This window comes from Nelumbo lutea, chromosome 5 (assembly GCF_056320005.1).
Source record: "Nelumbo lutea isolate HS-2025 chromosome 5, American lotus-T2T, whole genome shotgun sequence".
Classification (NCBI taxonomy): Eukaryota; Viridiplantae; Streptophyta; class Magnoliopsida; order Proteales; family Nelumbonaceae; genus Nelumbo; species Nelumbo lutea.
The window spans coordinates 12,463,009-12,584,945 of NC_142688.1; the positions used below are offsets into that span (position 1 = coordinate 12,463,009).

Below are 121,937 nucleotides of genomic sequence, written 5' to 3' on the forward strand. Positions count from 1 at the left end.
GTCATTTGAGTCGCCATACCCCCGCTAGTCCTGTCGTTATTTGTTTACATATACCTTATAGGCGTGGTTGGGGGCCGGTGTAGGTTTAGACTTTAGACAGGTCCTTGGCCTCAAACCTGCTCGGAGTGGGATTAATTTGAATTCAACCTAAGCTAATTATCAACATATTTCCCTTTCCCTTTCCACCCTCTGTTAATAAAGCTGCGTTCCCATCACAATCTAGGAGGTAAAATTTATACCGGACCTACATCATTTTAATTTGCAACCATTACCGTATAGAATTTACAAAACTTAATCCCATGCCAGCTTTATCATCTTTAATTTTTATCACCCAATTTACCCAAACGACCCCTAATTAGCTAGCAGTACTAATGGTCAACTTCTTTTCAATTGATTTAGCATCTGTGCATCTGTTACTGAAATGAAGAGCACCACATACTCGCATGAAAAAGGATAAGGGTGACTTATAATTGGTCTCTTTCTCTTAGCTAGCTAGGCTAGGCACTCCTGTCTTCCAATCCGAACCTCCCTATCAGAAACTATTTAATTAGTGGTCTCACTAACACTTAATTAATACTCTCTCTCTCTCTCTCTCTCTCTGAATTGTTGAACTGTCAATCTCTATGAATTGTCAATGTTATGCTCAGATCCAAAATAGAACAAGTGCACATGATAAACCAAAATTGAACTAGATTTGCAATCCCTCATGTTACCTCCCATGCATTTGTACTACTGAAATTCAAATTTCACCCCAAACAAATGGAACCCACGAGAGCAACTTTCCCCAGTGGCCTTGCTTACAATGCCACGTGGCTAACTCAGGCGGCCATTTTGTACCATTTTTTGTTTAAATTAAAGTGGGGGTTCAAAGAAATTGCTTACCCCATCTTTTTCTTTTCACTTCATCGTCAGCTTCAAAAGAAATTACAGAAAGTTGTGGTGTTTAGAGCTAATATGGGGTGGGTGGTGTGAAAAATCCAAAATACTAATCCCCGTTCTAACCGACAGTGAAAGTTGACCACATTATCTTTGTCTCTCCGCATAATTAAAGCAGTAGGCTGTCACAATTGCATTTCCATATAGTGTCAGTCCCTAATTAAGGTTCTACTGTCATAGGCTTGGCTGTGAATAAAGGAAAAAAAAAAAAAAAGCAGCAGAAAGGAATAGATACTTACCATCTAGCATAATCTTATTGTTCATTGGCCAGTTGAGTCATTTAGAAAAGACGTCTAAACGACCTTGGAATCTTTCATGTCGCATTGTAGTCATATGGCTCCAAAAGAACCCCACATTCTCCCCCTCATCACCCGCTGTATCCTTGGGGCTAGGTCCATTTCAGAGCACCTCAGAAATTTGCAAAATTTATTAAGCACCTTTTTCCAAATATCACTTGAAATCATTAACCCATGGGTGAATCCGACTGGATTGTAAATATGGCCGGTTCAGAGTAGGATTCATCATGACTTGGGCTTAGCACATGTGATAAGGGCTACAGGCCAGGGATAAGGTTGGGCCGGACTGAATTCTGGACCTATGATTTTTTTTTATAAAATATTAAATATGTATAACACTTTATATCATATGTCGTATAGAATATGCATAAAATTAATTTTACACATTGTATAATATAAAATATATATATGTATAAATAAATATATAATTACATATGTGCTAGGCTGGGCCTAAGTATTGGGCATTGGCCTTGGAAGTTTGTGAAATAAAACCTAAGGTTGAGTTTGGAAAGAGTACAAATGCAAATATATACAGTGCAAATACATGCGAAATAATACAAAATACAAGGTTTTATACTCTACATATTTGTATTTGTACTCCTTCCAAACTCAGCCTAAAGTAAAAAGGAATTAGAATTTGCTTTTTCATGCATTTATAATAGTTCAAATGAATTATCACGGCAAATAAATGCATCATAACTTAATAAACATATTTGTCATTTTGTGATGGTTTGACCCCAATATCTATCCATGGTGATTGTCCCCCCAGCCTGGCCCCTTTCCAAGCAATCCTCGTTTGGCTGAAGACATAACACCATTTTACTTAGGCCCCATTTGCTTTTCGGTAAGTTATTTATCCGGGTAACTGCACAAGTGTTTATTGGGAAACATTTACTAGGGTAAGTGCATTTACCTATGTTCTTTTATTTCCTAGTTAAATAAAATAATAACCATTTTATCCATAAAAATTCCATTATCAAATGAGCATTTTTGTCCCATTCAAGTATTGACAATTTTCCCAAGATGGGAAAGTTAATTTATCCACTTAGGAGATGGGTATCACTTAACCAGGAAAATAAACTGACCAATATCTCCTAGCCAAGAAAATAAACTTTTTTCCTAGCCCCTATAGGCCCACATAAATCTGAAAAAAAAAAACATGGTTTCTTGGTATCCCACTTACCAATTTTCTCCCCTCTTAAAATCCCAAAAAGGAACGCCCCCTTTGTGTGAAAAGGTAAAAGGGCAGTAGTTGCAGTGCTAGACTTAAGAGGATGTCTTCTTGCCTCTGAAAAATTAATGAGGTTGCTTTTGGTTTTTGTTTGCAGGTTTACCATACCTATCTTTAACATGGTATAACTTGGGTTTGGATTCACGTCCTCAAAACACTTTGCCACTACCCCCTACCCCCTTTGGCCCTCTCTTTTTAGAGTAGGGATATTCTGCATGGCAATCATGGGGCCCCACCTTGACCTCAAGCACAAACCAATTGATCCACGTGGACAAGATAGAGATGGACCCCATTCCATCCCCATATATATATTCAATGGAAGTAATGCACCCACTAATTCAGTGACTCCGTTCATATATTAGGCAAATTTTATGATGCATCTGGTTGATGGTGCAATAAAAAACATGATGATAAATACATTGTATTAAGCATGAAAGTACAATTATGAAATACGAACCACCAATGAAAAGCAAATAGAATCTAACTAATTGATTGAGGTCAAGATTTAACATGCAGTAAATATCTATGAATGCATCATAATTGAACTCTATATATTAAGTGACATTCATGAATGCATCATAATTGAACTCTATATATATTAAGTGACATTGATGGAGATGGATACTAAGTAAATCACTTTTGCACAAAAAAAAAAAAACCGCCAACTGGTTCAGATCCAGCTTGTATTTGACAGTTCAATTGCTATAACTCTACTCGACCGATGGACTTCAGTTTGTTCAGTCACAGCCCGAATTAGTCTGGTACGAAATCTGTGTTTGTTAATGAGCTAGCGATGTTTACCACGTGAATCTAACCTATTCCCTTTATTAATCGTGTCTGTGACTGTGAGTGAGTTTGTGACAGAGAGTCAGGCACCTGAACAGGGTAGTCGTGTTTATCTGCTGCAATGGCTCTACCAAGTACCAAGACAACTAAGGTCGAAATTATTGAATTCCCCAGACTATATTCGACCGCTTTATGGTCGTGGAATTGGCGGGACAATTCTGAGACGGACAATCGAGTCGATCATTACCCACATAACAATCTTGATTCCAAGATGATTCATGGTTATAAATATGACTAGGAATCTGGATTATTCCGTCGGTTTGCAATTATTGAAATGTCCACTGATTCTTTTTATCTTTCTACAATTTTCCAACGCTTTAAGCATTTTCCTTTCTTTTCCTTGGAACCCGATTAGGCTTCCGTTTGTTTTAATGCAATTGAGAAAACATTTCCATTTTTTTCCAACTTTTACAATGAAAAGCGAAAACTTTCTTTTCTTTTCTTCCCCTTGTTTACATTAAAACACTGCAATCGTTTATGGAGAATTTTCTTTTAAAACTTTGTTTAATCTGAAGTACGTGGCCAGGAGAGTCTAGACCACCAAGGTAAAAGAACATGAGCTTGGTGAAATGTCGGGGAGATGGTACTGTGTTTACTTTTAAATTGTCTATATACAGTGAATTCTATCACCATATGCCCATAGGAAAAAGGTGTAGACAATTTAATAGTAAAAATAGTACCATCCATTTCTTTCGTCCTGCCTTTATTTTCTTTCACATTGAGTGAAGAAATTTAGGGTTTCCTCCAAGGTTCAATATATCAATACTCATGAATGCACTGAAATTTTATATCCTTTCCAAAATGGATGTTCTATTTTTTTTTTTCAGTTTGATATTTTACAAATAAACTATTAAGGGCTTGTTCGTTTTTTGGATTTTGAGAGGGGAAAGTTGGTCAATGGGATTTTGGTTCCCATTGACTAAGATACCTATGTTATTTTTTTTATTTATATGAAGTCCACGGATAATTTATGGCTAAAATGGACATTATCTTATTTATCTAAAAAATAAAGAACATGGATGAATACACTTACTTAGATAAGTATTTGCTAAAAAACACTTACTCAGGTAAATACATTCACCTGGGTAAATAACTTCCGGAAAAACAAATGGGGTAAACTGTCAAAAACTCCCTAATTCTCAATATTTGTCATTCCCATGGCCTTTGATACTCATATGATGGACGATATAATGCAATATATATTGATACTTTGAAGTTTGGTTGCTTCCTTGGCATTGAAAAGAAAAAAAAAAAGCTTTGGTTGCTTCCTCTCCTACCTAGCAGGACCTAGTTGCATATGCATCAATGAATAGAGGTGGCAACGTTTTTGCCCAACCTGGTGGGTTGGGTTCAAGCTGGCTTAGGTTATCTTCATGGCCCATCTCAGTCTGACTTACCCAATCTAGGCCCAAACTAAAATTGGGCCTGGACCTGGATTATCTATAGAAAAGGTATGTGAAGCAGGATTGTATGTCATATGCGGGTTTACTATCCGGGTCTTATAGTCCCTTATCCATAGTGCTTAATGTGGCCAGACCCATGGTGATTGAATTGTGGAACTGGAATGGAAACACCGAACCACCAATTTTCGAGCTCCAAAATTTTGGGGTGTCGATGGTCCTGTGTCTCCTGGCAACCCAAAATACCCGAACCGGCTTGACCCTGTTACATGAGGTCTAGGTCTACGTTTTAAATTTCAATTATAGTGCAGTCAAGGTAGGTTTTACCTGTTATTCCAACTCAATTAATACTTGAATAGAAGTGTGCAACTTGGGCGGGTTTGGGTTGTAGACTTGTTAAAATTTGAATGGGCCTGGCATGAGGGCTCGAGCCCAATTCTGTGTAAATTCTTCAAAGTAAGGATTTATACCCTTAATTTTGAGGAGAGAGAGAGAGAGAGAGAGAGAGAATTTACAGGTTTATCACGAGAATACCAACAGCTAAAGGCTGGGTCTATGCATTCCTGTTATCAGGAGGCTGGGATTAAGTCTACCTTAACGCATCCCAGGAGTAACCACAGACTAACCGATCGAACCAACCATGATGTAAAAGTCATCTATGTCGTCCAAGCAAGGCCCAACTAGTTCTTGGGCCTAAGATATGTTTACTAGACGCTTGGACACAGCCGCACAGATATTCGGCCCGAAGTCCCAACTCAAGGCAACACAGAATAGTCTAATCTCCGAACGATCCATGGGCTTTGTTTGTACTCTATGATAGTTGGGCTTTAGGCTTAATATGATGACTCCTCGTTCCTCGACTCCAATATCTCTCGGCTTTCTTTTATTATCACACACAAACTTGTGTCGTCACTCGCCAGTGGAATAGAGGAAGATACCGCAGTTGAGTTGAGCGGGAGAGAATGATCTGCACTTCCTCTCTCCAACCGCGCCTCATCTCTTCCTTCGTTGGGGATCGTTTCATTCGCTCAGCACAGCCTCTTCGCCATCTGTTTGGCTACAGTCCAGGTGCCTTTTCCAACAGAAAAATCATGAAGTTCTTATTATTCTTTTTTTTTTTTCTTTCTTGCTTTTTTTTTTAATTTATTTTCCCCCTTAATCCACTCTAAAATAAAAAATACTTTGGAGATCATGCAACATTGGTTATTGGAAGCATTCACTGTGAATTTGTTATTGATTTCTTGTGCCCAAAGTTCTTCTGAAACTATTGATCTACTTCAATGTGCTTGAACTGCCCTGGATCTGTTGTCTTCGACAGATAGTACTTATTTTGCATATAATTACTGCTGACCATGTGGTTAAAGCACCGTTTTCCTCTTGTGTACTATTGGTTTTAAGTTCTACTCAAGATGAAATGCACATTAAACCTTACTACAATAAGTTATTAAGTCCTTACTACATCTTATCTGTAGTTCTTTGGGGTCACCTCTTCGAGGTTCTGTTTTAGTTCGCCTTTGTTAAGGGACCTTTCTTTTTGTTTTTACTAGCGAGGCCTCCTGCAATTCACGGGAAAACCCGAATCCGATATGATGACACAAGGGATTAAAAGAAAATAAGAACTTTACATCATTTGTCCAATATTACAGCACAAGCTACCATATCTACAGAAAAACAGATGAAATGTTCTCCATAGCAGAATATGTAATGGATAAGTGATTAAGTTAATAAAGATATTAGAGTATTAACTAATTTTAAATAACTTAATTAAAATAAGTGAAATGAGTTAAACAATAAGTTATATTAATTACTTTATTTTGGTTCAATGTTAATTTATTTAATTTAATCAAATTAACTCAGTTCATTAGTTATAATTAATTTAATGAACACCCTTAATCATAGATAAATTGTCAGTAACCGATGTGAGTTACACTGGTAAACTGATCTGTTTATTTATAATTGAAATTGTGCTATTACAAATAAACTTGTTAGTATGTATCAATCAATGACTTCCTCTACACACAGAAGCAACTCAAGCCACCCATGTAACAGAACCAAATAGTTCATCTCAGTTTTAGAAACTAAGGAAGAACTCTTTCTAAAAAAATTTCAATGAAGATAGATATGCCTTAAAAATTCTAAATAGAATTTTACCTGGTTTTGAAAGAGATAAACCACCTAAAAAAATTGCAATGTTTTGTTTGAGTTTGAAAGAGACACATAGAAAGGGGTAGATGTGTTCAAATAGAATTTTGTAAAATTCTAATATAAGAGATAGAGGTGTTTAAACAAACAGTTTTCAAGAAATCATCAACCTTGAAGTTTGAAAGCAACTTAATGCTTTTTGCCTAGTGTGCCACTCTCAAAGTTATTGTTTCTACCAAGGCTTCCTACTTCTTTTCTTTTCTTCAAATAACTCCAAAACATAGGTATTTGGAGTAGAATGAAAAAAAAAAAACACTATCTGATCAAGTTTTAATCTTACCTGATTGTAAAGCTCAGCCAAAAATTTTAGGTACTTGGAAAGATATCTTTGAGGTACTTCCTTCTTTCCTTAATTTTATTCGTTGTGATGTGGGGTGTGGAAACAAAGTCTTTTTTTGGGAAGACCTTTGGCTAGGGGAATCACCCCTTAAACAACAATTCCCTATACTCTATGCTTTGTTAGACTATAAGGTTGAGCTTGTTGCCAGGTTTGGCTTACTTTTAGAGCTTGGTTTGAATCACCCCTTTAACAACTCTAACTAAAAATTTAAAAAATAATATTTAAAAATAGTACTTTATAAACTAATAGAATAAATAGTGTATCAAATCCACATTTATATAAAAAAGATGATTTTTAATATCAAGAGGTTTATACAAATAGAATATTAATAATAGAATAATTATTTCAACACTTCAAATTTATAAATTTGCATATGATATAAATCTTAAAATTTTTATATACTTTTATTAGTTATTGACTAATATTTAATTTAAATTAATAAGTAATAACAACTTATTTATTATTTACAAAAAAAATAAAATTATTATATACAAAATATTGAAGAATATAATATTAAATTGAATCTATCAAACCCACTAATCTACATTTATTTAAAAAAATGGTTTTTTATTTTATAAAATTTATATAAATAAAATATTAATAATGGAATAATTATTTTAGTAATTAAAAAATATGAATTTGTATATGATATGCATCTTAGAAATTTTAACAAATTTGATATACTTTAAGTTAAGATTATATTTTTATAAATTATTAATGATATTTTAATTTGCACATGAAAATTTAATGTTTAGTTGAATTTTTCTTAATGTTAAAAAATTTAAATAATAAAATAAAAAATTATTGATATAATAATTAAAATATAATAGGTGCAATATGTTTAGTGTCTTGGACTCTTGATTGATGCACTATGAATAAAATTATGCATCCCGGTTCATTAGTCGTAATATATTTCTTCATATATATCCTTAACATTTACATTTTTATGTATTTATATACTATTTTGCGATCATTTTGATATTAAATTTAGTGTTATTAATATATTTATGAAATTCATATGTATTTACCTAGCGTATTCATGCGTTTTCATCTTTTTCGTCCGTATCCATGCGTTTCCAAAGCGTATTCGTATCCGTATCCGTATCCAAGTTGTCCGATACAATACCCGATACCTACTACTTGTTAAAGAAGTTTAGTTAAGTGCCTCCCTTCTCATGTTTGTATCCTCTGTTTGGCTAGTGCTGGGACCCTTCCTCATTTACTAATTTCATTCTCTTTTGTGTCTTGCATTTGGGATTACTTTTCTTCACTTTATGGCTGCGGATGGGACCTCCCACAAGATGTGGTTAGCTTATTCAGTTCTAATGTTTGTGGCTATAGAAAAAGGGCAAAATGCTTATGGAAGGTCACAAGCGCAGCTGCAGTTTGGACCATTTGGGAAGAAAGAGATCAAATGATATTCAATGAAAAGAGCAGATCTAAGGAGGAAGTAGTTGAAACGATTAAAAGCAGATATGCACACTGGGTAAAAGCTGTTGATATTATTCAAAGATATCTCAACAAATGATATAATGAGGAAATGGAAGGAAGTGGCACAAATGGGAACAAATAAAGAAATTACTAAGATGGATTAGAAACCTCTAGAGCCAAATAAATTGAAGCTGAATTTTGATGGTAGCTCCCATGGAAACCCTAGGAGAGTAGGCATAGGGGGAGTAATCCGAAATCGTCATGGAGAAGTTGTGGATTTGTTTGCAGGACCAATTGGGTATGGAGACTCAGTTCAGGCAGAGACAATGGCACTCTTACCTGCTTGACTGCATTACAACAAAAGGATGCTGATCCATGTAATCTGGGACTTTTTGTATATTGCTATACTCTGGAGTGCAAAGCAACTAAAGAAACTTTAACCTGTTATTCAATTTAATAAATAAATAAATTCTTCTTTGCTGATTAAAAAAGGTTGGTTAAAAGAAAAAATTGAATAGCTAGACAAAAGCCATAGGAGATATATAAGAAACCAACAAATGTGGCTCAACACATCTAACATGGCTTATGTGCACATGTAACATTTAAAGGACAAAGGAGCATTGGAAAGCGAAACATTTTAGAGACACTTGTATAGGCCAATAGCTAGGTAGGTTTAAGTGTAATCTGTTTAGTTCATTTTCTTCACCTGCAATCTAGAAGCGGGTTTTCTTGACCCAAATGATTGAAACAGCTAAAATACAACCATTTCCATTGGTTTTTGTCTAACAAACCCTATACACCATTACCAAACATGGAGATTAGCATTGAACAGTGCTATATGTCCATAAAAAGAAGAAATTGTGGTGAATGTGACAACACAATGGTGGCAACCTCTCCACTGGGAGTAAAGTATGGGGTTTAAAAAAACACAATATAAATATCTTTTTTCATAGATAAACAGAAAATGAAACATTTGTCTGGGCATATCATTTTCTTGAATTAAAAAAAGATACTAAATAAATAATTTGAATAAAAAAGATACTAAATAAACATTTGCCCCAGCATACAAAAAACATTTGTGATTTGTCCATCATAGTTAGGTTGGTTTTTAATCCTACGCATAATTAGATCTGGCCTGGGTTTGTATCTCAGGCATGGTGGCCTGGGCTTAGGCCAGCCTGAGGTTCCTTGTTCCTCGGTGCTTGGTCAATGACTACTTCTAGGTGGATTTGATAGGGCCTCTAAGGCTATTTCTTGGAGGCTTTATCTCTGAGACTCTCACACAGCCATTAGCAAAGAGTACATCATGGTGACCTTCCGAGCTATTTTACCCCACGAAGATGGATAATTGGAAAATTGAAGTGTCATGTCTAGTTGGCATTTTCTGTTGATGAATTCATATTGGCATCCTTTAACAACACGACATTGAAAAATTAACATCTTGACATAATGTTCTGTTGAATTCAAAATATAGTCTTTGCTTACAGGTTGTACAAAGTCTTTTTATGTTTGACTTGTTTAATTCTTGAGTAGGATCCAAGCATGTCTCTATGCAGTTACCAAGGACATTTTCTGGCTTAGCTGATCTGTTATTCAATAAGGGGTATGTTCTCTTCTATTTTGTGCATTCTTGAGCTTTTGGTAACTGTGCTTTTAAGGTCAGCCACATAATGACGTTCTCTTTGGTATCTTTATAGTTTATGGATCATCTTGTTGCATCAATTTATTGAAACTTAGTGTCCTGCTAAACATTACTTTCCTTCTTTAGCTGTGTTACCCTAATAAGGGTATTGGTTGGACTAGAAACCTGTGGAATTTTAGATCTGCCAAAAATGTGGAATTGAATGCTTAAAATCCCCTAGTTTCTAATTCCATTCTGTTAAGAAAATGAACCCAAATAGTGGAATTGGTTCCTCTCCCATTTTCAAATCTGTCTTGATCCCAAGATGGCCTTAAGAAGATGTTCTAAAAATAAGGCCTGGATCAGATAGATAACAATCATCAGATATGTTGCTTTTGGCTTAGCCAATGTTTCAGTGGGGACTCATTCAATGATGGGTCCCTTTGCAATTTGTTGTGAATTATGGAAAGAATGTCATAATCATCTTGTCTCAATTACTGGAAAAAGAATTTTTGAATTGGATTATGGTTCTTCCATAATTCGTGGATGATTGTAAAGACTCTTTGGGATTGGTTTTTGGTCAGTCTTAGAGTTGGAACCGGAGGGTTGAAAGTTGTTGTATGCTTTTCTAGTTGGTGTAATTTTGTTCTTGTTTTTGGGTGATTTCTCATCACCCCCTAGTTGTACTTGTTTTCTTTTTGCATTTGATGAATGGAATTGCTGGCAAGTTGTTTTTTTTTTTTTTTTTTTTGGGGGGGGGTCCCAGATAAGGGGCTCCCAATTGAATATGATGGCGTGATGTCAATATGTCATAATTCCCTCAAGAATCTTAACCAAAGAACCACCTAAAGTCCCAAATCTCTATACAAAAACAAGTTGCTCACTAGAAGTAAACAAAAATGATTTCCTAAGCCTGACATATTCTTCATCTGCTATTTAGCTATATTAGCTAGATTTTGACTTAGTAGGTCTTCAGGTTGCGCAGAGCAAAGGTTCAATGTGGATGCCAAAGGTCTTGTCTTTAATGAGATGTCTGAATATCCATGGTCATGAAGATTCATATGCTTCCAACAAAGAGTAATTTGTAAATCCTTTTTGGAGGTGATCTTCTCATAATGTAGAATGATATAAGAAATATAAGGAATAGGAACTTGGCTCTTCTTGGGAAATGGCTTTGGAGGTTCTCATTGGAGAAGGACAAACTTTGGGTGAAGATAGTGGGAAGTATTCATGGGGTTGCAGCAAATGGATGGGACTCTGGGATTTTGGCAAGGAGTACAAGAGCATTTCCTTGGAAAGCTATTCTACCTTTGTTTTCTTCGTGGATCAGGTATGACTTGCACTCAGGCAATCTCATTAATTTTTGGGAACATGTTTGGATTGGGGACTCCTCCCTAACAGACCAATTCCCAAGCCTTTTTGCCCTTTCCACTTTTAAAAATGAATCGGTGTCTTCATTCATTGTTCCTTCTAATTTTATTTCTGGGATCGGCTGGAACTTGGGCCTACGAAGAGATATCAGGGACATAGAGCTTGATGGTATCTCATCACTGTTATCCATTCTTGAAGGGGTGTTCCTAGAGCCAACAAAAGCAGATAGTAGAATTTGGACTCTCACCCCCTTTGGTTCTTTCACTTGTGCCTCTTTCTTTAGTGCTCTCACACATTCTTCTTCTTCTGGCTTGTCTTTCCCTATTAAAGAGGTGTGGTGTCATCCTATACCTCCTAAGGTTGGGAGTTTCTGTTGGGAAGCCTTTCTGGAAAGAGTGAAGCATTTTCGTATGGACTGGTTAAGCTCATTTATCCCAGTTCAAGTCTGCAAGAGCTCAAGTTCTTTCCAGAAGGATTGAAGAAGGCCGTCAAGCAGTATAGAACTAAGATCGTCAAGAGCGAGAAGGACATTTTCCTCAAGGTGATCAGTTCAGTCCCAGTTTGGGTAAACTCTGTCCTTGTGTCCAAACCAAGACACATAGTTCAGATAGGCATCGTCAAAGAAGCCAGATACAAAGCTTCTGCATCAAATATTGCGAAGCTTGAAGAAGAAGATCTACTCCCTTTAGCAGAAGAAAGGTTGAAGATCCTCTGCGAGAAGATCAACAGCTTCTCCCAAGAAGATAAGATTTTCGTAAATCATCAAGATTCCCATCATCTTATCTATTCCGCGTCTCACAAGCCAATTGGACCAACGGACGTTGAAAAAATTATTCGCTTCAGAGCAATAATTGAAGGTGGAGACCACTTCGGACACCACAACCCGAATTATTGCAAAAAGACAAGAGCAATAATCGAGAAGACAGGTCGACAGATTCCTTGCCGACACTGCAAAGCAAAAGTGGACCCCTCCACTAAAGAAAAAAAAGAGGACAGGCCGACAGATTCCCTGCCGACACCTCAAGTGGACCCCTCCACTTCCACCGAAAGCAAAGATTCGGATGACAAAGAAGACTAGTGGTCCTCGTCACCACCCACTCTGGGGTAGTTTCAGCGTGTGAGGCTGTTAGATCTTTTTGGAAGATCTTACCAATCAACGGATTTGATGGGTCTTTACCGGTCACCGTTTGAGCCGGACTAGGTTCTTCTTTCATCAGTGTTTCAGATGAAGGTGAAGAGCTAACCTTTTGAGCTCCTGAGACTAGCTCAAGATACTTGATTTGAGCTTGAACAAGTTCAAGTTCTAAGGTCAAGACCTTTTCTTTGGCTTTAAGGGCCAAAATGTCCAATGGACTGTCCATTTCTGGACTTCACCCGGTTGGGCTTTTACCTTCAGGCTCCTCCTGACGGTTTTTTCTGCACAAGAGAGCAAACATGGTTAGTTTTGAAATTCTCTTGTCAGGAAATCTGCGAACACATTCTTGGTACCTGAAATATGTTCAACATCAAAATCATAGTTAGCAAGCCACATTTGCCATCTAACTAAACGACCTTGTTTGTTATCTCCTTTAATGTTGGTATTAAGGAAATAAGTAAAATTCTTATTATCTGTTCTTACAAGAAACCTGCAAGGGGTTAGATAAATAGAGAATTTATTAATCACACGAATGATAGAAAGTAATTCTTTTTCATTACTGTGATAATTAAGCTCTGCAGCTTTAAAAGTTCCTGAAGTGTATCTACAAATCAGTTCCTTTTTGTCAACCGTAATGGCCTTTAGGATTCCTCCCCAGTAATCATGTGAAGCATCACATTCGATTACCAGTTTATCATCTTTTTCAGGATGATAGAGTTTTGAGAAGTTTTTCAACTTCTGTTTGACCTTGCTCATGTAAGCAGTGTCTTTATCGTCCCATTTCCATGGAACATCTTCCTTAAGCTTAACCTGTAAGGGTTTTCGCATTTCTGCAAGCTTAGGGATGTAATCAGAGGCATAATTCAGAATTCCTAAGAATCTCTGAAGTTGCTTCTTGTCTTCGATCTTATCTGGGAACTTGTGAATATGTTCTAAGATATGATCTTGTGGTTTGTGAGAACCTTGATCAATTTCTAATCCCAAGAAATTAATCTTTTGTTTAAAGAGTTGTGCTTTCTTTTTAGAGAGAATTATCCCTAATTGTTCACACTTCTTTAAAACTGATCCTACTTGCCAGTAGTGTTCTTGTTCGTTGTTGCTGAAGACAAGAATGTCATCAACGTAAACGCAACAGTATTTTTCAAAAGACCTGAATGCATTCTGCATATGTCTTTGAAATATGGATGGAGCTTGTTTTAACCCGAAGGGTACAACATTCCATTCATAATGTCCTTGAGGACATGTAAACGCCGTGAGGGGTTTACTGCTTTCATCTAGTAAGACCTGCCAAAAACCAGATTTGCAGTCAAAACTAGAGAATATCTTTTTACCTCGGATAAGAGCGAGCAGCTCTTTTTATTGGGTAAATTATGGCTATCACCTACAGTTTCCTTATTCAGGGCTTTGTAGTTAATGACCATTCGTTTTTTCCCTCGTCTTTTCTCAGCTTCATTTTCCACTAAGAAGGCTGGGGACATAAACGCACTTTTACTAGGCCGGATTACTCCAAGGTCCAGTAATTCTTGAATTTGGATTCCAAATTCTTCTCTGTCACTAGGGCTATAGTGCATGGGTTTAACCTTTACTATAGTCTTAGGATTTATCAATCTGATGCTAGCTTTCATCCAATTTTTAGATTTTTCAGGATCTAAAGGATTTTCGCTACAGACTTTTTCTAGAAGTTTTTCTATGACAGAAAATTTTTCTAGATTTAAGATAAAGTTTTTAAGCTCTATCCTATTTTCCACTAACTCCCCCTCCCTTAAAAGAGAAATTTTATTAGGGCTGATATTAATGGGTTCTGGTTGCTTAATCTTAGATTTTTTGATCTTAGATTCTAAGTAACCTTTTATTCCTACCCTGTAGGCTGTTTTAATCTTTCCTATGACAACAGGGTTGTTATCAAGAGTAAAGATTATTCTATCAGTGTATTGCACAAATGGAGAATATAACTGGCAAAAGTTATTTCCAATTATGAAATCAATACCTGATTCTTGCTGATACACCGTAGGTATATGAAAGATTTCACCTGCAATCATTAGGCTTAAATCTTTGCATACCTTGGTAATAGCAATGGTGGAACCATCAGCTATTTTTACCTGTATCTGCCTTTCTGCGTTATCCCAGTGTTCTTCAGGGATGACGTATTTACTTGCTATACAGAGGCTTGCACCTGTATCTACATAGCAATCTAATTCGATCAATTTATATCCAGAGAATTTTAATTTTCCCTTAATATAAATTGAATTAGGGTTAGTGATGCCAGACATCACTGACTCTTTTTCATCAATCAGAGTCTTCTGATATAGATGATCCATCTGAAGAAGATGAGGATTCTTCTTCTGGTGGTATTCCTGAATATTTGTAGACTACAAGGATGTCTACGTATTCATCCTCAATGGGAACAAACCCATTTTCTTCTGCTATTTCTAGCAGTTTCAGCTTATGCTGTGAGGCTTGCTGCCTGTTTGGACACTCATTGGCATAATGTCCTTCTATGTTGCAAATCCAACATCTGCAATTCTTTTTTCCTTTCGGACAAAATTTTGCTTTGTTAGACTTAACATATTTTTTCTTTTGAAAATATTTTCCTGGGGAAAATTTTTTCTTTTTCTTAAAAAACTTAAATTTTGAAGATTTTTTCTTTTTATTTTTATAAGTTTTTCTGTATGGAGAGCAACCATATTCATAGTTCTCTTCATACTTTCTACAGCATCTTTTGCCGTATCTTTTGAGCTTTTTCTGTCTTCTGGAGAGTTCACAGACTTTGCTCAATTCTTCCTTCACCAAATTCATTGCATAGACAAGGCTATACTGCATTGGTGGTTTGACTTCTGCATTAAAACGAGTTAAAGCAGATGTTCCAACAAAAGGAATTTTTTGAAGATATTGTTTAATTAGATTGGGATATTCTTCCTGATCTAATTTGTACAAATTTTCTTCATAATCACAGTTAAATTTGTCTAGAAGACAAATGTCACATAACTGTAATTTTAAGAGTCTAGTACGTGCTTTCATACGTACTTTCTCTAGTTCTTTAGCCTTATCTGTGACATAGTTAAGACCTAAGAACATAGCATATAGTCCTTCGACTATTAGCTCTAATGCTCTATCAGCATTAATATTGTCAGTTTTCCACTGAGTTTGCTTAATAAATTCCTGGGCTTTTCCTAGGGATTTATGTTCAGCTAATAACAACACATTTTCTGGTGTGTCGTATGTTTCTGGATTGGTTTTGATTATCAGGGTAATCTGGGCAATCCATTTGTCTATGATCTCTTTCCTGTTTTCAAAACATTGGAGATCTAGGATTCCTTCAGTGCTAGAATTCAGGTTTCTAATTCCTGTAGGATTCCTAATTTGATCAGAGAATATGGGTGTTTTACCCTTTTCCTCTGTTCTTGCTCTTTTAGCACCTTGCTTAGAGCTTTTTGGTTGTTCATCTTTGGGGACGACATTCATCCTTGCATGATGAGCAATGCTGTCTGTTTCTGATAAAAAGGCTTCTTCATCAGAAAACAGAGTTTCAGAATCTTCATAAGATTTTATGCTCTCATGAAGTTCTTCTTCTTCTAGAAGACGGTAGTCTTCTAAATCTAACTTAGCTATTAACTCAGGAGTTAACATTCTAAGTTGTTCCTCTTCATCTTCGACTTGAAGAATATTGATAGTTTCTTCTAGCTGATAAGCTGTCTTATCATCTAGTTCTTCGACTAAAAGGAGGTCGAAGTATTTGCTTTCTAACTTGCTAATCCAACTCATCTGGACTGATTCCAAATGGCCAAGTTAGAGCTTTAGGATTTCCTGAGGATCCTAGGTTTGCATTTCCAACTCTGTAGTTAGGAAATGTGTATTTTCCTAAGGATGGAGATCCTATGGTTCCTTGGTCAACTGCTGGGACAGTTACTAAGGTTTTATCCTGATTTTTTATTGCATCAAGGATTTTTTTATTACAGCTGCATTTATTGATTTCTTCAATAATTTTAGCTGCAATTGCTTCTTGATCAGTGTTTTCTGATCTTTTTTCTAGTAAACTTAAAATTAAGTTTACCTTCTCAAGTGTTTCCTTAACAATTTTAAGGATTTCTGGCGTTGCCATTTTTATTCTGGTAAGGGATCTTTACCTAAGAGTTCTCTAAGGTATTTTTCAATTTCCCTTAACTTCGAAGTGAAGTCTAATACTTCATTTCTTTTGATAGGAATTTCTCTAGGTTTTAACTCTGAGATTTTCTTTTCCAAGTTGTTTAACTTGTTTTTCTGATCTTCAATTAATCCTAAGATTTTCTTCAGATCATTTTTATTATCATTCCCCCCCTCTCTAAAAAGTTGCCAAAACTTATTAAAGTTGCTAGGGTTTTTTGATAATTTTTCACTTGGATCTTTAGCTATACCAAAATAGCTAAGAAGCTTGTGAATTCCTAACCAGTTGCGTCCAACAATCTGGTTGATGTTGTTTCCCTGGTGTACCAAACTTGGTAAATTACCAGTGGAAGAACTAAAGACATATTTCCTGTCTTTGTTATCCTTCTCATTCAATTTCTTGAAATTGAGGATTTTTCCTTTCTTATAGATATGAGGGTTTTCTATAAGAGGATTTTTAGACATCTTCTTCTGAAGTAATTCTCCGCAGAGATTCACTCAGATCGTCTATTCTTCGAGACATACAGGCTAGGCTGTGTTCTCTTTTAGAAGGTTCTCCTATGACTAGGGTATTTCTTCTAACCTTGGATCTGGGTTTCCAGTCTAAGGGTTTCTTATCTTTGGCTATATTGATAGCCCAAGATTCTTCCATGGGACTAATCTCAGAGAATTGCTTCTCTTCAATTTTCCCTATTGGACTAAATACATCATCTAAGGTGATGTATTCTTTTTCACTATAGTCAATACTATGGTGAGAATTTGTCAAAGCGTAACCTACAAGGTAAGTTATGCTGAAGACCTTATCTCCTTTGTTCATCAGATTAGATCTCTCAAACACATGAACAAACGATAAAACTTGATCTAAGTTAGCAGAATTTAAACTTAAACCAAATTTTGGATAAACAGTAAACATAAATTTACCGTATGCTAGATTACCTCTTGCAGCTCCAAGAATGCAATATTTTCTGTCATTAATCCTATTATCGATTAATGCCATTTTGATAGGTGAATCAATCCCTTCTTGAAACTCAGCTTTCAGTAAGATTTTAATAGCACCTAAATGAACCACAGAAATGGTTTTTCTGATATCATCTTGAATTTTTTCAAGATTTTTGTTTATTTCCTGCCTGCTAATCAGGGGCAAATAAACATGACCTGTTGTATCCGTGATATCAACATGTCTTTCTGCAGTAGAAATGAAATAAAAGATTTCATTTTTCCTACTTAAAGTATTTTAAAAAATTGGCATTTTAAAACCAGTTTTAAAAATCTTTTCTTTCTTCAATTCGAGCTTGGTAGAACGAATCTTTTTTATCAAAGAGTGATCTATCATGGCTTTACCATAGAACCCACTTTGATTTTCTGAGAATTCAACTTCTGGAGTCGAATCTTCAATTCTGATTTCTTTATCAGAAATCTGATCGTTGGATCTATTAGAATTAGATCTACTAATCATGATTTCTTATAGAAATCTCAAAAGATTGGACAAGGCTAAATCTCAGCATGAGATTTGTGATCCTTCTGGGTCCAATATATTCTCTCAGATATAGATCTGGAGAATTGAAAACAGTGTTACCATTTTCTTGATAACTGTTTTCTTTTATTTCCAAAACAAATGAAAATAAAAATTGCCCTGAGGCTTTTCTAAAAGTAATTTCAAAAATCATTTTCGAAATTAATTTTAAAATTTTTGATCAATAAGATCTTTTCAACAAGGTTCGGAACATGGCTCTGATACCAAATTCTGAAGCGCCTGCTTCTGTCTTTTTTAAGCCTGATATCGTTCTGATACCAAGTTTAAATTGCGGAAAATTATCTCAAAAAGATGAGACTTTCTCAAGTAAATGAGAAATAGGAAGTTGTAAGCATTAAGGCTACCTTAAACCGAACAATGAAAAATAAAAATTTATACCTTTCAACAGTGTTCCTTGCTTCTTCAGAAAATCCACCGTAGTATCTCCAGTGCACTCGTCAAGCCTAAGCGGTACTATTTCCCTAACGGCCTCCTGCCTCAGCGGTACTTTTCCCTGGCGGCCTCCAGACTCTCACACAAATACACGGTTACAGGATAATCAGAGAAGGTAGAGTTGTTGAAAGGAAACTTTTATTTATTTCGTTGCCGGAAATAAGGCCGGCGCCTTACTAGCTTACAACCTCCCGTAGGAGTTACTCACTCATGGCTTCGAGACTCAGAGCTCTCTAGGAGAGAATGGGTTGCATTTCGAATGCCTTACAATGAAACATAGAAGTCCTTATATAGAGTGCGGACTTCAAAAACTATAAATTTCAAACTAATAAAAGATAGGAGAGAATCTCCTTTACAGCTAGGAGTTCACATGCGAACTCTATTATTGTCCTTCGAAGTGGGTGGTGACGAGGACCACTAGTCTTCTTTTTGACTGTCGACCGAATCTTTTGTGCTTTCGGTGGAAGTGGAGGGGTCCACTTGAGGTGTCGGCAGAGAATCTGTCGGTCTGTCCTCTTTTTTTTCTTTAGTGGAGGGGTCCACTTTTGTCTTGCAGTGTCGGCAAGGAATCTGTCGACCTGTCTTCTCGATTATTGCTTTTGTCTTTTTGCAATAATTCGGGTTGTGGTGTCCGAAGTGGTCTCCACCTTCGATTATTGCTCTGAAGCGAATAATCTTCTCAACGTCCGTCGGTCCAATTGGCTTGTGCGACGTGGAATAGCTAAGAAGATAAGATTTTTGGAATTTCACAAGATTCTTATCTTCTTGAGAGAAGCTGTTCCACGTCGCACAAGCCAATTGGACCGACGGACGTTGAGAAGATTATTCGCTTCAGAGCAATAATCGAAGGTGGAGACCACTTCGGACACCACAACCCGAATTATTGCAAAAAGACAAAAGCAATAATCGAGAAGACAGGTCGACAGATTCCTTGCCGACACTGCAAGACAAAAGTGGACCCCTCCACTAAAGAAAAAAAAGAGGACAGACCGACAGATTCTCTGCCGACACCTCAAGTGGACCCCTCCACTTCCACCGAAAGCACAAAAGATTCGGTCGACAGTCAAAAAGAAGACTAGTGGTCCTCGTCACCACCCACTTCGAAGGACAATAATAGAGTTCGCATGTGAACTCCTAGCTGTAAAGGAGATTCTCTCCTATCTTTTATTAGTTTGAAATTTATAGTTTTTGAAGTCCGCACTCTATATAAGGACTTCTATGTTTCATTGTAAGGCATTCGAAATGCAACCCATTCTCTCCTAGAGAGCTCTGAGTCTCGAAGCCATGAGTGAGTAACTCCTACGGGAGGTTGTAAGCTAGTAAGGCGCCGGCCTTATTTCCGGCAACGAAATAAATAAAAGTTTCCTTTCAACAACTCTACCTTCTCTGATTATCCTGTAACCGTGTATTTGTGTGAGAGTCTGGAGGCCGCCAGGGAAAAGTACCGCTGAGGCAGGAGGCCGTTAGGGAAATAGTACCGCTTAGGCTTGACGAGTGCACTGGAGATACTACGGTGGATTTTCTGAAGAAGCAAGGAACACTGTTGAAAGGTATAAATTTTTATTTTTCATTGTTCGGTTTAAGGTAGCCTTAATGCTTACAACTTCCTATTTCTCATTTACTTGAGAAAGTCTCATCTTTTTGAGATAATTTTCCGCAATTTAAACTTGGTATCAGAACGATATCAGGCTTAAAAAAGACAGAAGCAGGCGCTTCAGAATTTGGTATCAGAGCCATGTTCCGAACCTTGTTGAAAAGATCTTATTGATCAAAAATTTTAAAATTAATTTCGAAAATGATTTTTGAAATTACTTTTAGAAAAGCCTCAGGGCAATTTTTATTTTCATTTGTTTTGGAAATAAAAGAAAACAGTTATCAAGAAAATGGTAACACTGTTTTCAATTCTCCAGATCTATATCTGAGAGAATATATTGGACCCAGAAGGATCACAAATCTCATGCTGAGATTTAGCCTTGTCCAATCTTTTGAGATTTCTATAAGAAATCATGATTAGTAGATCTAATTCTAATAGATCCAACGATCAGATTTCTGATAAAGAAATCAGAATTGAAGATTCGACTCCAGAAGTTGAATTCTCAGAAAATCAAAGTGGGTTCTATGGTAAAGCCATGATAGATCACTCTTTGATAAAAAAGATTCGTTCTACCAAGCTCGAATTGAAGAAAGAAAAGATTTTTAAAACTGGTTTTAAAATGCCAATTTTTTAAAATATTTTAAGTAGGAAAAATGAAATCTTTTATTTCATTTCTACTGCAGAAAGACATGTTGATATCACGGATACAACAGGTCATGTTTATTTGCCCCTGATTAGCAGGCAGGAAATAAACAAAAATCTTGAAAAAATTCAAGATGATATCAGAAAAACCATTTCTGTGGTTCATTTAGGTGCTATTAAAATCTTACTGAAAGCTGAGTTTCAAGAAGGGATTGATTCACCTATCAAAATGGCATTAATCGATAATAGGATTAATGACAGAAAATATTGCATTCTTGGAGCTGCAAGAGGTAATCTAGCATACGGTAAATTTATGTTTACTGTTTATCCAAAATTTGGTTTAAGTTTAAATTCTGCTAACTTAGATCAAGTTTTATCGTTTGTTCATGTGTTTGAGAGATCTAATCTGATGAACAAAGGAGATAAGGTCTTCAGCATAACTTACCTTGTAGGTTACGCTTTGACAAATTCTCACCATAGTATTGACTATAGTGAAAAAGAATACATCACCTTAGATGATGTATTTAGTCCAATAGGGAAAATTGAAGAGAAGCAATTCTCTGAGATTAGTCCCATGGAAGAATCTTGGGCTATCAATATAGCCAAAGATAAGAAACCCTTAGACTGGAAACCCAGATCCAAGGTTAGAAGAAATACCCTAGTCATAGGAGAACCTTCTAAAAGAGAACACAGCCTAGCCTGTATGTCTCGAAGAATAGACGATCTGAGTGAATCTCTGCGGAGAATTACTTCAGAAGAAGATGTCTAAAAATCCTCTTATAGAAAACCCTCATATCTATAAGAAAGGAAAAATCCTCAATTTCAAGAAATTGAATGAGAAGGATAACAAAGACAGGAAATATGTCTTTAGTTCTTCCACTGGTAATTTACCAAGTTTGGTACACCAGGGAAACAACATCAACCAGATTGTTGGACGCAACTGGTTAGGAATTCACAAGCTTCTTAGCTATTTTGGTATAGCTAAAGATCCAAGTGAAAAATTATCAAAAAACCCTAGCAACTTTAATAAGTTTTGGCAACTTTTTAGAGAGGGGGGGAATGATAATAAAAATGATCTGAAGAAAATCTTAGGATTAATTGAAGATCAGAAAAACAAGTTAAACAACTTGGAAAAGAAAATCTCAGAGTTAAAACCTAGAGAAATTCCTATCAAAAGAAATGAAGTATTAGACTTCACTTCGAAGTTAAGGGAAATTGAAAAATACCTTAGAGAACTCTTAGGTAAAGATCCCTTACCAGAATAAAAATGGCAACGCCAGAAATCCTTAAAATTGTTAAGGAAACACTTGAGAAGGTAAACTTAATTTTAAGTTTACTAGAAAAAAGATCAGAAAACACTGATCAAGAAGCAATTGCAGCTAAAATTATTGAAGAAATCAATAAATGCAGCTGTAATAAAAAAATCCTTGATGCAATAAAAAATCAGGATAAAACCTTAGTAACTGTCCCAGCAGTTGACCAAGGAACCATAGGATCTCCATCCTTAGGAAAATACACATTTCCTAACTACAGAGTTGGAAATGCAAACCTAGGATCCTCAGGAAATCCTAAAGCTCTAACTTGGCCATTTGGAATCAGTCCAGATGAGTTGGATTAGCAAGTTAGAAAGCAAATACTTCGACCTCCTTTTAGTCGAAGAACTAGATGATAAGACAGCTTATCAGCTAGAAGAAACTATCAATATTCTTCAAGTCGAAGATGAAGAGGAACAACTTAGAATGTTAACTCCTGAGTTAATAGCTAAGTTAGATTTAGAAGACTACCGTCTTCTAGAAGAAGAAGAACTTCATGAGAGCATAAAATCTTATGAAGATTCTGAAACTCTGTTTTCTGATGAAGAAGCCTTTTTATCAGAAACAGACAGCATTGCTCATCATGCAAGGATGAATGTCGTCCCCAAAGATGAACAACCAAAAAGCTCTAAGCAAGGTGCTAAAAGAGCAAGAACAGAGGAAAAGGGTAGAATTTGGACTCTCACCCCCTTTGGTTCTTTCACTTGTGCCTCTTTCTTTAGTGCTCTCACACATTCTTCTTCTTCTGGCTTGTCTTTCCCTATTAAAGAGGTGTGGTGTCATCCTATACCTCCTAAGGTTGGGAGTTTCTGTTGGGAAGCCTTTCTGGAAAGAGTTAACACAACAGATTTACTTCAAATAAAAAGATCCAATAGTTGTTTTTGTCCTCACTGGTGTGTCCTCTATAAAGCTGATGGTGAGTTTGGATATCACTTACTAATCTCCTGTCGGTTCACTAACATCATTTGGGAGTGGTGTATTTCTTTGTTTGGGTGCAGGTGGACCCCCCTTCGAATGTGCAAAGCCTATTCACATTTATGCCGTTTCGGCCAACAAAAAGGGCCAAGTTTATGTGGAGGTGTATGAGGGCTGCGGTCTGTTGGACTATTTGGTAGGAGAGAAATTCACGAATATTTACAGATAAGGAGAGAAGTTTGGAAGCAATGCTGGAGGTCATCCACATTAGGGTTATACATTGGCTGAAAACCTTGGCTCTGTTTGCAGAATTCTCAGTTGATGAGCTGCAAAAAAAGTGGAAGGAGATAGCAGAACTTGTTCCAATGAGGAAGGCCTCAAATGTTTATTGGATCCCCCCACCCCATGACTTTGTTAAACTGAACTTTGATGGCAGCAGCTTGGGCAATCCAGCGCCATCCGGGATAGGAGGAGTAATAAGAGATGAACAAGGGAAGCTGTTATCTATGTATTCTGGACCAGTTGGGGTGGGAGATTCTTTGGGAGCTAAGATTCTTGCAACTCTTGAAGGGGTACAAAGAATCAAGGATATGCATATTAACAAGTTGATCATAGAAGGAGATTATGAAGTGGTGGTAAACTGGCTGAAAGAGGATAGTCTTAGACTTTGGAATTACAGTAATGAAAAGAGGAAATTCACGTGGCTGGCTAAGGACATGGAAATCCAATACAAATGGGTAAAAAGAAGTGCGAACTCTTTGGCAGATGGTCTAGCTAGACAAGGGGTGGACAAACATTCTATTTTTTGGGCTGTCTTGTAATTTTTGTTCTTTTGATGTTTAATGGTTGTTCTTGGGAGCTAAGATTGTTTAGCCCCCTTGCCCTGTAATTTTCTCATATTTTTAATATTAATTCAATCCACAGTTATTGATAAAAAAAAAATGATATGCTAGTCTCTTGGGTTTCAACACAGTCAACCAATATGCTCTGAAAAGTTCCACTGAGTGAATCTAATTGAGAAAATTACTAAACTAACATAAAATATTCACACTTTATAAGAGAGATGAGTACATCAACTATGTAATGTATATAATAGATTGGCCTAGTAGGTGTTTTTAATCATACTGTTTTCTTTTATTTTTAGTTAAAATATTATTAAGTTCTTTATTAAAATGTTGCCAAGTAAAGGTATATTTTAGATGATATCAAAGTGCCACTACATATATTAAAGTTCATCAAATAGAAGGTGAATTTATGATGCCAAGAGAAAAGTTGTTTTTTCATTGTTATCATGGAACTTTGTGGTGTTTGTTTGAGGAAGTGCCATCTGCTGTGCCATGTAGGGTTTTCAAGTGTTCTCAGTTATGGATTCTTAGTACAACAAACCCACAATAAAAATTCTCAACTACCAAAATGGCCAAAGATTTTATCCAACTTTAGGGTAATAATAATTGCAGTAGATAGGAATCTCTAATTTTTTTACTTTGCTTTTTTCAAAATAAAAAAAGGGATGTCAATCACCATGATGGATAGGTTGTCAACTTTAGGTTTGGAGTAGAAATCAATTTTTTTATTGCCTCTATGAAATAATATCTAATAATGCTGCCGGCCGACTACCACTGTGTATTCTCATTACAACCAAAAGTCCTTCTGTAAGATCTGAAAATAAATAACTATGGAAACTAATTTTCCTAAGTTTACCTATACTAAAAACTTGTTTTTTTCCCTCTCTTTTGGAATAAACAGAAAGCAGAATGACTTACAAAATGGTAGGCGGAAACGTCTACGCCCTGGAAAGGTGTCTCCTTGTCGGCCTGTTCCAAACCATATACAAAGGCCTCCGTATGTTAATTCACGGCAGCCACCTGGAATTGCAAGTGGACCTGAAGTGCATGATGAGAAGGGGATAGAGTGCATGAGAGCTTCTGGAAGGCTTGCAGCACAGGTGTTGGAGTATGCTGGGACTCTGGTCAAGGTAAACCTGTAGTTTTGTCTTTTTAATTTCAAGAAAAAGGTGAGGTATTGTATCCATTCATTCTCCACAAACTGTAACATGACAAATATAGCCCTGTACAGTGAATCACAATCACTCAGCTGTACGAATGAACAGTCCCTATCATTTTCCTGATGACCTCTTCTACTGACTAATATTTTGACTCAAACAATCTCTGGTTTCTTACTTTCCAAGTACACCATATGGACACAGGAATAGTACTCCAAAGCAATGTCCCTCTCTTGGATAAACCTGTAAACATTTTTGTTCCTGTCAGACCTGTGGAACAGAATATCATTATGTTTTTGCCACCATGGGAGATCATGAAGTGTTTTTGCCACAAATGAATGAACTATATATCTGATTAAACATTTGGATAAAATGTTCATTTATTTTTATTTCCATTTTCATTGCAACCTTCTTGCCTTGTCCTTGCAAAATTTTTCCACTATGATGGATCGAGGATGACTTATCTTGATTATAAATGATTTTGTAGAATGAAAAAGTTTAACCCTTTCACTTCACTCTCTGGTGACAAAATTACAAAGTGATCTTGTGATTAATAGTCTCAAGGACCGTTTCTGATGCTCTCTAGTGACCTGCCAATTCATAGAAGACAACTTAGTGCAAGTAATAGTCTCAAGGACTGAGCATTATTGAAGATATTCTAAATTATTTTTTGAGGGTATTCTATATTATTTAAGAATGAGATATCATCATCAGTTCTTCTAGGCCATGGGTGAGCAAATAGGCTGGATGACTCTATGGCCAAAGGGGGGGGGGGTGATAGACAGCAATTGTTTTGAACGGTTATGTTATTTACAGTAATATATAAAACATCAGGCAAGTCCCATTGAAAAATAAAACACTTGATTTTAATAGACACATTTCCCCTTGTTGCTTTTATCAGTATGTTTTATTCACTCAAAATTTCACGACATAAACTAACCATATGAGTTTTGCATATAGTTTTCGAAAGAATAAAATATGAGTTCATACTTTTACCTGAAAATTTTAATTCTTGCTTCTATTGGCAGCCAGGCACAAAGACAGATGAAATTGATGAGGCTGTTCACCAAATGATTATTGATAATGGAGCATATCCTTCCCCTCTTGGCTATGGGGGCTTTCCTAAGAGTGTCTGCACATCAGTGAATGAATGCATTTGCCATGGGATACCAGACTCCCATGCCGTCGAGGTCTGTCTTGCTTTAGCAACTAACTTTTTTTTAACACTTCTTCCAATTCAACATTCAAGTTCACTGGTATGTGTTTCAATTCACAGGATGGTGACATAATCAATATTGACGTTACTGTTTATTTAAATGTAAGTTCTTCTAATACTTGCAAAAGTTGAATAGACGGGTTATGAATTGACCATTGTTGGGAATCTGGTTAATGGATATCTTTCTTCGAGTGTAATATATGAATTCCTTATGCTATGTAGTGACTGTGGCATAGAATGGCATCAATTGATACCTCATTGAACTCGCCCATTGAGTTCCTCTAATTCCATAGTATGGATATCACTAAAAGTCGGTAAGAAAGGAGATTATGGAATCACCAAGGCACAATGGAGAAAAACAAGACCAGATTAAAGCCTACAGGATATCAAACAAAACTGCAGCTCTATAGGGGAAACAAATACAGGGAATCCTTCAAGAGCAATCAAATGAAAAAAATTTGAACATACGAGAATATGTAAAGCAAGGGGTTTAAAGAACACATATTGTTTTGGGCACATTTGTAATTCTGTCCCGGGTCAGCTTACTAAAGCTGATTTCTTTTACAACCTCTTGTTGTATCCTAAAGTTTTCTAATTAATGAAATCTTTTCAAAGTTATTGATAAAAAAAAGAATATGTAAATTTAAATTCTTCAAGACAAAACATTTGGAAAAGCCTATTAGCTCAATTGATTAAAGCATAGTTTCATTAACATGAAGTATTTTTTTTATGGATATTATTAATATGAAGGTTGTACCTTAACAATTCTAGTCCTACATAGGTTATAACTGTTTAAACTCTAATTGTCATGTGTACAATGTAAAATGTAGTTAATTATCTTTTTTTTTTAGGTAGAAAGTTAATTACCTATTCAGAATCATATTTAAGGCTGATTCATTAAAACATAGCAACAAACCAGGTGACATGCAGCCCACAAAAGGAGTCTCACCTATGAGACTCAGCACACCTTTTAAAAATACTAATCTAGTGAGTGAGCAACTGTCATGCACACCTTAGCACTCCTCTCCTTTCATGTGCTCTATAAATATAGTTGCCCTTGTACACGCCCATATAGATTCAAAGAGAGCATGAAATGGTTATACTTAGAGACGTCATGATGGATACTCCCCACTAGCATGGCAGACATTTTACATGTTTCAGTATCACGTTATTGAAATATGAACATGTCATTGTAAAAGCTTGTTTGTTAATTAGCTTTTTTCCCACATTCAATTATAAGCTGTGTTGGGTAATGCTTATTCCACCATCCTTGTAAAACATTCATATCTGAATTACCAGAGTCTTGATGCACAGGGTTATCATGGTGATACATCAGCAACTTTCTTTTGTGGAAATGTTGATGACGAAGCTAAGAACTTAGTTCAGGTAAATCTATCCTACTCTATTTCTAACAGGGCCATAGTTTTTCACTACTTTTCATGTTTTTGGTTTTTTGTATTTTGATTAATAATAGGTTTGATTGACAACAAAAATGGTTTTAAAATTAAAGAGTAAAATGTAGACCACATCTCTCCAACCATAGGTCTTGCTGGCCATGATCTCTTATGGTTTAACCCAAAAAAGAAAAAGAAATAGTGATTCTTTTGTTTTCCACTGTTTCTTTACTTCAAAATATTATCTCTGAATCATCTCCTTTTTTTTTTCTCTTTTATTGATCGACTTTTCTTTATACCTTTAAATCATTCATACCATTGCTTGTAATTCTTTTTTTTTATGAGTCTTCTAATTCTTTTGAAATGCTTGTTTTTTTCCACATTTTTTTTTATTGGAAACAGTAACTTCCATTAATTCTTTAAGAAACTTAGTACAACTGTCACCTTCAAAAAACAAGGTGACCCCTCATCAAATTACAAACAGGCCCAAAAAAGGTTCTGCCTACTAACTCCTTGCTTTGCTAAAGTATCAGCCATTGCATTGGCTGATCTCCTAGTCCATTTAAACCTGACTTCAAGATCCCTTGTTAGTTGCATAATCTCCCTTACAAGTTGTCTAAGGGACCAGGTGCCTAAGCTGTTTGTTTGTATCCAACCTATTACCAGTTCCGAGTCTCCCTCCACTTCCAACTGCTGAAAGCCTAGCTGTTTAGCCAGCTTGAGCCCTTGTAAGAGTGCCAGAACTTCTGCTCTAAGAGAGTCCCCCAGTCTTCTTGGGCCAAAATAAAGGGTCAGGACATTTCCTCCCCCAGCTCTAAAGACACCCCCAATTCCAGAATGCCTGGATTACCTACAGAACTGCCATCAAAGTTTAACTTAACAGCCATAGATAACGGGGGCGACCAGTCCTCTTGGATAGCTAAAGAGGGGCAGGAAGAAGCTGCTACCGTACTCCACCCTCTAGTTAAGTCATCTACAGAGAACTCCTTGAACAGATCCAGCGATTTCAGCCAATGTATGACCTTGATGGTGATCCCTTCTATGACTTCATGTGCTAGTTTTTCTTTCCCTTGAAAGATTCTGTTATTTCTCTCTTCCCACACTGCTCAAACAACTGCTGCCCTCGTTGCTCTCCACATTACCCTTCCTCTTTTCTTTGACTGACGGAAAAAGCTTGTTTTTTTCAACTTAATGAAGCTACAATAAAAACTGTTGTTATAACAAATTAACTACTTCAGCATTTTAAGTTGCCTACTTTGATTCCTTATCCATATTATGCATAAAGATAACAATCTGTTGTCCTTTTCATCTAGGTGACAAAGGAATGTCTATACAAGGCAATATCAATATGTGCACCAGGAGTGGAGTTCAAGAAAATAGGAAAAACAATACAGTAAGCTCTTGGTTATATCACCTTTGCTTTTGGTCTCCACTTTCCTTTCATTATTTTTATCATGTTGTTGAACTGGTATACGCATTTTAAGTACTGCAGTTTTATGAATTGTACAGGAATGATGTCCTTTTGCATATAGTCTTTTTTTAATGGTAGGTATGAGTATTATATTAAAATGAAAAAAGGGGGAATGTACAAGGATGCACAAAATATGAACAAGCAGCAGTTCATCCCCAACAAAATATTAAGTGCAAAGGGAGCCATCCCATACATTTATTTATATTCATATACTTCTAACTAAGCAATCAATCTTGGCAAAAATGGCTCACAGGTGGCATTCTGACATGCTAAACAATTGCATGGAGGACCAGAAAGGGGCAAGTGCATAGCATGGTCTATTATAGCTTATGTTGTCTATCAATCCATGGCAATTGTCCATTCACCTGGATAACTGCCCGTCAATAGCATCAGTTCTTATGAATATTGACTTGCATCATAATGAATAGATAGCATTCTTATGTCATGATGTTGAGAGTTGCCTAAGTTAGTTTTGTCATACTCAGGTACTTCAAAGTACCTATGGCTGTTATTCTCATGTTGGGTAGCTCGCTTTCTCTCTTCTTAGAATGTTTTACTTGTTACTATCACAACAAAAGCGAAATGTTGCAGTTTATGGATGAATATTAGGACATTCGGCCTCAAGATTCAATGTTTATACTTTTGGCTTACAGGTATAGTTTTATTTGCTCAACATTTTCACTTTGGGGTTTCTTGAAGTGATCATGCAGATAAATATCGCTATGGTGTTGTTCGACAATTTGTTGGCCATGGAGTGGGACAGGTTTTCCATGCTGATCCTGTTATTCTACATTATAGTGAGTATCTTGAGCTTAGCAATTGAAATATTGCAGTACCTGTAGAAGTTTGCTAGTGGTAACAAGGTCCAAAATATTGATACACCCTGATATGGCAGAAGGGGTGTATTGGTACTTTGAATCTTCCATCTTTTACTTTTCAGTTTTTTTGGGTCAAAATTTCAGAAGTGGACCATAAAAATGTTATTTAACTATTAAAACAAATTCTTTCTTAAAATCTGATAAAATAGGCATATTGAGCAATACAGGGTGTATAGTATTCAAATTTTGAACCTTGAGTGGAATGCATTGTACATCTCATGTAGACCACCTCTTTTATTATACAACAAAATATGGATGCTTTGTCTAAAAAACTGAAACATTTTATAACATGTAAGGTAGACATGGAGAACTTACAGGTTCAATTTCAATTCCACAATTTGCCAAGGGATAAATTGTTATTTCTGTCTTCTATGTGTGATATTTTGCATCACAATAGACATGCATGGTTATTTCCATGTTCACATGGCATTTTTTTTTCGTTTTCTCCTTTCTTCGTCTGATAAGCAGAGGTATTTACTAATAAGGGATGATTTCCTCATAAAGTGAATAGAGAAAAGTATATAGCTAATTCCTGGATGTATTTGAGCCAACATTTATACAAAGATAATAAAACAAATTGCATATTAAACTCAAGAAAGAGTTGAATTCAGATTGAACAAATTTGTATTGCAATTTTAATATCCTTCAATAGTGATGTGGAACAAAGATCAATTACCATCAATTTAACCTTTGGCATTTTATTGTATGAAGTAGCTGCTCTCAAGGCAATTAGGCTTGAAGCCTTGAACCCATGTTCTCACACTTACCAGTACTGTGATTTTACCACTAAGTATGGGTGTAAATGAAGTGAACTCAAATCAAATCAAGCAAGACTTGAGTTCGAATTTGATTAAATAATTAAATATTTATTCATTTCTAATTTGACCAATTAAGTATTTTAGTTTTTTTATCAATAACAAATTCACATTAAATTAACGAGAAAAATAATTGCATCACTGCAGAGAGGTAAAAAGACTTAACTCTCCCCCAGATAATAAAGTAAGAAGTTACAGTACAGCCCAAAACATTTGATCTCTTCCCACGCCTTGCTTTGCCAAAGCGTCTGCAAAGGCATTAGCTGTTCTCTTCATCCTCTGAAACTGGATTTCCACCCCCTTGGTTAGCCATTTAATTTCCGTCCTCTCATTAGCAAATTTCCACAGCCCACTTTCCTTCTGTAACCATCTTAAACCAGCTTAGAATCACCTTCAAGAACAAGCTTTCTTATGTTCAGCTCCTTTGTCTTCCTTATACCTTCCAGTACAGCATAGACTTAAGCTCTAAGAGAGTCCTCATTCCCAAAGGCAACTCATAGAATCAAGAATGCAATATGTTTTACATCACATTAGCTACTTGAAGCAATGCAGTTAAGGAAAAAAAAAGAGATTGTGGGTTTTACAATCTTGAAATGCTTTATATGTTTGCTTTTATTTTTAAATTTTCATTTGAATATGCTTTACATGTTCTGTTTATGTATTTTAATTTTAGATAGTAAGTTTTTTAAAACACTTATTTTAAAATTTAAGTTTATATTTTTTTATTAACATTATGTTTAATATTTTTTTATTTTTTTGCTTTTTTTTTTTGTAATTTTGCACCTTGCTTAAAAAGGTGTGCGCCTCAGGCACAAATTGGCACTTGCACTTTTAAAACACTGATTACAACAGGAGAGCTAACCACAACTGGCTACTCAGAACACAGAACAGGTTACAGAACCCAAATGGATTTAGATCTAAACAATTCAGGAGCATTCAAGTTTTTAAAATCAGGGCTACAGACACCCAAGAAATCAGCTTGCTAACCGCCTGCTGCACAATCTCCTCCATGCTCTTTGATTTGTTGCTAAAGACTCATCTGTTCCTTTCTGACCAGATTACCCAAATCACAGCCGTAGGAATGGTTCTCCATATTAATTTTCCTTTTTTCTTCAGACCTTGAATATCCCAGCAAAGCAGCAGATCTTTAGCTGAATTTGGCATGACCCAACAAAGACCAACAGCTCCTATAAAATGAAACCAGACTCTAGAAGAGATAAGGCAATGGATGCACAGATGGTCTGTGGATTCAGGCAAGAGACCACACAAACCACACAACAGAGAAGGGAGATGAAGACCCCTTCTATCTAGATTGATTCTTGAGAGGCATTTGTTCAGCACCACTGTCCACACAAGGAAGTTAGACTTCGAGGGAGAACTAGAATTCCACACTTGCTGGCAGGGAAAGTTAGTAACCCCTGTTCTACTGAGATTAGAAGCAAGGGATTTGACTGAGAAGCAGCCATCCCTACTCCAGGATCAACTCCATTCATCTTCACTATTAATATCTATAGACTGCTCCTGTAATATCTGCAATAGCTGCAGCACTCGATCTATTTCCCAATCGAACAGATCTCTTCTAAACTGAGGATTCCATGCCACTTTATTGTTGGACAAAACATAGGACTCCGCGACAGATATTTCCTGGTTAGCTGCACATTTGTAAAGAAGGGGAAAAGCCTCTGCTAAAGGTTTGTCCAAACACCAGGGATCTTTCCAAAATTCCAGCCTACCACCATTTCCCCACCTTAAATCTCATACCTTCATACATCACAGGATGACATTTAAATTTCAGCCTACCACCATTTCCAAAATTCCTTTATTTCTTTCACTCTCATGGTCCTAGAATTTCTTTCCTCCCATAAAGTCCAGCATATAGCCGCCCTCATGCACCTCCACATAATCCATCCCCATAAAGTCCAACACCTGCCTGACCGTGAATGCTCAAAATTACCTTAGCCCACAACTTATCCCTCTCTTCTCCAAACCCCCACAACCATTTTCCCAACAAGGCTTCATTTTTCTTTTGAATGATTCCTAATGATAGACCCCCATCAACCTTACTTTTGGAGACTATTTCCCAGTTCACCCTCGAAGACTTCAAAACTTGAACTAATAAGCATGGGAGAATTCAAAATTTTATCTAATCAACATATATTGATTATGTTGATTTTCTATGTTTCAATCAACATCTTATTCTTCTTAATTCACTCTATTTTCTAATTTTTTTTTCTTTCTTCTATCTTTTTCATGAATATGTTGATTTTCTATGTTTCAAATGAAGCTTATACATTTTTATGAAGATTATAAACAATTAATAGTGAAAGATGATTGCTACTTGCTATTGGAACCTAAGGAATTACCCTAGGATTCATGTTTTTTTTTTTGAAAAAAAAATATCACCTAGGTGACTGGGTTACAATTAATAGTGAAAGATGGGTTTTATTTAAAAAAAAAAAAAAGAACCATCACCTAGCCTCATCTCAACGCCTTCAAAACTTTGCATTTGGGATCTGTTCCCATACTTTGACTATCAAGAAATACAAAGATAGCTTTACATATGGAGTAATGAGTTTGCATGGTCACAACACTTTCTTTTGACCCTCCAATCAAAAACATACTACCAACCAAATGAAAAACCAAATCACCTAGTGAGTGCTTGCCTAAGTGATTTGGTTTCAATGTTCTCACATGGTCACAACAACACTTGTGACCCTCTAATAAAACACAAGATATTCTATTAATGAAATGGAAAACCAAATAAATTATCCAGTGAGTGCATCCTGTTGTTGCTACCCCAAATGACACATTAACAACCCGCTAAGATATGAAGAAATAGCTTAACATGTTGAATGATGAGTTCACACAACCACAACACTTCCATGCAACCCTCAAATGAAACACAAGCATGCAATCAATCAAATGAAAAACTAAATCACTGGATGAGTGCATGCCTAGGTAATTTGGTTTCGATGAGTTTCACATGGTCACAAAACTTTCTTGCAGCCCTACAATAGAGCACAAACACGCTAATAATCAAGTGAAAAATCAAATCACCCAATGAATGCATGTCTATTTCTTATCCCGAATGATACAAAAATAACCCACTAACATATGAAAAAAATAGAGACTACCTTTAAGGTCTACTACCTTACTATGACAATCAAGAAATGCCAAGGTAGCCTAACATGTGTTGTGATGTGTTCACATAGTCACAATACTTTCTTGTGACTTTTCAATGAAACACTAACTTGCTATCAATCAAAGGAAAGGAGCTTAAGATTTCTTTGAGGAAAGAGAAAGAATAAGGAGGCAATATTGGAGACTGTTACATAAGAGTTGCACGCTGTGTGAAAACATTGAAATTATTCTCATATTTCTCAATGGTAGACTTATTTTGAGACTGGAGGTTGGTTGCCCTTTCTTCCTGTAGGAAACAAAAGATCCTGCAGGCTTGGTGTCCCTCAAGCGGTGGGTGGATGAAGCTGAGCTTTGATGGAAGTAGTTTAGGCAATTCAGGTCCTTGCAGAATTGGTGGAGTGATTAGAGATGAGAATGGGAATATTTGTGGTTTGTTTTCAGGGCCTATTGATCAGGGTGATTCAGTGAGAGCTGAATTCATGGCTGCTATTGTTGGGGTGCAAAAAGCTAAGGATATGAGAATTACAAGGCTGATTGTTGAAGGGGACTCGAAAATAGTTTGGTAGGTGGAAAAAAGAAGGGGGATTATGGCAATTCAGAAACGAATTCAGGCGGTTCAAGTTGCTGTCAAGACAATTGCGAATTCATGTAAGATGGATTAGGAGGTCTGCTAATGGTTTGGCAGACGGATTAGATAAGCAAGGAATATATAGACATCATTTGGTTTGGGTTCAATGTTAAAAGGGTAGAGGGTCTTTTTGTTGTAAAGGGTTGTTCTCCTAACAACTTCTTGTTGTATTCTCTTTTTCTTGAAGTCTTAATAAAATTTCTTGAGTTGCTGATAAGAAAAAAAAAAAGAAAAGAAAAACCAAATCACCTAGTGAGTGCTTACCTGGGTGATTCTTGTAACCCTCCAATAAGTCACAGACATACTAATATTCAAATTTAAAACCAAATCACCTTGTGAGTGCACGCCTAGGTGATTTGGTTTTGATTAGTCCATATGGTGCCCACACTTTCTTGCAACCCTCCAATAAAACATAGACTTTCTATCAATCAAATGAAAGTCGAAATTACCCAATGAGAGCATACTTGTTGTTTCTAACCCAAGTGATACATGAACTATCATGTGATAAAATGGAGACTACCTCTAGGATTTACTACCTTACTAGGAATATTAAAAAGTACAAAGGTAAGGTAACATGTGGAGCAATGAGTCACAGTCATAACATTTTGTTGTGGCCTTTAGAACAACCCAAACATGCAATAAGTCAATAGATAAACCAAATCGCCCAGTGAGTGCATCCCTGGGTGATGTAGTTTTCATGAGTTTACATAGTGACAACAATTTCTTGCAGCCTTTCAATAAAACATAAATAGCTGCTATCAATCAAATGAAGAACCAAATAACCCAATGAAGGCATGTCTACTGTTGCTAAACCAAATGATACAAGAATAACCTACTATCATATAAAATAGAGACTACCTCTAGAATATACTACCTAACTATGACATTCAAGTAATATCAAGGTAGCTTAATATGTAGAGCGACACCTAGGCAAGGTTTAAAATTTCGATACAAGACGCCCAAGGTTTAAATTTGAAGATTTTTCAAATTTTGAAAAAGTATGGAAAAAATAGGCGAGTTTTTTCAATTTATTATAATATATTGTGATTTCTTTTTTTTCTTGAATGTTTAAATTTATGTTGATCTACATTTCTTACATTCAATATCACAATTTTTTTTGTGTTAATAGTAGATTTATGGAAATTTCATGAAGATATTTAGAGAAAATATAAATTAACAAAAAAATTGAAAGTGCAATTTTTTCTCTGCCTATAAAGACAAAATATGTTTTAGATCTATGGATTTATCTATCATATCCATAGAGCAATTGAAATTTCTTCTTTAATATTTTTTTGATTTTTTATATTTTTAGAATTAAAAAATAAATAATAATTAATTATATTTTATCATTTGATCACAACAATTGAGTATATTATAATTCTATTGATGATCTATCATATCCACAGACTAATTGAAATTTCTTCCTTAATAATTATTTTTTATTTTTATATTTTTAGAATTAAAAATTAATTAATTAATTAATTAATTAGATATATTTTATCATTTGATCACAATGATTGAATATATTATAATTCTATGGATGATCTATCATATCCACAAAGCAATTGAAATTTCTTCTTTAATAATTATTTTTTGAATATATTATATAATGTTTATTTATTTTTTTAGAAATAAATAATTATTAATTATATTTTCACTTAGAAGTTGTTCCAATGCATTTTTTATGGTTGGATAGGAGATTTGGGTTTTTCCCATCCCATAAAACATTGAAACTTAAGAATTATAATTTATAAACTATAGTTAAGCATAGGATTTTCAATGAAATTATAATTAACTACAATATATTTCTTCATAAACCATTAGAATACATTAGTTTATATTGTTTTCAAGCGTAATTCTTCATTGAGGTCTTATATTTAGTGCTATTGATGTATTTTTATGATTTATTAAAGTATTTATATTATTTCCAAGCATATCTTAGTTTTTCTCCGATACACATGCGTATCCAAGGCATATCCCGGTACGTCGCTTAAAATTGCCTTTCCGATACACTTGGTGTTTCTAATACTTTGAACCTTGCACCTAGGTGATAAGGTGTTCATGGAGAGTCGTCTCACTTAATTGCCAAGATATTTTTTACACAGTACTCTTGGATGCTTTTATACTAACTTTCTAAGATTATAATAAATAAGCAGACATTATTAAACCAAATTATTAGTTTGAATTAAACTACTAATTTCTTTTTATGATTTTTCTTATTCTTACAGTTTAATCAAATGTATATTGTCTTGAACCATTGAAGACTTCAAAACCTGAACTAGCAAGGAAGCACTCAACATTTTGTCCAATCAACACATATTGTCCAGTCAACTCAAAATTTGTCAAAGATTTCTTTTCCATCTTCTTCCTAGGGAAAAAATGGAGGCTCAGCCCCTCTATTTTCTGAAATTTCTTTTCTTACTTCCATTTTTTCATAAGTTGATTTTCTTTGTTTTAAATGAATTTTATACATTGTTATGAAGATATAGACAATTAATAGTGAAAGATTGTTGCTAATTGCTATGGAACCTAGGGTAGGATTCATGGTTTTTATATTAAAAAAATCCCATTTCCCAGGCAATGCCTAGGTGACTAGGCAACAAGCCCCCCCCCCCCCCCCCCAATTGCCTAGCCTCACCTCAGTGCCTTGAAAACTATGGAAACTGGGTTCCTCAGGTCTTGTCATTTGGAACTGTCAAAATGGTTTTTTTCTCCACCTTGTGTCCATTTCTGCCTGAGGTAACATTTAGATTTCTTTCCAGGAAACAATGATGGTGGGCGAATGGTGTTGGGTCAGACGTTTACAATTGGTAATGCATTTTTAATAGTTCAATTGTATTTGCTTGTTTCCAGCTATTCTTTCTCATTATGCTTGTTTCCAGCTGTCATTCTTGATATGGCTTATTTTCATGGAAGTAATTTCTTATCCTTCATAAGAGAAATTTTCTCCATGTTGCACACTGATACACATGTCTCACTGCTTTCTTCAACAAACAGGAAACAATTGCAATAGTAGGCAGATTGAATGGAATTTGATGTAAGAAAAGGCAAAGTTTGGCTTTAGTGTATTAAAAAATGCCTCTGTTATTATAGAAACTTTCAACAATAAATTTGGAATATTGATAGTATAGTTCATGTAGTAAGATGAAAAGTGGTTGTACGCTGTTGTAACATGATTGCCCAGTATAAATGGGTCAGAGTCTTAGTGGAACTGCACAAGGGGACTGGATTTGGTTATGTAAGCACAAATAGAATAAGAGTTTTTAATTGGTAACGGAAACTTTGTTGATTAATTATATAATAAATGATGTACAAAAGGGTCAAGAAGACCTTCTATCATATGGTAACCCTTTTACGTACATGTTAGAAAAAGAAACCAATATAAAAAATACATTGTCTCACTAATTCTTCCCACTTGACATCAGAAGTCATGCTTATATCCTTGTTCTCTGTGCTCAAAAGTCCAATCCATGATAAAAAAAAAGCTTATATCCTTTCAAGTTCTGCACAACGGCCTTGACTTAGAAAATCCTATGGTGCAAAGGTGATGATCCTCCATAAATTGTTCCTTTCAAGTTGAAAGAAATAGCTGGCCAAGATGCTGATCAAAGAGAGAGAGAGAGAGAGAGAGAGAGAGATAGCTGGCCAAGATTGTAAAATCTATGCATGCAGTTTGGAACCCTTCCATCCACCAAAAAATAAATAAAAAGAGGAAGAGACCTAAAACTTTTGTTCAGACATTACATTGCACAAGCAAATGATTAGCATCCTTTTCTTCCTCCACACATAAGGTTCACTTTTTAGCAAGATCTATGTTCTGAGACTTCAATTCGCCTCGAGTGATGGTCTTTCAGTCACTGCTAATCAAGTGGAAATGTCCACTCTAGTAGGAGTCAAGTTGACCCAAATTAGATTGTTGGAGTTAACTGACAAATGTCATTTGGGCCTATCATTTTTTTAGTAGACTCATTTGGGAATAGTGAAACGGAAAGGAATGGCAAAACAGGATTCATGTAGCATTTATCCAAAAAAAAGGGGATTCATGTAGCCAATCTCATATAGTTGGGACAAGGCTTAGATGATGATGATGATGATTAGGAATGGCAATGGGGTGGGGATAAAATTTTTCCTCCATCCCTGATCCCCAACAGGGACCTAAATCCCCAAAATTTTTTTAGATAACAATATTTTTTTTGAAAATTAAATTTACTTAAAATAAATAAAAAATGTAAATTATAAATAATGGTTTTAATATGTTTATATATATATATATATATATATATATTATATATAATAGGAGTAGGGGCATGTGGGGACCTCAATCCCCATCCCCATCCCCATCCCTGCCCATCCAAAACAATTCCCATCCCTAACCCGATGGGGTCGGGGAAGCCAGGTCTCCGTCGGGGATGGGGAAAATTGCCATCCCTAATGATGATGATAGTTTAGGACTCTGTCCACTCTCTTTGATCTTCATATTCTGGCTGAATTAGTTAAACATCTAAGCTCTGCAATAGCCTCATTTATTCCCTCTTACTCCCAATCCAGCAAAGGCCTATGTTGCCCAGATTTTATTTACACTAGAGATTGAAGTATCCGAAACAACACAGCAACCTTTTACAGGTGTCAAGTATCATAGATCAAGGGTAATTAGGTAAATATGGCATAGCCTTCCCATTGAGCACCTAGCATCTTTCCAGTATCTGATCCTGTTACCAACCTCCACTTCAAATGTGCATCTCAAAATAAAATCTGAAACACTCTTTTTGTTTCCCTTCAACTTCAATGTACCTTCATACCATAAGTAGAAGTCAAAGGCCGGGGAATCTTAAAATAACTTGAAAGTTACATTTCTTGTAAAAAAGAATTGAATGTGTGAAATCACAAGGAAGCTAATTAGATTTCTTGACTTTGAGAAGTCTACAAAAACTATCCCATCTATATCTGCCATTCTGATCACAATGCTTAAGATGATTAATGAAGTTGAACATATACTTCAATTGAGATTAATCCATTCCATGCTTTTGTTTTCTGCATACAGGAATGGCCAAGAGAGTGTTAGAACTTCACAATCTTCTGGTTCTCCTGTATAACTTGTTTTACCATATTTCTGTGTACAACAGAAAAGTGCCTGTTTCTGATATAGCTTACTAAGTATGACTTGTACTAATGCCTCCTTAGTCCTTACATATTGCTTAAACATGAACCTTACTCTTTGCAGAACCGATGTTGACAATGGGTAGCATTAATCCCATTATGTGGTCTGATAACTGGACAGTTGTTACAGAAGATGGAAATCTTTCTGCACAATTTGAGCATACCATACTAATTACGGAAAATGGAGCTGAGATATTGACCCAATGTTAAAAAAAGGCATTACAAGTATTCATGGTTAAATCATCAAGGGCCCTGGAGTCTGTACCATAATTATATGACTACACAATCTGATTTTAGTTAATTTATTTCCCAAGAGACTAATCATTGTTAGGATTAGTGATTAATTGGTGTACATTCTCCTTGGGCATAATTGAAAACTGTCTCATTATAATGTTCATTATTAACTATTTGTCCAACATTTGCACTATATTAACTATTCTCATTATAATGTTCATTATTTCAATTTTACAGTATCTAGTAGTTTTCTTGTCCTCGTATAGTCATATTTGAAGAAAATGCTCTAAATTTACACCCATAGATAACATTATTTTTTTATGGGCCACCTGTAGGCAACATATGAAATCCATATGTAATGGAATTCTGGATTGGTTGAAGTAAATTTACATAAATAATGATATATGCCAATCACTGGATAATGGTTATAATATACATCTGTTCTCTTGAGTCGTACCTCCATCACTAAGTTGTACTCTTTGCTTGGCTGTCTTGCATGCGGATGCAGCAGGCTGCTAAGTAGAGCTTCCTGTGGAGGCGTGGTACCTGTTAACAGCTCTTTGCATTATCCTTTAGCTTCAAGTCCTTCGATTTTTTTTTCTTGCAATCCTTCTTGAGAAGTTAATTCACAAGCGTAACTATGTTGTGAGCAATTGCTCGCAAACCAGCGGCCCTATCTTGATCAGCGCATGAGTCGGGAGCCCAGGCTTGAAAATCCTATTGAAGGTTATATATCAAATCGCTATACTATGCACTCTTAAAAAGGAAGGAAACCGAACTGTTTCCTGCAAATTGATATTTTTGTGATGTTTAGTTTTGTGTAAGATAGCTGCCAAAAAACACTTAGAAAAACGAGTATTAATTTTAGGAAAATAAGGTTCTCTCTTATTTTCCCCAATTGATTTTCTAGAGATTGCCTTCTCAAATACAACGCTTATAAATCAACTATTCAAGCGTGTTTTCTGAGTTAGAAAAACACGAGGAAAACATGTAATCAAAATTGTTTGTTTTCCTTAAGTTTACTTGCAGCAAAATGCAGCCTAAGAGTCAAGAAAAAACAAAAACTATTAAATATGTTGTATTAATCAACGAAAAGAAAAGGACGTAGATAGTCAGCAAAGTTTGAGTAACTAGAGCCATAGCGTTCTACGTCAGCAGATAGTAATCCTCATCCCTCTGAGTTGGAATAGCGTGTCTGAAATGTTTTAGATGCCGAGAGAGAGAGAGAGAGAGCTTGGAATAAAAAATTAAAAAGTTAAAAACAAACCAACCTCTCGGAAGCCATAAAAAGTTAAAAACAAACAAACCTCTCGGAAGCCACGTGATCACTTTGGTTGATCCAGAAGAGATGTGCATGCATGCTGACTTTTGATGGCTAATTGATTTCCTTATTCTCGTGAAAATTGTGTATGTATAAATAAGAAAGAGCAAGCATGGTGCATCGGAAGGAAAAACCTCTAATTTCAGAGATGAGCAGTGCTGCAAACAAAACCAGAATTCTCACAATCGATGGCGGAGTAAGTGCCATCATCACAGCAGTTATTCTCTCCTTGGAGTCTCATGAGTTTCAAGTCAGTTCAGTTCAAACTTCCAAGTTCTAACTCATTTGATTGCAATACACGAAAATCGTGTATTACGAGTTTTCAACAATCAATTCTCTCTACTATTTTTTCAGTTTTATAATTCACAAATGGAAATAGTAGTGTAGGTATTAATGTGTAAAGCAACATTTTGATGATCCTAAAAATCGAGTTGGACTTCTATCAGGGCAAGTTGCTTTGCCCTGACTGAAGCCAGACTCCTAAAAATCAATTCTCTAACAATGCCTAGCTATGAATTTTCAAGAGTCAAGCTCCTTTTTGGTTGAACTATTTATATATTAGTTAATTTACAAAAGGCTTCAATATATGTCTTATGGGCTATATATGTTTGTTTAGCCAAATTGCCTCAAATACTCCCACTCAAAATATTGAAGACTTTTCCACTTATTTTGTCAATGCAGTGCAAAAACACGCATACCCATTTATATATGAACATGAATTGGATACAAATTTTATGCAAGTTTTCTGATGACGCTGCTGACAATCTTTTCTTACAGGTTCTTGATGGTGAGATGCAAGGATTTCTGACTATTTGATGTAATTGCCGGTACAAGTACTGGGGGTTTAGCTAGTGGCAGCCATGCTAACAATACCAAATCAAAACAACCGCCCTCTCTTTGCTGCAAATGAAATTGTGCCATTCTTTACCGAAAATTATCCTAAATTATTTCCTAGAATTAGGTAAGCCTTATTAATATATGTTTATTGCTCAGATAATTGTTTGTATTACATTTAATATTATTTATTAATGTTAGTTATTAGCTTACAGAGGATATGCTTCATTGATTCTGAAGGATATGCTAGGACCAAAATGCAATGGAAAGTACTTTCACAATCTATAATACGAAACAAATTTAGAGCTGCAAGGATCGGTCAAGCATTAACTAATTTTGTTATCCACAGTTTTGACATTAACCTACTTGACCCAACAATCTTCTCTGCATCTGAGGTCAGATTCATCAGCCAATAACCCCCATTATGGTACATTCATTAATGACAGTCCTAGCTAGGTATAGTATCTTCTGCAGTAATAGTATTAAGCTTCATGCATGGAACAAGCAATCTGATCAGTATTTCACATCTCTTATTTACATGAACTCGTTTAGCATCTACTAATGAATGAATGACGCACAGGGTTACAGATCAAGAATTATAAGAACTCAATTAGAATGGAAGAAACTTGTGAAAGCTCTCTGAACCTTTTTTTGTTCTTCTTTTCCTCGTTATTTCTCTCTAGGGGAAAGAGAACATCTCCAAGGATGCCATGGTGTCAGATATTTGCATAGGAGCTACAGCAACACCAACATATCTACCCCCTTATTATTTTGAAACCCATGATTCCCAAGGCAATTGCAGGGCTTTTAATCTTGTGGACGGTGCAGTAGCAGCTAATAATCCAGTAAATTTCTCTCTCTCTCTCTCTCTCTCTCTCTCTCTCTCTTGTGCACTACTTTAAGGCATTGTTGGTGATGAGTCATGTGACTCAGGTTTGACTCAGGTGCTGTTAAAAGAAAACCCTGAGTTATACCCTGTGAAGCCTGCAAATTAACTATGGAAAGTTCTAGGTCATCCCATTTTTACCTTTGTTGTTTCATTTATATATATATATAGATATATATAGATAGAGAGAGAGAGAGATAGATAGATCATGCAAGCTAAGAGGAGATCACATTTGCACTCCACAGAGTGCACCCTGCAGCCTCCTAACTGTGTATTAGAACATCTTCCAATGACAAGTATGGGAGATGTTCTCAATGCATGCTGAGATGTGCATGTGGGGCACCTGTGGATTGCGCTTTATAAGGCGCTGGTGTGAATTTAATTAAGAGTATGTTTTTGTGAGCGGTGTTTTTTTATGTTTTATTTTTCTTTTCAAAATCGGTTCAAAGGGCGGATCGGTTTGAGTCCCGGTTACCCTCTGAATCATGGTCTAACCCAATACAATCCCTATAAGGGCATATCGGAAAACCATCGACACGATACGGGCCGATACATATTGGTACTTTAAACATTGACTACACCTTAAATCCACAACTCAATCAATCATGTTAAAATCTGTTTATTTTCATTAATTCATATTTCACTGTCTTTTTATTTAATAAAATATATTTTTTTCATTTAATCCAGTTTTTCTTTTTATTAAATATAGATTTTTAACAGAACTTTCTGTACAACTATGTACAATAATGGGATGGAAAATACAGACCATTCATGAAGTGGGTAGCCCTCTATATTTCTCTTTAAGTAATACCAGCTTAATGAAGCATTAAGTTATTCCGATACTGCTTAATGAAGTACCTAGAGCTTAAATGAATTTTAACATTTGTGTTAGAAATCGTTCATGTAATAGACTTGATGCTAGGGGTGATCACGGCCAGGCTTAGCACCTACGATAAGCGCTATAATCCTTTCCAAACTCATCAAATATTTAATATATGCAATTATTTATATATATATATAAAATATTATATGTATAATTTGTGAAAAATTGTCTCATTAATTGTTCACCTACTACAGCTTGCTATAAATTTTTCTACCTTTCTACTTTATTTTCTCAGACCAAACACATTGCACTAGCCATTATACTTTGAGAGATTACGGTCAAATGCTTATATCGTGCACTTCTTTTACAAATAATTCCTTGATCAGAATAATTGTGTACATAAATATATAGGCTTACAAATTCCCATGAATTGGGGTATAAATATGTGACACACAAATTCTATGTATCTCCTTGATAGGAGTCAATAAAGAATTAGGCTTTGGGACGACCAATCACTATTTCCCACACCAGTCATAAAGTGCATATGGCGCATAATAATTCAATCTCTTCTTCCAGTCAAATCCAATATTTCTAATAAATTTAATGCAAATTCACAAAATAAGAATTGATAAAAATGAACAAATAAAAGTCTACCATAATATAGATAAGAGACAATTCAAAAATGAGGTTTCTTTTTATTCTTTTGGTGGATAGATAATATGATATCAGAGCCTGTTTAATTAAGTGGTAGATTTGTGCTTATTCGCGCTTCAAATCCAATATATTTGTGCATGTTAGAGATTAAAACCCTATTAAAGGACCTCACCTACAGCTTAAACTTTTAGGTTGAACAGTTACTTGAGATAATTCTTTTGATTCACCAGTAGAAATTGCTACTTCCACATGAAACAATATAACTCAAATTATCTGAACATAATCGATGGCATATAGCAAGCAGTGGAACCAACAATAACGCAATGCATTCAGCTAATAATCTGATCTTGAATTAATATGGGTTCAATGACTTTTCTTAATAGGAAATTTGTTCAATGCCTTTTCCATGGCAATCACAATTCTATTTTTCAATGAAGGTGCAAATGGGTAGGATAAAAAGATAGAATAAACATGCAGTGGGTATTTTTAGCATTTAACAAATAACATTTTACCATTGTTCAATTGATAGAATATTGACATGTTAGGAGCCATTCGCCACATAATTAAGTTGATAAGAGTAATCAGTAATGCAATGTTAGATTTTAGTAAAAAAAAATTGTATAAACAAGGATGGTATTTTTTTTTTTAGGGACGATAGATAGGTTGCATTTGGAAACGATGCAAATGGAACGTAAATTCTGGTTCAGGATAAATTTGCACTCTGGTTCACTTTTGACTGTATTTGGTAACATTACATTTATGTATTGACAAATGATAAATAACACATTTTCCAATGTATATTTACATCAATAATGAGATGTAAAAGTACATCAATAAAAAAGAAATAAATTTGCATTCAAATGGGTTTTTTACTAAAAAATGGCATATGCTTTATTGAGATTCGTGTTTGCATCCATTATAACTAAAAATCGATTTAGTAAGAAAATAAATTTATCAATGCAAAATTAACTCAATTTTGTATATTTGCATTCACACATATTTGTATCATTTCCAAATGCAGAGGAGTTATAGTAAATTTTATAAAAAAGAAATATAGCATTTTTGTTGATGCCCTGTATTTATTGGTTGTATTTGCATTTCATTGAGAGGTCACAAGTAGTTGTTTCAACCACCTTCACAGTACTTTGATGTTGATCATTGACCTGCATGGAACTGACACTTGGCCTCAATTTGACCTGACTAGACCCAACCTGCATCCTTTGAATCTCTCCCATGTCCCATCCTTTAGTAAAGATCAACATTTTGCAATGTCCCCCTCCTATCATCATCATCTTAGCATTATCTCAACCATATGGCGCCCCTCTACATAAATCCTATTTTATCACTTCATTTCATTCAATGATCCTTCCATGAAACATTTTGCAATCTTAATCATCTTATATTTTGGATTTTGTGTGAATCATAAAAATTAATCCAAATACTATATATAATTAAAACTTACATAGGTTCATATGTTCTCTTACACTAGTGTAAATAAGGTGCCGATCAGTTTAATTGATAAGGTCTTTAGTTGGTTATAACGAAGATTTGAAATCCTTCCTTCGTCATCGGAGTGTTTTTTTTTTTTTGCCTTTTTGTATCTTTGGAGAGAGAGAGTGTCAAGGGTGACTTTGAATCTACCGACCACAAGACATGTTGATCACGTTCATTCATAAGACAGGCTACCTTATTTGAAATAGAAAGACACCTGCCTTAAAAGCTGATAATCAATCAACTGGTGCCCAATCAAATTTATACAAATTCACGTAGGTTTGTGATTGGTGCTACCATACCTTTCTGGTGGTACCTATATCTAAAAGTTGCATGTGGCTTCGCCATTTTCATATTTTATTTAACATTAAACACGTTCTTTTACCATTATCAGTCAAACAAAAATGCTCTAGTTGACTCTACATTTAGGGTCTGTTTGGTTCATAGTTCAAATTAAAATCAAAATTGGAATCGAAATCCTTTGAAATTAGAATTGGAATGGCTCATTTCTATAATCTGTTTGGTTCAAACAGGAATAGGAATAGGAATTAAAATTAGCAGGAATAAAATCTCATTCCCAAGGGAGGGGTAGGGAATGGCCATTCTCTCAAATGGGGGAATGGCATTCTTACAGTAATGGGAATAGGATTTCAATTCCGTCCAACCAAACAGTTGTATCCGGAATAGCCCATTTCGATACCGATTCTAGACCCCTATTCCAGCAAACCAAATGGACCAATATTTTCCTCCTTACCATTATAAACGTTACAGGTGATCGCATTGTTTCCCCTTGCAGGTGCATAGCCCCTCACACGCTCCACATATCCCAGGGAGAGCATCATCCCATGGGTGATATTACACTGCACATTTCATGGGTGATAGCAAGTCCCACTTTTATGATGGGCCCAGTCTCAAATTAAGATAAACAGTGTGAGATGATGTTGGTAGAGGTATTTTATTGGCAGAAAATTCCGATTCCAGAGAAACACCATGCATTTAACATCTCAAGCGTAGGCTAACATTTTTTATTTTTATTTAAAAAAAAAGGAAAGAATTCCTATAAATACTTTGTCTCAAGAACTTTAAAACAAGATAATCCAATATCAGAACTTTAGAAAATTAAATAGCATGCAAAAGACACAAATGCCCATCCATCAAGGGCACCCCTCGCTATTTCATCAAATCCCAGTCCTCAATATTTTAATAACTCAACCAAACAAGATAAATTACTCAGCACCGATGTTACTGGGGACCTCTATTCTCTTCGAGGTGCTGAAGCACTTGAACGCGCGGTCGCTTGCCATCGCGTGGCAATTAACAGCTCTGGTAAGTGGTAACCGCTGAAATAGCTGTGGCAATCAACAGCTGCTTCACTCCACACGCATGAAATAAAAGAATAACAACACTGGGCTTTATCGTTTTTTTAATTCTTTTATTCATGCACTGGACGAGCATCGGCTACGACAATCAACAGCTTCGTTCCGTGGTTCTTGCTCTCGGAGGTTTTCGTCGCCTCCATTCTCACTGCCTTTGAGCCCCTCTTAAAACCACCTCTATCACTGTCGCTGTCTTCATGGGCCGCGTCATGGTCATCGTCTACTCCCTCCCTCGTCTCCGTTTCCGGCTAATCAAAAATACCAGATCATTGGGGAAAAGACGATGTTCAAATCTCATGTTAATAATAGAGGCAGATGAAAACGCTTTCTGCTCTGCTCATCACCTTAAATTTCCTTTATTTTTTCTTTACACGCATCTCTGTAATGCATAGTAATACTCTCACAAATTTTTTTTTTTTGAGTTTTTTTCCTTTTTATTATTAACTTCCAAATATCTAACAAACGATGGTGTTGGTGAAAAGAAAACTACACCTGTGGATGAATATAAGAAATTGTAGGGTTCTTCGTTCATATCAGATTAGGGCAATTTTAATTTGGGCCCTAATATTAATAAAAGTAATATATTTAATAAAATTTTAAAAATAATTTTTTAAAAAAATAATATAAAAAAGGGACAAAGTTATTGTTATTCTTCTTATAACAGAACCGCTTGTCGCCGCCTCCGACACGTCTCCGATTGTCGTTTCCGACGATCGAGAAAATGTCGCTGATAATTGGACACCGACAAGTAAAACAGGTCGGATTACCCTAAACCCTTCACTTAAGTAACTAATTGCCCTAAACTCCGGCTGTCTCTTCCAAGGACATGGGTTGGGTCCATGGATACATGACTCCTTTATTGGAGTAGAGATGGAAAGTCTTCTCCGACACCCCTTCCAGTACCCCAACACCATTACCAAAGCCAAAACAACGATCCCACTCAACAATATAGATGATATCACTTTTATCGGTCTCCGGCTAGGCATCAGAGTTCCTCTTGTTCAACTTCATTGTGCAGAGGATTGTAAGGGTATGACCCAGCATGTTCGAGGTCGGGACAGATCCGGAAGGGATCGGTGTACATGGTGATGCTGGACATCGTGACGGTGACGATGACAGTGACGGCAATACTTATGTTGATGGTGATATTTCAACCTATTGTGCATATATTTATATATGTTAGAAAGAGAGAGAAGGTCGATGAATTAGAGAATGCGTCAAATAAGGAGATGGTCCGCATATCCTCATTCGTCGTTTGATGCATCCATCCTGGACTAGGTCTATGGGTGAGGTGTTCTCTGGTTGGTTAATTTTCGTGCTTGATTGGAACCGAGAGAGAAACTGAGTGTGTGTTCCGATGCTCGGGGCATGTTTGAGTTATCGGGTTTTTTCTCGACCATCAGAGACGACAACCGGAGGCAGAAACAATAGCTGGAGACATGCCGGAAGCGGCGACGGACGGTTCAACTATAAATTTATCTATTTTTTATATTATTTAAAAAATAATAATTCAATTTTGAAAATTAATTTAGAGCCCAAAAATTGTCCTTTCTCTGATATAACCCCTTTTATCTTCTGAAGATGATGACAGTGTATTTTATTTTAAAGGATAATTTTTATATTTTTTAAAAGTCTTAAATCGTATATAAGATCACGTGTTATGACGGTCCGTTAACGGCAGGTATTCGATTATCGCGTTTCCAAAACTCAGATACTGGATTGTAAGATTTTAAAATTCGAGGACCAAATAAATAATCATTCGAGCGAAATACAGAATACTGATCTGAAATTTTCTGTTGTTTGCAAATTTGCCCGGAATGAAATCCCACGGCCACGATAAAATGACATTACGCTTCAAACGTTAGCTTTTCAGGCGGTAGGTGTCCTGACTCCTGACTCCTGACTCGAGTCCTGACTTCCTGAGGCGCAGCACTGTCTAGCGTCTGTGTCTCGCCTCTCCTGTCCTGTGTAGTGTGTCCTCTCTCGTTTCTCCCACGCTCCTTTTCTTTGGAAACGAAAAAGCAAACAAAGCGTGTTCGCTTTCAAGCCTCTATCACTCCGGCCGACACCGTAAATATTTGGAAGGAATTCCAAAGTTCTTTCCGCGTTGGGAGATGCAGAGGAAGTGAGAATGTGATGAATAGGAAAGCCAACCAGAGGGAGAGATGGCGAGGGTAGAATTGGGATACCCAGCAAGAGGAAAGTGGTGGTGTTCTTATAAGAGAACCACTGCCGTTATATGTTCCATTAACATTGTTGCAGCTCTCTACGTTCTCCACTCTCTATCTACCTCGCTTTATATATTCAATAATGCCTCACCCAGTGGTAAGTCTGTTGAAATTGGATTGACCTGACGATACCCATGTCACTTTAGCTATTTTTGTGCTTTCCGGGTTAATATTGATTTTTTTTAATAGCTCATTTGAGATTTCTGCTTTTCTGGGCTAGTTCTCTCTTAACTGTGAAAAATCACATTTTGTGATTTCTGTTGTATTCCGCTTTTTTTTTTTTTTTTGGTGCTTGTTTGATGAAAGGAGCTCCCTGTTTTCAGCTTTTAAATACAGTCAAGATCAGATTAGGAAAATGGAAGATTCAATTCGTATTCGGAAGGCTTCGGAACCCATAGAGCTTGTTAGATCGGTAAGACCTACATTTTGGTTCGCGGATTTTTTTTGGCTGTTGTTTTATTTAGGTGATTTGGAAGATTGAAGGAGTTAAGTGTTGTTATTTTTTTATTTCATTATTGATATTGATTTGCTGAGGTGTTTGTTGTCTGTGGATAAAAGGTTAAGGAAATGAAGGAGGAATTTTCCAGAGAGAAAAGTGCAGTCGAAATATCCCATTCCATGAAGCAGAAGATAACCCATGAGATTCTACAGAGGTTGAAAGGGCTTAATTCTAATGCAAATGTGAGTGAACAGCAAGGTGCGTGTGATTTGATCTCTCTCTCTCTCTCTCTCTCTCTTTTAAGTTTCTCCACTGTTATGTAGTTTATTTTCCCCTCATGGCAAATTGTAGTTTTTTTTGTTTGGGACTTTCTTTTTAATTGGGAATTGTTGTAGCTTAATTAACTAATCAACTAAAATGCTTCTTTATTTACGAGAGAGTAAATTGCTGCCAACACTGCATGTCTCCGTAGTTGCCTGCTCATATTCCTCTTACATCATTTGATTTTTATGGCTAGCCCGTCTAAAACCAAGTGAAAGCCTGATTATTATTTTCTATTGAGTAGAGTCTGCAAGCAAACATTTTAGAGAGGTGACTGTATGCTTTCTTTTACTCGTGCTATAAGATCCAAATCATCCAATAAGGTTCTTTATGGATAACAGTTGAATCTTTCTTGGACAGAAGCAGTACTACTTATTGCCATTTTTTTAGTGGACTGGACGATAATATCCAATTGTCCGTCTTACTCCCAAGATCCCTAGACAAGTATAGTTTCCAAGTTTAGCTTTAATTTTTCTTCAGGGATAGAGGACATTCATTCTGGAGTCGCCAGAACAGGAATAGGGGATAGATGCACAAGTTCCTTCCGATTACTCAAGAGGCCAGACATACTTATTCCTTTATAACTCCATGGAAGTGATACTTCCTCCTAATTCCCCTTGATAAGTGGAATGCCATGCATACTTATTCCTTTATCCCCGAAAGTATGCAATAAGGAGACATATACAACAGCTCTAGGCTGACAATACAAACATAACTAATCATGTCACTTTTGGTTGAGTAGGGTGTTAACCAGCCTTAGATAAATCCAAACAGCATGCTCACTCCAAAACATTTAACTGCCTAATGTGATGCATCTAGGCCCATGACACATAGGAACCATCTCTCATCTACCTAATAAACCACCTGGCGATCTTCCTCGACATCTAAGCATTCAAAACCCAAGGAAATGTAACACATGGTAATAATAACAAAATGTTTGTTTGAGTAAAATCTTAGATACCAATTGGACCAGGTAAAACCAGGACTATTGCTCCTCCCTGCCGTGTAAATGTCTCTATGGCTGAGGGCCCTGGGTTGCCCATTGAGCAACCATCTATCAATATTCTAGTATGGAATGATCTAAGCAATGCTATTTTCATGTTATTTGCTTATAGCTTATAGCTTATCCATGGGATTCATCATTTTGATTACCTTTTCTCCTAAATGCAGTCCTCTTCCTCATGGTTACTCAGTAACCTTCTATGCAAGGTTTGGGTGGGGAGATACTTCAACTTCTTTAGTATCTACGTATCTACAGAATAACTGTTAAATATACAACCAGTTTCATAACAAATAGTATAGACTTTTATCATTTTCTAAAATATGAAGTATCTTCTGCAGTCTTTATCTCAAATGTTGAAATTTTCCCTATGATGCATTTCATCTATCTATTTTGTTTCCGGTCTTTGCAACCTAAAAGGTAAGTTGTCACTGAAGATTGGAAAATTTAAGCTGACTTGGTGACTAAGAGCAGTATTGCGATAAAACTCTTGTGTTACCTTGCTATTTTCTTTTGGGAAGAAGCCCCACAATCTGAGGGTCTGACATCCTGTCTTCTATCTTGCTTTCCTTTTGTTTATATTAAGTCCTTTCTAAAAGAGCAAAACTATTGTGCTACCCTACAAAATTATCCTCGAGGGAATTGAGTTCCTTTGTGTACCTAGGACCAATACATAGTATTAATGCTTCTATTTTGGCCTTGTTCGTTTTGACATTATATATTTACCTGGGTAAAGAGAGAGGAGATGAGAGGGAGAGAACATTTACCGACGCAGTGCAGTGAGGGGATAAGTTATTTACCCATGTCATGGGGAAATCAGATTTGGTCCTCACAAGACTGTTCTCACACCGGCCGTGCAGTCCCTTGTAGCCATTGGGAATCTCTCCATGAAAAAAACCATACAAATACGGAGATATTCTCAATGACGGCAATAAAAGGCTGTGTGAACGGTGTGAGCATGGCCTTGTGAGCACTGAAGCTGATCTCTGTCATGGGAGGGTATCGGTTGCCCAAATAGCATGGGGCCTAGTATAGCAGAAAATGAATGCGAATAAGATGGTCAACTTATTGGTTGACCAACTTACCCCCCCCCCCCCCACTAAATACTGGCAAACAAATGAGGCCTTTGTTCAATTTCTCCTCATCCTTTGGAGCTGAACAACATTGGTATACTGCTATATTTTTCTGTTTTTGTGCTTCACAGTTCCATATTTGAATCTATTTGATTGATGCCTGATTTTGATGAGCAGAGTCTGTGGAGCTCTGGCGAAAGGAAAAACTAGAAGAGGCCAAACAGTTGACAGTTCTAAAACCAACCATGAATTCAACCATTCAAGTCAAAGAAGCGAGTACAGATTCTTGCCTATTCTTCCATTACATCTTCATTTTTTATTTTCATGAAAAATAAGGATCCGATACTTGTAGGATGCATTATAAGAATTCTTTATTGACTAAATTCCTAGTGCTTGGTATACCAAAGGATTATCATCACCATCATCTAAGCCTTGTCCCAACTCTCAACTATATGGGGTTGGCTGCATGAATCCTGTTTCGCCACTCCGTTCTGTTTAGTGCCATATTCATTATCAGGATACATTATAGACCCTCTGAACTTTTGGATTCCAGCACTCTGCCCCTGCCGTTAGCATTCAGCTAGTTAACTTCATGGAAAATTCCTTTAAACATGCCTCAAACTCCAAACTGCCCTTGTGTTATTTTATGAAACCATTTTGCCCTTTTAACTTGGTCTTTATAAAATCCTAACTCTCACATGTTTCTCTCAACTTCTTTCAACAAAGTTCATCCTGAAAATTTCTTGAGAATGATCAGTTCGCCAATGCCTTGAAAACAATTTGTGCTTTAGAATGGTCATTTTCATCATTTTGATATTTGTTGCTGTCAGGCCATAGAATCTCAAATGGGCAATTTAATAATGTTACTTTTCCGTCTATCCTGTTAGTGGGTCAGGGGGAAGTGCTGGAATCCAGAAGTTCCCAGGACAGGGTCGGGTGGTCTTTGTCACAAAACAAACTTATGGGGGCTAAGTGTTACCATCCCTAAACTTATGGGGGCTAAGTGTTACCACCCCTAAGTACAGGGTAGCTATCTATAATTTGCTTTTATAATTGTTATTATTATTTGCAGAGAATCTAGTAAAAGCCTTGGAGTCTGGCTGGACTATGCTATTGGAAGAAATTGGCCTTTGGATGCCAGCTGAAATAACTAACAAGGAACATGATGACAAGGCAGAGGGTGATCAAGATCTCGGTAACAGAATAAAAGATCACTTTTTTAATCGTGTTAACCAAACTCTGAGTTTTTCCTTCTTATCTGTTTCCAGATCTCTACATATTAGTATTAAATTCCATCAGAAAACATTAGTCTTTTTGATTGTGAAAAACATGGATGTGTTTTTTTGTAATGGACATTTTATTGTTTATGTCATAACGTTGAGCAGAATTTGGTACCAATGTATCTTCTCTCCAGATGATGATATTCTACCTGGTCGGCCAGTTCCACCTGAATGCCATGCTGAACTTCATACTGATTATGATGGGACTGCAGTTAGATGGGGTCTTACTCACCCAAAGGAGAGTGCTGCTGACTGTTGTCAGGCTTGCTTTGAACAGGCTAAACGTGCAAAACCAGGTCAAATGAAATGCAATATATGGGTTTACTGTCCATCTGAGACAGGGTGCTACTCGCCAGATATTTATGAACACAAGAATCAGGAGTGCTGGCTTAAATATGTAAGGCTCAGCACAACTTTACCAATTTGTTGTTTTTCAATTTTCATTATCCAATAAATTATCATGCATACTTGAAATTCAGCATTTCATTCAGTTCTTACAGTTACATAGATGAGATAGATATTTTTTAAGACTTTTTCTCAAAATAGGAGAGATTAACCAAGAAGTTTAGAAGAAATAAGAACGTAGAAAATACAAAGATTTGATGAGTATTGGGGGATAAATGAGAATTAAGAGAGAAACAATAGGGAAATGGGGAAATTTTGAAGTTTACATAAATTTTTATAGGTTTTGCTCAGATTGTTGACTGTTAAGATTTCAATGAAACCTTCGGGATCTTTTTTTTTTTCATTTTAGGGCATGTTAAAAAGTACGAAGAATATTTAACTTAAATCTTTGACCTTGTCCAACCTGAGTGCATTCAGCAGCATGATTCCTGTTCCTCCATTCAGCAAGGCATATCATCTCTTAAAGAAAGCTATCGTTTTCTTTTCTAACAAGAGAAGAAATTTGACTCTGAAATTAGCATGATCCCAGGAGGTCAGGACCACTTCTAAAATATCCCGCTAGTTGCACCAACTTACAACTTCATTTGGCTTGATGTGTTCAGAGATAGATTACATGGAATCATGCTGATGTAATCAAGGGCTAAATGACTAATTTCATGGATACCTATAATCATAGTTGTCAAGGCGACGCCTAGGCAACAAGGCGCCCTTGGAGGCTCGCCTCGCCCAGTTGCCAAGCAGTTTTGTGCACTGGGTTATAAAATACTTTTATATTTTTAATTTTTGACGTTATAATTATAAAATAGACATTATTAAACTAGAATATTCATTTTGTGCTTATATACTAATTTATTTTTATTATTTTCTTATTTTGTTAGGGTTTAATCAACGCAAACATTGCTAACTGCTGTATTGAACCCATGGTTCAAAGTATCGATACACCTGTGTATTGGCAGAGGTGTATTGGTACTTATAACGATGCTCCCCCTATTTTTTATTTCTTTGGTTTTCAATTTCATTTTAAAAAAAAAAAAATATATATATATATATATATATATATTATTTAAAAAAATGGGTCCCCCAAAACACCTGTAAACAGGTATCAGGACCCCAAAGATACAGTACAATACACCCAATATGGGGCGTATCGTATCAAAATTTTGATCCTTGATTGAACCCTCAAAAATTTCAAAACCTGAACCAATAAGCGGGGGAAGAACTTAAAATTTTGTCTAATCAACAGATTTTCTTCTTCCACCTTTTCTTTTCTTCTTTCCTATAACAAAAGTAGGGGTTCAGCCCCTATATTTTTTGAATTTTGTTTCCTTTGTTCTTTTTCTTCTCATAAAATGTTGATTTTCTAGACTTAAACATGAAATTTATAATTCTCTTATGAAAATTATGAAAAATTATTAAGGAAAGATGGTTATGGAACCTAGGGAACTACCCTAGGATATATGGTTTTACTTAAAAAAAATCCATCGCCTAGGCGACTAGATGACAAGGCACCCCCCTGTCGCCTAGCCTTGCCTTGGCGCCTTATTGTGTTTAGTACAGTTCCAAATTGAAATATGAATATGGATCATTATATTGTATATCTGGCCTTTTGTTTGTACATACTGAAAGTGGATGAAATCTTGTACCTACTGAAAGTGTATGTTAATTCATGTGTCTCTTGCTAATATGATTCATTTTATGAGCAGCTTCTTGATATTATTTTTGTGGGTGGCTCAGTGGGGGTTTCCATGTAACCCTTACCTTCTCTTCGTTGGAAATGCTTTTTAGGAATATGCAGTGCGCAGTATAGGGAATCTTATTGAAGTTTATGGCCCTATTATGAATCTTTGATTTGATAATGTTCACTTGTCCTATGGTCCCTCTCTTGATTCAGAAAGTTAGGATTCTTTATTGTAAAGATGAGTTTTCTATGTGCTATAGGGCTGCAAATTATGACAGGGATGGAATTGGGAAATGAACTGCTTACCTGTCTTCGTATTTTGGAGAAATGAACTGCTAACCTGACCCATGAATTCTGAAAAGCATCTAATCAAGCACAATGAATTATTTTGATTAAAGATATAACCTGTCTTGGTATTTTTTTTTCTGGATGGAATTATGCCAAGCCAGAGTATGCACCTCCTTTGCCTTAATATTCCCATGTATACACAGTAATTACCATCTGTTTTATGATATGCATTTGTGTTATAATAATTTTTCATCAGAAATGCTTTTTGGTTGAATTATGCAAAGCGGAGTTCCAAATATTGCTTGATTATCTTTAAGTTTCCTCCATATAACAGCATTGGTTTTATCATTTGTCAAATGCAGGCTGAGAAACCTAAACTGAATTTCAAAGACAAATACTCTGATTCATACAGAAGTGCCCACCCAACAGCACCTGTAATTGTTCCCTGGGTCTCCGGTGTTGTTAGTACATGACGAGACTTTGGTAATAAGAGGGTGGCTAATCTGAAGATACTTCTCAAAATTTAAAGGTCTCAAATTTTGACCATCCATTGGAAGCTAGCTCAATCTAATTTGGACCATCCATTCACCCCACTGTTTTTGCATGCATTTGGCCTTTGTTCATGTCTTCTATAGTTATTTTTAATGTCTTCTGGGTGTGTTACAATCCGAGCTTGGAAGAGGAAAAGAAGAGCTGTGTATGGTTCTAAAAGTGCTAAGGCTTACAGTCTTGCACCACCTGGAGGAATTTCTAGCGTTGAGGATGTTGATCATGGTGCTACGACCTGCAAAGGTTCTTAGATAAATGATCTGTCATTGTTTATTCATTGTAATGTGGACGCAAATTGTTACACATAATTTATTGATTTTGATATACTGTTTCTCCCAATGTTTTCAAAACCGTATTGAACTGGACGATTGGACCGGAAAACCGGGAACTGGTCACTGTTTCAGCCCAGACCTGCATTTTGGCCAAAAACCATTGATTTGGTCAGCGAACTGCTGACCCAGGGGGTCGAACCATCAATTCAGACAACAGTTTTTTGCTGCTTTTGTATTTGTTATTATTTTTTGTTGTTCATTTGGTTTGAATGGTCGGACTGTTTGACTTGAGAACCAGTTCGGTTTTAAAAAACCTAGGTTTCTCCTTTTTGACGTGCAATACATTTTTATTTTCATTGTTCTAATCAGGCCATCTTGAGAAATTTTCATGACAGGCCCCATTTTCAGCAGGGTTCAAAGTATCAATTATCGATACACCCAATATGCACGTAACTTGCACATCGTGTGTTTCAATAGGCTATAACTGTTTTTTATTAGTATTTTTTTTCTTTTTATCAAAATCGTTAGGTCAGTTTTATATGAATTCGGATTTCATCCTCACAGAGTCGCAGAATCTTTATCATTCATCCCACACACAGCATGTTGTAACCGCACATCAAAAACATTTTGCGTATAAGCCCAGATCTCCTCCGAGCAAAAATTCTACTCATACAGCATATAACTGGGTTTCCATGATTTGATTTCAAGGTGTATATAGAATTTTTGTTTGCTAAGTGTCCTGTCACCTCTCATACTCGTATGTTTTCATTTATGGGAGATGTTATTAATGCACGGCTGCAAGTACTGCAAGGTGATTGTTCCTCGGAGCTTGACAAAATAAAATATGATATGCTGGATATGGGGTGCATCAGTTCCAAAATTTTGAAATGTGCATAAACGGATTCGTGGGCCAACCAATACTATCATCTATTTATTACCTTAATCTTTTTGATTGCTTGTTATGCGTACAAAATGCAAATTCATGCGGCATATATTCTATGAACAGCTTAGTTATTCCAACTTGTTAATCATCTCAATCATGAATCGACAGGAGTGAATGTTTTGTAACTTGAAAATTTAGGAAGGATTTTCACATTAGAAGGTTTCTGATCTGATCACTACTGTTATTCTAATCCTTCATGACTGCAATCTCGGCTGCCATACGCCCGACCTTGCTTGACCAGACCACACTGACTGGTAGCGAGTCTTCAATGCCCAAACTACATTATCACAAAACAGTTTGATTTCAAATTCAATCCATTTATAGTTGGATCAAATAATTCAATTTAATTTAGATACGACTACATAGGTTTAAGTCTCAAACAAGTTATTTTCAATTTTATCTTTTTTTTTTAATCACAAAATTTACTCGAGGTGGAGGGGCGGCCACCTTAGAATTTATTAATCAACCAACTTTAAAAAAAAGGTAAAATAATACAGAAGAGGACATAACCCGCCTTGCCCCAAAACCCAATAAAAGAACAGTCTCCTTACACTCTCAACCCAGCTCACAAGCATTAAAAACCAAACATAAACAAGAAGACAATAAGTAGGTAATATTCCTTGATATTTCCTTCTCTAAGAGTATGAGAGAATTTAATTCTCGTGGGATTGCACATATCCTTGATATTTCCTAATAAGTAGGTAATATTCCAAGGATAAGAGGTCTTTTGAAACAAAATCTCAACTAAAATCTTATTATCACTCTCTACCTCAATAAGAGCAAGGGAGTTTACCTCATGATCTGACAGATTACCTTGAAGCAAGCTAATTTTCAAAAGCCATTTATTATTTCTCTTGACAAGGTTAGAAGAGGTAACCCCTTTACCTTTAAATCTATAACTACATCTCTCATTCCAAAGAATCCAAAGTAAAATGGGAGGTAAAATTCTGATAAGGCGCTGAGATTGAGTATGGGTGTAAGCGGATAGAATTTGAATCGGATCAGGTAATATATGAATTTGAATTCGATTAGAAAATCAGATATCCAAATTCGATTTGATATCCTACGAATATTAAAAATTAATATCCGAATTCAATTCGAATTAAATAATTAATTATTTTAGATAATTAATAAATATTTTATTGATATAAATATATAAATTATATAAAATATTTTATATTATACATAAGAATTAAATAATCGATTGAATTTAGATATTTATTGAATCGAATCAGGTCATATTCAAATTCGAATCTGACTAACAATTTGGTATGAATAGAACATCAGAATTTGACCAATTAGATATTCAAATTCGATTCAATTATGTTGAACATTAAATTCAAAATCGAATTTTAGAATACCATTAACACCCCTAATTGAGAGTCCCTAACATCATGGCTCCACGATAACATAATCCTGGTCACCACGTGTTGAGCAAAGATGATGGGAATATCAAATAAGTTGCTATAGAGCACCTATAACTTATTAGCCGAAGCTCCATTAACAAAAACATGATTAATACTCTCTACACTTGGCTGACCGCAACAACAATATTTTGATGCAAGATGGATATCACGTTTACTAATCACGGGAATCACACCGTGTTAATTTTATTGTTTGTGATATTGATATACAAAATCAAAGTTACATTTTAGTTAATTTTATTGATAATTTGATTGTTTATAAGTTTAATTTATTAATTTTATTCCACGTCCGGTTGTAATCCGAAATTGATTGGAATCCAGTATCAATCTAACAGATTGGACTATGAATTGAAAAGACGTGAAACTGTTAAAACTTTGTAACCGATCATCCAGCATCACAAAGGTGGACCAATCAGATTTGTCTTCTCTGGCGAGACTGGATTCAATCCTCATAAAATTTAAGATCACACCGTTCTCACTTGCAAACTTGTATTTAGAATATTGTATTTATATCTGAATAAATTGATAAAATCTTTTATGAAGTTTGATAATTGTAATAATTTCTTCTAAACTTTTTGATACTCTTTCGTAGAATTTTTTAAAAAGAGGTATGAAAATGTTTAAAATATTCATACAATTGCTTTTGACAAAAATGTTTATTTTTCAAATTTTCTTTTTATAAACCCTTTCATAATTACCTTGTTTTTTGTTCATAAATGCAAATACGTTTGATTTATTTTTTCAAATTTGCCCATAAAATCAATCACTCAAATGCAAATATGCACTCTCCATAATGGGATTACTAAGATCCCCCGTACTATGGGGGTTATGTCCTCTTCTGTATTATTGGGTTTTGGGGCAGCAATAGCATAAATTTTTGAATGAATTACTGAGATCCCCCGTACTATGGGGTCTTTGACAAAGACCTCCCTATACTTTGATTTGCCACAAAGACCCCCTTCCCTTAGCCTTCTGTCCGAAAAGGCGATGCAATATTTTTTAATCCCCATACTACCCTTTTAATAATGGAAAAAATACTGTTCATCTTCTCCCACCTCCTCAGCATATACTAACAGCAGTGGCAGTAATCCCCTCTAACTCAGATTTATTCACATTTCTCTCTCTCCCCCGATCTCTCTTCTTCCCCTTCCCCTTTCTCTCCTCCTCTTTCTTCTTTCCCGCTTTCCTCTATTTAATCCCCATACTACCCTTTTAATAATGGGAAAAATACTGTTCATCTTCTCCCACCTCCTCAGCATATACTAACAGCAATGGCAGTAATCCCCTCTAACTCAGATTTATTCACATTTCTCTCTCTCTCCCTCTCTCTCTTTTTCCCTCTCCCTCTCTCTCTCTTTTTCCCTCTTTCTCTCTCTCCCCCGATCTCTCTTCTTCCCCTTCCCCTTTCTCTCCTCCTCTTTCTTCTTTCCCGCTTTCCTCTATTTTCCATTCCTCTCGGCCATAGCCGGACAAGTCGTTGCAGCAGCTAAACCTGTTATTATCAGCAGATAAATCATTTTCTTTGTCATCACTTTCTACAACTCGTTGCAGCGGCCAATCTTGATATTCTACTCTTGGAAGATTTTGCTGGTGCTGAAAGCGGGCATTTCGCATTTGCACTAAAAGGTAAAAAGAGAAGAAATAGTGCAGTGAAAGCATTGCATACCGTGGAACTTGTCTACTTTGGGGCTTCTTGCTGCCATGACCTGTATGATTAAAAGGTCATTTCTGACGCTATGTACTAATAAGATCAATAGAAGGAAATACTAAAGCGAATAACTAACCCGAAGCACAAAATTTCTGTAAAGGGTATTTGGATCCAGGTCTTCCTCATGGTTTTGATCGCATCCTGAAAGACAACAACCAGACAGAAGGAAAGATATCCATAAATATGTCCTCGGAAAAAAAATGAAGATCCGATGAGAACATCAAAAAAAAAAATGAAAAGGGAAATGATTGCATAACAGACATAAGTTTGTCAGTTCTGAAAGTAATCAAAACCAGGACCAAGGAGTACAAACGGAGTCTGCAGGAAGAGAGAACAGAATGTCAAGCCTTAACTTTTTTGTCAATATAAGAAACTAAAAGAAGAAGCAATTGAGGTTCAGTTTAACATTTAAGACCAGCATAAGAAGAACAATAGAATCTTGGGTTAAAAACGAGGAGGTTGAAATTAATTTAGATTAGACAAAGTGAAAGCAACATAAGAGCAGATTTTAGTCAGCAGAAGAGAATGTGAATGGTGGAACTTGTAGACATTTTAAGATGCATTTAAATCAAATGACAGATCTGGAAATAGAAACAAATAAACAACCTAGACAGTGAAAAAGAAAACGAAATCGATCTAGGCAGCAAACAGGGGAGATAAAATGTCAGGTTACACAAAATTAACTGCCTAACCATTGAAATCCGCAGAACTGGAGCAAAAACCAAGCGGAATTCGTAGTTAAACGAAAGAGATAGACCTATAACTCACCAACATGCAAACAAAACGAGAAACGATCGTCCGGGCGTCATAGATCAGGTGTACTGAAAATCCACAAACTTGGGGCTTTGATGTTCTCATAGAATTCGTCATCGTCTTCGTTGTTGTGGCGGACCACTGATAGGGGTTGCTGTTCCATCTTCTCGGACCTTTGCTCGGAAGTTGCGCAAGTGGAAAGTGTCGGAAAGGGGTAATGAGATCTGAGTTAAAGAAGAGATGTGTTTGTTCTCATTCACTCACTCGCACTGGTTTAAATACCCAGTTTTCTAAGTAGCCGTTGGAGGGGAGGGGGGGGGGGGGGGGGGGCTTTTGGATTTTGGAGAGAAGTCGATAACCGAATATCGGTGGAGAAGAAGGAACGGAATTAGCCGCTGCAACGAGTTGTGTCGGCTATGGCCAAGAGGAACGGAAAAGCGGGAAGAAGAAAGAGGAGGAGAGAAAGGGGAAGGGGAAGAAGAGAGACTGAGGTGAGGTAGAGGAGATTACCGCCGTTGTTGTTCGTGTATCTTGAAGTTGGGAAGATGAACAGTGTTTCTTTTATAAGGATAGTATCGAAATTAAAAAATATCACAATGGTTTTTTTTGGATGAAAGACTAACGGAAGGGGTCTTTGTTTTACGATCATAGTATAAGGGGTCTTTGTTACAAAACAAAATATAGGGGTTTTTGTCACATATCCTATAATAAGAGGGGTCTTTGTAATTTATCCTAAATTTTTTTAATTTAACGTATGAGAGATATTCTTAATACACGCCTGTGATTTGATGTGGAATTCGTTGGGGCACACTAAGTGGGCCGCAAGTCTGAATTCATGTATAGGGTGGCAATTGCTGACCAAACCCATTTGATCTGCCCAGTTCACTTTGAAAGTTGAAACAATTAAGGTGGCAATGTTACCCCAATCCATTTGACCCATCCAATCCATCCGCTTAAATATTCACGCACACTCACCCATCATAATAGTGGGTCGAGATGGGTCAAATGACCCATTAGAGTCAGGGGAAGAGGAAAGGGTCAGTGTGGGGTTGGGTCAAGGGTATCCAGTAGGGTCAGAGCAAAGGGTCAGGGTGGATTGGGTCGAGGGTCAAGGGGTTGGATCGAGGTTTCGTCGGAGGGTCTGGGTCTGTGGAAGGTTTCTCTGATCTGGGTTTCTCCGCCGTTCTCAGTTCATCTGCTGCAAAATCTCTACTGTTCTCCGCCGTTCTCAATCACAGTGAGAAAATCCGCCGTTCTCAGTTATCTGCTGCGATTCTTTACTTTTTTCCGCCATTTTCAATCACAGTGAGAAACTCCGCCATTCACGGTTCATCTGCTGTGATTTTCTACTGTTTTCTTCCGTTCTCAATCTCTGTGAGAAACTCCGCCATTATCCACCGTTCTCTTGTTCGATGATAAATTTCTAGAAATGGTTTCTAGAAAATAATTATCATGATAAATTTCTAAATATTTTGTCTTCTCTTGTTCGATGAAAGAAATTTTGCAGGAACTAAGATAATGGCCCTATTTACATATGTTTTTCTTCATATCAAAGTGTGCACATAGTACCTTAATTTGGAATTTGTTGTTTACATTCGTTTTAATAGTTTTTCATAGCTCTTCTTAGGTTATACATTGTTTTACTTGAGGTTTAAATATCAGCTGTACTAAATTCCTTGAGAAATGGAAGAATATCATGAAAATTCAGTTAGCATATTGACTTGGGGAAAATATGAATATGTTTAGGAAAGTTGGTGAGACATGAGAGAATAATTATAGGGAGGCTTCTTTTACAGTTCTAGGAATTTCTCAGAGAGGATCCCCTACTTCTTGTGTATCAGTGGTTGAAGTGATAAGTAGGATAGTATAGAGTAGTAGGATTGGCTATCATTAACTTCCAAGCAAGCTAGGAAGGACTGGTTGTTTTGTCATCGTTAGTTTGCTGGCCACTATAATTTTTGTTACTCATATCATGTGATTATGAGTGTTGCATTGGCTCTTCTAAATGGATGGCATGTTTGTATTGGACCTGCATCGGATTCTGTTACTCCAAAGATTGTTGAGGGATGCTTTTATGTAACATTTCCTTTTTGGACATGTGTTGCTTTTTTACTCCTGTATCCATGTCCATGCAACACCAAGACCGAGTTATCTGAATACCAACAAAGACTAGCTTGGAAATGGTTGTCTGATGCAGCTTATGATCCATAAAAGTCTGCAATAAATGGAAACTCAATTTCTGAAATCTCAGTCTATGAAAAGACAAAAATGTATGCAAGAAAAGGTTACTAAAGCATGGAAGTCAGTAGGTCAAAGTTTCAAGGAAGGTCAAGCAGTCAAAAGCTTAATTATTAAAGGCTCTTGGAACTTTAAAGGTTCATTGGAAGGGTTTTTGGATGGATATGAGCTTTTTGTTGAAATGGGTTCTAAGAACTGTGATGGTCTGGCAGATTCTTTAACTAGAACATGGTTTACAACTGACAATCTTGTATATGGTACACCAAGGCTGGGAGGAGATTTGTAAAGATCTTTTGTTCTAAATCTGGTGAGCAGCAAACTAGGGCTTTATTGGCATCCTTTTGTATATGTTTATTTTAAATTTGATCCATTTGTAATGGGATCAAATAGGGATTGATCCCAAGCAATCAGTTATGATCTGATCTAACAATATTTAAGTATATATGCTTATATCTACACAAAATTAATATGTATCTGTTAGTAAAGTTTGTTTGAATGTTATATGTTTACTAAAGAGTCGTAGGTTCAGATGTTATATTACCTATTTTTAAGTTACCTTATTCATGGTATAGAATATTGAAGTTAGTTTTAATTCATTTATTAAGTAATCTTGTTCACATTATAGAATATTGGGAGGTGGTGGAGTTCACGTGATTGATAGAGTTGCTGCAGCAGTTTAATCTGAATCCAGATGAGCAGGATATTATACTCTGGTCTCGAAGCCTCAGGAGGTGGTGGAGTTTCTGCATTTTCTACAATTTTCTAGTATTTTTCTGCATTTTCTGCAATTTTCTGGTGTTTTCATCCATTTTCTGGTATTTTCTGTTATTTTTGGGTATATGGGTGAACCCGACCCGCTTATACCACGTGGCAATCTCGGGAGAGTTGTTTCTCTAAAAAAATTGTTATTTTTTGGGTATATGGACCGACACAACCTGTTTCTGCCATGTGGCATCATTGAGAGGTGCTTCATCAAAAAGTGTTATTTTCGGGTACATGGGTCGACCCAAGTCGTTTATACCACATGACATCTTGGGAGAGTTGGTTCTCTCAAAAGTTGTTATTTAGGGCATGCGGGTCAACTCGACCCGTTTATGTATTTATATGCGATGGTAGGTGGGTTAGTATGGCTGAGGATGGACAAGGGTCATATGAATGGGTCAAGTGGGCCAATATGGGTGGGTTATGATCCTTTAACAAGCATTGATGATGGGTCATGGTGGGTTGGTGGGCCAAGATGGGTGGGTTGGTATTCAACCCTTACCCAACCCACCCATTTGCCACCCCTAGAAACAATGAAATCCACACATATCCGTAGCGGGTCAATATGGGTTAAAACTCATTAGGATGGGCGGGTGGGTTGTCAGGGTTTTGTGTATAGGGTTCGAAATTTTCTCAAAGTCGCTGAGCAACGTTATCTTCTTCCCTTCTGACTCGCCATTGAATCAACCTTCAGCATCATTTACGACCCTTCTCCCCTCCAAATCTCCTTTTGAACGAATCAAATTTGAATATCTCAACCAATATCATAAAGGTGGTAACCAATCAGGTGGTATTCATCAATATTCACAGGGTTGGGGTTGATTGATCAAAGATCATGTGTTTCCGGCATTGTAATTTACCCAGATATATTCCCATATATATGATTTGATCCAACCCCCTCAATCCATCCACTTCACCCATTTAAAAAGAAGAGGAGGTGCATGCAAAAATTGAAAGATGAAAGTAGAAGTGTAGAACCCCAAGTCCCAACAGCATTTTATTGTGTACTTTGATTCATTGGAGGTGGGTTGTTTCTTTGTTCTAGTCATGCATAAGACGGTTTAAAGAAACATGCCTAATTCCTGGTAACTCTCTTGCAGAATCTGTTGGTTCAGATTGAAGAATCATATGGAACGATGTTTTACTCAGAGTAACTATAATCCTGTACAGGTAGTTGTTCCTAACATTAAACACCTTTTTTTTCAAAACCTTTTTTTTGTGTGTACATGACTATGACTACGTAATTAAGTAATTATGGATGCAATAATCCTTAAATGGATTTTATTCATATGAGAAAATCTCCAAGAAACTGAAAATTTTCTTGACCATATCCTTACTGTAGACCACTAAGGATATGGTCAGGAATCTATTCGTGGAATTCTTTCAACACCCTTAAAACATCATTCTTTAGAAAATCCCAAAAGTGTTTGTAGAATGCCATGGTAAACCCATCCGGACCCATAGCCTTATCTCCTTCCATCTCTTTTAAAGCCTCCCAAATCTCCCTTTCTTCAAACTCTCTCTCCAGATCTGCAGCTTGCTCCTCCGAGAGGCCATCAAGTTTTGGCTTGTTAACCCACTCTTGTAAAGGTTCTCATAGAACTCCACAATATGGCTTTTCATTCTGTCTACTTCCTCCACCAACACCATTCACAACCAACCTTTTCAGCATATTTTCCCTTCTCCTAGCACTAGCTAATTTGTGAAAAAACTTTGTGTTGTTATCACCCTTTTGTAATCAGAAACATTTCGAACGCTGCCTCCATTTTGTCTCCTCTTGATAGGCTGTTCTGTCGAAATCCAGCTTGGCTCCTTGTCTCTTCCTTTTTTTCTTCCTGAGTTAACTGCCTCTCCTCTTCAGCTCTGTTGATTTCAACAATTGTATCTAAACAACTTTTGAGTTTCTGTTCCACCCCTTTGAAAGAGTCCTTCCAGATTTTAATTTGCTCCTTTAAGGCCTTCCGCTTCTTGCCAAACACATGACTAGCTGTTCCTTCCACAGAAACACCTTTCCACCAACTTCTCTGCTGCTCCACAAAACCTTCCTCTTCAAGCCACAAGTTTTCGAATCTGAAAAGCACTGGCTTGAATTGAATGCCACCGCAATCCAGGCAAATGGGAATATGATCTGATAAAGGTCTAGGAAGGGCCTCTTGGGACAGATTAGGAAACTTCTCCTCCCATTCAGTAGATACCACAAAGCGGTCTAACTTCACAAGGGTAGCATCCTCCTGATTGTTTGTCCACGTGAATTTGGCTCCAATCAAAGGAAGATCCACTAACACCCATCTCTCCATAAAACTGGCAGAACCCCTCATGCCTCACCTGGACCTCACTTCCCCTTTTTTCTCATGCTCAAAACAAGTAGTGTTAAAATCCCCTCCTACCACCCAAAGTATATTCCACTCTTCTCTTACTTCGTCAAGTTCCTGCCAGAAAAAATCCCTCAAGGAGTTCACATTTGGGCCATATACTACAGTTAAAGCAAAATCCCAACCATCTTCGAGCAACTGGAACCAAATTGAAATAGAAAAAAGACTCACCTTCCTACCCTTCACTTCTACCACATTTGAATCCCAGTGACTACTATCCCACCTGTAGTCCCCACTGTTGGCAAAGCTTCCCATTCACAATCACATTCCCCCCAAACACTTCTTATTTTCTAGGCATCCAAAGTCTCCATTTTGGTTTCTTGGAGACAAAGGACGTCTGCCTTCCACTTGCTTATATGTGCCCTTGCCACCACCTTTCTCCTGCCTGAGTTCAGACCTCTTGATATTCCCAGAGGCGATCTTCATTTGAAAGAAGAGATAGATTGGTTTGGTGGTCCATTCCCATCTCCCTGCATGAATTATTTTATTGTTTCTCTGACTCTGCATGGATTCCATCTCCCTGCATGTAACACTAATGTTAGACCATAATGTAACTGCAGGAACTCTCATAACACGAAATTTCCCTAATTTATTCTTCAAAGAATGCCGAACCTGGTAATCTGTCAAATATTGTAGAAATCACTATGGAAACAGAGGATTTTTTAGGAGAGGTATGGGAGAGGAGAGGAAGTTCAAGCTAGCGGGGAAATGGAGACGGGAGTTGTTCATTGAGGCCAAATCCTTCCTGTTTGAGTAGGGAAGGACAAAGGGGAAGGCTCTCTTGAAAATCAGAGAAGGGAGCAAGGCGTCGATTCTCCTACCAGAGGAGGCCTGTGCATGGTTGAAAGGTTTTGTAGATGGAACTATAAATTCCTTTCGGGAAGAAGGTTGGAGAAACTCATTGACCTGTGAGAACAAGAGGTTCGAATCTGTGCTAAAAAGGAATGGAAAAGGGTGGTTCATAATGGTCACCAAACTCTTTGGTAATAACAAAAAGCAAGTGATGTGTATTCCAAAAGGCCTGAAGCGAAGAGGGTGGGCTTCTTTCACTTCTAATCTTTAGGCTTTTCTCTTGGAGGTCGAAGGTAGAGTAGAAGAAGCCCCTGGCTCGAAGTTTTGTTCTGTGCCCTGCTCAAAGCTTTTCCCTGAAGTCTTGGTGTCCGGCTTGACTGCCCTTCGACGAGTAGCTTTGGAAGAAGGGAGTAGGAGCTGGGAGAAGAGGGTGGTCTTAGTGGCAGAAAGGGTGATAGAAGATTGGATGAAAGTCTTAGAAGTTTTAGCAGAGAAGTTGGGTTTAGATGAAGATGTAATGTTGTTGCCTTTTGTTGAAAAGAAAGCCTTACTAGATATTGGAGATAAGAATCTGTTCTTCAGCTCTTTCCTTGTAGAAGGAAGTTTGATTCAGGTCTAGAATTGGGCTCCATATTGCAACGAAGTTGAACCCAGAGCCAACAGTTTTTTGATTAAACTTCTCGGTCTTCCCTTCAACCTTTGGAATGATCTTATTCTGGGGAAAATTACCAGGGCGTTGGGTGGAGTTTTGTTGGAGGCTAACTTAAGAAACTTGAGAGTGGTGGAACTTAAGGTTGTTGGGATCAAATCAGAGAACTTGCCATGGATCTTCGAAGTTCTTTCAGAAGGCGCTTGGTACAAGGTCTGGTTAGCTTCAGAAGTTGAAGCCTTGCTTTGGGGAAGACGACTAGAGGTTGAAGGAACTGACGAGCTCGCAGGGGGGTGTACACGTGGTCTTCAAGGGCTGGCATGAAAGCCTGTTGTGTGTGGGTGATTTACAGAGGAAGGGGAACAGTCGTAGGAGCACCCCAAGTTTTGAAGCCTTCCTGTTAAGGCCTCTTTTTCAAATTTTTTTGAAGAGGGGTTGTTTAAAGAGGGTGGCCCGTCCTATGCTGACGTGGCTAAGTTGGGAAAGAGTCGTTTATGCTCTAAGTCTCTCTCCAAACCGGCTTTAAGGAAGGTCAAGCCATCAGTGGTTGAGCCTACTTTCGGTTTTAAAAGCCCACGTGACAACTTAAGTCATCACGTGGGGTGGGGCAGGCATGGGGCGATGATAGATGACAACTTTCATCTATCATCGTCTAACTCTCGCCCTCTCGACTGTGGAGGGGCGAGGTCAGTGAACAAGGTTGAAGGATGCCAGCCTTTGTGCTAGGTCCGATGGGCAGTCGGTGATGCACAAAATCTTAGCATTTCTGATCGCCCGATCCCACGCTATTCGAGAGGCAGACTATAAGAGAAAGAAGAGGTTGATCAAGGTTGGTTGAGCTACGGTTCAGATTCTGATCATGATGAAAGTTCAGAAGCCTATGGGAGTTTAGGCAGTGCGGCAATTGAAACTCTATCTAAAGGTCAAAACAGGGATTCTTTTAGCCTGGACTGTTTGTTCTTAGGGGATTCGGTGGGGGAAGGAAAGGAGGGGGAGGAGTGGGTGTTTGATTTTAACCCAATACTGGCTGAGCCCCCCCCCCCTAGTTCTAGTGCTTTGTAAGAGGCCGAAAAGGAGGTAGCTCGGGTCTTCTTAGAGCGGAATAGGGGTACTTCACAGAAAGGTACATATTTTGGTACAGAAAGGGGTCTTTGTGTTGATACAACGACAGGGATTTTCCTCCCCCATCTCTGGGAGACAGAGTGCTCTGATTTCTCAAAAAAGAAAGTGACTACCTCTCATTCGCCTTTGCTCTCTCCTCACTTCTCTACCTCAGGTAAATCCCTCAACTCTGTCAATTCAGTTTTGGATACTGATGAGCGCTCTGTCTCTCTTGTACCAGATTCTCTTCCCAACCAAGAGTCGGAAGCCCTTGATCTGAAAGCCACAAGGAGTCTACAGGGGGGGAAGTGGGTGAGGAAACTTGTAGAGAGACAATAATTTGGGAAATCTTAGAAAGCCTCTTGGGTGAAGTGGAAATGAAGGATTTGTAAAGAGGGAACAGACAGGGCTGTGGTTGGAGGTGATGTGAGAAGGAACAAGAAGCTTCCTAGGAGTGAGGAGAGTGCTTCTTTAGAAAAAGAGGAAACTAATGGGGAAGAGTTAGTTGCAGAGTTTGTGAAAAAGTTGGGGTGCAAGCTGAAAAACCCGAATGATCTAAAAGCCTACATGCAAAATAAAGAGGACAGCAAGATGAAATTTAGAAGGCTGAGTGAAGTGGAGAGATTAAAAAGGATATTGAGGGGGACAAGAAGTTTGAAGTGAAAGGGATTAGAAGAAAAGGGTCTAAATAGTTCTTGGAGGAGTTAGGGTTAAGGCTTTTAGTTTACAATGAGAATCCTAAGTTGGAATGTGAGGGGGTTGGGCAGCATTAGGAAGAGAGCAACAATCAAAGAGGTAATTAAGAAGTTTAATCCGGATGTGGTTATGCTTCAGGAATCCAAAAGAATGGATTTTGATTGCAGATGGGCAAGGAGTGTGTGGAGTTCTAGAGGTTTTAAGTGGGTAGCTGCTCCGTCGTGGGGTTCCTCGGGAGGGATTGTGACCCTGTGGAAAGAAGAGATACTCTTAGGTATGGAGGAGTTAATTGGAGATCACTCTGTCTCCCTGAAGTTCAAACAAGTGGCCGATGGATATGAATGGGTACTAACAAATGTGTATGGCCCCAATGACTATAGGCAAAGGGAGAAATTATGGGAAGAATTGAGTGACATTAGAGGCCTTTGGGATGGACCCTGGTGTGTGGGAGGGGACTTTAATGTAGTGAGATTTATGGAGGAAACCAACAACCCCAGACAGAGAATGACAACAAGTATGAGGAAATTCAACCAATTTGTGGACTCTTTTAATCTCAAATAACTTCCTTTCCTAAATAATAACTTCACTTGGTCCAACCTTCAATCACGACCAATTTGCTCTAAGTTGGACAGATTTTTGTTCTCAACAGATTGGGAGGAACATTGGGGCAATATTACTTCTAGGGCTCTCCATAGACTTACTTCAGACCACTGGCCAATAGTTTTGGCCAAGGAGGAATTAAGAGGAGTAGGGCCTACCCCTTTCAAGTTTGAAAATATGTGGTTGACTCATCTGGGTTTCATTGAGAAAATCAGAGAGTAGTGGGAGCAAGTTAATCCGGTAGTTGATTGGGAGGGAATGAGTGGAATAGGCTGGAGTTTGGAAGATCAGAAGAAAGAAAGCAAGTTCTGGTGGAGCAAATCGAGGATTTGGACCTGAAGGAAGAGAGAGGCCCCTTTGGAGAGGAAGAAAGGAAGTTGAGATGGGTTTTAAGGAGGCAGATGGAGGACATCCTGATTAAGGAGGAAATCAATTGGAGGCAAAAATCTAGGTGTAAGTGGCTAAAGGAGGGAGACAGAAACACAAGGTTTTTCCATTCAGTGGCAAATGGAAGGAGAAAGAAGAATTACATCTCTAACTTGGAAGTTGATGGAGCAGTTTTGTCTCACCCAGCTGAAATTGCAGAGGCCCTAGTAAACCACTTCAAATCTATTTTTAGAAGGCCTTTAAATGAGAGAGTGTGGTTGGAGGGTTTGGATTGGCCGACTCTAAGTGCAGAGAAGAGAGAGTGGCTAGAAAAAAGCTTCGATATGGAGGAGGTAAAGGAAGCAGTATTCTCTATGGATAGGACAAAAGCTCCGGGTCCAGATGGGTTCACAATGGCCTTTTACCAAGATTGCTGGGATGTTTTGGAGAATGATCTTACATCGGTTTTTGAGGTGTTCCACAGGAGGGGTGTAATAAACCGGGGCTTGAACTCAACTTTCATTGCCTTAGTCCCAAAGAAGAAAGATGCTTCTCAACCAAAAGATTTTAGACCTATTAGTCTGGTGACTAGCTTGTACAAAATCATTGCAAAGGTGCTATCTCTCAGGATAAAGAAGGTGCTCCCTTCTATTATTGCACCCAACCAAAGTGTTTTTGTGGAAGGAAGACAGATCACCGATCAGATCCTCATTGCAAATGAGAGATTGGAGAGCTTTAGAAAGTCAAAGAAGAAGGGAGTGGTTTGCAAATTGGATTTGGAGAAGGCTTTCGACTTGGTTGATTGGTCTTTCTTGACGGAGGTGTTGAGGAGTTTTGGTTTTGGTGACAGGTGGTGCAAGTGGATTTGGAGTTGTGTTAGGACTTGCCATTATTCTATCATGGTGAACAGGACTGTGGTTGACTTCTTTTCGGCATTGAGAGGTCTAAGACAAGGAGGTACACTTTCCCCTTTTCTTTTCACCCTTATTGTTGATGTGTTTGGGCGATTGATCCATAGAGCAGACTCGAGGAATCCAATAGGAGGGTGGAGAGTAGGAAGGGAGGAGGTTCCCTTAACTCTTCTACAGTTTGCAGATGATACTATCCTTTTCTGTGAAGGAGGGAACCTTAGTTGGATCCGGAATCTAAAGTTGACAATACAACTTTTTGAGTAGATATCTAACCTCAAGGTAAACTTTGACAAGAGTTGTGCTCTTCTACAGTTTGTAGATGATACTATCATTTTCTGTGAAGGAGGGAACCTTAGTTGGATCCGGAATCTAAAGTTGACAATACAACTTTTTGAGCAGATATCTAACCTCAAGGTAAACTTTGACAAGAGTTGTGTGGTGGGAGTGAATGTGAACGAAAGAGACCTAAGGGAATCTGCAGATGAGCTAGGCTGTGCTATTATGGATTGGCCCCTGACTTATTTGGGCCTCCCTTTAGGAGATAATCCTAAGAGTATTAGGTTTTGGGCAACGGTAGTGGAGAGGTTTGAGAAGAGGCTAGCGGCCTGAAAGAGGAGTTATCTTTCTTTAGGTGGAAGAGTCTCTCTCATTAGATCTACCCTAGCTAACCTTCTTGTTTACTTTCTATCAGTGTTTAAGATCCCCTCAAAGGTTTCAAATCGTTTGGAAAAATTATTAAGGAACTTTCTCTGGGAGCCTGGAGAGGAGAGGAGAGATCATAGGGTGAGTTGGGAGGTGGTCTCTAGGTGTAAAACACTAGGAGGTTTGGGGATTGGTAATTTCAAGAAAAGGAACATGGCTCTTCTGGGGAAGTGGTTGTGGAGGTTCTCTTTGGAAAGGGATAAATTGTGGACTAAGATTGTGGTTAGCATTCATGGGCTGGAAGACAATGGTTGGGATCCTGGAATCTTGGCAAGGGCTTCATCTACTTCTCCTTGGAGTTCCATCCACAATCTGCTTCCAGTTTTCTCCCCTTGAATCAGGTATGGTCTAAACTCTGGTAACCGAATAAATTTCTAGGAACATCTTTGGGTCGGGGATTTTCCTCTGAAAGACAAGTTTCCTTCCTTGTATGCTCTTTTAGACTTGAAAAATGAACTCATTTCTTCTTTCTTAGTCCCTTCAGCTTCCACTTCGGAGTTTGGTTGGAACCTTGGCCTGCGTAGGGCAATTAGGGATACGGACTTGGATAGCCCGGTAGCTCTGCTAGCCTCCCTTGAGGATGTCTTTTTAAACCCTGCCAAGGAAGACACCATATTTTGGACCCTTTCTAGCTCTGGTACCTTTTCTTGTGCTTCTTTCTTTGAAACCTTAACTCAGCCTCCTACCCCCTAGGGTTGTCCTTTCCAGTTAAGGAAATTTGGAGCAGACTTGTTCCTCCTCGGGTGGGGTTTTTTTGTTGGAAAATTTTCCTAGAAAGAATCAACACTTTAGACTTACTCCAAAGAAAGAAACCCAACTATTGTCTACTTCCTAATAGATGTGCTCTTTGTAAAGCTGATGGGGAATCTGGCTACCATCTCATGGTCTCTTGTAAGGTTGCTAAATTTGTTTGGGAGTGGGTTTTCTCCCGTTTTGGGCGTTCTTGGTATCCTCCGAAAACTGTCCAAGGTTTGTTTTCTCCTTTTTTCAATTGGCCTAAGAAGAGAGGGAAGACTATGTGGAGGTGTATTAGGGCAGCGATTTGTTGGTCTTTGTGGGAAGAAAGAAACTCACGCATATTTTCTAACAAGGAAAAAACTCTGGAAGATTTGTTAGATCGAATCCTCATAAGAGTGGTCCACTGGCTAAAATCTTTGGAGTTGTTTTCAGATTGTCCTATGGATGACTTGCTAAGAAATTGGAAAGAGATTGCTTTCATTGCTAAATGCAAGAGGACTCGTTGTCCGTTCTAGTCCCCCCCTCGGGCTTTATAAAGCTGAATTTTGATGGCAGCAGTGTAAGGAATCCAGGGCCCTCTGGGATTGGAGGAGTTTTCAGGAATGAGGAAGGGATTGTTACTGCTTTATTCTCTGGCCCTATTGGAGAAGGTGACTCTCTTAGGGCTGAGATCCTTGCAGCGCTTGAAGGAATTCGAAAAGCAAAAGATCTAAATATCAGCCGTTTGATTCTGGAAGGTGACTCGAAGGTGGTGGTTAATTGGTTGAAGACAGAGGACAGTGGTTTGTGGAACTTTAACAATGAGAAAAAAAAATGGTTCTTTTGGCTGGGTAGGGACATTGAGATTCAGTACAGCTGGGTGAAGAGGAGTGCCAACTCATTTGCGGATGGGTTGGCCAAGCAAGGAGTGAATAGGGAGGTTGTTTTTTGGGCTAGTTTTTAATTTTCTTTGCATTCCCTGTGTTTTCTGTTTTGGGGGAGCTAAGTTATTTTATCTCCCCTTGTATTATTTTCCCTCTCTTCTCTTAATTTAATGAAGTTGATGTTATTGATAAAAAAAAATGTAGAAATCACTATGCCACCATATTCATATGCACTTCCATTTGATCTTGCTCTTTTTTATTTCTCGAAGTTATTTTAGTTTAAAGTTGTTGGCAGATTATCCTTGTTTGCTTGCTTATTGCGTCTTTTTTTTCTGCATGCACAGTGAATGTGGTGTATCAGAAGTAGCATTTACCATGCTTATTGCTGATAGTTCCATCCAGAAAACCCACTACGACATACTGTCAGTGAAGGAAGATGCTAGTTATGAAGAGATCCGTGCAAGCTACAGGTCTGCTATCCTAAGTGCCCATCCAGATAAATTGCAAAGGATATCTGTGATATCTGATCCTGACCATGAGTCACAAGAAAGATTTCTAAATATACAGAAGGCTTGGGAAGTCCTCAGCAATTCAAAGTCCCGTGCAGCTTATGATTGTGAGCTACGGGCTTCAAGACGGGATGTGATAACTGCAGAAGATGTCAGGTTGGACAAAATGATTGTGGAAGATGTTGGCGAAGTTGTAGAGCTCTTTCACCAATGCAGGTGTGGTGATTATTTCTCAGTTGATTCTTCAGAGCTAAGGGAGATGGGATATTCATTGGAGAAGAATGAAAATAAGACACTATTACGGACCCCAGATGGGATCCGGTCATCCATTATACTTCCTTGTGGGTCTTGTTCTCTGAAAATCCGCCTGATAATTGATGCAGATTTGAGTTTTTCCAATTGATTATTATCTGTTTCATTGTTCTGGTTACTTCAACTTGATGGATCTATAAATAACCAACTGGGATCATTTTTTAGTCTCCATTCATATCTATATCTATCTATTTTCCTTTTAAAATACCCCTATTCGTTAATTTATTATGCATTCGGGTTGGTTACTTGGTTATGTATTTTTTATGCATTACAATTTACTTAATATGAAAAGTGCTTTTAATGTTTTTACTTCTTTTTGTGACTATACTCAATTGGCCTAGGTTGCATTGAAGGAAGCCGGCTTGTTTCTTAATAGATCTCAAGATTTGTATTATCAAAAAGAAAACAGATCTCAAGATTTAAGTGGTATCATTTTCTTTTTCGCTCAAAATGACTGAATTTTCAGCTTTTTAAAATATATTTTATAACAATACCTGTTGTTAGGGGTGGACATGAATTGAGCTTTCTATAAGTTGTCCTAATTTGAATTGTGAAAAGCTTGATTCAGTTGGACTTAAATCGAATTGAGTCAAACTTGATCCTAATATGTAGGCTTGTTTGCAGATTGAGTTGGTTTCGAACCTAATCAAACCTAATTTAAACATACGAGCTTTTAAGTTGAGCCGAATTCTAGCTCATACCTCTAGTTCAAATAGAGTTGAGCCTGATGCTTTTCTATTGATTTCGAACATACGGGCTTTTGAGTCAAATTGAATTTGAGTTCATGTTTCTTAACTCAAATTGAACTCGAGATTGATGCTTTTTTTTTATTGAAGTGAACTCAAATAGAGAAATATTTAGCTTGATTCGACTTGAATCAACCCCTACCTGTTGGCTTCTCAAACTTCTATTTACAGTGATTCAAGTGATATTAAGAATAAGTCTTCCATAAGGCTTATTGCCTTTTTCACTTTTTTATGTTTCAGCACTTGAATTGGCTTACCAAAGTTTGTAAAACAGGGGCCAAACCTGAAACAGTATCTCTGCTATATATCAAGCATGAGAATGTAATTTGAAGTCTCAGAGCGCCCACTTTATGTAATGACAAAGGTGGCAATCCCTCTCACGACCCCAGATGACAGGGACCAACATTGGGTAATGGTATTTTATTTATTTATTTGCTAACGTAGACTCGTAGTGACGAATGGATGGTTGAAACTGGGTAATGCCCATTTAGCCTGTTCAATGGGATTTGATCCCAAACATAGCTATATTAACTACAATTAACCGAACTTACCAACAAAGCCACATCAATTGGTGAAATCTGGAAAAGCGCAAGACCAAATTAATTTAATAATCTTGGCTGCTAGTTTCTGATTTTCTATATAATCGTATCTAGGTCAGTATCCTGTGGTGCGTACCATCCTTAAAAGCGGTCAACTTACCTCACATGTCAAAGCATACACATACGGGGAAGATGGTGACATACCTACAGCTCAAGCTCAAAGGGTGTTGTGTTTTCTGATCTCTATTGGGGAACAGGAACTCGTCGATGGAGAAACATTTCTAGAAATTCCAAGGGGAGATCACAATTTGGTGTAATGTCATCAGTTAACTTTAGCTTAAAGTGAATTAATACAGAAAACTATAAAACTGCCATACTGCCATCAGTTTGTTGTAATTTATGCATCAGTGATGGAAACGTTTGAAAATTCGAGGAATTAAGGTTTCGTGTAATTTCCCGTAACCGTCAGATCAACATTACATCTCAAAAGTGATGAGACACTAAATGCTCTTTTTCATATTTTCAACTACAATACTACTGCTTTTTTTAACGTAAATTTCTCCTAATCTTCTGACGACGTTAGCTTTACCCCAAAGGTCAGGAACCCAAGGTTTCAGATAAATACATCCCTCAACCACTTGACTCGTACATAGCATGAATCAAAGATTAGAAACCCACGATTTCGTTTCCGACATTAATCTTGTCTCTAAAACACCATGGTTTTTTTAGCTCATGAAGAGTCTAAGAACACGTCCAAAAGATGCAGATTCATAGCTTCAGCCTTGAAGGATGCACTTTCTCATTGCCACACCTTCCATGGAAGGTCGTCTTCTTCGAGCCTGGAGGAGGAGGAGGATGAGTATCTACCCGGCGACATTGGCATTGATGAGGAGCAAGAAGTATATATAGTTTGATGAATTAATTCCAGTCTTTTTGTTGGATTTCGCGAACTCGATCGAAATCTCTTCTTCTCAATTCTCATTTGCGTTGACGTTATATATATATATATTTTTTTTTTTTTTTTTTTTTTTTTTCTCAGGTAATAGTTCTGGAAATTCGTAGTCGGGCTATGGAGGCAAAGATGAAGCGCAAGGGTCGTTGGATGACAGAGAGTCTCTGTTGGGCCGTCTCTTCTTCGACTGGAGAATTGTTCATGGCTCCATACCCAAAGGACATGCACCATGTAGAAGATGATAACAAAGTTGAGGACAATGACGAGATGGAAACCTTTTTTTCTGCGGAGAGTTGCTTCTCCCGCTGTTCGAGTGCAAGCAGAGAAGTCCTCTTCTCTGCCGGCAGTTGCTTCTCGCGTTGTTCAAGCATGATGAGCAAGGTTGATTTCGGTGAAGCCCGGAGGCGTTCAATAATTCAGGAATTCTGCCATTGTGAAGGGTGGCCGTTTGGTCTATGCAGAAGAGCTGTGTTGCTTCCACCTCTTCCCAGATCTCCTTCGGAATCATGGTCGTGGCATAAAGGCAATCGGATTGTGATTGTGAAGACACATTAATACTGCGGCACCGGTGATTATTATTCTTGTGTCCTCTCCCACCTCGGCTGTTTTCCGTTTTCAAAGAAAGTCATCAGATAAATAAGTGATTCACATATTGATATAAAGACATCCTTATCACTCATGCAAATTAATTAAATAGAGATTCAACCAGAATTGATGAAACGTGTAATGAAGAGAAGAAAATGATGGTCGATCTTTTTTTTTTTATTTCATCCAAATTAAAATGCACGATACTGTCTTTGAATATAATTTCTCATCCATCACCATTGTTCTGGTTGACTGCAACTGGAGGTGGAGGTGATAGATGTGAGACGCTACAAAATGCAGGCATTTTTCCAAGAATTAAGAGATAATTAAATGGGAGTCAATATCATCATGGTAAAAATTACTAAATACCGATTTTTTTTTTTTTTTTTGTGTGTGTGTGTGCGTATGAAACAAAACCCCATTGAATTAGGAACATTAAAACAGAAAGAGAGAGAACACAGAAAACTAAAAACCAAGAAAACAAAAGAAACGACCCCCTCACTGCACTTGGTTCTATGATTCTATACCAACTATGTTGGATAATTATTATTAGAAAACCGAAAACCAATCAGAAACTGGAAAGGGAACCGACCAGACATGACAGTGTGACACCACACTATCCCTAAAACCACACTGGACAACTCGTGGACCATCGAATCTCAGCCCAAATCACGGCCACCGTTTAAACGGTAATAAAAGGACAACACCTTGATTGGGGTATTGATCAGGCACAGAATACGAGAATCTCAGACCAGCCGCCCCACCAAGTTAGGATGGGGTGGGTGGGCCAGGATGGCCATTGCCATATCCAGCTCAAGTTGGTCTAACCCCTTATTCTTAATCTGGAACCGGAAGAGAGTGAGATTCCCGATCTCTGGTACTCAACGACTAAGCACATTCTCTTTATAAACTGAAAAAGAGCGATATACATCAGCATCGCACAAGAGAGTGAGATGCCAGGACAAAGGAAAGATGCAACTCTGTTGCTTATTGTAAAACAAGTGGTTTTACTCTTCAAGCGTATTGTGATTCTGGTTGGGCGAGTTGTATACTTGTTCACTGTTCAACCACAGGCTACATTAGTTGGCCTCTTTCCATTGTCCTGACAAACAAAGAAACAACACATGGTTTATTTGTCTTCTACTACTGAAGCTGAATACTATGATGCCATGGCTGTCACTACAGGATACATCAGAGCTCCTTTGGCTCAAACGTGTGCTTGTGAAGTATCAATTATTGCCACCAACCCCGTGTTTCACGATTGCACCAAATACATTAACATTCATTGCCATTTTATTCTTGAACACATTCAACAATGGGAGATTCAGATTGTAAGCTTCAGCCAGCAATCTCCTTACCATGGCTGTCAATGTTGAACATTTTACTTCTCTTATTGGCAAATTGGGCAGTGTGAATCCACATTATGCTAGAGACGGAAATTCGATTCCCACTACCAACTTTACTTTGAAGGGGAGGGGGGTTATAAGCAACGTTCAAAAAATCGTTACGTATCAGGGTTGTATCGGGTCAGGGCCTGGTTCAGAGGATAGCCTGGACTTAAATGGCCCCTCTGAATCAAAACCGAAAAAAATAAGTAGAAGTTAAAACAAAAGGCCAATACTGGCCGATATGACTTACCAGCATATCGACCAGTACCGATACTTTGAACCCTGGTTATAAGTGTGGTGCAGCGCTACTCAAATAGCCCCTGTGAGGGAATCGGACATATCGCCAAATATCGGCAGAGATTATTTCTTAAATATTTCATTATGGACACCAGTCTTCAATGGCTATGGCAATAATAGCACCATTACACCATGAGAAAAGAATGTGTAGTGTGAACCATGATGATGACTGCTGTGGGTTTACAGAACTTTCTTTAATTGAAAGAAATTAGAACGTTCCTCGTTAGCTGCAGCAACATCATCCGGGGACGCCACAGCCACTACAACACCCTTGTCTTTAACCGCTTCTATTGCATCTGCGAATTCCTTGAAATCCTTCAATCTGGAATAAAGAAAAGCGTGTTTGTCAAGTACCCACGTCTTTCACCATGCAGGAAATATAGATTAGCATATGACACTAACATAGGCATTTAGCCAAGACTATGGATCCATGTCGTATGCACCATGCAGGAAATATCAAAAGCCCCCATTAACATTGAGGCCTTTTGTGCAAATTTTGATGAAAATGTCTAACAAAAGCTTACCAACTAAAAATAAAATGTCTATTACAAGGCTTTATGCCAGCAAGACAAACGAATCTAGCTGTGATTAATTGCTTTATTTGGTATCCAATTGACAAAAATTTGTTTGAACCAATTCTGAATGCAGAATGACCACGGGGAGCGGTTTCATTAGTGCTGGTCTGCTGGACAGATACCAATTCTGAATGCTAGACGAGTACAAAGGACCATCTAGGATCTTGCCACCCAAAGCATGTCTTGGGCTTGGTGCTTTCATGATTCTAATCCTAAGACACGTGGCATCTGGTGGTATATTTACCACATACTTCAACTCGTGCATAAAGTTAAGCCAGAAAACCAGAGAAGACAAGTCCTTACCTGGTTGATAGGATCTCTTCTCGTCTTTTTTGTCTTTCATCTTCTGTGACTCCCAGCAAATGCCGTAGTAAACTGAGAAGACAACATAACACCATTAGTAACTTAAGGTATACCCATATAAGACATAGCATGTACAAGGCCTAATCATATGATGAAACATTCTAGAAGGAAAAATGCAGGAAAGAAGAAAAAATAAACCATTTTGATATGGATTCAGAGGGGGTCGAACTCATACAGCTGTGATACATGTACAGTTTTGGGATGGGTTCAGTTATTTGATTATATATCATATATTTTCATGCCTATTTCATAATAATAATACAATTTATTCTGATCATTACATTACTGTTCTGCAAGGGGGAAAGGGAAGTTCGTAATTTCGTACCAAAAATGCCCTGAAATTCACGAAGGAATACATGTACAGCTTTGGGATGGGTTCAGTTATTTGATTATATATCATACATTTTTATGCCTATTTCATAATAATAATACAATTTATTCTGATCATTACTGTTCTGCAAGGGGGAAAGGGAAATTCGTAATTTCATACCGAAAATGCCCTGAAATTCACGAAGGAATATAGCTATTAATTATAACTTGCTGCTACTCCTTACTAGCTCTCCCAAAGTATATGGTACACTTTTTTCTTTTTATTTTTCTTTTTCTTTTTCTTTTTTTTTTTTTTGATAAACAAGTATATGGTACACACTTGAACATACAGTTTACTCACCTCTTGCTAACATATAGGTCACACAGGGAAGTAGATGTCTGGGGGCATTGCTTGGTTTGGTGTAATTGTAAAACCTCAAGCAGGCAAGCCTGATATTGCAGGTTCTAGTCTGAGGGAAGCCACTTTGTGCAAAAAAATGCCAAATGTCAGAACTGTACCCAGTCTACACCTCCCAAGACCTCAGAGAGTTGGGCCAACATTGAGTAATGGTCTTTAGGGGGAACTAGACGTCTCCATCTCCATATGGAGAACAAGGCTGGCGGTTTGTGACAAAGATACATTGGTGAAAATAAACTTTAAGTCGGATATAATAAAAAAAAAAAAAAAGAACTTTAAGTCGGATACGGTCTTTCACCTCATCCATTTCTGATATATCATCATGTGTCAAACCCATGTTGAGATGTGCCAAAGATGTACCAAGGTTGACTCATGTTGAGATATGGGCCTCTCATAGAGGAGTGTCACAGGAATTACAGATAAGGGGAATAAAAACCTTTTTTATTTTCTTTTCTTTAGTCTCTCCATGGTTGGCTTTTTTTATGAGCACTCCATGGTTGACTACTTGTTAACTATTCTAAGCTCCAATTATCATCTTGCAGTCCAAAGGTATGAATTATAAGTTAATTACAGAGAAAGCAACTAAACAATAAATACCAATTTTGAATTGTGAAGATTTAGTCTTTGAGTATGTCTTAAGCATAAAGAAAGACGAGTAACATCACCACAAAAAGCAACGGTTTGAAGCGTATGTTTTGATTATAGGGATTTGTTACTTGCCTGCTATAACCTTTTGCATCAGGTAGTTGGTAGGCATCCACATCTCCAATGGTTCCAATAATTGCCTTTGTAAGGGCGTCATCATCCATCTCCAATTCACGTAGGAAGTTGGCAGTTCCATCATACACCTCAACAGTCTTCAGTAAATTCGGATCACGATAGGACAAGTATGTAAATACTCCTAAAACAAGACACCCAATGAAGAGAAATAGCAGCATAAATTATTATCTTCAACTAAGATCAATAAAGGTGGCTTTCATAAGCAAGACCAAATGAGGTTGCACCTGAGTGAGTATCAAACTCACAAAAACCTCCATAGGCACCACCACTAACTCGTACGCGGTCCCACAACCATGTATTACTAATATATTTGGAAATGACATAAGCACTTCCATTGAGCTGATACCCTGTATCATATATATTAGCAGCTTTCCCAACGTAGTTAACCTGCAGGAGTAAAGAGTAAAATAAATTAAGTTTAAACCATAGGCAAAAAAAGAACAATTCCAACCAGCAAATTCAAGTATATTTTCTCACCTGGGTGGGAATAACAACTGCTTCATTTACAAAAGAAAGCCGGTCATTCCAAGGAAGTTTTTCCCCAGGTGGGGTGTTTGGAAGCAGATCAAGGAATTTGCTTACAAATTTCTCCGTATTTGTGAGATTTTTTGCATCTGCAGTCATATTTATCAAGCAACTCTGCCTTGAAAGTAAAGATTTGCGTATCTCCTCAAGAGAAGAAGAGATTTCAGCCCAATCCTGATCAACTTTCTCTTCTAGAGTTTGAAGAAACTCCAAGTAGCTGTGAACATAGTAAAGGAGAGAACTATGTCAACCCCATTAAAGATGTGCACTATCAGTGCGGATAAACATGCATATAAAAGTTAAAATTTGTACAATCATTACAAGTAGGAGTTCAACTATTATTACTTCAAATGCAAATAAACCACTTAAGTAGGGATGCTTGGGTTAGGTTGGGTCAAGAAATTGTTAAGTTCTAAAATCTGAATGGGCCAAGACCGAATCAGATGTAGTTGAAATGCTTCATAATCAGGCAACCCACTCTTAACCGTACATTTTTTCATGCATGTTATACAGCTTTCCCCCCATAGTAGAAAGGTCCCAGTAAACCTACATCCATCCAAGTTTGAAAAAATGTTTCTCAATTAAATATCATTTATGTCACCTTGCCTTCACTAATAGTTTATCTGCATCAACTCCTAGAAATCTTTTGTGGGGAAAGAGTCATGAGATCATATTTTAGCATGCACAGGAAGACTAGCGTAAACAAGAAATTTGAAATAATCCAAACAACCCAACCTGATGCCACCCATTTGCTCAGCAATCCATCCTGCAACGTTTAACTTGGCATCCATCCTTGCAGCAGCAATTCCATGACCACTGCCTCTTAGTCGGTTCTGGAAATAGACATCAAGTATAGAAGTAAATAATCAGATGAAATAGTAAACTCTTCTAATCTAACATAATTTAATAGTTACCTCCATTCTTGATTTGCTTTGCGAAACAAATTGCTTAAAACGTTGTTGGTCAGTGAACTGGACATCTTGAAGGATGCAATTAAACTGCAACAGCAAGCATCATGTCAACACTGTACACAATGAACTACCAATTTAAGGACAATAAGGGGAGGACAAGGGAAAGAAAAAAAAGACAACAGCACCTAATAAAAGCTCAAGAAAGTATATGTACCAAGTAAAAGATTAAACATCTGTAAACCCCTTGAAAGCAATAGAAAAAGAATTACAACTTTTTTCAACAAGAAACCCATTGTAGAGCACATTCCGTGGTTTGTAATTTTGATATTAATGATTGTTTCCCTGCACGTTCTCAATGTGAAGGTTCGGACTGATTTCTAGACAGAGGACCAACCCTTGTGTGATGTCCATGCAGCCTTTTACTCTATAGAAGCTAAGAGAAATACCACAGTTCAGGAATACTATGGGAAGGTGGGGGGTAAAGTGATGTAGAACCCTTGCCTCAGAAAGCATGTAGCAATTTTGAAGTAGATTGTTAGTCCAGCAACTGAAAACGCCCAATCACATCAATTTGGAAATGCGAAGAATTAAATGGTCTGGAAAACTTATAGGAATGGCAACTTCACAATAAAAACTTTCTATGAATCCTAAATTAGACCAGCCCAGGATTCGATCCTATGGAAGAGGAAACAGAAAGTACAAGTTCCCTCAAAGGTCTCTTCTTTTTGTGGATTGCACATCTTGATAAAATCCTCACAATCAACCACTTAATCTTACAAGGAAGAAACTTGGAGAATAGATTTTTTTCTCTGCAATTTAGAAGATGAACCATTCTAACATTTACTCGTGTATTTCCCTTACAACATCTAGGTCCATTTTCTTGGGTTGTTCCAGAGAAGTTGACCAACACCTAAAGACATTCCAATGCTAATATCCTGTCATGGCTGGTGAAAAGGCCATTTTCCCTAGGGGAAAAATATTTTGGAATCTATTCCCTTTTGCAAGACACTGGCTGGTGTACAAGGAGAGACTCGTGCAACTTTAAAATGAAAAACTCAGATCAAAATATGGAGAAGCATTGTAAGACTAATGACCAGTTCTCATCCTTGAACATTTTGAAGGCCCTTCTTCTAATCATTCCTCCGACCATTGGGTGGACATACTTTTTACTCATCTTTTGATGCATAAAGTGCTTATGTACAAGAGAATACCCACTTGTCTATAAGCATAAATGGCTTACTTCTTATTGACTGTGCAAAGTTTCCTTGTGGAGACAGCCCTTTGATATATACAAAGTTAAAATAGTGAAATACCAAAATGCATCGCTGTGTATCAGTCGATACATATCAGTTTTTGGACCCACCAATATGCTATTTTTTGAGAGTTTAACCCCTTTAATGTCTGGAAATATTAATATTCAGGTTAATATTATTATCTGTAAATGTAACAAAGTGAAACAAATAGTAACTTTATGTTGTTTCTGTATTAATGAGTGAGGCTGCACCTCACGCCTCATACTGGGATGCTTGTAACAGACTCTTTATCTTTTGCTTCTAATAAAACCTAATGAATTTTTATACAAAGTGGAACAAATAAAAAAATAACAGTATCATAGCTGAAAGTATGGATATGCATTTTTGCAGATCCAGTGTATCCATGCTTTGAACCATGGGTATTAGATATATATTAATGCATTTTATACTACTAGCCAAAGAAAAAAGGACAAAAGCAAGATCAAGGTTTCGAAGTTAAGAATATAGGAAACATCATAATGATCATATCAGACAACTTAATATTTTACAAGTAAATCAGGTATCCGTATACATGTCAATACATGGTGAAAGGTAGATTGCATCTTCTGAAGTGATTTTTGCAGAATATAACACTCAAAGTATATGCCAAAAAAAAAAAAACAAATGCCATAAGTGGAAAAAAAGTACTAAATGCAGTCAGACACCCTGAAAGGATATGAATAACTAGAAGCATAAAAGCATTACCAGATTAAATAGGTCTTCAGCACGCCCAGCCATGGCTTTGCCTCGAACAATTATATGACTACATGGATCCTCCTTGCCCCGTATAGACGATGAGAAGGGATAAACTGATACTCCTCCAGTCTTTCTTCCAATTAACTGATTAAGTTGGACAAAATCCAAGTCTTTTGTTCCCATCTCCAGCAACGACTGGCTGTCAATCATCTAGGCATAAGTTCTTCATAGGATAATATTCTTAAATTTTGAACCACTATTGCATCCAGATACAAAGACTCACAAAATAAGCCCTTTATACCTATATGCAGCAAGGATTTTTTTTTTATAAATGAATAAGCATTTTATTAATCCAGTAAATAAGAGTTACAGGCAACCGAGGAGAGGCATGAGATGCGACCTCTCCTTTAAGATTGATCACAGCATTACAAAACTATATCCAGCAAAGATTGAAGAGTGAGAAACATAGATTTTGTGTGGGGTTAAGAAAGAAACCAAACCTCAGTGCATTAATGAAGCTCCAATAGCATAATTTTGCCAAAGTTTGCAATAGAAATACATACACAAGTAGCAAGGCAAGAATAATAACCATATGACTCTGAGATAAATTGTTGCTTACCAGAATAGTGGTACCAACGGAAGTAGGTCTTGCTTCATTGAATTCATATTGAAGACAATTTCTGTATAAAGGACATCATTTGTGAAAAGGTCATGCTTTAAAACTTTTACCCCATCTATCTCCCCTTCCTACAGGAAGACAAATATTCCATTGTTAAAATTCCCCAATACAGGTAAGAACATGGCACTCCAAATAAAGTATAGATGGAAAGGATTTTCACTACCTCTGTAGGTACATGTATAGGTTTCTTTGGAATGTCATGTAAAGAGAGGCTTGGTACAGTTTTTAGAGCTTCTGGCGGGTCTGGAGTTTCCTGCTTCAGTCGGAGTTCTTGTGTAGCACGTGCAAGTTCAGCAAGATCTTCTTCTGTCATATTTGCTTTGACTTTCTCCAGGATTTCTCTCTCAGCTGCCTCATCACGTGAAGTCTTCTCTGGATCAGGCTGATATGGAAACAGTCTTTGTTAGAGTATGGATTGACAATATAACCATGGGCATAAGCTTACAAGGTCCCACAAAAAATAAATAAAAGATCAGTATTCACCTGCATTTCAATTGTAACACAGTGACGGTTGTTCAAGATATATTTTTGTATTAATGGAGAGAAAACAGCTTTTGATCCTTCCTTAGCTATTCTATCTTTTAAAGATTTTAGGGGCTCCTCATACTTTAAAGGTTCAAACGGATCCATATCATAAATCCATTTTCCCTGCATGAATATAAAAATGAATTAATAATTTAAAGTCTGGAAGAACTAAGATGAAGTATTCACCACTTTGATCAATTAAGAGGAATTGAAGTCCCTACAATGGAACGAAGCATCAAGGACAAGCCTCGAGGGAATGAACCAGTGTTATTCTCCCTCAAAGAGAATTCAATTGTATTCATGGATGCCTCTACAGCTTCTGAATCAAATCCTTCCTCTGCCAACTTTGTTAGAGTACTCATAATCAATTCTTCTACCTTTTGAACATCATCTTCAGAAACACCTTTCAACCCAATGCTAAATTGAGGCTGGAGGAGTTCATCTTCAACTCCGCCACCAACAATAGCATCTCCTAATCTGCTTTCCAGTAGGATTCTTCTCAAAGGAGAAGCAGGAGTTCCCAACATAAGATGATCCAGAAACCCAAGAGTAAGTTCAGTTTGCAAGTCCAAAGGCATATCAGATAGCAGCCAGTTTAGGCACACCATGTGTTTCTTCTTCAAATCACCACCCTCACCTGCAGGATATTTCTCTACAATCTTCACTGGTTCTGAGAATAGTTTTTGTGCATCAACCTTTGATTCAAGGGAGGCTGGGTTTGCATCAAACAGATCTAGGTATTCTGTACATCAAGAAAAAATGAATAAATAGCCAACAAACACTTACTAGATCCAGAAGAAATATAATCAACTGATATCTAAACTTGGTATACCATTTCATAGAAAACAACCTTAACAAAATAAGAGACAATAAAGACAAAGTGTGATCTGCTTTATTAAATCAAAACCATCAAATATCTACATCAACCAAGCAAATAACTAGTTATGGGAACCAAGCCTCAAGAGGACCATTTTTTTTGTTTGTAAAAGGAAATTTTAATAAAAGAAAAAAAACGAGGTTACAACTCATAGGTTGTAACACCATCAAGAAACAACAGAAATTCAAAACAAAAGAAAAACAACATCAAAATCAGTGACTCTCCCAATAACCAGTCGGTTCAACCATAGGACATCATTACTCCATCTACTATCTATTTAAGTTGAAATAAAAGCAAGTTGAGTTATTGTATCTGTTATTAATAACATCATTCCTTTTTAGGCCATAAAGTTACTTTACATAATGATAAATAAGATGCAAACTTTTTGGTTAAACACCAATTGTATAATTTCAATTTGTTGCATATGTTTTTTCAACAGTTTTTCCCCTTTTTTACTAGTTGAAACCATTATCTTTTATTTTCATTGCTTCTTATATTGAAAGACTAGGCTATAAACTCTACTGCATCAAAACCCTCACAATCCTAAAAATACTCCTTTTGTTTTCACTGGGCCAAAACCACAAATAAACAAATCATGGTTTACGACATATAAATTATGTCCATTACAATTATGGTGGAGCAGATCCAGTGGACACATGACACTGATAATTCTTAAAAGTTATATGGTATAAACTCAATATATCATTATTGATCAAAAATAAATAAACTCAATATATCATTAATGGCTAAAGGAATCTAAGAAAAATGCATGTGTCCCTGTTGAACACTGGTGTAACCACACAAAAGTTGACATGGCCAGCATTCCTTTATAGACTAATTATCATATAAATAATAAATTGAAAAAATGGAAGCATGTTGAAGTTTTAAGATACATAGCTAAGATCTCAAGGGAAAATGAATAAGAAAATTTTGGTGGATGTGCAAATAACAACTACCGACTTGATAACAACATAAACCAGAAATTTATCTAGCAGTTACTATTGTAGTTGTTGTTATTGTTGGGTAAGTAGAGTATCATTACTGTGTTAGAGGAGGGGAAAACAAAAATATATGATATTAAAAAGCATGACCATATAGCCCAGCTCAGTGTTCTCTTATCAATAACTAAACAATGTATTATATTTTATTGACTTAAAAAGAATGGATTGCAATCTAGAATTATACCAAGTACCCTTTCACTATTAGGCTATCCTCCGCTACCTAACCATTTTTATAATACCAGCTGCACCTTGTTTACAATTTACAAACTACGTTCCTGGTGGACCAGCCCACCACAACCACCAAAATAATTCAGTTCTAGTAACTCCTTGCCTGGCCAATGAAACCACTACATTGTTGGTTACTTGGCTGATCTATTGGTCTATGTGACTATTGTTCTTGTCTCCCTAGCGGTTTCTTGTACTTCTCATTATATGCTTGTATTTTCAAAGGTCCATTCTGTTGCTTCTACCCCATTTCACTACAACCAGAGAGTTGCCTTCTACAACCACATCTTCATATTTGAATTTTTTGTACAATCTTAGACGATGTAGCACTGCTAAAATTCAGCCCTTTTTGAATCTCCAAATCCAATTGAGCCAAGAGACCATCACTGTTTTTAAGCACCGCCCCTTTTTTTTATAAATATTAAGCACCGCCCCTATTCCTGAATTTCCTGGGTTACCAAGACTGCAACCATCAAAGTTTAGTTTGATTTAGTTATTTGTGGGCAGCATCCATCTTGTTATGGAAGTGATCCTGATGGAAGAAGAATTAATAACGCTTTGTCAACCCCTTATGGCCTTGTGATATCATCTGAGCGTTAGGAACTGCGAAAGATACACAATCATGTAACAAAAAGCAAAGTGAATGAGCACACTCTCAGTGTCATTAATTTTACCCTGGCAGGAAACAAAACATAAAGCAACCTTCCCCTCCTCCCAAGCCACTGCCAACTTTTATCTTTTCCTCTTTCTTTCTTTTATCTGTGTCCTATCCTCCCTCATAATCTTATGGAGTTCTCTCAGTATTTTATTTAATTACTCTCATCATACTATAACTGGTGTAATGGTAAAATCTCAGGCTGTCAAGCGTGAGAACACAGGCCCAAGTCTAAGAACAGCCACTTTATGCGAAAAAATGGCAAAGGTTAGGACCATATCCAGTCCACCCCTCCCAAGACTCAGACAGCTGGGACGAACATTTTTTTTTATGAATAGCTGGGACGAACATTGATTAATGGCCTTTTTATACAATTATACTATACATTTGCTTCTCTTCAGATCTAACTCATTGAACCCCACTATCAAGACATTCCCTTAAGCATACTACCCTGCTAATTATTTACACAACTCTAGACTGTTTTTCCCTCTAGAACTTTAAATCTCTTTTGATATTTTCCTCTTAAAATAATCCCATTCCAGCTTCTCATTCTGCTTATCTTGAATATCTTATCTTTTCAGTCTTTTAACATCATTTTAATTTAAATGGCCAAGTTTAGATATTTCTAGATTGGCATTCCACAATCCACCAGGTACATAAATAATAAATATAACAATGATAATAATAATAATAATAATAATAATAATAATAATAATAATAAAGTAAAATCAATTCCATGGCAGTTAACATGTAATCATGATAAAATAAAGAAAAGTTTCTAGCATAAGAAACAAATAGGATGTACCACTAAGGATGCGTAGACGTTCATTTGGATCATCATCTCCATAGAACCATATCCTGGCATTGCTGGGATGGTAATACTTACGGTGGAAATCCTGAAAATAGATGTTCCACATAAATTTATAATCCAGGTAGAAACAGCAAGCAAAATCTACACTTGCCTTTGAGCGTGAACATTTTCTACAATTTACGCATGGATTCCTAACAAGAATGCACCAGATAATGATTTGTCATGACTGTGATAGGTGAAACAATAATTTGTCTAAAAATTCTATCATCAATTAAGTTAAAAGAGTTCAGAGAAGGGCGTCAACTTCCCAAAGGAAAAAGTGTTAACCCACTAAAGTTGTTTTTGGATTTGGTGGACAGAAGTGGAAAAACAGGAAGGTTAAAATGAATAGAAGATGGAATAACTATCCCTCCCTGTGAGTACCCCACAGAAAACAAGTATTAATTCAGTAAGGCTGTGTTTGGATTTCATGGATAGAAGTGAAAAGTGGGTGGAAAAGTTAAAAATGAATAGAAGATGACATAACTGCCTCCCCCACCCAAAATAAAAAAAAAAAAAACTGTGAAAATGACAGAAAAATGCCTCAAAACCCACACCCCTTGGCAAGAGAAGACCATTATGGATTTTTGGAAACCAAGAAAGAATAGCATAGAAATTATAGGCCACAATCTGCAAAAGCAAGAGAGAAGGCTAAGGATAGGCAGGTTGGTGGAGAAGAATTCTGTTCTCTTAGGTAAATGGCTGCGGTGATTGGTGTTGGATTTGTATAAGCTATGGCAAAACAGTCAAAGTATGACGGGTAATGGGTTGACTTGGCTGTAAGAGCCCCTTTAGCCTCTCCTTGGAAAGCCATCTCAGGTTTGCTCCAAGTCTTTTTCCAATTTATTCATTACAATGGCTTTGTGGACTTGCAGACAGGAACTTAAGGAAAATAAATGGTTGACCATGAACCTGGAAATTATTCAGTGGGTGACAAGATCAACTAACAATATGACCAATACCTTGGCTAAACAACGGTAAACAGGAATAACTCTTATGGGCTGTATTGTAATCATTATTTTTTCTCTTAGGGGATAGGTAGCTCTTCTAGCCTATCATTGGACTGTACATAGCTCTGTAAATTTGTTGTGTTTTTCATTAATAAAGTCTCAGTTTCTATCAAAAAATATTATTCATTATTATGTTTGGTCTGGAAATAACACTAAATTTTGGGGGGATTTATGGTGGGAGACAGGCTATTCAAAGACCACTTCCCTATCTTTTATTCCATCTCTTCCTATGAGAATGAACTTGTCTCCCATTTTGTTTCCAGTCTTGATTTGGGAATGTCTTGAGACTTGAGTTTTAAGAAGAGGCTCAAGGGATATTTGAAACTAGCAAAACCCTAGATCCGGTTACCCCTTTGAAAGGCATATCTATCCTAGATAAGACCAAGGTTTTCAACCTGCCATGAACCAGGCAGTTGAACCAATTGAACCATCACCCATTGTCAATTCCAATCCAGGTAAATCCTAAACCTGGAATTTGATCAGAAACTGTTGACTTGGTTAAAAACCTGCTCAACCAAAGCGGCAGTTGAACCGTTGACCCGCTTGACCCAGTCACAGGTTACAAATATATGCAAAATTCCAGAGGCCATAACGTTGCACTTGATACATTGATCAAAAAAAAAAAAAACGTTGCGCTTGATAGTCAGATTGGGGTGACCATTTTTTGTTTATTTTGGGTAACTTTTCGCATTTAGGGATATCAACAGGTCAGTTCTGCCTGACTGCCCAATTAATAATCAGGTCGGTTCCAGTTCTTGCTTGTCCTGAACCAATTATTTTATTAAATATATAATGTTTTCCTAATTCTATTATAATTTTAATTATATTTCATGTCTAGAATGGTAAATTTGATAGATAATATATGTGACAATGTAAGTTAAAAATTATTATTCATCAAAAAAATATATAAGTTAAAAATGTCTAATTTATTAACATATAAATGATTTAGTATTTTGTAATCATTTTTGTAATTTATTAACATATAAAATGTCTAATTTATCAAAATTTATGTTTTAAGTTATTATTTAAATAAATAAAAATAGTTTTCATAATAATTGGGTCTATCAAGTAGGACCGAACTACTAATAGGGATGGTTCTGGGTCCATTCTTTGTCCCAATTAACAATCAGTTCAGGACTGGCTCTACTTAGAACTGACCCAGACCCGACCCGTTGACAGTCCTATTCGCGATCTATGCATTCTAAGAAGCTGAAGGCACCTTGGCCCACTATTTTTGCCAAAAATGTTTTCTTTGGCCTCCAATTTCAATTTTTAAGCCCTACATACAAGCAAATCGTCATACAAGAGGCAACAAAGTACATTGCCATAATTTACAATATTAACTAGAATATCCAAATGGAGTACAGCCTATCCTAAACATTTTTCTATCATTGATGGTGCATGATGATTTTTTTTATTTTTGATGAATTTGGTGCTGCATGATGATTGTGTTAATTATTATATGAAAAGTCCATTATACTTATCAAAGAATATCCCCAGGCCGAGGCCCCTCCAAACCAGATCTAGTCTTGTGACTCCTTCACTAGCCAGAGAATCACTCTCTAAACCATGAATCACAGATTTTGGAAGTGTGTGATATAATTAATGAAAGTGTAGCATTTCTCTTATCTCATAAGAGAGGCCCACTATTGCAAGTGTAATAATTATGTCTCTATCTTTTTTTGAACAGTTTGACAACCCCCTTCCCTGGGGCTTTCCTTGGATTCCATGGCCTCTATTTTAACCTTTCCCTTTTTTTAATAATTTCCTTTTCAACCCAAAAAACAACATATCAAAAGTCCATATTCAAAAGATAGGTTGTAAACAAGTAAGAAGATGATATTTATACATAAACAATAGAAAAAATCATATTTATATATAGAAACAAATAGACCACAAGGTAGAACTAACCTTGAATTCCTCAAATGTGAGCTTAGGAATAACTTGTGGATCACCCCCACTATCAACACCATAAGTAGTGTCTGGAAAAAGTGCCTATAGCAGATTTACCACATAAAAATAATGAATGGTGTTGCTAACTCTTCCAAAAAAGATGTAACCACTCAAATTTTGTAAAACCACATGGCAGCTAGAAGCATTTTCATGAAACATTCAATCTTTGACCCAGGAATAAGTATGAACACAAATATCAAGATTGGAATCTAGAAAGGGTCAATATTTCAAATATTTTCAGTCATATATCCATTCAAATCAGTTTAAATAGTTCATCTGCTCATGAACTACTCCTACATGAAAAACATGTAGATACAGGATTTTTTCAAACATGATTAGATAGAAGGAACCAAGAGGAAATAAACTTGGAAAAGACAGTGACAGTCCACAAACAACATATTATATGTATTGTAGAATTTTATCATCTAAAGGTTTCTCTAATTCTCAAAAATAAGCACAAGAGCAAAGAAGCATGCTTGCAATCACAAGTAACTTTCAGAAGGATGTTTTAGTTGTGTCCAATTCCGCCTTACACAAATAGAAGCACAACATAGAACAAACCAGTTGGCTTGTTAAAATGATGCCCTAACAACTATTTAAGAAAAATGAACTTTGTTACAAGACCATAGTCCCTTTCAGAATAATGACCTTGAAAATCTTCCTAAGCTTGTAGAGGAACTGCATTTCTACTTAAGCAGTAAATTAATACTTAAATAATTGCACATAGCTTAGACGAAGATTACAGATATTGCCGCATTGGCATCCTGAAGAGAAGGAATAATGAATAGTTAATTACAAAGTATCAAAATAACAGTAATGCACACTAATCAATGGTTTTGTTACAAAATACCAAAGAAAGAGAAATGCACCCCCCACCACCACCACACACATACACACCAATATGTAGAGACAGGTATTGAGTGATGCTTGCCTGTTGAGCTAATCGGCCTAATATATTATCAGGCTGAGAGTATACCCCTTTCATCTCATTGAAAACAACCCCTACAAGTAAAAAAAAAAAAAGACTAGAAAAATCAGAGACTTCCCATATAAGGAAAATGAAACAAGAAAAATATTAGGATTTTTTAAATGACTAAAAACTGTTTCTGAAAATACAAAACCTTGGAACATAAATATGTAACAAGTGCAACCTTTAAAAGATATATCCTCTGAAGGATCGTTAAGCTCATAATGCCAACCCTCCTGTTGAAATGTCTGGAGGTCCTCTATGCACTTAGGAAAGAAGACAGCATCCAGGTAGACATCGACCAGATTGTAGAAATCCTAAGGAATGATAGGATCAACATCCATTAATCTAAATTAAAGAAAAAAAGTATGACTACATCTAAAATCCTCAATCATCATACTCATGCTTACCTTAGTATTTGTGGAGGCAACAGGATAGCATGTCCTATCAGGGTAAGTGAATGCATTTAGAAAAGTGTGCAAGCTCCCTTTCAACAATTCAACAAATGGTTCCTTCAAAGGGTACTTCCTTGATCCACACAATACGCTGTGCTCCAATATGTGAGGAATTCCAGTTGAGTCTTTCCTACATTTTTACAAATAGTCACAAGGAAATAATGAAGCATTGAGCGGCCAATAGTTGAGGTGTAAGAAACCCGGTATCAACTTATAATAAATTCAAGAAATCCTATGGAATTATCTGTAACATTGAAACCTTGAAGCCACAAAAACAAACGAAACCTTCCATTTTCCTATCAATGATAAAGGTTGAAAACATAAGTATATTAATAAGTGTTTTAAGGCAGGTCAACAAAACTTCAAAAGGGATAACGTAGGAAAATCGAAGTGAATTTCACCCTTTTGCCATTAGAGTTAACGTGTTATGTATAAAACTTTTGACATAACTAGTACGCTGAACGAGTAAGTCTTCCGGAAAGTAACTGCTTAGAGTCTCAAACGGGCAACTAAACCGAAGTGAAATCCCCAATGAACCTCCAGGCATATAATAAATAAAGTGAAACTAAGATGCCCACTTTGAAATAGTCGACCCTATTATCACATTTCTTATCACATCATCATTCATAATAAGATATGAGAATTCGCAGTATGCATTCAATGTAGAATGTCACTTAAAATCAAATACATGATAAGAAAACCGCAAAACCAGTAATGAGGATAACACTTACGGTGGAGTCCGGAAAACAATACCAAAGACCTTATTCTCGTCATCATTGGATACAGACATTACTTCTGCTCCGGTTTTCTTATGCTTATAGAGAACAGCTTTTGATTTACATTCTTGAATCACTTGTTCGGAAATCTTCTCGAATCCAAGCTTCTCGGCGACTTCATCGTGGCTCCCGCCAATGTCTAGAAATAGAAATGAATCAATACAAGGAGCATTAGACACGGGGGATTTTGAAAAAAAGAAGAGGCAAAAGAATGGAATCAGCTTTTTCTTCTAATTTTCGATTGAAAGTACCTGGAGAGGCGTATTGGGGAGAAGTGGCGATAGCTCTGGGGGTAAGAGAGGAAAAGCATCTATTGAGATGAAGGGAGGAGGGGGAGCTGGAAATCAACCTGCAAGGGTGACGAAGAGCAGAGCGGCCGTTCGCGAAAGGAAAAAAATGTTTTTGCCTACGAGAAATGGAAGTAGAGGAGGACGACCACCTTCTTAACCTGTGACCCGAACGAAAGAAGAATCTGCTGTAGGCGGCCGAAGAACACGATAATGACCGAAGCAAAACCGTTCTCTCCATTACTTCTTTACCCTTATTTGCTTTCCCTTCTCGATTTTAATCTCTAGAGCGAGCGAGCGGCGACCGGTCCGCGTGCTGGAGTGTTTTCCCCTCTTGCTGTTTATCTTCTTACAGAATAGAAGCAGAGATGTCCAGGTATGCGGGGTTATAGATTTTATTTCTTTCTTTGCAACCTTCGTTTGATGGATTTTATTGGAAGGGAACATATAGAATCCATTTAACACGAATCTGATCTGGGTTTTAGACGGTATAGATTGATTGATCAAGATTCAAATTTAGAAAACAATCCTACCAAAAAAAATATTGTTCACCAATTTATTAAAATAAAAAATGAGTACACAAAATGAAATAGTGTCGTGCCTTCTTCTAGACGGCTCAGTTTACTAGTTTCGTGGCTCGGGTGCTGCCACGTTGCGTTTTCACTGTTACCAGAAAAAATAAATTAATTAAAAAATATTCATATTTTATCAAAAGAAAAAGAAAAAACAAAATAAAAATTTTATAAAAAACGAGAAGGCGCTTGTCAAGATTTTTTTTAGGGAATTTGTCTAAAGTTCACCATGAGTTTTGAACATTTTTCTTAAATTCATCATAAATTGTACAATTTTTCAAAATGTCTAAAACTCACTCTGTCAATAAGTTCTTATTTTCCAAAACTCAACTTCTATTAATGCACCATTAATGATTCTTAATAGAGATGTCCATGTTAGCATAAATAATAATTTTCATGACCAAATTATCCTCGAATGGTGAGTTAGAGGAAAAATAGTCTTTTTCAGTTTTCAATTTTCTTGTTTCTTTTACGGTTTTAATGTTTTGTTATAATTTCCAATGTTTTTTATAATTTATGTGTTTTACATTTTGTTTTTCAATTTCTATAGTTTCTATAATTTGAAAATTATTTTTTTATTTTGTTTGCAATTTCTATAATTTTTTTGTAATTTATATGTTCTTATGTATTTTATATTTGAAAATATTTTTTTTTGAATTTTTTCCTTTTCTTCATGTTTAAATATTAAAATGGTAATATATTAACACCCATTAATTTATTTTGTATATATTTTATATTTTTTATGAAGGTTAAAATGGTAACATATTAACATCCATTAGTTTGTTTAACGTCAAATTAATGGCATTGTGAGTTTCCAAGTTCAAAGTATCAACACGTATCAGCCAATACATATCGTATCGGGAGCACCCCGATACGCCCCTAAAGAGGGTGTATCATGGTTCTAACCAGTTCAGGGGGTAGAGAAGCCTTAAATTGTCACCCCTTAATCGGTTTTGAAAAAATAATAAAAAAAAAGAGTAAAAAAAGGACCAATACTGCCTGATACGCCCCTATCGACGTATTGGGCATATCGATATTTAGAACCTTGGTGAGTTTTAGTCAATTTTCCTTTTTTTAGCTTGATTGATGAATGATTCACACCCAATCAGCAATCACAAGTATTTTACCAAAATGAAAAAAAAAAAAAAAAAAGAGTTAATTGACAAGATGGCAAATTTTCCCATAAAATCGGATATTAAATGGGATAGATGGGGACAAGGAAAATAGGTTATGCCCCAAATTAGGAATAGGGTTTCCCATTTCCATATAATTTCTCAAATCCACACTAAATCTATTAGTAAATTAATAAATATTTATAGTTTTAATATTAATTTCTAAAATAACTCTAAGGTCTGTTTGGTTTATAGTCGGAATTGGAATCATAATCATAATAGTTATTCCCTTCATTTGTTTGGTTCGAGTCCGGACCTGCTCTCACAAGGGGTGCCTCACATCGTCCTCACAATAGCTGGTTGCACCACGTGTCTTTGGATTTCTATGGGAGCAAAACACTAGCAGAGGGGGAGCAAACGTGGTTAACAATAATCAATAGCAACACATTCACCCCCACATCCAAGGTTCAAAGTATCGACACATATCGGCTGATACGTATCATTCTGAGACTCCTCTGATACGCCCCTATAGTGGGTGTATCGGAGGTCTGACCAGTTCAGAGGATAGATGAGACCTAAACCGCCCCCCCTGAATTGATTGCAAAAAAACAAATTAAAAAAGGCTCCAAAATGTGTATTGATTCGCTCGATACGCCCCTGTCGACATATCGATATTTTGAACCTTGCCTGCATCTACTCTGTTCAAGTCAGGACTGAAGCCCTCCCTCCCTCCCTCCACCGGTTGAAATCACATCTCCAGGTCACTAGCAAGACAAGACTCCAACAATTCCACTTCTTTTCTCTTTTCCTGTCCAAACCTCTCATCCCTGTTTCTTTTCTCTTTACGAAGGATCCAAACCCTTTTTTTTCTTCAAGTTAGGACCCAAACCTCTATTCTCTCTTGCAGGAATTAGTCTCACTGGCATGGTTTAAAGTATCAATACAATACACCCCGTATAGGGTGTATCGTGTCATATCTTTTTCAAAAAATACGGTCCGAAACACCTATTTCTAGGTGTTTCAGACCCCCAACTTTTTTTTAATAATAAAAACATGTTATAAGATTCCTAAAAAACAAAAAATTGAAAAAAAAAACCGAAAAAAAAAAGATGTTTCGGCCATTCTAAGTACCAATACGATATGGCCAATATGCATATCGTATCAATACTTTGAACCCTGCTCACCGGTGATGATAGACACCGACGAATTGATTCCGACAATTCAAACCCACATAAATCCCACCCAAAATCTTGAGAACAAAAGGCTGTTAAAAAATACGTCTCTCGTGTTTTTATCTCATCGATTGACTATTGCCGGGGTTTTATCTCACAGATGACCACCGGAGATGTGATTACAAGTTTACAGCCCACTTAACCCAATACAGTGTCTTCTCTTATGCATTGCTTTATCTATCTATTATTGAGCTATTTCTCTCAAACTCAGTCATGGACTCATGGCGGCACCGTAGATGTACAAACCTTCATCATTGATGCTGGTGTTGTTGTTTTGTGGGCTTGTGTTCGTTCTTCAACTATAGCTTTTGGGTTTGGAAGAAAGGTGGGAGGAAGAAATTGAAATGAATTTGGATTGGATTGAACCAGGTCCAACTGTTCAAATTCATTTTAATTTAGGGATCAATGGAACAGGTTTGGGTTGGAACCAATCTAAATTAAAATGAATTCGAACAGTTTGGACGGTCTAATTGGACTGGTCCAGAATATAAATTGGATTGGACCCAGTCTATTTGTAATGTATTCACATTGTACTGAATCGGATTGGACCAAATCCAGTCCGATAAACACCCCTACTCGTACATCAATGCGCATTTGTCATAAAAGTAGAACTGTAGAATGCTGATGGTGTAAAATGAAATAATTCACTATGAATTGCCAAGATAACATTGTAGTCTCCACTGCAAAAATTTCCTATTTTTAGCCAATTGCATTAAGAATTTAAGATAAATCTTAGCATCGGCAAAGGATCTCAATAAACAGAGATTGAATGTGCTTTCCAATAAAATTTGATCCGGAATAAAAGATGCATTCATAAAAGGTGTTGGTAGCAGACGTAAACCATATCGAATGGCAACATCTTCATCAAAATAGAGAGTTCGGATCAAACATGTTAAATTGCCTTGAAGGAAATGTTCAAGATCTTTTTATTTTCCTGCAAAGTCACTCGAACTAGGACAATTTCCTTGGATAGAATACACATGTAACCTGCTCCAAGTAGGGACAGAGAATGATCCAAGACCAACATGCTCACAGTAAAATGATGATTTCTTACGGGCCTCTTTGCTCAATGTACGACCCAGAAAGCCCAGAGGTCCCAAGAACTGTGACCTGCAATTCCAAAAGAAAAATAATTCCAGGAAAATAATATTGTGGAAATTTTTAAAAAAATAGAGTAATGTCAATAACCATGAGTGAACTTTACAGACTAACCATTGCCAAAATGACAAACTAATGGTGTATAAGTCAAATTTTGCAGGAGTATCAATGCTGCATCTCACACTTGCAGCTTGGAACACAAAGTTACACAACTCAACCATGGGTCTGATATCTAGGGAAAATAACTGATGAGGGTAAAAAATGTGTCCATCATTGAAATAAGAAAACCATTGGATGGCAAAGGAAAGAGAACATGATTCAGTAAGACAATTATCAGATATAATGGCATATATCATGTCACAGGCGTATAGCATAAAATACAAGCATCAAATGCATATGCTTCTGACCTAGTTCTTTCTTTATTTTTCTCTAAAGTTGTTACTGATATGAACACTTGGCTATCTAAGTTTTGGGAATCATGCATTGAATTTATAGAAGACTAAATATCGAAGACTTTATTTAGTCATGAGTGAAAATCCAAAGCCTAGGAAATAAGAGAATCATGCATCGAGTTTATAGAAGACTACAAAATAAGATAACCATGCACTCTGGTTTCAGGCTGAGGGGCCATTTGATAATGGCTAAGGTGGCTGAACTGAATGATTTATTGCTTTGTCTTTCAGTGGATATATTGATTAAATAATAAATATTCAAGTATAGTAATAAATCCAATTTAGGTTTCAGCCGTTAAGAAAAAAGTCACTTTGATCTGCCTACTCACCTTTAGAATACCAGCTAAGGTGGCTTTTTTTTTTGGTATCATTAATAACTTCCCCCTGACCCCTTTTTCCCCAAAGTGCTGGTTGTGGGATTTGATTCCGTGTCAATGCTGGAACAAACCATCTAACACACCAACGAGCCAGCCCTCGGTTGGTCCAGCTAAGGTAGCTAAGCAACTGGAAAAGTACAAGAGGGATTTCATGTGGGAACCAGGTGGGAAAAAAGACCACTTGATAAAATGGGAACAAATGTGCAAACCAAAAGAGTTGGGAGGCATTGGCATCAGAAACATAACAAAAGAAAATACAGCCCTCATAGGAAAATGGCTTTGAAGATTCCCTTTAGGAGATAGGTTGTGGTGTAGGGTCATTGAAAGCATCAATGGTGTGGCAGAAAATGGCTGGGACGCAAAGTTGGCACCTCATATAAAATCCCCATGGAAAGCAATTTCAGAGGTATTACCAACCTTTCTCACTTACACCAGGTACTACCAACCTTTATCCAACTATAAGGCTGAACCTATTTCTAAATTTGGACTGCCTTCAGAAACTTGGTTGAACTGGGATTTGGTTTTAGAAGAGGCTTAAGGGATAGTGAATGTGACCTCCACCCCTGGAGTTTTTGAAGTTAAACTTCGATGGGCGTAGTGAAGGCAACCCGGGACCATTAGGTGTTGGAGGTGTAATCAGAAATGAAAGTGGGAAGGTGGTTACATTATACTCAGCTCCCATTGGGTTGGGTGATCTCTTAGAGCTGAATTGTTTGCTTTGTTAGTAGCGCTCAAGGAAAGCAAAGGAGTTGGACATCCAAAAATTGATTACTGAAGGAGACTCACAGCTAGTGTTAAATTGGTTAAGGGTAATGGTTTTTGGATCTATGCTAATGAGAGAAGAGAGGTTAAGTGGCTGCTGAGGGGAGTAGAAATCCAGGTTCATTGGGTGAAAAGAACTACAAATGCCTTTGCTGCTAACTTGGCAAAACAGGAGGTGGGTAGGGGTCAATTGTTTTGGGCAATTCTGTAATTTTCTTGTTATTTGGGGGAGAGTTAAGTCAGTTTATCTCTCCCTGAAATTTTGTATGTATTCTTGATTTCTTTTAATAATATTAAATTCTGTTATTGATAAAAAAAGGGATAGTGAATGTGAGTCCCTAATTCTCCTACTTTCAAAACTGGAAATGTCTTTCTAGACCAAAATACTTTAGATAGTAGAGTTTGGAACTTTGGACTCCTTTGCCTGATGGTTGTTTCATTTGTGCTTCTTTCTTTAACATTCCTGTTCTAACCGAACCTAGGGGGTGAACTTCCCAGTAAGAGAAATCTGGTGCAGACTTATCCCTCCTAAGGTACAAGCTTTGTGTTGGGAAGTGTTTATTGAAAAGATCAATACCTGCAACTTGCTACAGAAAGAAGGCCAAATAAGTGCCTCTCCTCATATGTGTTTCCTTTGCAAGGAGAGTGGTGAGACTCTCCCTCATTTATTGCTCTCTTGTTCCTTGTATCTGGTATTTGGGAATGTGTTTGCTCTCTTTTTGGTTGCAGATGGACTCCCCCACAAGATGTAGTAGAGTTATTGAATTTCAGTTTCTTGAGGCAACAGAAAAAGAGAGGAAGGATCATGTGGAGGTCGGTAAGAGCAGCAGTGGTATGGACCATTTGGGAAGAAAGAAACCAAAGAACCTTCAGCAAGAAGAATAAATCTAAAGAGGAACCGGTTAAAATCATAACAGTCAGGACAGCACATTGGGTAAAGACCATGGACTTCTTCCGTGAGTTCTCAACCAATGACATTTAATGGCTTGGACTGCCATGGCGCAATCAGATAGATTTGTAGAAAAAGTGCAGGTGGATTGGAGACCGCCAGCTGGGAATAGCATGAAACTGAATTTTGATGGAAGCTCAATGGGAAACCCAGGAAGAGCAGGCATAGGGGGTGTATTCAGAAATAACCGTGGAGAGGTAGTGGCCTTGTATTCGGGTCCAATTGGCTTTGGAGATTCAGTTCAAGCTGAAATATGGGCTCTACTACAAGGAATGAGACTTGCTGCACAATTTGAAATCAGGGAACTGGAAATTGAAGAAGACTCACAATTAGTAATTGCTTGGACAAAGAGAATCAATTCAGCCCCCTAGAAATACAGACAAACTTTTAGGGAAATTGGTGCTCTAGCAAAAAGATTCAATGCAACTTTTAATTGGGTAAGGAGGACTGCAAATGGGATGGAAGAAGTGCTTGCAAAACAAGGAGTTGACAGGCATCTTCTATTTTGGGCAAAATTATAAGACGATGTAATCTGAAAAGGGGGAAGGGTTTATTGAATTTTCCAATCTGTACTGAATGTCATAATTTTTATAAAGGGTCATTTACTAAAACACCCCCTATAATTTCATAAATTTACTAAAACCTACCCTATAGTTTGTGTTTTACTAAAACATCCCCTATAGTTTCCAGCCACCTCACCAAGGTCCCGCTTGCGCCCCCGTCCTTTCCCTACTTGCCCCCATTTGGGCTAGCCTCTCAAAACATCGGGCCACTACCTATTTGATGAGCCTTTCTTCATTTAAAATTTGAACATCCCGCTTCATTTGGTTATCTCCAAGTGGCTCACGTGCCCCACCAGGAACCGTCCCATCTGATGCTCCCAAGCGATCCACAGGAGAGGGTTGGTCGTTCAGTGCATGCCATGTCAAGGGAAGAAAATCCCTTGCAAAGATTCCCATGAGACAGAAGCTCTTCCTCTTCTCCGTCTACCTCCCCACTTCTGATCAACCCCCCGTCATCCCTGTCTGTCGCAATTTCCTTACCTTTTAACTTCCTCCTTATCTCCTCTAGTACATCCTGCCCAAGGATTAAAGTATCGGTATCGGGTATCGTATTGAACCACTTAGATACGGATACGGATATAGATACGCTTTGGAAACGCATGGACACAAACAAAAAAATATGGATACGCCAAAAAATGCATATAAATTCCATAAACATATTAATAACATTATTTTTAAGATCAAAATAGCCAATAATTAATGTATAGATACATAGAAAATGTATATTCTAAAGGTATATGTGAAGAAATGATGCATAGAAATCATAAAATTTTATTGATATTGTATCAATCAAGAATCCTGGAACATATATATATCAAAAATTAATACATGCATAAAACTATTATTATGCTATTTTCTATTGAATTTCAAGGCACAAAACATATGCAACTACTATAATGTGAATTAATATGTCGATTATTTTCTATTTTACTATTTTTAATTTTTAATATTAACTAAAAATTAATTCTCAAATGTTTAGTTAACAATATTTTTATCCTTGTAAACAATAAAAACGTTATTATAAAATGTAATTAAAATATAAATTAAAAATTTATAATAATATTAATATTAACTTAAAATATATCAATATATTAAATTTTCTAATATACACATCATATGCAAATTCATAATTTTTAACTGTTAAAATAATTATTCCATTATTAATATTTTTGTCTACATAAAATTTGAGATAACAAAATCATTTTTTGATATAAATGTAGATTAATGGATTTGACAAATTCAATTTATATTATATTCTCGAGGTGTTTGTAAATAATATTTTTATTTTTATAAATAATATATATATATATATATATATACTTTTATTTAGTTCACATTAAAATATTAATTAATAATTTATAAAATTTTAAGATACATGTCATGTTAAAATTTATAAATATTAAGTATGAAAATAATTATTCTATTATTAATATCTTTTGTTGTATAAATTTCTTGAGATTAAACAAACTTTTTATATAAATGTGGATTTAAGAAATTATTTATTCTATTAGTTTATAAAATATTAGTTTTGAATATTATTTTTTTATTTTTTTGGAATTGTTAAACATAAATGTAATTTTTTTTGTATTACATTTGGACACTAGAATATAAAGAAGTTATTTTATTTTATTGGATTACACAAGTTTAAAAGTGGCTTAACGGTTTATGCGCGCATTTAAGGTTTGGCACTGGGTGGTTTGTGTTCGAATCACGCCAGGCTCACCTTTTTGAAAATAAACGCGTGTGCGCAGAAAATGCCGATCCGCCCCGTACCGGACGTATCGTATCGATATTTAAATCCTTGATCCTGCTAGCCAAAGCTTTCCAGATCCAACTCTGGTTAGTGACAACAATCTCTACGCAAGCCATCAGCCTCTTTTTTTTCACAGATAGGAACTTTTTTGCAATCAACTTACTTAATCAAGCTTCTATTAAATGAAAGTGGAAAATGACAATTTTAACCCCAACATCCATTTGAATTAAATTTAAACAAAAGAAACTAAAAACAAAAAGATCATTTTTGCACCTAGTAAAACAGGGGCAACTACTCTATTTTTTCTCTATTTGGTCAATTTTGTTTTTTATACAAAAAAGTGTTAAGGTACTTTTGGAATAAACAACAATGGATCATACCCTTGAACATTTTCCACTTGGTTTAGGGGTACTTTTGGAATAAACAACCATTGGTCCATGCCCTTAAACATTTTCCACTTAGTTTAGGTGATCAAATTACTATTTTCAGATGGCAAAACAAATAATTTTTAATGAAAGGTTGCAAACTATAAGGGGTGTTTCAGTAAAAAATGCAAATTATAGGATAGGTTTAAGTAAACCTGTCAAATTATAGGGGGTGTTCTTGTAAATGACCCTTTTATAAATCATTAATTAAATCTTTTTATGCTCAAAAAAATAAGCCATTCAGTTCAGCCAATTCAACTATTATAAAATGACCCGAGTATTTTTATGATTGAAACAATAAGACCTAAACATCATATTCTCTTAGCACAAGTAAAATCCCATGTTCAAAAATATACAATAACAGAGTGAAAAGACCAAAACCTGATCTAATGTTACAATGTGACCCGTAATTGAACACTTATGAAAAATCTTTAGGACTTAGTTTTGCCATATAAGCTTTTAACAATTACCAGGAAACCAAAACAATACAAAAGCATTAGAAAAACAAAATTTTACCTTTCCCCATTCAGAACCAAGGCCACTGCATCTCATCTTTAGGTGTATCATTTTTGTCCCTAATTCCATCTCAACTTTCTTCCTCAAATAGACTTCGTTGGGACCAAATGCATCCAAGTATGTTGTGTAGCGTTTGTAGACTGTACGGAGAGCATTTACAAACTCATCTGGCAGGGGCTTCACATTCTGTTAAACAGAAAAATCTATAATGATCAAAACCACAAATAAACTCAAAAGAGGGGGAAAAGGTGCCAATCTGGTCCCAGTTCCCATGTAAAATGCATACCTCACCACTCAACCCAATGCTGTCGTCAATTTCCATCCTTAAAGTGACAAGGACCCCACCAAACTGTTCAACAGCCTCGGCTGCACAGAAAACAGTTTTCAAGACCTCCTGCCCAACCTTGTCATTAGTATTTTTGGACAGAGCCCTTTTAGCGTCATTGATGACAGCATCTGGGAGCTCATCCCAACTTGCAGCCATTAAATCCTTAAAAACGTTTTGAATGTAACGGTCTGTTATGACAGGCAAGTGAGTTACATCTTCACTGAATGAACGTAGCCCCCACATGCTCATTTCTGAAGGAGGCCTACAATACCTGGCTGTTCACAAAGAGTAAGTTTAATGAAGTGGAAAATAATAAGTCTTGTTTGTGTATTATCATGAAGAAGAGAAAGTATAAGCTGCAAATATCATCATCATCATCCAAGCCTTATCCCAGCTATATGGGGTTGGCTACATGAATCCTGTTTTGCCATTCCTTTCTGTTCAATGTCATATAAATTGTTAAATTATTGGCTTTTAAATCATTTCTTACTACTTCTGTCCTTGTCCATTTTGGTCTACCCCTAGCCCTTCTAGTCCCTTCAACTTGCAACATGCTAGAGGGTGCAAAACTGCAAATATCATACAAGAAATAAATAAAAAAAAAGGGCTATAATCTCACAGTTCCAGTGTTCCATGTATGCTACATGCTAGAGGGTGAGGTGCATCATTGAATAGGTACAATCTGAGACTTGTTAAGTAAACTTTGATCAAATCAAACATTCATACAATACAGTCCTAACATTTTTACCACACTTCTAGGTTGCCCTTACAGTCCATCCGGGTGTTATAAATAATATAAGCAATCAATCATCTGAGCAATTTTTAGCCAATTAAAAAAGCCAACTCAGACTCATATAGTGGCAAAGACTACTAGTCCTTCCACAAGAACGACATATACTGCTATGCTGTTGTAGCCTGCATTTGGTTTATGGAAACTTTTACTGATCATAGGTGCATATTTCTGACTAAGGCTGCATTTGACATTCCTTATTTTAAGGACTTATCTCCTTTTTGCAGTTAAAATGCCCCTATGAACATAGAGTTTTTAAGGAATGCCAAATGCAGCTTAAGTCTTAACTGATCATAGGTACATACATACCTCTGACTAGAATGGTAAAGTACAAACACAACATTCATGGATTTGAACTCAGAACCTCGATGAAAATATGCAAATCTATATTGCTAGGTCAGAGCTATATCCTATAAATATTTAATTACAACCTCTCTCAATGTTCATGTGTAATTGTAACATGGACCACCACAAGTACATCATACCATATCTGTCCCAGAGAAACACAAACAAGATAAAGAATACAATCTATCTCTCTCAAACTTTTGTTATGGCATGTGCAAGTATTTAAAGGGTGTGAAAGTTGGACTTGGCCAATATTTGAGATCAGTCTCCTAACTCCTTGTCATTTCCTAAATGTGGTTGAGTCACAACTTCAGTTCCCAGACAAGATCCTAGATCTTTGAAAAGACCACACATTAGTTCAACAAGGACCAATACTTAACATAAATTACAGGAGTCACTTTAAAAACAAGTCAAGGCTTGAGAGAGTTTTAACATCTTCACTAATGCTGGAGGTCATAATTTGGTAAGACAAATAAAATAATGCTCTTGCAGGGCGTTTGTTTTATTAAACTAGTGGCTTATCAGCGCTGCACTTTTATTACATTGAATCCAGATAAAAAGTAATCTTTCTCCATCTGAGCCATTAGGCTACTGGTTCAATCATACCCAGAAAATTGGCTCAGGAACTGATATGGAATGCCATGCCAGCAGTCGCTTATCAATTCATTCATTTCTAGCACCTCCCTACGTAAAAGGCAAACTATAAAAAAAAAAAAAAAAAAAAAAAAAAAAAAAAAAAAAAAAAAAAAACTTAAAAGTGATATAACCGCAAACGTCAGTCAGGCAGTTAATCCGGAAGTAACAAGATCTAGGTAGGAATGGGCTAGCAATGTTCATCCTATGAACCTCGTGACAGCCAAAAATTCTGCAAATTAATGATTGATCCAGATGAAATTGGAAAACAACGATAATCCATACTGCCCCTCCCGAAGAAAAGCACATACAGACATTTATCACACACATACATGATACAAATTCATTCGGCAACTGGCGAAAGTGTGAAAACCCCACATATCATCCCCAAAAGTGATCAACGAAACTATAGGCTAGCCTATTGTTTAAGAGGCTAAGGCATTAAGACCTGGATCACAAGTTAAAACTTATCAAACTCGAAACAAACCAAGCCAAGAAATGTATCGAGGAATAGATCATGTCCACAATTGTTGTTAACTGTCTGAAATGAATGAAACTAAATTGGTGGCTAGGAGTTCCATGATCCCAGTGGACGGTAATGTTCAGCTTATGATTAGTACAATAAGTACCATTGTAGTACTAAGGCATGAGAAACTTACCTTAATGACTTAATCCAAACAGATAACAGCATTTCGTTCAACAGTAAAATTATTTGTTTTCTTCCATAAAAGGAAACCTAAAAAGAAGTCTGATATCTCAGCTTCTTGTAGGCCAGAATTTCTTATTGGGAAGGTTTCCCCTTAATCGATAAAACCCTACTAAAAACCGTTCGCTAGATCAAAACCGCAAACCGATGCGAGGAAATAAAAGAAACAGGAATTTAAAGTGAAGGATATAGGAAGTACCAGAAGACATGCAATTTGAATACATAGCAATGGTTCGGGGTGAGAGAGGAAAGAGGCTTCGGCTGCTGTAATGGCGGAGGCCATGGAAGAGAGTTTTCTCATTAACGGCGGAGGAACGACAAGATCTGAAGCACGTGGAACGGTACAAGGATCTTAGATGAGACAATCTCCCCATTTTCCTGTGATTGTAAACAAGGGAGAGGTGGTGACTACTGCTCAGCCTGAGAGTTGAAAGAGTTCTATAGAAAGAAGAGAGAGTATCTATTGATTAAAAAAAAAAAAAAAGACAGAAGCCTGCAAGCACAAACTCTGCACACACGAGATCTCTCAGCACATTAGTATCTATTGTAAACCGCAAACCCCATTTTACTTGCAAGAGATTCGGGGTCGTGATGGAGTCCTAGGTGGCGGCTGAGATTGTCTCTTTATATCGTAAAGCGTCCGATTGGCACTTTTGATCTCCGATCCGAGATTGATACAATGTGTAGAGCGCTAGAGCCTTTTCCGCCAAGAGTGCAGCCTCTATTTTTACTCTTTGGTTGAATCCTTGGCCAAGAGGCCAGGTTCGGCGAGGGCGAGGAGATCGGCTTCAGTGCTAACAAGAATGCGCTTCCAAACGAGGCTGCAAGAGACTGTGCGAACTGTGTGAGACTGTGAGCACAAAAGTCGATTTCCTCTTGTTTCTTTCTTAATATAGGGGTGGATTCGAGTTGAGCTGAATATTTTATTATTCGAGTTCAGCTTGTAAAAATAGTGTTAGGCTCGAGTTTGGAGTCGAGCGGAATATTTGGCTATTTAAGTTTAATTTGTAAAAATAGTGTTAGGCTCGAGCTCGATTTAAGCCAGAGATTTTAGCTCGAGTTAAACTCATTTTAAAAGTTTGCAAGTTTGAGCTTGGCTCGGCTCAAGTTTGACTGTAAGCCAAGCTTTTCTAAAAAATAAAAATTATACATCTAAAAATAATTTTTATTTTACATGTAAAAATAAGAATTATAAAAATTATTTACTATTATACATAAAAATAAAAATAATATATATAAGTTATATATATATAGGTAATATGTATATGTATGTATGTATGTATGTTAATAAAAATATTATTTATTATACTAGGCTCTATTAGGCTCATGAGCCTCACTAGCCGAGTTTCACTAGGCTCGAGCTCGGCTCGATTAGTATACGACCCTATATCGGGCTCGAGCTCAACCCGAAACTCAGTTTAAATTAAGTCAAGTTGAGCTTTTCATGATCCAAGCTTGAATAGCTTGTGAGAAGCTCAACTTGTGGTGACCCCTATTGATACCACATGTAAAAACTCCAAGTTTGCAAACATGTGCCACTAGCAAAGGCAATACCTCATAAGAGATTTGTTCACCCTCCAAACACAAGACACTTATCACCATTCATTAGTGTTTTCAATCCATCATTGGCCCGAATGGTTGAATTGTTCAAATCATCACCCAGCCAAGATTCTAGATCCAATTCTAGTACAACCCCAAAATTGGTCAAAAATTGTTGACCGTGTCACAAACCATCTAACCTAGCTGGTTGGATTGTTAGCTTGTTCAACCTGGTGATTAGGTCTGGGTTGCACACTAAACTTGTATGCAAACTTGTAGAAGCCATAATTTTGTGCTCTGATGTTTGATTGGTGGTGATCCTTTTTTTGAGTAACTTTTGAAATCTCTGTGTCCCAACTCCCAAGGGGCCTTAGGCTCCTTGCCCCACTATTTTCACAAAAAAAAAAACCTTCTTGGCCTCTTAAATCATTTTTTTAATATTGTTTACAAATAAGATATAAAAATATAAATTAAATATAAAATAATACATATATTGCATATAGAATATAGTTATACATTATTTAATGATAAAATGTGTACACACATGTGTGTATAAATACATATACTTAAATATATAAAGTCTTGATGTGGCATGATCTAACTTGTTTGATCAAGATGGTTGAACCGATTACTCGTGACCCAAGGCAAAAATGTTTTGACCACCAAGTCGATTTTTAAAACATTGCTTATCATAATAAGATAAGTAGTCAAGATGTGAACCCAACAATTTCATCATCTAATTCACTTAATACTCGAGTAAGGATAATATTGTCATGTGTCCGCTTGATAGGTCTCCCTATCAAGTATCAATGTAACTGAGCTCACTTGGAAGCATGCTTCAAACAAGGTGGGTGGAAATCAAGTTGTGTTGCTTGTGGCCCGACACAAATTTGGACTAGCTTGGCCTGGCCTGGCACGATATCCCGTAGGCCATGCTAGGCCCGACACGATGGTCCGTGCCATGCTAGGCCAGGGGTTCGTAGTCCACGGGCAGGCATGGCACGGTACAATTGTGCGTGTTGTGCTGCCAGTAACCCACGGGCCAACACAACCCGTCACAGGTCGACACAGCATGGCTCGTAGTAGGCCGCGCTTGACCCATCCAAAAACTAGCCATTGGGTTAGGGACCCCCCCCCCCCCCAACGACTAGTTTTAGCTTTTTGGTGGGGGGGTTTACATAAATACCCCCCTAACAGCTATAAATAACTATATATGGGGTATTTATGTATTTTTCTTATGGAGGGGAGAAAATGACACAAATGCCCCCAGTAGCTATATAACAACTAGTTTAGGGGGATTTTTGGGTAAAGTTATAAATAACTTTACAATGACCAAAATACCCCTCCCAACAACTAAAAACCAACTAGTTTTTTGGGTATTTTAGGCAATTGAATTATTTTCAATTCCTATAAATAGCCCTATCCTCCACCATTCTCATCACACCAATTCAACATTCAACAATTCTCTTAATCTCTTCTTCTTGAAGTTCCAACAAGAAGAAGGCTTGTTTCTTTGCTCAACTAGCTCAAGTATCTCAAATTAGCAATTTGGGAGGCTTGGACGTTGAAAGGCTTTAATTGTTGAAATTAAGTTGGGATTCTGAACCAACAATCCAAGTAAGTCCAATTAAATTAATTTTATTTTTTTAGAATTTAAAAAAATGGTCGGCTCTTCCCAAAACCAATTCCCCAAGTTTAGTAGCCTAGTCTGGAAAATATTTAAAGTAGAGGATGTTGAGGGGAAAGGAAAAATAGCAGTTTGCCAAAAATGTAGAAAAATACTTTAACTATTGTAGCAAGGGTGGTAATGGCCATTTGAGAACATTTCTCCCATTTATTGCTTAGCTACAATATTAGATCCTAGGATTAGGAAAGATGGTTTAGATATTTTACTTGAAACATATTGTGAATATATGAATATTGAAAATGGAAATAAAAAAGAAGAAATTAATAATTTATTATTTGAAATGTACAGTTCACATGAATCTGAAGCAATAGGAAATAATCCTACAACTTGGACAACATCTTCTATTTCTGATCCTGAGCCCAATATTAGAAAAGAAATTTTTTTTTATTTAATAAGTAGAATGTAAAAGTTTGCTACTTTTACAACAAGTTCATCTACTGAACTTAATTTTTATTTACAAGCAAAATTTTCTAGTTTAGGTGAGGGAACAAATAAATTTGATATTTTAGCTTGGTGGAGTGAACATTCAAAAAATTATTCAATTCTCGCCGCCATGGCATGTGATCTATTAACCCCTCTGGTGTTTACAGTTACATTGGAGTCTTGCTTTAGTACAAGTACCAGGATGTTGGACGACAAGAGAAGCTGCAAAAGATGAAAGTATAGAGATGTGCATCTGTTTTAGGGATTGACTAGATGTAGAAGATAGATTACAAGACAAAGGAAGGCATGATACTATACCAGATATTTCACCTGAAGCAGATGATGAAAGTCATGATTCATGAAGTTGACTAGTTGTATAATTTTATTTTTATTTTTTTTTCAAATTATTGTAAATTTTGTTTTAAATTTATTTAATTTATTTGTTATTTTTTTAACAATGTAATTTTGTATTTTCAATTTATAACTATATTGTATTTTTTATATTTTATTAATTTATTCCATTTTCATATTTCATTCATTAAAGTATCCAACCATTGTATGCTTTGTAATTTGTATCATTCCAATTTAAATGAAATAAAATTCCTATTTTTCTTCCAATTTGTCATTTCCATCATTCTTGATTCTTATTCGGTTAACTTTTTTTTTTTTTTCATTTATGTGTTAGATTTCTCATTTCTTAATTTTTCAAATAGTTTCCAAAGCTCAAAAGAAAGTTAAATATTTTAGTTTTACACTTTTACTTAGAAAAGAAATCAAAATTTTCAAAAAAAAATCAAAAAATCAGTCTAGCCCAACACGACCCAAGCCCATGGCCCAGCACCAGCCCACACAGGCCTGGGCCATGGCCCGTGGGCCAACCTCCAAAATTTTCACTAGGGAGGCCTATACAACCTGCACTTTGCGCGGGCTGCCCGCGAGCCACGACCCATTTTATACCTCTAGTAACATTTAATGGCTTGGAGTTTTAAAAGAGACTCACTTATAATTTTTCAAATTTTTTGACTTGAATAGTGCCAACCAACATTTCTTATTATTTTATTCACTGTCTAACAAAACCATCAACCACATATCTAATGTTGTTACTTTTAAGTTTAAAATGGCCTTTTCATCATAGTGTGAAGGTGAAAATAGTAATTTTTAATATTTAGGTCTAAACTGGCGTTTTTGCAAGTTAAAGGGTTGTCAGAATAAAAAATATGTTAAATATGTAATATATAACTTTGCGGTTATGCTTAAGATTCAGTCGTTTAGCTAGTTATTAGTCAAAACATAAATGAATAAAAGACAAATTTGCCAAAAAAAAAAGAATAAAAAGATAAAAGGGTTATTATCTAAAATTCCCCTTCACTTTTTACATTTTTCTTAAATTTACATTGACCGTTCAAAACCTCTAGATAGGGGTAAGCATTATTCAGTTAAAACCAAAAAACTGAACCAAAATTTTTGGTTTTTATGGTTCAGTTTTCCGAATTAAAAATTTAGTTAACCGAAAAAACCAAATTAATCAAACTTAATTATATAGTATGTAATATATAGTATACAATATGCTATATATTTATATATTAATATATTATATAGTATATTAAAATTAAATTCGGTTTTAACTGAAATAATTGAAAAGTGAGCCAAAAATTTCATTTTTTCTATAATTTGGTTTTGGTGTTGGTTTTTATTTTTTATTTTGGTTTATTTGGTTTGGTTTTTAACCGACTAAACCAAATGCTCACTCCTAGCTCTAGAGACTTATTAGTAATATATAGGATTGTCAATGGGTCAGGTCCAACCCAATGGACTCGATGGGTCCAAATTGATTGGGCTGGTCTGGTTCAAGAAACTAGAACCGACAGGTTAGTTTCTGGGTCCTAATATAGTTTTCATATATATATATACACACACACACAAAAGCGCACATACTTCACACATATATTTAATTTGAAAGAATATAGATGAATCTCATATGCTCCCTTTTAGACCTTTGATCTTTGTAAAGAGCATGAGGCTTTGATGCATGGTGGTTAGAGAAATGTAGCTATAGATGGAAGCCTATGCAATTTAGCAATTGCATCAAAGTCGAAATTCCTATGAATGTGGAAGAAGGCATGTCCCTTAGGCTTTTGAAATACAAAACTCATACAAAAATATCATGAATTGTACATATCTTAATCCTAGCATCGAAGGTTCTTTTTGCAACCTCATTTAAATTCCTAAAGGTCTTATTACCTAATAATTAATCCCACTAATTGTTATTTATTACACTTATTTTTAATTTGATTACATAAATGTGTCTACTTTTTTTTTACATTTTTTGTATTTTTCTTTATTTATTTCTATTTTTTAAAAAATTATTACATAACTATGACTTCGTACATTAATCAATTTGATTCAAATTGTTGAATTGCTTAACCACTACTTGAATAAAGAATGATTTTGTTTTTGAGTTAATTTTAAAATATATGAATTTATATTGTTATAAATATTGACATTGATTTAATTAGTAGCATTTATTAGTGAAAAATAACTTAAAAATATATGATTTAATAAGAAAAAATTAGATTTAATACATTAAGTATAAGGCTTAATTGGAGGAGATTAAATGAGGTGAAAAGTAATAATTGAAGTTGCATTTTCAACCCTTACAATTAAAAATTGATTAAATACACAAATATGAACCATTGTAAATATCTTACTTGTCATCATCGAGTTCAAATCAGCCCCTTCATGTATTGGGAACATCTCTCATAATGGCATTATCATTTCAAAGATTATTAGTGTTTTTGCGATGCGTCTGTGGGGCACAGATATGTTACGTAAACACAATGAGTGAGCCTAAACACAAGTGCAACGTTTTTATTCCGTTAGATAGAAATTATTTATTATTTTATTGTTTTTATCAAAATAATTAAAAATAAAAATAATGAAAAAAAACTTAAACATATTGAGAGTTGGGATTCATTTACATTTTTCTTTTTTATTGTTTTTTTAATTTCTAATTATTTTGACAAAAAGAATAAAATAATGGATAAATTCTATCGCTTACCGACTAGTCATCTCCTCTCTCTTTCTCTGTCTCTCTCTGTTCAATCGATCATCGATGGCTTCAAGCAACGGTGAAATAGCCCATGATTTCTTCCCGTTCATTCGTGAATACAAAGACGGACGCGTAGAGAGATTCAAGGACCATGATTTTGTTCCCCCATCTCTCGATCCCTGCAGTGGTGTTTCATCAAAAGACGTCGTCATCGCACCAGAAACCGGCATATCTGCACGCCTGTACCTTCCAAGCACCACCTACTACCACATCGGAAGATCCCCCTCCTCGTTTACTTCCACGGTGGTGCCTTCTGCATCGAGAGCGCCTTCTCCTCCACCTACCACCGTTTTGTCAGTTCCTTAGTCGCCGAAGCCCACGTGGTGGCCGTGTCCGTGGAGTACCGATTAGCACCCGAACATCCTCTCCCCACCGCCTACGACGACTGTTTTGGAGCTCTGAAATGGGTAGCCTCCCATTCGAAAGGGGACGGGCCTGAGGCCTGGTTGAACGATCACGTCGACTTCGACCGAGTGTTTCTGGCCGGCGACAGTGCGGGTGCCAACCTAGCACACTACGTCGCCATGCGGGTGGGAGAGTCCAGGGTGGATGGCCTGAACAAGAACAAGCTTGTCGGGTTGGCTCTAATCCATCCATACTTCGAGGTGAAGGAGCCGCTGGGTCCGGAGGCAAGCGATGAGGAGAAGAAGGCCAAGGTGGGTAAGCTGTGGCAATACTTGTGCCCGTCAACAATTGGGTGCAACGACCCGAAGATAAACCCAGCAGCAGATCCGAAGATATCGGGTCTGGGGTGCAGGCAGGTGGGTATATGGGTGGCGGAGAAAGACTTTCTGAGGGAGAAAGGAGGATTGTTATATTACGAAGTGGTGAAGAAAAGTGGATGGGGAGGTGTGGCAGAGGTGATAGAAGAGGAAGGGGAGGACCATGTTTTCCATCTAGTGAAGCCCGATAGTGAGAAGGTCGTGGCCATGACGAAACGCCTCGCTGCTTTTCTCAACCACCACTACGAGGACAAGGTGATATAAGATCAGGTACCGTATCGCTCGCTCCGTTGGGATGGGACCAGAATAATAATTTTCAAATTTTCAATGTTTGAACTTTGAACAAAATTGAATAAGCCACAAACTGTGTCTGTGACTATTGTGAGTGGTGACAAAATCAGTTAATCACACGCAATCCATCCAATCCAAAAATCTTTCTTGAATTTCCCACTGTGGTCCAATGACTTTTGTTTTTTGTTTTTTGTTTTCTCGTTGCTCCGATCCAATGCTCGTGGGATTGATTTCATCTTTTCACGTTCTTCTGGTCCCAAATATCAAAGTATCAAACCTTGGTCCAAATGATATTGGTCATCTTGGTTTGGCGTGCTTGGATGCAATATGATGGATTGATCGATAGTGATATAATAAAATCTATCTAATTCTAGGTATTATTCGCCCCACGTCATACCAAGTAATAAAATATCATGAAGTGGGGAAATAAGAATAAACCCCATTGTTCATGGGCAGGCCCGACCGGCCCCAGGATGAGCTTGAACAGTTATATGGGTCTACGGGTTTAACTTCGGGCCAAAAAGCCCGGCCCGTAATAAATTCGAACTGGGCTTAGGATTTGCCAAAATAATTCGATTCGAGCCCGGCCCAATCCGATCTATAATTAAACCTAAAAACCCTAGTCGAATACCCTTCTTTTTTTCACCTATTTCCCTTCTTTTACTAGTCGAACTCTTCTTCTCCACATCCTCTTTCCCTTCTTTATATTCTTTTTTTAATGTAAATAAATTTTGAATTCATATTCTTTTTTTAATATAAATAAATTTTGATTTATATTGATTATTGAATAGGGAAAAATTCTAATTTTTTTATTAGGTCGGGCTTCGGGCTTTTTATCAAGCCAGGCTCGGGCCCAAGTTGTAAGCCCGTTGGTCGAGCCGGGCTCGGGCTTGGGCCTAATATATTTCCATTAATGAAGAGTAAAAGCTCAGAACTAGCCCGACCCAGCCTGGACCGAGCCCGACTCGGCCCATGAACATGTCTATTTAAGAGTGTTGCTTTTTTCACTGATTTATTTTAGGCGTTTTTTTTTCATGGAATCTTTTAAAGTTTAAACTCTTAAGAAAACCACCACAAAATATGAGTAACTGGAGAATATTCGGTTGTTGGGGATTTCAGCTTCAGTCAGTGCAATGCCCGTTCGAACAACAACCTTGTATTAGGAATATTTTCAAACTTATGTGCTTTAATGCAAGGTTGAATAACAACCTTGAAACGATATGAACACCGACTTGCACCAACTGAAGTTGAACTCATTGTTGGGGTTTTGGTCAGTCACCGGAGGAACAATGGAGGGTTCGACGAAAGTTGCTCCTACCCAGCAACACTCATTTCTGCGTTGCGTCCGGTGTTGCTGGAGGAAGCCATGGAAACTGAACTTGCAAAGTTTGGTGGAAGAAGGCTTTTCGAAGCGTATCCCATAGATGGCGCCAATTGATGATGCACGACTTGGTCACTCCTAGTTGCTTGCCGTTATCAAAGATGAATATTTGGGGTAGTCCGAAACGGCAAACGGTGTTCTTCTAGAAGAAGTTCTGCACATTCTGCGTTGTGATTGTTGCGAGGGGTTCGACCTCCACCCACTTAGTGAAATAATCAACTGCTACCACTAAGAACCTCCTCTGTCCTGTTGCTGGTGGAAATGGTCCGAGTATATCGATCCCCCATTGTGCGAAGGGCCATGGGCTGGTGAGGTACTTTAGGTTGGCAGCGAGCTAGTGGTGGATGTTGGCGTGCTTCTGACTTTTGTTACACTTTCTGATGAACTCAACCGCATATGCATTCAATGTTGGCCAATAATATCCCTGTCGCAGCGCTTTCTGGGCGAGGGCCCTGCCCCCCAAGTGTCTGCCACACAAGCCCTCATGAGTGTCGCGGAGCATGAACTCGACTTCAGAGGGTCGTAAGCAGCGCATATAAGGGAGCGTGTAAGATCTTCGGTACAACCGCCTGTCTATCATGACGTATTTGGCTGCTTGGCGCTTTACCCTTATAGCAGCATTATGATCTACAGGGAGGGTCCCGTGTAGCAGGTAGCTCGCGAGTGGGTCAATCTAGCTCGGCTCTGCTTGTACGATAGGAGCAACCTCCTCTGTCCCCCTGAAAATGCTAGGCCGAGGCAAGTTCTCTATGTACACGATTCTCATGGTGTTGTCACTTGTGTTGGCTAATCGGGATAGGACATCGGCCTCAGTGTTCTCGGATCTCAGGATTTGCTTGATGAAGTAGGACTGGAAGTTGAGTAGGACTTCTCTAACTTTGGCTAAGTAGGCGACCATGGTTGGCTCGCGAGCTTTGTATTTGCCAGTGACTTGGTTGACCACGAGCTAGGAGTCGCTACAGATGACGATATGCTTAACTTTCACTTCGCTTGCTAAGGCCAGTCCGGCTATCAATGCCTCATACTCTGCTTTATTGTTGGACGTAGCGAACTCAAAGTGTAGCGCATACTCCAATTTCACACCGCTTAGCCAATTCAGGGACCTCAGTGCTGAAAGTGCATTTTGCGACAAAGTCAGCTAAGGCTTGTGCCTTAATGGCAGTTCGTGGTTTGTACTGGATGTCGTACTCGCTGAGTTCAATTGCCCACTTCGTCAATGTACCGGAGATCTCGGGCTTGAGCAAGATTTGCCTCAGAGGCTTATTGGTGAGGACGACGATTGTATGAGCTTAAAAGTACGGTTGCAGTTTCCGATGTGCAACAACTAGCGCGTATGCCAAATTTTCGATCTTAGGATACCTTGTCTCCGCTTCCTGCAACACTTTGCTAACATAGTAGATGGGTCATTGGACCCGATCTACTACTTTTGTCAGTACCGAGCTAATTACCTCGTCACTCGCGGAGAGGTACAACTCCAAAATGTCTTCCTCCTCGGGTCGGGTTAACATTGGGATACTAGCGAGGTACCTTTTGAGCTCGTCAAAAGCGAGCTGTCACTCTTTTGTCCATTCGAAGTCTTTGCTTTTCTTAATTGCCTTAAAGAAAGGCAGGTAGAGATCTGTTGATTTAGACATGAAGCGGCTTAGAGCGACTATTCGACCATTCAACCTCTAAACCTCCTTCAATTTATGGGGTGGTCTCATATCTAAGATGGCCTTAATTTTATCAAGGCTGGCCTCAATACCACGTCGATTAACGATGTAACCTAAGAATTTACCCGATGTGACACCAAAAACACACTTGTTTGGGTTTAACTTCATATTAAACTTGCACAAAATTTTAAAAACAGAGTGCAAATCTTTTATTAATTTGCTTGAAAATTGGGTTTTGATGACCATGTCGTCTATATAACAATCTACTTTTTTGTCGATCAACAGCTCAAACAGTCGGTTTACAAGTCTCTGAAATGTTGCCCTGGCATTTTTCATTCCGAAGGGCATGACCTTGTAGCAGTATAGGTCGAGCTCGGTTATGAAGGCCGTTTTTTCTTCGTCAATAGCGTCCATTCCGATTTGGTTGTAGCCCGAATAGGCGTCCAAGAAGCTTAGCAACTCATGCCCTGAGGTCGCACCCACCAAATGGTCGATCTTGGGGAGTGGGAAGCAGTCCTTCGAGCAAGCTTGGTTTAGGTCGGTATAATCGACGCACATGCATCATTTACTGTTAGCCTTTTTTACCAGAACGGAGTTGGCTGCCCAGCTCGGGTAATGGACTTCCTTGATGAAATTGGCTGCGAGGAGCTTCCCAACCTCCTCGTCAACTGCTCTCCAACGCTCCGGGGCTAGGTTGCGTTTCTTCTGTCTAACAGGCCTAACTACAAGATCGGTGTTTAGTTTGAGTGATGATTTTAGGGTCTATGCCGGGCATCTCGGTCGCGGACCAGGCAAAAACATCTAAATTTTTAAGTAGAAAGCTTACCAATTGAGATCGTAGAGGCTCCTCGATTGAAGCGCCGATCTGGAGGGTCCGAGTTGGGTCATCTGTTGAAGTAGGCACAGAAGCCGTCTCTTCTGTAGGTGCACCTCACTCTTCATAGTGCTCCACAGGTCGCTCCAGCTCGAGGTCGCCTGCCACCTTGGTTTTTCCTTTGAGGACGACATCATAGCACTTGCGAGACTCGAGCTGATCGCCTCGCACTACCCTAACTTTGAAGTCCGTGCGGAACTTCATGGCCAAATAATAGGTGGAGACTACCACTTGTAGAGCATGGGTGATGGGCCGACCTATTATGGCGTTGTACGGGGAGGGAGTTGCGACCACCAAAAAGCTATGCTCGAGCCTCACTATGCTAGGTTAGGTGCCGACCTCCACTGATACGAGGACTCTCCCTAGGGGCCTGACTTCCTCCCCACTGAAGCCCACCAAGGGAGTGCTCGCGAGCTTGAAGAGTATGTCTACTGAACTACCGGAGTCCACGAGGACATGCTTCACCTCGAAATCATTGATTCTTATCTTTATGACGAGCGCGTCATCGTGGGGGTACTGGACTCCGCGCGCGCGTCGTCCTCGGTGAAGAAGATTGGTTCCTTTGTCTTGAGTCGCTTTAGGGGATTCCACTCTTCTCTTTCGATCTCACGAGCCGAGGTCCTTGCCGCGACTGAGGTGCATCCCGCAACAATTGATTCATTAGTGATCATTTGGATCGTTCCCCAAATTGGCCTCTTTTCGGGTGGCTGCCTCTGCAGTTGCTCACTTTGCCTATGGATGGACTTTGGAGCGTCTCTGCCTTGCTCCACCTGCCACCCTGTTTTATTATCATTTTGTACAAAATTTCTTAGATATCCGCGATGGATGAGTTCTTCTATCTCATCGCGGAGGTTTTTACAATTTTCGGTACTATGGTTGTGATCTTTATGAAAATGACAATACAAGTTTTTATTTCTAACATTCGGATCTCTTCTCATCCGAGGTGGCCACTTCACGCATGGCGCGTCCTTGATCACCATGAGGATCTTAGCTCGCTTCGCGTTCAATGGCATGTAGTTTGGCGTATCGGCTGGAGGAGCTCAGAAAGACTGGTCTGGCCTTCCTCCCCGAGCTGGTTCTTTCTTCCTTTTATTGTCCCTGTGGATCGTGGATTCACCTTCTCTTTTCCTCTTCTCAGGCGGATTCTCATTCTTATGGTTCATCTCTTCTTCCGTTCTAATGAACTGGTTCGTGAGCTTGAGGAATTCAATAACGTCCTTAGGTCTGTTGACAACCACGTGCCACTTGAACTCCTTGTGCGTTATGCCTCTCTTAGCTGCTGTGAGCCTCACCGCAGGGTCCAAGTCAGGTATCTGCAGGCATGCATCATTGAATCTC

At 37.1% G+C, this 121,937-nt stretch overlaps 7 protein-coding genes, 1 long non-coding RNA gene and 1 pseudogene across 32 annotated transcripts; 6 read left to right on the forward strand and 3 right to left on the reverse strand.

Annotated features, from left to right (window-relative positions):
• The first annotated feature begins 5,549 nt into the window (after positions 1–5,549).
• Positions 5,550–40,554, forward strand: MAP1D (methionine aminopeptidase 1D). Of its 2 annotated transcripts, none has more exons than XM_088945297.1 (10): positions 5,550–5,777; positions 10,216–10,285; positions 25,126–25,354; positions 26,410–26,571; positions 26,658–26,699; positions 27,912–27,983; positions 29,305–29,384; positions 30,162–30,259; positions 37,687–37,734; positions 40,146–40,554. In XM_088945297.1, exons 1-10 carry the CDS (start codon positions 5,672–5,674, stop codon positions 40,289–40,291), a joined length of 1,053 nt encoding a protein of 350 aa, XP_088801423.1. In that variant the 5' UTR covers positions 5,550–5,671; the 3' UTR covers positions 40,292–40,554. The 2 variants fall into 2 exon arrangements, with proteins under 2 accessions (XP_088801423.1, XP_088801424.1); XM_088945298.1 differs by having other exon boundaries at positions 5,568–5,777; positions 39,966–40,554.
• Positions 40,555–47,762: 7,208 nt separating this feature from the next.
• LOC148850395 (uncharacterized) lies at positions 47,763–57,300 on the forward strand. 2 transcript variants are annotated; one of them, XM_088946004.1, is made up of 7 exons: positions 47,763–50,025; positions 50,252–50,340; positions 50,487–50,625; positions 52,939–53,037; positions 53,834–53,956; positions 54,176–54,438; positions 56,775–57,300. In XM_088946004.1, exons 1-7 carry the CDS (start codon positions 49,866–49,868, stop codon positions 56,883–56,885), a joined length of 984 nt encoding a protein of 327 aa, XP_088802130.1. In that variant the 5' UTR covers positions 47,763–49,865; the 3' UTR covers positions 56,886–57,300. The 2 variants fall into 2 exon arrangements, with proteins under 2 accessions (XP_088802130.1, XP_088802131.1); XM_088946005.1 differs by having other exon boundaries at positions 48,114–48,842.
• Positions 57,301–61,166: 3,866 nt separating this feature from the next.
• Positions 61,167–62,650, reverse strand: LOC148850396 (uncharacterized). Its single transcript, XR_016098967.1, has 3 exons — positions 62,077–62,650; positions 61,385–61,449; positions 61,167–61,306 (listed from the first exon to the last, which is right to left on the reverse strand). It is a non-coding gene; the product is annotated as an uncharacterized LOC148850396 (long non-coding RNA).
• Positions 62,651–63,049: 399 nt separating this feature from the next.
• On the forward strand, positions 63,050–75,841 carry LOC148850397 (DNAJ heat shock N-terminal domain-containing protein). 14 transcript variants are annotated; one of them, XM_088946033.1, is made up of 5 exons: positions 63,172–63,298; positions 64,512–64,606; positions 64,925–65,030; positions 66,162–66,231; positions 75,196–75,841. In XM_088946033.1, the coding sequence occupies exon 5, from the start codon at positions 75,227–75,229 to the stop codon at positions 75,761–75,763; it is 537 nt and encodes a 178-aa protein (XP_088802159.1). In that variant the 5' UTR covers positions 63,172–63,298; positions 64,512–64,606; positions 64,925–65,030; positions 66,162–66,231; positions 75,196–75,226; the 3' UTR covers positions 75,764–75,841. The 14 variants fall into 14 exon arrangements, with proteins under 14 accessions (XP_088802160.1, XP_088802156.1, XP_088802167.1 ...); XM_088946032.1 differs by having other exon boundaries at positions 63,279–63,366; XM_088946031.1 differs by lacking the exon at positions 63,172–63,298 and adding an exon at positions 63,310–63,435.
• Positions 70,705–73,157, forward strand: LOC148850398 (uncharacterized). The gene is made up of 6 exons (XM_088944204.1): positions 70,705–71,185; positions 71,321–71,438; positions 71,543–71,724; positions 71,830–72,110; positions 72,252–72,398; positions 72,861–73,157. The coding sequence occupies exons 1-6, from the start codon at positions 70,705–70,707 to the stop codon at positions 73,155–73,157; spliced, it is 1,506 nt and encodes a 501-aa protein (XP_088800330.1).
• A 1,832-nt stretch (positions 75,842–77,673) lies between the features above and the next one.
• On the forward strand, positions 77,674–78,464 carry LOC148850399 (uncharacterized). The gene is made up of 2 exons (XM_088944205.1): positions 77,674–77,856; positions 77,997–78,464. The coding sequence occupies exons 1-2, from the start codon at positions 77,674–77,676 to the stop codon at positions 78,462–78,464; spliced, it is 651 nt and encodes a 216-aa protein (XP_088800331.1).
• Positions 78,465–80,220: 1,756 nt separating this feature from the next.
• Positions 80,221–96,813, reverse strand: LOC148850400 (presequence protease 1, chloroplastic/mitochondrial-like). Its single transcript, XM_088944498.1, has 19 exons — positions 96,273–96,813; positions 95,977–96,160; positions 95,201–95,375; positions 94,975–95,107; positions 94,755–94,825; positions 93,782–93,865; positions 90,816–90,906; positions 87,474–87,994; positions 87,211–87,375; positions 86,891–87,109; positions 86,668–86,795; positions 86,058–86,247; positions 84,064–84,147; positions 83,885–83,982; positions 83,102–83,366; positions 82,849–83,011; positions 82,565–82,745; positions 81,058–81,129; positions 80,221–80,501 (listed from the first exon to the last, which is right to left on the reverse strand). Exons 1-19 carry the CDS (start codon positions 96,547–96,549, stop codon positions 80,360–80,362), a joined length of 3,243 nt encoding a protein of 1,080 aa, XP_088800624.1. The 5' UTR covers positions 96,550–96,813; the 3' UTR covers positions 80,221–80,359.
• A 3,036-nt stretch (positions 96,814–99,849) lies between these two features.
• On the reverse strand, positions 99,850–109,783 carry LOC148850401 (succinate dehydrogenase subunit 5, mitochondrial-like). Of its 10 annotated transcripts, none has more exons than XM_088943894.1 (6): positions 109,491–109,781; positions 109,121–109,299; positions 106,406–106,722; positions 106,120–106,305; positions 105,149–105,232; positions 99,850–100,334 (listed from the first exon to the last, which is right to left on the reverse strand). In XM_088943894.1, exons 2-6 carry the CDS (start codon positions 109,293–109,295, stop codon positions 100,275–100,277), a joined length of 822 nt encoding a protein of 273 aa, XP_088800020.1. In that variant the 5' UTR covers positions 109,296–109,299; positions 109,491–109,781; the 3' UTR covers positions 99,850–100,274. The 10 variants fall into 10 exon arrangements, with proteins under 10 accessions (XP_088800020.1, XP_088800019.1, XP_088800021.1 ...); XM_088943893.1 differs by having other exon boundaries at positions 109,429–109,781; XM_088943895.1 differs by lacking the exon at positions 109,491–109,781 and adding an exon at positions 109,440–109,457.
• A 5,847-nt stretch (positions 109,784–115,630) lies between these two features.
• LOC148850402 (putative carboxylesterase 2 pseudogene) lies at positions 115,631–116,844 on the forward strand (annotated as a pseudogene).
• The last annotated feature ends 5,093 nt before the right edge of the window (positions 116,845–121,937 follow it).

What these genes read in the sequence shown, in the direction of transcription:
- LOC148850398 (XM_088944204.1), top strand. Translation starts at nt 70,705, where the DNA reads ATGAGAATCCTAAGTTGGAATGTGAGGGGGTTGGGCAGCATTAGGAAG. An exon ending in CAGACAGAGAATGACAACAA is followed by an intron (nt 71,186 to 71,320) that starts GTATGAGGAAAT and finishes TGTTCTCAACAG; the next exon opens with ATTGGGAGGAACATTGGGGC. An exon ending in AGTCAAAGAAGAAGGGAGTG is followed by an intron (nt 72,399 to 72,860) that starts GTTTGCAAATTG and finishes GCTCTTCTACAG; the next exon opens with TTTGTAGATGATACTATCAT.
- LOC148850395 (XM_088946004.1), top strand. Translation starts at nt 49,866, where the DNA reads ATGGCGAGGGTAGAATTGGGATACCCAGCAAGAGGAAAGTGGTGGTGT. An exon ending in CCATAGAGCTTGTTAGATCG is followed by an intron (nt 50,341 to 50,486) that starts GTAAGACCTACA and finishes TGTGGATAAAAG; the next exon opens with GTTAAGGAAATGAAGGAGGA. An exon ending in AGGAGTGCTGGCTTAAATAT is followed by an intron (nt 54,439 to 56,774) that starts GTAAGGCTCAGC and finishes TGTCAAATGCAG; the next exon opens with GCTGAGAAACCTAAACTGAA.
- LOC148850399 (XM_088944205.1), top strand. Translation starts at nt 77,674, where the DNA reads ATGGTTTTTTTAGCTCATGAAGAGTCTAAGAACACGTCCAAAAGATGC. An exon ending in GCATTGATGAGGAGCAAGAA is followed by an intron (nt 77,857 to 77,996) that starts GTATATATAGTT and finishes TTTTTTTCTCAG; the next exon opens with GTAATAGTTCTGGAAATTCG.
- LOC148850397 (XM_088946034.1), top strand. Translation starts at nt 75,227, where the DNA reads ATGCTTATTGCTGATAGTTCCATCCAGAAAACCCACTACGACATACTG.
- LOC148850401 (XM_088943894.1), bottom strand. Translation starts at nt 109,295, where the DNA reads ATGGGGAGATTGTCTCATCTAAGATCCTTGTACCGTTCCACGTGCTTC. An exon ending in TTGGTTCTGAATGGGGAAAG is followed by an intron (nt 105,233 to 106,119) that starts GTAAAATTTTGT and finishes TTTGGCTAGCAG; the next exon opens with GATCAAGGATTTAAATATCG. An exon ending in ACGCGTTTATTTTCAAAAAG is followed by an intron (nt 100,335 to 105,148) that starts GTGAGCCTGGCG and finishes TTGGAATTGCAG; the next exon opens with GTCACAGTTCTTGGGACCTC.
- LOC148850400 (XM_088944498.1), bottom strand. Translation starts at nt 96,549, where the DNA reads ATGGAGAGAACGGTTTTGCTTCGGTCATTATCGTGTTCTTCGGCCGCC. An exon ending in AGAGGATATATCTTTTAAAG is followed by an intron (nt 94,826 to 94,974) that starts GTTGCACTTGTT and finishes TTTTACTTGTAG; the next exon opens with GGGTTGTTTTCAATGAGATG. An exon ending in CCTTGATGCTTCGTTCCATT is followed by an intron (nt 87,376 to 87,473) that starts GTAGGGACTTCA and finishes ATATTCATGCAG; the next exon opens with GGAAAATGGATTTATGATAT.
- MAP1D (XM_088945297.1), top strand. Translation starts at nt 5,672, where the DNA reads ATGATCTGCACTTCCTCTCTCCAACCGCGCCTCATCTCTTCCTTCGTT. An exon ending in GATCTGTTATTCAATAAGGG is followed by an intron (nt 10,286 to 25,125) that starts GTATGTTCTCTT and finishes TGGAATAAACAG; the next exon opens with AAAGCAGAATGACTTACAAA. An exon ending in CAGACTCCCATGCCGTCGAG is followed by an intron (nt 26,572 to 26,657) that starts GTCTGTCTTGCT and finishes TTCAATTCACAG; the next exon opens with GATGGTGACATAATCAATAT.